General features: G+C 39.3%; 1 protein-coding gene across 1 annotated transcript; it reads right to left on the reverse strand.

The window, feature by feature from the left end:
• Positions 1–18,800: 18,800 nt before the first annotated feature.
• On the reverse strand, positions 18,801–103,184 carry RALA (RAS like proto-oncogene A). Its single transcript, XM_066342374.1, has 5 exons — positions 102,928–103,184; positions 53,004–53,154; positions 32,644–32,852; positions 25,913–26,087; positions 18,801–18,982 (listed from the first exon to the last, which is right to left on the reverse strand). The coding sequence occupies exons 2-5, from the start codon at positions 53,115–53,117 to the stop codon at positions 18,860–18,862; spliced, it is 621 nt and encodes a 206-aa protein (XP_066198471.1). The 5' UTR covers positions 53,118–53,154; positions 102,928–103,184; the 3' UTR covers positions 18,801–18,859.
• Positions 103,185–144,179: the final 40,995 nt, after the last annotated feature.

Here is a 144,179-nt window from a genome sequence, read left to right on the forward strand (position 1 = left end):
GATCAGAAAAATACAACTTTGATTTTTCTGAATTTGTTGATGTTGGTTTTGTGGCCCAACATATGGTCAATTCTTGAGAATGATCCATGTACACTGGAGAAAAATGTATACTCAGTCACTTTGGGATGAAATGTCCTGTAGATGTCTATCATATCCAGGTGCTCTAGTGTTTTGTTTAAGGCCACTATATCTTTATTGATTCTCTGTTTTGATGACCAATCTAGGGCCATCAGCAGTGTATTGAGGTCTCCAAGTATGATTGTGTTTTTGTCAGTTTTGTTTTAAGGTCAATAAGTAGGTGTCTTATATATTTTGGTGGTCCTTGATTTGGTGCATATATATTAAGAATTGTTATGTCTTCTTGATTTAGCATCCCCTTAATCATTATGAAATGACCATTTTTGTCTCTGAGTACTTGTGCTGTCTTGTTGTCAGCATTTTCAGATATGAGTATTGCTACGCCTGCTTTTTTTTGGATTTTATTTGCTTGGAGTATTGTTTTCCAGCCTTTCACTTTGAATTTGTTTTTATCTTTGTTGCTTTGATGAGTTTCCTGTAGGCAGCATACAGTTGGATTTTCTTTTTTAATCCATTCTGCTACTATGTGCCTTTTTATTGGTGAGTTTAATTCATTTACATTTAGTGTGATTATTGACACTTGTGAGTTCTCTTGTGCCATTTTATACATTACTTTCTGTTATTTTGTGTCTTGTTTGATTCTTCTCTTTCATTTTTTTATCTTTTATTTTTGTTTGGTTGTATTCTATTTCATACATCTTTCCTCTGTTGCTATCTTTTTTTTTTTTTTTTTTTGTATTTTTCTGAAGCTGGAAATGGGGAAAGACAGTCAGACAGACTCCCGCATGTGCCCGACCGGGATCCACCCGGCACGCCCACCAAGGGGCGATGCTTTGCCCACCAGGGGGCGATGCTCTGCCCCTCTGGGGTGTCGCTCTGTTGCAACCAGAGCCACTCTAGCGCCTGGAGCAGAGTCCAAGGAGCCATCCCCAGCGCCCAGGCCATCTTTGCTCCAATGGAGCCTTGCTGCTGGAGGGGAAGAGAAAGACAGAGAGGAAGGAGAGGGGAAGGGGTGGAGAGGCAAATGGGTGCCTCTCCTGTGTGCCCTGGCCAGGAATCACACCCGGGACTTCTGTACGCCAGGCCAATGCTCTACCACTGAGCCAACTGGCCAGGGTCTCTGTTGCTATCTTTTTTAAATCATGTGCTTCTGTGGTGGTTTTTTCAATGGTGGTTACCATTAAGTAATGAAAAGGGTTCCTATCCTGTTCATTGTAGTGCACTATCTTGTGAGTACATTTGAACTCCATCGTCGTTTGCTACTGTTAATCTCCGTCTTCTCCCCTTTTTTTTGTTTGTTTTTGTTGTCATGGTTTAAATTTGTTTTTATTGTTTTCTTGGTGGAGCTTTTACTTGTGGTTTTGTTTTGTTTTGTTCTTTGTATCTGGTTGGAAAAACATCTTTAGTAATTCCTGGAGTGGGGGTTTTCTGATGATAAATTCTCTCATCTTTTCTGTATCTGTGAATGTTTTTATTTTTCCGCATTTGAAGGATAGCTTTGACGGGTATAGTATTTGTGGCTGAAAGTTCCTCTCTTTCAGGACTTTAAATATTGGAGTCCACTCTCTTCTAGTTTGTATAGTTTCTGTTGAGAAATCTGATAATAATCTAATGGGCCTTCCTTTATATGTTGTATTCTTCTTTTCCCTGGCTGCCTTAAGAACTTTTTCTTTGTCATTGGTTTGTGCTAATTCTATTATGATGTGCCTTGGAGTAGGTTTGTTGGGGTTAAGAAAACTTGGAGTTCTGTTTGCTTCTTGACTTTGAGGCTTTAGTTCTTTCCACAGGCTTGGAAAGTTCTCATCTATTATTTGTTTGAATACATTCTCCATTCCATTTTCTCTCTCTTCTCCCTCTGATATACCTATTATTCTTATGTTATTTTTTTTTATGGAGTCAGACAATTCCTGTAGGGCTTTCTTATTTTTTTTTAATTTTTGAGTTTTTTTCTTCTTCTCTCTGTTGTGCCTCAAGTTGCTTGCTTTCTATTTCACTAATCCTACCTTCTATCTTGCCTGTTCTATTAGCTAAGCTTGTTACCTTGTTTTTCAACTCGTGTATTGAGCTTTTCATCTCTGTTTGATTTTTTTTATAGTTTCAATTTCCTTGGACATATATTCTTTGTGTTCATTGAGTTGTTTTCTGAGCTCCCTAAATTGCCTTTCTGTGTTTTCTTGTATATCTCTGAGTATTTTTAGGATTTCTATTTTAAATTCTTTGTCATTTAGCTCCAGGGTTTCCAATATATTAAATGTTTTCTCCATAGATTTTTCCTCATCTATCTGCACTACCTCTCTGTCTTTTGTATTCATGATATTCAATTTCCTTTTCCTTAATGGCATCTGAGGGTGGTTTTGTTGATAGTATTAATGAGAATTAATTTTAAAAAGTTAAAAAAATAAAATAAAAAAGAATAAAGAAATTATTATTCCCTCTCTCTATTTTTCCCTCTCCTCTTCTCTCCCTTCTTTCTTGAGAAAATCTTGTGGTGAACTGTGAATTATATTGTTCTAAATAGAACAGAAACTACCTATAATGGAGGGCCTGAGTTGGGGAGAAGTGATAAAGGGGCAAAAAAGGGGATATGGACACACAAAATGCAAAAAAAAATTTGGGGTCAAGAATAAAATGATTTGCTTTTAGGCGATGGTTGACTAAGAGATATGAATAGAGGAATAAGAGGGAAACGAAAAAGGGGGAAAAATTAAAAAATTACTATTGTATTTAGTGGAGCAAGAACTAGATAAAATGGAATCAGGTTTGGGAGTGAGTTAAAAGAGCAAAGTAAAAAACCCCCAAAGCACCACAAAGAAAAATTTGATTCCCAGATAAAGTAATTTGTTTGTGATTGAGGATTGAATGAGAGGAAAAGTAAAGGAGAAAAGAAGAAACTAATATAAAGGGAGAAAAAAAAGAAAGGAAAACACAAAAAGAAGAAAAAAGAACAAAAGGAGAGAGAGAGAGAGAGTTAAGAGTTTTGGAATGCAACCTTCATAGAGAGAAAGGAAGAAGAAAGAAAAGATAATGTGAGATGTAACACTTATAGGTAGTGGAGTTCAAGGAGAAGAAAGAGTAAGACCGGCAGAGAATTAAATGACCAAATTGGAAGAGCAAGAAAATAATCAAGACAAGAAGAGAAACAAACAAATATAATAAAATGGGATAGGTTATAAAGTCTGTGGATTATTCTTGATTTTGAGAGGTTATCTTTTTGCTTTTTCTTTTCTCTCCCTTTTCCTGGTTGGTGACTCTGTACCCTGGGTTCTTCCCCTGTGGCATGCTTAGGTAGAGGTTTGCAGTTGATAAGTCTCTATGGCAGGGGTCCCCAAACTACGGCCTGCCGGCCGCATGCGGCCCCCTGAGGCCATTTATTCGGTCCCCGCCGCACTTCTGGAAGAAGCACCTCTTTCATTGGTGGTCATTGAGAGGAGCACATTGACCATCTCATTAGCCAAAAGCAAACCCATAGTTCCTATTGAAATACTGGTCAGTTTGTTGATTTAAATTTACTTGTTCTTTATTTTAAATATTGTATTCCCGTTTTGTTTTTTTACTTTAAAATAAGATATGTGCAGTGTGCATAGGGATTTGTTCATAGTTTTTTCTATAGTCCGGCCCTCCAATGGTCTGAGGGACAGTGAACTGGCCCCCTGTGTAAAAAGTTTGGGGACCCCTGCTCTATGGCGATGTCATATATTGGGCTTCAGTCTCATTGGCAGTCAAGGCTCATTAGCATTTGCAGGCTCTGCCAATGAAAGAGTCCATATTCACGGAGCCTCTCTCCTAGTCTTTCCTTCCTGAATTAGTAGCCTGATGATCCAGCTATGGGGTTGCTGCTGCCTCTGCCTGGAGAGTAAAAGGCTCAAAGAGCTGGCAAATCCTCACTCTATTCACACTCAGTGCAGGGCTCTGGGTAAGGCTCAATCAGTCAGAGCTGCTAGTATAATCAGGCGGGGCTTCGGTCTACACAAAGACCTCTGACTCTGCCCTTCTGTCCGGGAACACAGGCGCCCATTCCCAGGGGAATCTCTCGTTCACTATCTGCGCTTGCCAACCAGGATATCTGGCCAGCCACCTCTCACTCCCGGTGAGGCACCCCGCCCACATGGTAAAGTTCCAGAGTAGGAAATTTTGCTCCCACTCACTCCCTGCGCGCTGCTTTTCAGAGTGCAGGGGCGACCTCAACACTCTGGTTTCGGCCCACAGAAAGGCCTCTGACTCTGCCCCTCTGTCCGGGAACACGATTGCCCACTCCCAGGGGACTCTCTTGCCCACTCTCCACGCTCGCTGACCAGGAGATCAGGCCGGCTGCCTCTCACTCCGGGTGAGGCGCCCCACCCGCACGGAAAAGTTCGAGCGTAGGGAATTTCGCTCCCGCTCCCTCCCCGTGTGCTGCTTTTTCAGGGTGCAGGGGTGACCCCAAGATTCCGCTTTCAGCCCACACAAAGGCCTTTGACTCTGCCCCTCTGTCCAGGAACACGGGCGCCCACTCCCGGGGCTCTAGGAGGAATCTGTCGCCCACTATCTGCGTGCGCCGACCAGGAGATTGGGGCAGATGGCTGTCCCAAGTGCCTTTCTTTGTCTGGGTTTGGCTCGAGCGTTAGCTTGTGTTGACTGGGTTGCCACAAGCACAGTTTTTCCTTGGATTCGATGTCCGTGCCACAACCTGGTTCGGACGTTTGTGCCACAGTCTGGTTCTATTCACACCCTATGCCCGCCTTAGTTCCTATACTCTCAGTTCCCAGTGAAAGCAGCCCTTATTTAGGTTAGTGAGGAAGGCGCAGTGTTTCTTCCTTCTTATTTCCTTTGGGGTTGATTATATATTTAGTCAATTTTTCGCTCAATCATACCTTTGCATTTAGTGTGGAACTTCTGGAGGCTCCAAGGACAGATTTTTCTGTCTCTGGTTGAAGATCTTGTTGAATTTTGGGGGAGATTTATCCGTATCACTCCTTATGGCGCCATTTCTCTGACATCATCCTCCACATTGTCTTGATTACTGTAGCCTTTATAAGTCTTGTGTTCTAGTAGTGTTAGTCCTCCAACCAAATTCTTCAATATTGTGTTGGTAATTCTGGGTCTGTTGCCTTTCTATATAAACCTTAGAATTAGTTTGTTGACATCCACAAAATAACTTGCTAAGATTTTGTTTGGGATTCCAGTGAATATAGATTAAAATGGGAAGAATTGAACTCTTGATAATATTGTCTTTTTATCCATGAGCATGGACTCTTTCTCCATTTATTTAGTTTTTCAGTATTTTTCATTAGAGTTTTCCTCAGATAGATTTAGTACCTATTTTGTTAGATTTATACTTAAGTTTCATTTTGGGGATGCTAATGTAAACAGTATTGTGTTTTTAATACCTAATTCCACTTGTTCATTGCTGGTATATAGGGAAGGGATTGACTTTTATATACTAACCTTGTTTTGTACAATCTTGCTATAATAATTTATTAGTTTCAGAAGTATTTTTATTGTTTCTTTTAGGCTTTCAATGTTGATGACCATGTTGTTAATATACAGGCAATCTCTGGGTTATGAACAAGGTAGGTACTGTAGGTTTGAAAATGGTTAAGTATTTACATGTACAGAAAGGTAAAAATAAATACAGTACTATGTTAAGACAAACATCTGTCTAAGTTGCATTTAATAGGTAAATGTACCTGTTCCAACTTACATACAAATTCAACTTAAGAGCAAACCTACAGAACTTGTCTCAGTAACACAGGGACTGCCTGTAGTTTTATTTCACCCTTTTCTATCTGGATAACTTTTATTTCATTTTCTTGGCTAATTATCCTGCTGGAGTCTAAAGTACAACCTTGAATAAAAGTGGTAAGTACATATCTTTCTTGTGAGTAGGTAGGTAACCTTTATAGAGTGTCTTGAGGTTTGTGGTAGGCAGAATAATGGTTTCCCAAAGATGTTTTTGTCCTAATCTAGAACCACTGAAATACATCAGGTTATATAGCAAAGGGAATTAAGTTATTCATTAGCTGACCTTAAAATAGTAAAATTATCCTGGTGAGTCCAGTGTGACCATAAGAGTCTTAAAAGTGGAAGGAATAATGGGAAAAGAAAACCAGAGAACACTGTGAGAAGACCGTGGCGCAGTGTCACCGGCTTTGAAGAGGTGACTGTACGTGGAAGGATGCAGGCCAGAAAGGGAAAGGATATGAGCTCTCCCCTCGGTTTCAACCTGATGAGGTCCATTTTGGGCTTCATACCTCATGCCAGATTCTTTGTACCTGAATTATAAGATGATAAAGTTATGCTGCTGTTAAATCTGGCAACTTATTATAGCGGTCATAGATAATTAATACAGGTCTATCTAGGTTGTTCTTTAAAAATTTTTTTTTAATTTATTGGTTTAACATTGATTCATGAAATTATATAAGTTTTAGATTTACAACATTTTGACATCTATATACTTATTGTGGGTTCACCATCCAAATTCTCTTCTCTGTCACCATTTTGACCCTTTTAACTCTCTTCATCCTCCTCCACACCCCACCCCTCTGTTAACTACCATTGTTATTTGTATCTATGAGGTTTTTTTGTTTTTTTTTTATGGGTTTTTTAAAATTTATTTATTAAATTTAATTCAGTGACATTGATAAATCAGGGTACATATGTTGAGAGAAAACATCTCTAGATTATTTTGACATTTGATTGTGCTGTATACCCCTCCCCCAAAGTTAAATTGTCTTCTGTCACCTTCTATCTGGTTTTCTTTGTGCCCCTCCTCTCCCCCAACCCCTCTCTCCTTCTTCACCCCATCCCGCCTCCCTCCACCCCCTACCCCTGTTGCCATCATATTCTTGTTCATGTCTCTGAGTCTCATTTTTATGTCCCTTCTATGTATGGATTCATATAGTTCTTAGTTTTTTTTATGATTTACTTATTTCACTCCGTATAATGTTATCAAGGTCCATCCATGTTATTGTAAATGATCCGATGTCATCATTTCTTATGGCTGAGTAGTATTCCATAGTATATATGTACCAAAGCTTTTTAATCCACTGGTCCTCTGAGGGACACTTGGGCTGTTTCCAGATCTTTGCTACTGTGAACAATGCTGCCACAAACATGGGGGTGCATTTCTCCTTTTGGAGCCATTCTATGGAGTCCTTGGGGTATATTCCTAAAAGTGGGATAGCTGGGTCAAAAGGCAGTTCGATTTTCAGTTTTTTGAGGAATCTCCATACTGTTTTCCACAGAGGCTGCACCAGTCTGCATTCCCACCAGCAGTGCAGGAGGGTTCCCTTTTCTCCACATCCTCGCCAGCACTTATTCTGTGTTGTTTTGTTGATAAGCGCCATTCTGACTGGTGTGAGGTGATATCTCATTGTGGTTTTAATTTGCATTTCTCTAATGATTAGTGATGTTGAGCATTTTTTCATATGCCTGTTGGCCGTCTGTATGTCCTCTTTGGAGAAGTGTCTATTCATCTCTTTTGCCCATTTTTGGATTGGATTGTTTGTCTTCCTGGTGTTGAGATTTACAAGTTCTTTATAAATTTTGGTTATTAACCCCTTATCAGATGTATTGTCAAATATGTTCTCCCATTGTGTAGTTTGTCTTTTTATTCTGTTCTTGTTGTCTTTCGCTGTGCAAAAGCTTTTTAGTTTGATATAGTCCCATTTGTTTATCCTGTCTTTTATTTCACTTCCCCATGGAGATAAATCGGCAAATATATTGCTCCAAGAGATGTCGGAGAGCTTACTGCCTATGTTTTCTTCTAAGATGCTTATGGTTTCACGGCCTACATTTAAGTCTTTTATCCATTTTGAGTTTATTTTTGTGAGTGGTGTAAGCTGGTGATCTAGTTTCATTTTTTTGCAGGTAGCTGTCCAATTTTCCCAACACCATTGTTAAAGAGGCTGTCTTTACTCCATTGTATTTCCTTGCCTCCTTTGTCAAATATCAGTTGTCCATAGAACTGTGGGTTTATTTCTGGGTTCTCTGTTCTGTTCCATTGATCTATATGCCTGTTCTTATGCTAGTACCAGGCTGTTTTGAGTACAATGGCCTTGTAGTATAACTTGATATCAGGAAGTGTGATACCTCCCACTTTATTCTTCTTTTTTAAGATTGCTGAGGCTATTCGTGTTCTCTTTTGGTTCCATATAAATTTTTGGAATATGTGTTCTATATCTTTGAAGTATGTCATTGGTATTTTAATTGGTATTGCATTGAATTTATAGATTGCTTTGGGTAATATAGACATTTTAATGATGTTTATTCTTCCTAACCATGAGCACGGTATATGCTTCCACTTGTTTGTATCTTCCTTGATTTCTTTTATCAATGCTTTGTAATTTTCCGAGTACAAGTCTTTAGTTAAGTTTATTCCTAGGTACTTTATTTTTTTGGTTGTAATTGTGAAGGGGATTGTTTCCTTAATTTCTCTTTCTGATTGTTCATTGTTGGTGTATAAAAATGCCTCTGATTTCTGAGTGTTGATTTTATATCCTGCCACTTTGCTGAATTTATTTATCAGGTCCAGTAGCTTTTTGACTGAGACTTTAGGGTTTTCTATATACAATATCATATCATCTGCAAATAATGATAGTTTTACATCTTCTTTTCCAACTTGAATTCCTTTTATTTCTTCTTCTTGTCTGATTGCTGTGGCTAGGACTTCCAGGACCATGTTAAATAAGAGTGGTGAAAGGGGGCACCCCTGCCTTGTTCCTGATCCTAAGGGTATTTCTTTTAATTTTTGCCCATTGAGTATGATGTTGGCTGTGGGTTTCTCATAGATGGCTTTTATCATGTTGAGGTATGTTCCCTATATTCCCACTTTGCTGAGAGTTTTGATCATGAATGGGTGCTGGATTTTATCAAATGCTTTTTCTGCATCTATTGAAATTATCATATGGTTTTTCTCCTTCTTTTTGTTTATGTGATGAATCACATTGATTGATTTATGAATATTGTACCAGCCTTGCCTCCCCAGAATAAATCCCACTTGATCACGGTGTATGATTTTTTCCATATATTGTTGGATCCGGTTTGCTAATATTTTGTTGAAGATTTTAGCATCTATATTCATCAGAGATATTGTCTTATAATTTTCTTTCTTTGTGTTGTCTTTGCCTGGTTTTGGAATCAGAATTATACTCGCCTCATAAAAGGAGCTTGGAAGTCTTCCTTCCTCTTGAATTTTTTGAAATATTTTGGCCCTGGCCGGTTGGCTCAGCGGTAGAGCGTCGGCCTAGCGTGCGGAGGACCCGGGTTCGATTCCCAGCCAGGGCACACAGGAGAAGCGCCCATTTGCTTCTCCACCCTCCACCGCGCTTTCCTCTCTATCTCTCTCTTCCCCTCCCGCAGCCAAGGCTCCATTGGAGCAAAGATGGCCCGGGCGCTAGGGATAGCTCTGTGGCCTCTGCCTCAGGCGCTAGAGTGGCTCTGGTCGCAACATGGCGACGCCCAGGATGGGCAGAGCATCACCCCCTGGTGGGCAGAGCATCGCCCCCTGGTGGGTGTGCCGGGTGGATCCTGGTCGGGCGCATGCGGGAGTCTCTCTGACTGTCTCTCCCTGTTTCCAGCTTCAGAAAAATAAAAAAATAAAATAAAAAAAAATAAAAAAAAATAAAAAAAGAAATATTTTGAGAAGGATAGGAGTTAGTTCTTCTTTGAATATTTGGTAGAATTCCGTTGTGAAGCCATCGGGCCCTGGACTTTTCTTTGTTGGGAGTTTTTTGATAACTGTTTCGATCTCCTTTGTTGTAATCGGTCTGTTTAGGTTTTCTGATTCTTCCAGATTGATTTTTGGAAGATTGTATGTTTCAAAGAATTTGTCCATTTCATCTAAGGTTGTCTAGTTTTTTGGCATACAGTTCTTCATAGTATTTTCTTACAATATTTTGTATCTCTGTTGTGTCAGTTGTTATTTCTCTTCTCTCATTTCTAATTTTATTTATTTGAGTCCTCTCTTTCTTCTTCTTGGTGAGTCTAGTTAAAGGTTCATCAATCTTGTTTACCTTTTCAAAGAACCAGCTCCTAGTTTCGTTGATCTTCTGTATTGTTTCTTTAGCCTCTATGTCATTTCTTTCTGCTCTGATCTTTATTATTTCCTTCCTTCTACTACATTTGGGCTTTACTTGCTGTTCTTTTTCTAATTCTTTTAGATGCAGGGTTAAGTTGTTTATTTGAGCTTTTTCTAGCTTCTGAAAGTGTGCCTGTAGTGCTATGAACTTCCCTCTCAGCACTGCTTTTGCTGTGTCCCATAAATTTTGAGTTGTTGTATGCTCATTGTCATTCGTTTCTAGGAATTTTTTTATTTCTTCTTTGATCTCATTCTTAATCCATTCATTACTTAGCACCCTGCTATTTAGTTTCCATGTGTTTGAGAATTTTTGAGCTTTTCTGTTGTGATTCATTTCTAGTTTCATGCCGTTGTGATCAGAGAAAGTGCTTGATATGATTTCAGTCTTCTTAAATTTGTTGAGAGCACTTTTGTGCCATAACATGTGGTCTATCCTAGAGAATGTACCATGAGCACTTGAAAAGAATGTATATTCTGCTGCTTTGGGGTGAAAGGTTATGAAGATATCTATTAAATCGAGTTGATCTAGTGTTTCCAATAAGTCTGCTGTTTCTTTGTTAATTTTCTTTCTTGAGGATCTATCTAGTGATGTTAGTGGGGTATTGAAATCCCCTACTATTATAGTATTGCTGTTGATCTCGCCCTTTAAATCCATCAAAGTCTGCTTTATATATTTAGGTGCTCCTATATTAGGTGCATAGATATTTATAATAGTTATATCTTCCTGTTGGATTACTCTCTTTATCATTATGTAGTGATCTTCTTTATCTCTTACTATATCCTTTGTTTTAAAGTCCAATTTGTCTAATATAAGTATCGCTACCCCAGCTTTTTTTTCATTTCCGTTTGCATGAAACGTTTTTTTCCATCCTTTTACCTTCAATCTATGTGTGTCTTTTGTTCTAAGGTGTGTCTCTTGTAGACAACATATGTATGGGTCCTGTTTTCTTATCCACGCAGCTACCCTATGTCTTTTGATTGGATCATTTAATTCATTTACATTTAAGGTTATTATTGATATGTAGTTGTTTATTGCCATTTTCTTCTTTAAAGGTGTTTTCCTTTTTTTTGCTATATTCTTTTCCCACTTTGATCTGTTTACAACAGGCCCCTTAACATTTCCTGCAGCATTGGTTTGGTTGTAATGAATTCCTTGAGTTGTTTTTTGTCTGGGAAGCTTTTTATTTCTCCTTCGATTTTAAATGATAGCCTTGCTGGATAAAGTAGTCTTGGTTGTAGGTTCTTGTTCTGCATTACTTTGAATATTTCTTTCCATTCCCTTCTGGCCTCAAGTGTTTCTGTTGAGAAGTCAGATGTCATCCTTATGGGGGCTCCTTTGTAGGTGATAACTTTTTTTTCTCTTGCAGCTTTTAATATTTTCTCTTTATTGCTTAGCTTTGGTATTTTAATTATGATGTGTCTTGGTGTAGGTTTCTTTGGGTTTCTCTTTAATGGAGTCCTCTGTGCTTCTTGGATTTGTGAGAGTTTCTCTTGCATTAATTTAGGGAAGTTTTCAGCTATGATATGATTGAACAAAGTCTCTATCCCTTGTTCTTTTTCTTCTTCTTCAGGAACCCCTATGATGCGGATGTTATTTCTCTTTATGTTGTCACAGAGCTCTCTAAGAGTTTCCTCTGACTTTTTGAGTCTCTTTTCTCTTCTCTGCTTTCATGCCTTCATTCCAGTTGTCCTCTAACTCGCTGATTCGATCCTCTGTTCTATCTATTCTGTTTTTAATTCCTTCCATTGTGGTCTTTATTTCTGATATTGTATTTGTCATCTCCAACTGATTCTTTTTTATACTTGCTATTTCTTTATTTAGGTTTTCATACTGACCATCCATTGTTGTTCTAAGATCCCTAAGCATCCTTACAATCATTATTTTGAACTCCACATCTGGAAGTTTGATTATTTCCATATCACTCAGTTCATCTCTCGAAGGTGTCTCCTGTGGTTTCATTTGGATTGCAATCTTTTGTCTTCTCATCCTCTTTTTGGGTGTTTTATTTGTAGAGTTGGTTGAGTCTAGGCTTGGTGTTGTCTGCCTCCAGTTTTCAGTTGTGTTATTTCTAGGTCTTCTTGGGTTGGTATCAACTGTTATCTGTAATCTACTTTTGGATTTGGGCAGCTTTGAAATCTTGATTTGTTTTCTTAACAGGTGATAGTCTTGTTTACTGATCTCAGCAGGGGGCTTCCTTGAAACTGTATCCAGGAATGCAATGGGTGTAACCTGAGACTCTGAAGGCCTCTTTAGCCAGCTAATCTCACTGGGGGCAGGGTGTTTTCTCAGCTTCAGTAGGGGGAGGTGTATCTCAGATCTCCATGGAGACCTGATTACTGCCCCTCCTCCCCACTTCTTGTTTTCAGCTGTGTCTTGTTGCGCTGATTGGAGCTGGAGAGATGTCCAGAGATCTCTGATCTGGAAGCACTTCAGCTCTGTTTTGTGAAAGGTTCAGTCCCTCCCCCAGCTATGGCCGCCTTCAGCACAGATGAGTCAGCTTTTTTAGTTTGTTTCCTGAGCCCCCCACAGTCTGTCCGTCTCCCTGTCCTTTCCACTTGGGAGATAAGCTGGTCTTTTCAATGCACCTCGCTCAATGGTCGCCAGGCAAGTGGCTGTGAGCAGTAGTTTCTGCTCTTTTCCCTCTGAGATCCTCTCTGGGCTCTCAGCCTCACCCCCTCCTCCGTTCCGGTAAGCAGAGGAGGTTCAGGCGCTCCTTACCAGGATTCTTGTGGTTTCTTCTTTGCTCCTTGGTTTTTGAGAGCTGTCCTTGCAGTTCAGAGTTGGTTTTTCATGCTGATTTTACCTAAAGTGATTTGTATTCCAGTTTGGTGGTGAGAGCTGGGCGTCTGTGCATCTTCCTACTCTGCTGCCATCTTTTGAATCTCCAATCTATGAGTTTTTGTCTGTTGTTTTTGGGTTTATATTCCACGAAAAAAAATCATACAGCTCTTGTGCTTTTCCATCTAACTTATTTCACATAGCATGATACTTTCAAGATCCATCCATGTTATCACAAATGGAAATATTCCAACTTTTTTTTTTTTGCTGGGTAGTCTGTTCCTTTAAACTGCTATATAGTAAGTACTGCATTATATGTCTATGATATTTGTTTTTTTAGCCATTTCTCTTCTGTTCCTAGACATTTAGGTAGTTTCTAATGTTCTAGTAAACAATGTTATGATGAACCATGCTGTACATGACTCTGGAAACCTGTGTAATTAATTGTTGCTTTAGAGATACAGAAAATATTTTGTGTAGTAAGGTATGTGCTTTTTATATTTTAATAGATCTACTAAATCAAGATGTGTGTTTTCCCACATGTTGGCCAACAACCACATATCTTTGGAATTTAAGACCCACTGTTTTGTATCCCAATTGCTACCAACTGCAAAGAGGAGGGATGCCTGAAGTAGGCCTTGACCAGGAGTGGGACTTAGACATGTTGATGGTGAGGGTAAGGTGGGCAGAACACACATCTACTGTCTTCTATGTCACAGGTCACAAGCTTCATTAAGTTCATCTTCATTAGGAATGGTCACTGACCAGAGGATCTCGGGGAGATACAAGGACAAGTGCAATGCAGATTCTGGACTGGACTGTGAAACAGAAAATGTTTTTGGAAAAACTTGGTGACATCTAATAAAGTTGGTAGTTTGACTAATTGTATAGTATCAATGTTGTGACAAGTGTACCCTGATTATGTTAACATATAGTAAGTAGTAACTGGGAGAAAAATATGCAGGAACTCTTTGTATAATCTTTGCAACTTTTGTGTAAATCTAAAATTATTCTAACACAAAAATTTATGGAAAACTTCAACATGTAAACACGTAATAAAATATAATGTGTAGGCTACATTTGGATCTTGATTCAGACCAATTATAATTTTTCTTTGAGAAAACATCAGAAATGTGAATGTAGATTGGGTAGACATTAGAAGACATTAGAATGCAGATTAGAAGACATTAAAATTATTAATTTTTTAGGTGTGATATGTTTATGAACAAAAATCATCTTGACCTATTGAAAGTGCATACTGAAGTATTTATAAGGCAAATGATACAATAGCAGGTATTGAAAATATTCAGACAGAAACAAACAAAAAACCCGGAAGTATTTATGAAAGTGGTATGATTTCTTGGGGTTACTTTAAAATGCCCTAGAAAAAAATGTAGTGGGGCAAAAGATGAAAATGATTGGCAAAATGTTGATATATATTGAAACTGGATAAAAGGTACATTGGGGGGGGGGTCTATTATACTATTCTCTCTACTCTTACAAATAATAAAATTTTTCACAGGAAAAGTAAATAGGTAACACTGCTCCATGAATGTAAAGTGACTTAGTGACTCCCCACTTTTTAATCTCACAGGACTTTTTCACACCTTGGTAGCACTGCCTCTGTTGTTTTCACACTGTTCACAGAACCCGTCTCCATCTCTGCATCAACCCTGTTCAAGCCAACAAATACTTGTTGAGCATTGTGTACCAGGCCCTGTGCTCCCCAGGGGACATGGTGAGTAAAAGCAGACACTAGCTACCACACTGAACATACCACCCAGCAGGGCCCACAAATATCAAGTCCTTGTCCAGTAAACATAGCTGCTGCTAAGAGTGTCTGGGAGCGCTCTGGCACGTGCTATAAAATCAGCACACAAACAAGTAGGCAGTGATTTAGCTCAGGGTTGCACCCTGGAATTGCTTGCTTCCACAAGGCATTCCCTGTCAGAAGGGGCCCAGGATAAGTTAGCTCTCATGCCTGTTCCTTTCCCTTCCAAATAAACAGCCTTGACTAAAATTCTTGGCCCTTTCAAACCCTCTTTCCTTTTTTTTTTTTTTAGTGTGTAAGAGAGACAGACAGGCACAGAGAGACCCAGACAGGGACAGACAGGATGGGAGAGGGATGAGAAGCATAAATTCTTTGTTGTGGTACCTTAATTGTTCATTGATTGCTTTCTCATATGTGCTTTGACTGGGGGGCTACAGCCAAGTCAGTGACCTCTTGCTCAAGCCAGAGACCTTGGGTTCAAGCTAGTGACCTTTGGGCTCAAGCCAGCGACCATGGGGTCATGCGTATGATCCTATCATCAAACCGGCAAACTCAGGGTTTCGAACCAGGGTCCTCAGCATCCCAGGTTGACAGATCATCTTCTAACTGCTAGGTGCTTGGAAGCACCTACATACTTCAGCTGTTTGTTTTCCTTGGGGCTTTTGATAAAAGCAACCATGTCCTTCTATTACATTAACCATGAAGTTACTGGTGTCATTGCCTCAGATGTTAATAAATGCTAGCCCACCTGTCTCGATCCCCAGAAATAGAGTTTCTGTAAAGATTGAGACTACAGGTGACCATAGTGAATGGAAGGCTGCTAGAGCAAAGGAATGGGATAGGAAATTATTTTGCAGTTATAAAAGCATGAGATGAATGTTTCTGTCACAGATGTCATGTAGAAAGCACTATAAGGCCCAACTCCATGTCAGTGTTCTGCACATCTCCCTCCCAGCACTGGATCTATGACCAACAGGGCTGTAAGCACAAGAGGCCTCTATTCCGTTCACAGCAACCTCTGCAGGCTTTCTGAAGACAATTACTAACTGCACACAGTCTTGGGAAACACTTGGGCATTTCTCACCTTAGCACAGGCTACTGAACATCTAATTCCAGCCTTCACTCTGCTTCCCTTCACTGTGCAGATGAAGAGCATGGACTGGGGGCCAGACAGCTTTGCTCCCAAGTCCAATTCACAATGACTAGCTTTGTGGCTCTGGGCAAGTTACTCAACTGCTCTCCGCTTGTCTCCATCTGCAAATGGGGGGTAATATTAAATAGAGATAAATACAGAATCTTGATATTGGCTGTGCTGTGCGCTTGCTGCCATTATTAGGTCTGACAATCCAAAGATTCTTGCCTAGCCTGGAGCAGGAACCCAACCTAACCTCTCATCTTCATTTCCTCTCCTGTGCAGGGCCCCTGTGTCCTTCACTTGACTGGACCTGCTGGGCTCCCAACAGTGCCCACAGGAGGCAGTCCACAGAACTGTACTGAAACAGCATGACTGAAGACCCACCTGCCGCTCCTGATTTCACAGTAATCTGCTAAAAGATTTCTAATACTGGATTAAATAAAAAGGATTATTACTTTGAAAACTTTATAGAAACTTTTGGTAAAAGTTCTGATAGTTTTACTTTTAAGGTAGTGATATATAAGGTTGTTAAATTATTTATATCCTTGTCACAAAATTTTGAGACATGACATTTTGATTTGTTTGAGAGAAGTTAAACTAACCTTTGGTAAACATTTAATATCACATCCTTTCAGGACTAACACAGTGAGGTTAAAAATGATGCCAACTCTAAGTTACATGCTCATTCTGGCACTGCCTAGGAGCTCGAGAGATACTAAAATGAACCGAATTTTGAAAGACTGTACTCAATAGTGGGCCAATCTTTTCTAACCCATAGGCTATGTGACAGGTAAGAAGTCAGTATTTCTCACTAGACCCCCAACGTGAAAACAGCCTGAACCTGGCTGAAATGGAAACAGGGTGGCTACTCCTACTGTATTGAGAAATTCAAGTCTCGGGATCCTTCTGTTCATGGAATGAATATAAAACCATCAGCCTGCTCACTGAGTTTAGCAGTGTCCTGAAAGTACTCATACCAGCACAAGAGTATCTTCTAGAATCTATGTGGTATTCTCCCATTTCCTAGCCCTGACCACACCTGTGCTGTAATAATACTATTACTTAAGAAATCTGCTGCTACACAGAAGTCCCTACACTGACAGATTTAGCTGTTTTTAATCTCTGGTAAAGCTATCCAGGTTGATAAATCTGAATTTTACATGTTATATTGTAAACATGAAGTAACACCACAAACATTTTTTAAAAAGGAAGTTTATTGGTCTTTAAATGGCTCAAATTGCAAATAAAGCAATTGGGTAGTAGCATCAGCCTAAGACATGTGATGTGTCTTTGTCAGTTGGCTTCATAGCACCTCAGTACCCAAGAGAGGAAAGGTCTCAAAGCAAAGTCACACATTAGTGGGTAGGCCCCCTGACTAACCAGGCGCAGTGAGTACACACGGTGAGGCTGGCCACAGGGCTGGTGTCACGTGGTACTGTAGTTCTGCACGTGGCACAGCTCCTGAAAAGTATGAAATAGAAGAGGTACATCTCAAACCCTTTCTGGACAGATATTTAACATGACAAGCCAGGTGGAATATCTAAACAGATAAGTTTCTAAAAAGCCCACGTTAGTTTCCTTTGCGTACACTTCTGTTACCTGGAATGCCTGAACACATCTTTGACTTACTGAAATTAGGACTGAACAAAAAGAAGGAAAAAGACTCTGTGAATCAACTGTCTTAGCTCCATTCCGAAGACAAAAAGAAAACTGGCAGTGGGAGGTTTCCCACTGAAATTATGCTCCCCAGTCACATGCTACAAGTCTTTCCGTGGGCGCACCGCACAGCAGTGACAGAGGTTCACGTTTGGTCTGTGTGCACTGACCATAGTCATGTTTTCTGCACTACACTCAGGTTTGATTGCTTGACGTCAACTGTAGGAAAATGGAGCTACAGCATTCTTCATCATGAACACAAACAGACTACAAATACTCCTAATAACTTCCATATAGCCAAACTGTAATCTTATGAGTACAAATTTAAAAATGAACAGGTGGCAAGCATGAGTATTTTCCCAGTGCTCTAGTGCAAAATGCATTAGCACTATTGATGCTTTCCTGTGCCTGCTCAAAAGATATCAAAAACTTAACACATGCTTACAACTTGCAGAAAGGGGTTTCCAGGGACCAGCATCTTAAAGAAAAAGAGGGTTCACTAAAACATAACTGATGTTGAATCCTCATAGTCTAAATTTATCCTACAAGTATATGCTGGCCCGTCATTTTAAACTGTGCAGTTAATTAAAAGCAATCAAGAGCTCTGGAACCTTACTTGGAAGAACCAGAGTATGGCACACATTTTAAATGTGGACAGCCTCCTAGCAGACAGTTATTTCTCAAGAATCTTCTATACAGAAGCTGTACTCCATGAGGCATACATTCTCTCACCAGGCACATGGGCAGTGGGCCCACGGTGCCAAGTGAAGACATACCCAGAATGATGTAACTGGGTATTTTTTAGTTTCTAAATTAAGGCATATTCAAAAATTTCCATGTGCAAGTTTACACCACTTTTCTGAGTTAATCACCAGGTAATTAATGCAGGTTCACAGATAAATTACTCTCAATTTAACTATATGCAACAATCATGCCAATAACTTTTCTTCTACATTTTGCATAATAATGGTTAAAAAAAGTGGTATAGTTTAACTATCATGTTCACAATTGTCATTTTCAAGGCAGTAGAAGACCAAGACATTTTAAACCGATATAAAATAGCCTTTCCTCCTATCCCCCCCTCAGAGTACCCCTGTAACAGTTTAAGGAAGACTGTCCTCAAAACACAAACTCATACATTACATTCAGGACCGTGATAATGTAGGCAATTATGAAATAAGCTGAACTTTGCTTCTTGGTGAAGCCACATTAATTTCTTTTTAAAGTGAATCTACTCTCAATGCAGTTCCAATTCATGCTTTTAGTGATATATAACAATTTCCCAAATGTTAAAGTAATTTCAGTCAATTGGGCCTTCAACGGCAATGCTTATAAATTATATTTATTAGTATGGTCAGGATAAGAAAGGAGTTTGGGCTTTGATTATAAAATGCAACATCTTTCTCTGATTCTCTTGGCTAAACTTTTCCTCTTCTTTTTTCCATTCTTTTCTTTGCTATCTTCCATCTTCCTGGCTCGAATTTCCCTCATTAAATCAAAAAATACCTAGAAAGAAGAAAAAGGGTAGATAAAGCAAACAGACAATATGAGTGGTACTGTTTGGAGTCAGAGCAGTGACCCTAGCCACAATGTCAGAACACACACCCAGAGCTCTGGCTGGGGGAATACAGGGGTGAAAGCACAGACGAAAGTCTACTTCTCTAAGTACACTGGGAAAATCAGAAAATTTTCTGAATTATACTTTTTGGTAAAAATGTTCATATAACTTGAACTTTTTACCTCAATTTTTAAAACAAAGATTAAAAAACTCTACAAGTGATGATAGCACCAAAGATAAACTCAATGGATGACATCTAAATTATGAAAAAGCCTTATTATGGAACACTTTGCAGATTTTAAAAAGAATGTGGTACATTTATATGCAATGACAGGGAGAGAAACACAAGACCTACTTGTACAATTTAAAAAGGAAAGCGTAGTAATTGTCTCTATATCTGCATACACAGACACACTATACAGAAAGTTAACACACTATTAATATATTATACCCTGTAAAAGTCCTATTTATACAGGGGAAAAACAAGCAAACACAAACTCTCTCTTAGATTCTGTATACCCACTTACAGTGTACATAAACACCTGGAAAAACGCACGTTAGCAGTGGTTACCTACAGGGAAGTGACTCACTTTTCCTCCTTGTACTTCTCCCTCCACATTATAAACTTTTCTTTACAAAATAAGCATGTGTTCATGTACAATAACAAAAAAATCAAAATAAAATATTAAAAAGCCAGAGCATCCAGCTAGAAGGGTACTAACAAGGACATCAGATGAACCGCACACCCAATGAGAACATAAGCAGGCTTGTCAGATGTCCTCTAACTTCTGGGTGATTCCTCTGTGACAAATATAAGACTTCTGAGACAGGCTAAGCTCTAGTTCAACAACTCTGATGGTCACGAAGCTTTTTCACAGGGTGGATTTAAAATCTGTCTCTTTGCCTACCCTGGCTCAGGTGGTTAGATTGTCCCGATGCGCCAACAATGTGGGTTCACTCTCTGGTCAGGGCACACACAAGAATCAACCAATGAATGCATAAATAAGTGGAGCAACACATTGATGTTTCTCAATAAAATAAAATATAAAAATAAAAATCTGCCTCTATGAAGTGTCTAACCAAAGGTCTAATCTGGAATCCCGATGAGGATAGGCATCTTTTTTCTTTTTTTTTTTTTTGTATTTTTCTGAAGCTGGAAACGGGGAGAGACAGTCAGACAGACTCCCCGCATGCGCCCGACCGGGATCCACCCGGCACGCCCACCAGGGGCATCGCTCTGCCCACCAGGGGGCGATGCTCTGCCGCGACCAGAGCCACTCCAGCGCCTGGGGCAGAGGCCAAGGAGCCATCCCCAGCGCCTGGGCCATCTTTGCTCCAATGGAGCCTTGGCTGCGGGAGTGGAAGAGAGAGACAGAGAGGAAGGAGGGGGGGTGGAGAAGCAAATGGGCACTTCTCCTATGTGCCCTGGCCGGGAATCGAACCCGGGTCCCCCGCACGCCAGGCCGACGCTCTACCGCTGAGCCAACCGGCCAGGGCCGAGGATAGGCATCTTGTTGGCAGCTAATATTGATCTCCCATGACAAACTATGACACTTTCCCATTTAAGAGAAGGAGACAATAGAAGATTGTCTCCCTAGAAAATTGCTACCCTAGAAAATCTGCATCAGGCTTCTAGTAGCCCACGCGGTACAATATGGGCAATCACTGTTTTGAGTCAAGTAGTGAGGAAAGAACGTGGGTACTCTCCCAGACCTGTGGGCATGAATCAGGCAGGTAATCTCTCTTTAAAGGGACTGCATTTCTTCCTTGGCTTTGCTCTAGCCCAAACGCTTGTGTCATTTGGGGAGATATCATGTTTTTGTCTGTTTTTTAATAAGCAAGTGAGCAAGAGAGACAGAGACAGAGAGAGAGAAACAGGAGGGGAGAGAGATGCGAAGCATCAACTTGCAGTTGTCACTTTAGCTGTTCATTGATTGTTTTCACAAACATGCTTTGACCAGGGTGCTCCAGCTGAGCCAGTGACCATGGGGTCATGTCTATGATCCCATGCACAAGCTGGAGACCTTGCACTCAAGCTAGTGAGCCTGTGCTCAGGCCAGCGACCTTGAGGTTTCAAACCTAGGTCCTCAGTGTGCCAGGTCGAGGCTCTGTCCACTGTGCAACCACCGGTCAGGTTGTAACCTCTCTTTAATCACAGTATTAAAGATGAGAAGGTCAGCACTCACCACAGTGCCAGGTTCTTGTAAGTGTTAATGAAAACTAGGTCTTTTAACTATTACACCATTTCCTCAGGAAAAAAAGAACAAAACACAACAACCCTAATTCTAGAAACCAAATAGGAGCTGCAAGTTACTTTTAAATTAGCCACTGAAGTACTTTATCTGGTAGACACTCTTCAGACTGTAGCAGTACATAAGATTATAATTTTCAGTATGAATTTGTACCTCAGTTTATAAGTAGCCTGATTTAATGTAATTCTCCTTTGGAGAGGTGACAATTGACTGCAGATTGTATTTCCCAAAACTGGCCACAACAATACTTCTTACAAGGTTTTCCAGAAACCCGCCACTCTGTCAAGGGATGGAGTCTATTCCCCTTCCTCCTGAACCTGGGGTTGGCCTTTGCGACTACGTCTTTCGATGGAATGAGGTAGAAATAAGGCTAGATCATAAAAGGCAACTTGTTTTCTGCTTGGCTCTTATTCACTGTGACACTGCTACCCTGCAGCTGAGAAAGCCTAACCTAGCACACAAGGAAAAGCCACATGGAGTGGCCTGAGGAATCCTAGGGCAGCAGCCAGCACCAACCAGCTACACCAGACATGAGTGAACAAAAGTTTAAATGCTTTAAAATCAAAGTTTAGATGTTTCCAGTCCCCAGACTTCAAGCTTCTCAGCCGAGGCACTAGACACTCTGCAGCAGGTACAAGCCATCTCCACATATCCTATCTTCTTTTGTGGCCCGCAGATTCTATAAGCATAATACATGGTTGTTTGACCTTTTAAAATTTTGAAGTATATTTTGTTATACAGCCTAAGTAAAAAGTCTTACACCTTTATTTTTTTGAAAAGTAATACATGCATATAGCAAAAGTAATCCAAACACAGATGTCCAACAGGGTATTTACAGTGAAGAACAGCACAGATTTGTGGTAACTCTCTGGCAACCACAGGCACTGGATTCTTATATATCCCGCTGATGTACTGATGAAATACATACATGTGTGCCCTGGCCGGTTGGCTCAGTGGTAGAGCGTCGGCCTGGCGTGCGGGAGTCCCGGGTTTGATTCCCGGCCAGGGCACACAGGAGAAGCGCCCATCTGCTTCTCCATCCCTCCCCCTCTCCTTCCTCTCTCTCTCTTCCCCTCCTGCAGCCGAGGCTCCATTGGAGCAAAGATGGCCCGGGCGCTGGGGATGGCTCCTTGGCCTCTGCCCCAGGCGCTGGAGTGGCTCTGGTCGTGACAGAGCGACGCCCCGGAGGGGCAGAGCATCCCCCTGGTGGGTGTGCCGGGTGGATCCCGGTCGGGCGCATGCGGGAGTCTTGTCTGTCTCTCCCCGTTTCCAGCTTCAGAAAAATACAAAAAAAACAAAAAAAAGAAATACATACGTGTGTGTGTGTGTGCGTGCGCGCATATGTCTGAGAGTGTGTTTAAAACCACAGATGGGAGCATACTACAGACTCTATTCTGCACTTTGCTTTTTTCATTTCTCTATGGTTGAAGATTGTTCTATATCAGCACTTGTAGGCCGACCTTCATTTCTCTTTACTGGTTGTGTAGTACCTCATTATAAGGGCACACCATAATTTAAATCAGTCCCCTATAGGATATTAGATATTTTGTCTTTTGCTTCTAAAAATAATGCTTCAATGACCACCACAGAACATACTTTTATGTGTGAATGCATGATATTTTCTGTATAATAAATTTTTAGAACTCAAATGGTTAGGGTCATAATTTTGATAGATGATAGCCAAATTGCCCTTCTACAAACTTGAGTTACTGTTTTTCTATACTCTTGTCCAACAGTATATTATCAACTTACTGTTTTGTAATGTGACAGGTAAAAAAATGTCATATTTCATTTAATTAATTATTATTTTTTAAGATTTTTATTTATTGATATTAGAGAGAAGAGAAAGAAGAGGAACGGGAAGCACCAACTCAAAGCTGCTTCTTGTACGTGCCTTGACCGAACAAGCCCAGAATTTTGAACCAGCAACCTCAGAGTTCCAGGTCGATGCCTTATCCACTGTGCCACCACAGGTCAAAAAATATTGTATTTTAAAACTGTACTTCCCTTTTCATAATAGAGACTAAGCAAACCTCTTTCCAAGTTTAAAAGTAATTTGCATTTCTTTTTTGTGAAGTGCCACTTAATGGTTTTGAACATTTTTACTTGGGTTGTTGGTTTATTTGTTACTGTCCTGTAAGAGCTCTGATAATGCACACCACCACGCTTTTCAAGAGCCTCTGATGGCAGTAAATGGCTGGGTGGCTCAGTTGATTAGAGCATCATCCTGATACATCATAGTGTAGGTTTGATTCTGGGTCAAAGGAACACTTCAAGGTTTGTTAGGAGGACAGTTTCATAGCTTGCACAGTTTGCCTCTCCATTCATTTTGTAAAAATACATTGTTCCTATAGAAATCTGATCATGTGACTAAAACTTTAATCAGCTTAAGACAGTAATAACTCTGTCTTAAGACTATAGTAAATGAACAAAAAAATCTCATATATATATATATATCTTTATTTTAAAAGGGGAGATAGTGAGACAGACTCCCCTGCATGTGCCCCGACAAAGATCCACCATGCAACCCCCATCTTGGGCCAATGCTTGATCAACTGAGCTAATTTTAGCACCTGAGGTTGACAGATTTGGACCAATTGAACTATCCTCAATACCTGGGGCCAATGCTTGAACCAATTAGCCACTGGCTATGGGAGGGGAAGAGGGAGGGGTAAAGGAGCAGATGGTCATTTCTCTTATGTGCCCTGACAAAATAAAATCTGGGATATCCACATGCTGGGGCGACACTCTATCCACTGAGCCCCACTGGCCAGGGCCAGAATCTCTAATTTTTTTTTTAAGATTTTTTATTCATTTTAGAGAGAGAGAGAAGAGAGGGGGGGGGGGGGGGAGAGAGAGAGAGAGAGAGAGAGAGAGAGAGGGAGGGAGAGAGAGAGAGAGAGAAAGAAGAAGGGGAGGAGCAGGAAGCATCAACTCCCATATGTGCTTTGACCAGGCAAGACCAGGGTTTCAAACAGGCGACTTCAGCATTCCAGGTTGATGCTTTATCCACTGCACCACCACATATCAGGCCAATTTCTAATGTTTTAAAAATTTATTCATTGATTGATTTTAGAGAGAAAGGAGGGGGAGAGAGAAACATTGATTTGTTGTACCACTTATTTATGTATTCATTGGTTGATTCTTGTACGTGCCCTGACCAGGGATCAAATCTGCAACCATGGCATATTGGGGACGAAGCTCTAACCAGCTTAGCCACCATGCCGGGTAGAATTGCTCATATATTTTTAAAATGTTTATTTTATTGATTTTAGAAAGAGGAAGGGAGAAAGCAGGAGAGAGATAAGAACATCTGTTCCTATAAGTGCCATGACTGGGGATCATCATCCCCTGCCCTTTGGGATGATGCTCTAACCAACTGAACTATCATGCCAGAGCTTGAATTGCTCATATTTTTAAACTACTGATTTCTGGACCAGGGTTATGCTCCCAGCAAGCACTAACAGGTGAGCTCACTAAAATCTGGGGCCACCTAGAGCAGTGCTGTCCCTCAGTGTGCTTCCCCACCCATCCCAGGTGAGTCTCGGGGGAGACCCAGGAGTATGTAGGCACCTGGTGGGGCCTAGATGGCTGGGGGCTGACAGAGGCCCCTCTAGAGGGCTCTCGGCACTTGCACTCTCTTATCCCCACATGCAGCTCTCCTAAACACTCAAGAGCACATCCAGCAACAGCGTGAAGCCATCTGAGCAGGCTCCTAGAAAAGGGAAGGTGTCCCTTGCCTGGTCTCTAGGAAAGGCCGGTCTGAACACAGGGGGCATAAGGAAAGAGGGTAGACGGCTTCCTTTTCCACACAGGAAAGAACAGAGGTTGAGGGTGGGGAGTGGAGCTGTACATCAGAGATGACAAACCCTCTCATCTCAGGCTCCTTCATCTTGGGAGCCACCTTCACTTTTGAGATTTTAAATGGGGCCAGGCAGGTGTCAGCTCTGAAGACTCACACAATTCCTTCTAAATCATCCAGCCAATCAAGAGGGGGAGAAAAAGCAAGAATTCAGGTAAGAAATCATAGTGCTAAAAAACAGAGTACATATGGCTGCAGTGTCTCAGGCTATAATGGACATGAGAAACCAAGGGACAAGGTGAAGTAAGAAATCCCTAATATTGCACTTAAGCATTCCGGGCTAATGAAAATCAACATATATTAAAGAATCTCAGGCCCTGGCCGGTTGGCTCTGCAGTAGAGCGTTGGCCTGGCGTGCGGGGGACCCGGGTTCGATTCCCGGCCAGGGCACATAGGAGAAGCGCCCATTTGCTTCTCCACCGCCCCCCTTCCTCTGTCTCTCTCTTCCCCTCCTGCAGCCAAGGCTCCATTGGAGCAAAGATGGCCCGGGCGCTGGGGATGGCTCCTTGGCCTCTGCCCCCAGGCGCTAGAGTGGCTCTGGTCGCGGCAGAGCGACCCCCCGGAGGGGCAGAGCATCGCCCCTGGTGGGCGTGCCGGGTGGATCCCGGTTGGGCGCATGCGGGAGTCTGTCTGACTGTCTCTCCCCGTTTCCAGCTTCAGAAAAATACAAAAAAAAAAAAAAAAAAAAATCTCAGCAAAATGGAGCCAAGTTACAGCAAATTAACCTATTTTTCACATGGAGCAGCAAGGCAAGCCGCCTTTACCTTGTCAACATTAGCGCGTGTTTTAGCAGATGTTTCCACATAGTTAACATTCCACTGATCAGCTCTGCTTTTCGCCTCTTCTACAGAAACCTGCCTTTTATCTTCTAAATCTGATTTGTTACCAACCAGCAGAAACGGAACATTCTCATCTTCTTTTACTCTTAAAATCTGCTCCCTGGATAAGAGAAAATGAGAAAGAAACATTAACATGACCTCTACATGTTAAAGTAACTCAATACATGCCACCTGACTTTGGCATTTATTTGTTTCTATAACAATCAGCTCATTTATCCCACAGCAGGAAGTGAGCAGCACTTCTTCCTTCTTCTACCCTCCATCATTTGAGTTACATATTCACTTCACTGAAGAAGAAAAAAGGCCCCAAGGAAGACAGGATGGCAGATGAAATCAAAGTATCAAATGCAACTTGCCCCTAAATGCTTTCCAGAATCCCATTGAGGGCACGTGACATTTAGTCATCCTGTCTCCTCAGATTCTAGTTGGCTATGACAGTTCTCAGACTTCTTATTTTTCATGACCCAGACAGTTTTGGGGTGTGCTGGTCAGGTAACTTGTAGGAAAATATCTCAAATGGGATCTGTTGATGTTTTTCTCATGATTAAAATGAGATCATGGGATTTTGGAGGTAGTGCTATTTGTATTACATCATATCAAAAGGCCAACTATTTTTAAAACCCCACAACATGTCGGAAATATCTGGAAGCCAATTCTTGAGTACAAAATTTGCATTTAGAGATAAGTTTCATGTTGTGAAAGTGTCACCAATTTTAAAGATATCATGGCTCTGCCCTTTCTAGTCATGTGACTCTGAGCAAAGTCCTCTTTTCTGGCCTCAGTTTCCTCATTTGTAAAATGTGACTACAATAATACCTTCTTCATACAATTGCTTTAACAATTGTAAATGTTAAACAGAAAGTGCTTAGAATTATGCCCGAACACAGTAAGTATTCAATAAATAAATGTTCGCTGTTCTTACTGATTATTATTAATCCACTGGAGAAAGATGTTTTCTAGTAAAATCAACAAACAAAAGAAATTTGTAAGAATTAGGTTTACTATCCGATGCCTCTCCTTTGAAATTAAGAGATGCTGAAACTATATAAACAAATACTTTAGAGTAAATGAGAAAATTAAGGAGATTGTTAGGATGACAGATCAGCAAGGAACACCATATTCTGCAGGAATCTTACCATGATGTTTGAGACTGAGAATGAATCTTTGTCATGGCTTATTTTCAGATTAGTCTATTTTGTGCCTCTCAGTCAGTATCTACTGAATACCACCAACATCTCCACTGCTGCTAACATTTCACTGAGTGCTCACAATGTAGCAGCTGCTGTAAATGTTTTAAGTGCTTTACACGTATTATTTCATTTAATCCTCACCTCAAACCTACAAAGTTAGTACTAGTACTATATTCCTACTACAGATAAGGAAAATGAGGCACAGAGAAATTATTTAACTTGCTCAGAGTCACAGTTGAGTAGAACTAGGATTTCAATCTAAGAAATCTAACTGCAGAACACACACACTTCTACACTAGATACTATGGGGCCTCCCCATAATGGAATACCTTAGGGAACAAACCCTGTTCAGGAAGGTTTAGTTCCCAAGTTACTCATCACAAGAGACCCCTACCTCTGATATGGAATGAACACCAAGGTGTCCAGTGGGAATTTTGGTGAGGGTCTTCATATTACAGGTCATTTCCCCTGCATAGCAAAGTTACAAACTGGCAAGGGAAAAGCTCTTTATTATATTTATAGTCATCAGAGCAAACCTGTGGGAGAAGATGAGGTGAAAGAAAAGTGGAAGAAAAGTGTTCATCACATAAAGACAATTTTACCTTTCTGGAAAATGTTTTCAATTAGCAGTTTCCACTGCAGGCTAATATTAATACTGATAAGGTAACTAGTGATATTATAATATGATGTCACGGAATACTTTAATTACATAGTTTAAAAACAATGTCCTACATAAAAATGTTTAATATACAATATATTAGAAAACTACACAATAGGAAAAAGGGCTGTATTTTAAAAAGGAACTCAGCCTAACCTGTGGTAGTTCAGTCGATAAGAAGTTCATCCCTTGCTTGACCAGGTGGTGGTGCAGTGGATTAGAGTGTTGGACTGGGATGCGGAGGACCCAGGTTTGAAACCCTGAGGTTGCTGGCTTGAGTGTGGAATCATAGACATGACCCCATGGTCACTAACTTGAGACCAAAGGTTGCTGGATTGCTGCCCAAAGTCGCTGGCTTGGCCAAGGAGTAACTCTCTCTATCCTCCCCCCCACCCCCCACCCCCCGGCAAGGCACATATGAGAAAGCAATCCATGAACAACTAAGGTGTCTCAATGAAGAACTGATGCTCAGTGGCAGAGCATTGGCCTGGTGTGTGGATGTCCTGGGTTCGATTTCTGGTCAGGGCACACAGAAGAAGTGACCATCTGCTTCTCTATCCTTCTCCCCCTCCTTTCTCTATCTCTTCCCCTCCCATAGCCAAGGCTCCACTGGAGTAAAGTTGTCCTGGGCACTGAGGATGGCTCTGTGGCCTCTGCCTCAGGAGTTAGAATGGCTACAGTTGCAACAGAGCAACGACCCAGAAGGGCACAGCATCACCCCCTAGTGAGCATGCTGGGTGGATCCTGGTCGGGTGCATGTGGGAGTCTATCTCTCTGCCTCCCACTTCTCACTTCAGAAAAATACAAAAAAATTGATGCTTCTCACCTCTGTCTCTTCCTGTCTGTCCTTATCTGTCCCTCTCTCTGACTCTGTCCAAAAAAAAAAAAAAAAGTTCAACCTGGAACACTGAAGTTGCCAGTTTGAAACCCTGGGCTTGCCTGGTCAAGGCACATATGAGACTCAACTATGGAGCTGAAGCTTCCTGCTCCTATCACCACCCACCGCCTTTCTCTATCTAAAATCAATAAATAAAATCTTAAAAAAAAAAAAACAACTCACCATGTTCCACTTTAACAACATGAAAGGGGATGGCACGTGGTATTATACAAGAGCTCCCATTTGTTTAACAAGAACCAGAATTGCAAAGTTGTTAATAGCGAGACTATAGAGATAGACCTCCCGGATTTAACTGCCTCACCTAATGGCATGACCAGGGGCAAGTCACTGAAGTTTTATTGTGCTTCAGTTTCCTCATTTATAAATTTGGATAATACTTTTAAAAAATCACATTTAATAAGTCACTAACTTTCAGCACTATTTATTTTCTACATCACTAATAAAAACTGCTGCCAGTTATAACAAGATGTTACACTATGAGACACCGCCCTGATTTTAGATGACAAAAATGCAAAATATGCGTTTCTCAGAATCTATGAAATACAGTGGGGTCAACCTCATCTCGGTTTAATAATGCTTAGACCAGCATATGGGACATGGCAAGTGCTGTGTTAGGTAGTGCCGTTATTTTTATCAGGACTGCATTCACATGATTACTGGTGAAATAGCAGACTCTCTGACTTAGTGCTGAAAGGACATTATTTGGACCTGAACTATTCATTTTTCTAATATGAATAAACAATGGACCACACATAGTTACCTCCATCATCACAGATTTGTAGTTACCTTAAACACCCTTTTAGGAAGTAAAAATGTCAAGGGAGCACCACATCTGGACAACAGGCTAAGCTGTACAATTCTATCGAGTGCTGTTTCCTGCCACTCACACAGCTTCTTGCAAAAAGTATGTCAATAATCACCATTATTGCTATTAAATATCTGATTTGTGGAGAGGATTTTGGCTAATCACAATCTTTTTCCAGTGCTGGTAATAACACATTTTATGTTACTTTCTTACTCAGTTTTCTTTGACCAAAGGCCTAACCTGAGATGTTAATAACTGACTTACCAAATATATATATATATATATCTCACTCTAGAACTTCTGGTCATATTATATATAAATCATTAATTTACTTCTTAATAAATACCTACTAAGCTACTATGAGTCAGGTGCTTCAGGAAGACCTATTATTAAAATTACAGTGTTATTAATGCTATTATAAACACGGCCATGAAAAACTTGGACCTCCTGGATTCAGAGGTGAGAAGACAACATTCTTTAAAGTTAGTAAGTTGGTTTTAGCTACTTTCCTGGATGTCAGAAAGGTAATGCTGTGTCTAGAACTTGCACACATATTTGCTTAATATGCTTCCCCCTTTAAATAGAGAGGCTATTGAAGAAGTTTAGAATAGAAAAGTACCTAAACAAACTGGTCTAGCTTCTTCATTTTAGACGTATGGAAAGTGAGAATTTCAAATGAGTCTTCTAGTATTTCTATAAAATGTTTACTAAGCATTATATGTTACATGCTAGCAACTAAGCCAAATAAGAGTACTAGAAACACTGAGATGGATTAGAAATGGGTTCAGCTCTCAAGAATTTTTAGGCCCTGGCCGGTTGGCTTAGTGGTAGAATGTCAGCCCAGCATGTGGATGTCCTGGGTTTGATTCCCGCTAAGAGCACACAGGACAAGCAACCATCTGCTTTTCCACCCCTCTCCTTTCTCTCTGTCTCTCTCCCCACTCCCACAGCTATGGCTCTACTGGTTCGAGCACATCAGCCCTGGGTGCTGAGGATGGCTCTGTGGAGCCTCCATCTGAGGCACTAAAAATATCTCAGATATGAACATGGGCCCCAGGTGGGCAGAGCATCAGCCCCAGATGGGGGTCACTGGGTGAATCACAGTTGGGGTGCATGCGGGAGTCTCCCCTCCTCTCCCTTGGAAAGAAGAAGAAAATAAAAACAAAAAAGAATTTTTACTTTGTCGGGAAAAACCCATATAAATCCAGCCCAGTATAAGAGTGTGGAAGTGTGCTACTGGAGCTGGGGAAAGTGCATCACATAGAGATGAAACAGTGGGATTGTCCTGGTGGTGGTGCGAGGACCAGAAACACTAAACAGCAGGACTGCTGACAGACTCAAAAATCCTCTTCTGATAATCACTGGTCAGTCCTTAAGACATTGTTATTCATGGGAAGGGCAACCCACTGGATTCACTGTAATAGCAATAAATAGCCCACGAGTCTTTCTCTAGCATAAAAATACCTTACTTCCTTGAAATGCCACTTCGACTTCAGTGCTATGGTGATAAAATTTATTTCATTTCCTGGAATAGGACCTGCTATTGATGTAGCACTCAAGTATTTGCTGAATGAATGAATAAGCACTGACATTTATGTAACTTTCAGCTTGTCCCCCAGCATCACAACTTACTAAAATCTTCCACCCTTTGTACTTTATCACATGCAGATCTGTGTCCTTATAGAAATCAACAAACTTAACATTACAAATAAGTCCATATTTTAAAAGGTTCTCAATGATCTTTTGTAAAGAAGGTTCTGTTAGAATTCTTGTAAGTGTTTGAGATTTTCAAGTGTACCTAACAAGAAATACTTCGTATTAGCCCAGGGTTAGTCTTTTACTCAGCCACCACAAGTTTTCTTCCCTCATCTGTGGAAATCCTTCTTATGCTTCAGGCTCCCCTACTTCACAAAGGCCTCTGGCTTCTCTCCTCTCCTGGGTCCCCTGTAATGATTACTGTTCATGTCTCCTACTTCTCACTAACTTGCACTTGGCTTCATACTGAATTCAACTAAGCTCTGTGGCTCTTGAAAACAGGATATTTACATACATGCTTTTTTTTTATGTCCCCCATTTCAAAGCAGGCACTTAACACAAAAATAAAAACATATAATTAAAGATACATTTAGTTTTGCATGTAGTTACTTAGGAGACTACTCAGGAACTCACTCATGCCATGTATCTCTTAGGTATAAAGAGACCCCCCCCCCCCCATTAAACCAAATGGATGACAGATTTTAAGTAAACAGTAAGTGAGATATAAAAGATATAGTACAACACAACCTAGTGTGCCCATCTATGGTATTATTATTTCTATTAAAAAATTCAGGTCAGCCTGACCAGGCGCTGGCGCAGTAAATGGTGTGTTGGACTGGGACGTGAAGGACCCAGGTTCCAAACCCTGAGGTCGCCAGCTTGAGAACGGGCTCATCTGGTTTGAATGCAGGCTCACCAGCTTGAGCGAGATGTCGCTGGCGTGAGCCCAATGGTCGCTGGCTTAGGCAAGGGGTCACTCGCTCTGCTGTAACCCCCCCACCCCCATCAAGGCACATATGAGAAATCAATCAATGAACAACTAAGGAGCTACAACAAAGAACTGATGCTTCTCATCTCTCTTCCTTTCTGTCTGTTCTTATCTGTCCTTCTCTTTCTTTCTCTGACTTTGTCCAAAAAAAAAAAAGAAATCCAGTTCATGCTGTCAGAACATCTACATTATGAGGAGAAAGGCAATGTGCCAGCTGAGTACTACACAGGTGCTGAAAAACCTGTGACTAACGAAAGAAGACTTAAAATCTGGGTCAGAGCACCATTATGTGATCCAAGTGTCAGCTACTGTGGCAGTAGTACCTTACACTCTACAGAGAAATAGTTTCACAATGCAAACAAAGACTTTGGGTAGTTAGGCTAACTCAAGCTCCAATCCAGTAGCACTGGGATAGCATCTGAGCAAAAGTATACAGTGGGCAGAGCCACATACCGAAAGCAAAGAGGGAATAGACAATTGGACACAGAGTGAAAGACTATCAGGTAGGTAAGGACCTCTAGTTGTCCACTTGTTTCTGGGGAAGAAGCTCTTAGGCAGAGCAACATTCCTCCCCGACATACCTGAAGTCAGCTGTAGCTGCAAAGGATTCCATTTCCGTAATAGAGAACACACACAAGAAACCTTCCCCGCTCCGGAAGTAGTTGTCTCTGATTGCAGCATAGTCCTCCTGCCCAGCTGTATCCAAGATATCGATCTGCACTTCCTCCCCATCCAGCACTACCTTTTTCCGATAGCTGTCTGCTTTGGTCGGCTCATAGTCCTCCACAAACTAGAAAAGATGAAAAGTATGTCCATTTAAAAATCTTTATTTTTTAAAACTTCTCATTTTGACATATAAATTCACATGAAGTTGCCAAAATAGTACAGAGAGGTTCTGTATCCTTTATTCAGTTTTCCCTAATGGAAAAATGATGATAATTTAAATTTACATTTTAGACAACTTGGTGGCTTCCTCATTTGCAAAAAGTGAGGGTTGAACTAGGCTGCTTACAGCTTGAAATGTATGATGTCTTTCTCTCTTAGAACATTACCTGCAAAAACCATTCCACAGATCCAGGCATGCCTTGGAGATACTGTGGGTTGTGTTCTAGAACACCACAATAAAGCAAATCACAATCTTCTTGCTGGTGCAGGGATTTTGCCTTCATTTTGTAAAAAACGTAAGCGGTGAGGCGCACTGAAGTAACACACAATCAAATGAAGCATGCCTATATTTTTACATATGTATGAACCCCTTTCTTTGTAACTCTAAATATAAATTTTCATGCCAGAATTGTGGAAATAACTTGAAAGTAAGTCCATATTTAGGTAAACACTGAAAGTACCATTAAATCTTTTCTTTCTCCAAAATGAACTAAGTCAAAGTGGCTTATATTACTCTGCAGAAGGCCAAATCTCAAATTTTGAGTTCTCCTCAAACATTTTATATTTTTAAATAGTACAATTATACAACTTTATATTCCCACTTCTATTTTAGACCTCATAAATAGCACCTTGATATTTTGATCAGCACATTATTGTTAGTGTATGTATGAACACAATTTTGTGGGGTTATTAGTTCTTATAAATATCTCAGTTTCTTATATTTCCTTACTTATTTGCTCAATGTCTATATATCCTCCTACTATCCTCCTTGGGAGCAGGGACCCTATTTAACTCATCACTGTTAAGTTCAAACCCTCCTGGTACATGGTAGATAATAATTATTTTAGCCCTGGCTGGCTGGCTCAGTGGTAGAGCATTGGCCAGGTGAGTGGAATTTCTGGGTTCAACTCCCAGCCAGGGCACACAGGAGAAGCACCCATCTGCTTCTCTACCCTTCTCCCTCTCCTTTCTCTCTTCCCCTCTTGCAGCCAAAGCTCCAATGGAGCAAAGTTGGCGCAGGCGCTGAGGATGGTTCCATAGTCTCCGCCCTAGGTATTAGAATGGGTCCAGTTGCAAGGGAGCAATGCCCTATCACCCTCTTGGTGGGCTTGCCAGGAATCTATCTCTCTGCCTCCCCGCTTCTCACTTCAGAAAAATTGAACAACAAAAAAATACAAAAAAAACCCTTATTTTAAAAACATGAACACAGTGTATTTAAAACTGTAAAAACTACAGAACAGTGGTTTTCAACCTTTTTATACTTGGCTACTAGTAAAAATAAAGAATTATCTTGGGGACAACTAAGGCAGAAATAAAAACCATTATTAGTATTTTGTGCATTTCCTTTTCATTGTAATACTATAAAAAAATTCCCTAAAATAACCAAAAAATAAAAAAAGTATTTTTAATAGAATACAACTGAAATTTCTAGAGAGTGGCATTTAATTCAAGAAAAGCTAGAGTGAAATCTGCTGTTGCTTCTTTTCAAGAAGAGCTTGAGACCCGAGGCTGCAGTTCTGTGTCCGAGATGAAGCACTGCATTGACTTCCATTCGGTTTCTCTGCTTGGTTATCATTAAGTCTTTTCTTTCTCCAAAATGAACTAAGACACCACAAAAATTTCAAAGTCAGGCAGCACTATCTATTAGACACACAAAATGGGCAGATAAAGAAATGCAACCCAAATGAAACAACAAGAGAAATCCCCAGAAAAAGAAATAAATGAAATGGAAGTAACAAAATTACCAGATGCAGAGTTTAAAATAATGATTTTAGGATGCTCAAGGATCATATAGCAGCAATGGATGGACATAATGAACACCTAAATAAAGAGAAAACATCAAAAAGGACACTGAAATCATAAAAAAGAACCAGTCAGAAATGACAAATACAGTATCAGAAATGAAGACTGCAATAGAAGGAATCAACAGCAGGCTGGATGAAGCAGAGAATCAAATCAATGATTTAGAAGAAAAGATAAACAAAAGCACAGAAGCTGAGCAGTGAGTAGAAAAGAGGCTCAAAAAGACTGAGGAAATTCTAAGAGACCTGTGTGACAACATGAAGCCGTAAACATCATCCACATCATAGAGTTTTCCTGAAGGAGAAAAGAACAAATAGGAGATAGAGAGCCTTTTTGAAGAAATAGCTGACAATTTACCTAAATTGATGAAGGCAAAAGTCACACAAATTCAAGAAGCACAGAGTCCCACTGAAGAGGAACCCAAGGAGACCTACACCAAGACAAAACATAATTAAAGTGCCAAAGTTAAGAGACAAAGAAAGAATATTAAAAGATGCAAGAGAATAGGGGTTAATTACCTATAAAGGAGCCCCCGTAAGGATAACATCCGATTTCTCAACAGAAACACCTGAGGACAGAAAGGGATTGGCAAAATAATATTCAAAGTGATACAAAACAAGAACCTACAACCCACACTTTTTTATCCAGCAAGGCTACCATTTAAAACTGAAGAAAAAAAAAAGCTTTCCAAACCACACACACACACACACACACACACACAAAGAAAACTCAAGGAATTATTACAACTAAACCAGTACTGCAAGAAATGTTAAGGGGCCTAATGTAAAAAAGAAAAAAAATCTAGAAAAAGAGGATTGTAGATTTAAAGAATAATATGGAAATAAATAATTAAATATCATAATAACCTTAAATGTAAGTGGATTAAATGCTCCAATCAAAAGACATAGGGTAGCTGCATGGATAAGAACACAGGAACTGTACATATGCTGTCTATAGGAGACCCACCTCAAAACAAAAGATACACATAGATGAAAAGTGAAGGGAAGGAAAAAGTATTTCATGCAAGTAGGAATGAAAAAAAAAGCTGGGGTAGCAATACTTATATCAGACAAAATAGACTTAAAATAAAGGCTATATAGTAAGGGATAAAGAAGGTCACTACATAATGATAAAGGGAGCTATCCAACAGGAGACTATAACCATTGTAAATATCTATACGCCAAATACAAGAGCACCTAAACGTATGAAGCGGATTTGGATAGACATAAAGGGCAAGATCAACAGCAATACTACAGTGTGTCCATAAAGGTATGGTGCACTTTTGATCGGTCACAGGAAAGCAACAAAAGACGATATAAATGTGAAATCGGCACCAAATAAAAGGAAAACTCTCCCAGTTTCATACCTATTCAGTGCAGTTTGATGTGGGCTCATGCACAGATTTTTTAGGGCTCCTTAGGTAGCTATCCCGTATAGCCTCTACAGACTCGTCCCTGATTGATGGCCTACCAGAATGGGGTTTCTCCACCAAACTGCTAGTTTTCTTCAACTGCTTATCCCACCGAGTAATGTTATTCCTATGTAGTGGCGCTTCGTTATAAACGCGCCGATATTCACGTTGCACTTTGGTCACGGATTCAAATTTAGCGAGCCACAGAACACACTGAACTTTCCTCTGTACCGTCCACATCTCGACTGGCATGGCCGTGGGCTGCTCCGCTGTATACACGGTGTTACATCATCATCTGCGCATGTGCACATGTTGCCACATCATCCTACAGAAACTGGGAGGGTTTTCCTTTTATTTGGTGCAGATTTCACATTTCTATCATCTTTTGTTGCTTTCCTGTGACCGGTCAAAAATGCACCATGACTTTACGGACACACTGTATATAATAGTAGGGGACTTTAATACCCCACTAACATCAATGGATAGATCCTCCAGACAGAAAATTAACAAAGAAATAGCAGCCTTAAATGACACACTAGAGCAGTGGTCGGCAAACTCATTAGTCAACAGAGCCAAATATCAACAGTACAATGACTTATATTTCTTTTGACAGCCAAATTTTTTAAACTTAAACCATATAGGTAGGTACATTCCTTATTGAGGTAATGTCCGCTTGTGGTATTTTGTGGAAGAGCCACACTCAAGGGGCCAAAGAACCTCATGTGCTCGCAAGCTGCAATTTGTCGACCAAGGCACTAAAGCAACTAAAGATAATAGATATCTTCAGAACTTTTCACCCCGAAGCTGCAGAATATACATTTCTTTCAAGTGCTCATGGTACATTCTCTAGGATAGACCACGTGTTAGGACAGAAAACAAGTCTCAATAAATTTAAAAAGACTAAAATCATATCAAGCATCTTTTCTGATCATAATGGCATGAAATTAGAAATCAAGTACAATAGAAAAACTGAAACACCTGAAGGCTAAATAGCATCTTATTAAATAGCAAATGGGTTAACAACGAGATCAAGGAAGAAATAAAAAATTTCCTTGAAACAAATGAAAATGAACATACAACAACTTAAAATTGATGGGACATAGCAAAAGCAGTCTTGAGAGTGAAGTTCATAGAATTATAGGTATACCTTAATATTCAAAAAAAGAACTAACTCCTACACTTCTTAAGGTATTTCAAAAAATTCATGAGGACGGAAGACTCCTAAGCTCCTTTTATGAGGCAAATATTATCCTCATTCCAAAACTAGGTAAGACACTACAAAGAAAGAACACTATAGACCAATATTCCTGATGAACATAGATGCTAAAATTTTCAACAAAATATTACCAAACCGAATCCAGCAATATATTAAAAAAGTCATACATCATGATCAAGTGGGATTTATTCCGGGGAGGCAAGGCTGGTACAATATTCACAAATCAATCAATGTGATTCATCACATAAACAAAAGGAAGGAGAAAAATCACATGATGATATCAATAAATGCAGAAAAAGAATTTAATAAAATCTAGTACCCATTCATAATCAAAACTCTCAGCAAAGTGGAAATACAGAAAACATACTTCAACATAATAAAGGCCGTCTATGACAAACCAACACCCAACATCATACTCAATGGGCAAAAATTAAAAGCAATCCTCTTAAGATTAGGAACAAGGCAGGGGTGCCCCATTTCACCACTCTTATTCAACATAGTTTCAGAAGTCCTCGCCACAGCAGTCAGACAAGAAGAAGAAATAAAAGGCATCCAAATTGGAAAAGAAGAGGTAAAACTATCGCCATTTGCTGATGACATAACACTGTACATAGAAAACTTTAAAGTCTCAGTCAAAAAACTACTAGACCTGATAAATAAATTCAGCAACGTGTCAGGATATAAAATTAATATTCAGAAATCAGAGGTTGTTTTTTTTTTTTTTGTGGCAGAGACAGAAAGAGTCAGAGAGAGGGACAGACAGACAGGAAGGGAGAGAGGTGAGAAATATCAATTCTTTGTTGCGGTTCCTTAGTTGTCCATTGATTGATTTCTTATATGTGCCTTGACCGGGGGGCTACAGCAGACCAAGTGACCCCTTGCTTGAGCCAGTGACCCTGGGCTCAAGTTGGTGGGCCTTGCTCAAACTGGATGATCCCACGCTCAAGCTGGAGACCTCGGGGTCACGAACCCGGGTTCTCTGCATCCCAGTCTGACGCTCTATCCACTGCGCCACCACCTGGTCAGGCATCAGTGGTATTTTTATACACCAACAATAAACAGTCTGGAAGAGAAATTAAGGAAACAATTCCCTTCAATATGGCAACAAAAATAAAGTACCTAGGAGTAAATTTAACCAAGGAGGTAAAAGACTTGTACTCGAAAAATTATAAGACACTGACAAAAGAAATCAAGGAAGATACAAACAAGTGGAAGCATATACTGTGTTCATGAATAGGAAGAATAAACATCATTAAAATGTCTATATTACCAAAAGCAAGCTATAAATTCAATGTAATTCCTATTAAAATACCAATGGCATACTTCAAAGATATAGAATATTCCAAAAATTTACATGGAAGTATAAAAGAACACGAATAGCCTCACCAATCTTGAAAAGAAAGAATAAAGTGGGTGGTATCACATTTCCTGATATCAAGTTATACTACAGGCCATTGTACTAAAGAACAGCTTGGTACTGATATAAGAACAGGCATACAGATCAATGGACAGAACAGAAAATCCAGAAATAAACCCATGCCTTTATGGTCAATTGATATTTGACAAAGAAGGTTAGAGCATACAGTGGAGTAAAGGCAGTCTCTTTAATAAATGGTGTTGGGAACATTGAACAGGTACATGCAAAAAAATGAAACCAGGCCAGCAACTTACACCATTCACAAAAATAAACTCAAAGTGGATAAAAGACTTAAACGTAAGTTGCGAAACCATAAACATCTTGGAAGAAAACAGAGGCAGTAAACTCTCCGATATCTCTCGTAAGAATATTTTTGCTGAATTATCTCCATGGATAAGTGAAATAAAGGAAAGGATGAACAAATGGAACTATATCAAACTAAAAAGCTTTTTGCACAGCAAAAGACACCATGAATGAAATAAAAAGACAACCCACACAATGGGAGAACATATTCACCAATATAAATGATAAGGGGTTAATAATCAAAATTTATGAAGAACTTTTAAAACTCAACACTAGGCAGGTAAACAATCTAATTTAAAAATGGGCAAAGGAACTTAATAGACACTTCTACAAAGAGGACATACAGATGGCCAATAGTCATATGAAAAAATGTTCAACATCACTAATCAGAGAAATGCCAATTAAAACCACAATGAGATACAACCTTACACCTGTCAGAATGGTGCTCATTAACAAATCAATACACAATAAATGCATTGCTGGTGGGAATGTAGACTTGTGCAAGCACTGTGGAGAATAATATGAAGTTTTTATCAAAAAATTAAAAATGGAACTGCCTTTCACCCAGGTTTCCCACTTCTAGAAGTATATCCTAAAAATTCCAAATCACTGATTCAAAAGAAGAAATGCACCCCCATGTTTATGGCAGCATTGTTTACAATAGCCAAGATCTGGAAACAGCCCAAGTGTCCATCAGTGGAAGAGTGGATTAAAAAGCAGTGGTACATATACACAATGGAATACTACATGGCCATGAAAAAATAAGGAAATATTGTCTTTTGCAATGGCATGAATGGACCTGGACATTATTATGCTAGTTGAAATAAGTCAGGAAGAGAAAGACAAATATCATATGATCTCACTTATACGTGGAATCTAATGAACACAGTGAACTGAGGAATGGAACAGAGGTAGAGGTGGGGTCACAGGGAGCAGAGACAGCTATCTGAGGGAAGGGGGATGAGAGGATGTGATCAGAGAAGGTGAAAGAATTAGTGAAATTATAACACATAGCTACAGATAACAGGACAGAAAATCCCAGAGGGAAGGGGGGAGGGTGTTAAGGGGAAGGGGACAAAAGGGGTGCAATGGGGGACAAGGGGGTGGGGGTGAGGGAGGTATATTGAGTTGGACACTTGAATCCATGTTAATACAATAAATTAAAATTAATAAAAATAAAAAAAAATAAGAAATTGGTGACCTCGGTTTTGAACCTGGGACCTCAGCCTCCCAGGTGGACAATCTATCCACTGTGCCAGCACCAGTCAGGCAAAGTTTCTAACTAATGCTGTTAAATATTGATCATATTAAGTATGAATTTCTGGTTGATGTCTGCAGCAATTAAGAAAGTCTTGGAAAAGTGGAAACATTTCTATATCTTCTTACTACTGTCTGTGACTTTCCAAAGAACAAGTTTTTTTTTAATGAATTGGTCTTTTTGTTAAGGTAAAAAATATCTGTGTTAAATCCCTAAAGAGACATATTTAGCTTGTTGAAGAGGCTAAATATCATCTATCTGTTATATATGCAAGCTTAGCCATCCATTCTTCATTCAACAAATAAAAAGCTCTACTAATGCCGTTTCACTCTTGAAGAAACTGTTTCACTTCTCTCAGCTCGAAAAGGTGTGAAATACCCTTCCTCTTGAGACCTGCCTCAGTTCTGTATAGAGAAGGAGATGTTGGTGTTGTGAACCCATGCTCTCACACAGTGTTTGTTAACAGCCTGGAGTTCAAACCTCAATTACAAATATCATTAACAATCTTCACTGCATCACTTATCTCTATGTTCAATTCAGGGGAAACTGTCTTTTGTAACTAAATGCTGCTGTGAATCATACAGTACGTAGACAACATTTCCGGAATGTACAATGTCCTTCACTTTCACATCTACCCTTCAGTGATGTCCAATCATGCTCACAGCACTGTCTATACACACTCTCACACACCTTCCCAGTTTAAGCCCTCTGCTTGAAAGTACACAATAAGAGCATTAAATATATTTTTTCTTTTTAAGAGAGGAACAGAAGGAATTGAGGGGAGGAGGAAAGAGATAAGAAGCATCAACTCACAGTTGTGTCACTTTAGTTGTTTATGGATTGCTTCTCATATGTGCCCAGATTGGGGGGGGGGGTGCTCAGGCTGAGCCAGTGACCCCTGGCTCAAACCAGCAAACTTGGGTTCAAGCCAGGGACCTTTGGGCTTCAAGCCAGCGACCTTGGGACTGTGCTGATGATCCCGTCCGTGCTCACACCAGTGACCCTGCACTCAAGCTGGCAAGCACACACTCAAGTCAATGAGCCCATGCTCTAGCAGGTGACTTCAAGGTTTTGAACTGGGGCCCTCAGTGTTCTGGGATGATGCTCAATCCACTGTGTCACCATTGGTCAGGCAAGAGAATTAAATATTTCTGGACTTGTGGTCTGGTCTGACCAGGTAGAACAGAACAGCTCTTTCCTAAAGTATTTATTGTCATTATTCCTCATGAAACAAAAGAGAATAGCATGGTTACTCACGTCAGTTGATTCAAGTTGAATGGCAAACATTTCAACTTCTTTATTCCCTCCATTTTACTCTTTGATATTGTTGGTCTTATCAATAATTCTTCTCTGAGCAGTACTGTCTGAAAGCGGTATAGTTTTTGTGCAGCTTGAGGACCCAAAATTTCCCAAGTGACAGCTAAGATGCAAGGCTTTATTAATTCTTCACTAATAGTGAATGTTTTGTTTTGTTTTCAATATTCAAAGGGCAGCTAAATAAGATGCTTGAAGCAGCAATTTTCACTAGTCTTTTTCTTCATTTAAATTTTCTGACTTTTCATTTGGTTGTGAAATCTTAAAAAAAATTAACTGGCTTCTCAATAAGATCACTAAGCTTCGAATGCAAATGACAAGTAGGTCTGGAAGGTTTCTTGCATCATCTGATAGAATTTCAGAACATACTCCATCCAAGGGCCATGACCATAATTCACTACCAGGTGCTACAAAATGAAACTAAGTTATCACACTGCCTAACAAAGTTTCTTTTTCATCTTTTGGGTCTCTGTTGCACCTTCAAAATATCAACACATTTATTTTTCACTGGTTCTTTTAAACATGAAGCACTAGATCTTGGTTTACTTTTGCTGTTATCACTACTTTTCTCTTGACTATTTTTTTTACTTTTGAACAAGTTTAAAATGTGTTTTTCTTTTCATTTTTGAGGGTTTAAAATTTATAGCACACTGACACTAAAACACTAATTTGTAAAATATATGGATACATTCTGAACAGGTGAGTACATGCACAACTATTTGTGTAAGTGTGAAAAAAATGTACTACTGAGAGAGGGATGGGGTCGGAAACAAACACACAACAGAGAAAGTTTTATACTGCGCACGATAGGGTATTACGGTGCAAGCTGGTTCTTGGTTTTCAAATCTACTGTGTAAATCTGTCCCAATGCTATTTGCATAAATGTGAAAAAAATAAAAGAACTACAGAGAGAAGAGGTCGCAATTAAAACCTGCACATAACCTAGCTGGCTGGAAATGGAAATATGCAACAAGTTTTATCTTACCGCGCATACCAGTGCAACACGGTATGAATTGGTGCTTGATTTCCACATGTACGATGCTCAAGTGTCTGAATGCTTTTTGTCTATTGAGCATGATTTGTAAATGCTCTGCATGGTGCAAAATGTTGTCTGAACAAGCCTACAAGTTCCAAAGTTATCTAAGACAACCTCAATAGTATTTTCATTGATCATACAGGATGGTTAGTGGCAATCACCCTGAGCATAAGCAAATTTGACTAAGATCATTGGGTCTATAATCTTCATTCCACATCAGGGTGTTTAACTCTTTCATAGATCGGCATCAATCTATGAACTGGAAGTTGAAAACACTACTGTAGAACAAACACTCTACCATATTTACATACAAATGTTTTATACATATTTATGAACATTAAATGAATATTAATTTTTATGAATATTAAATGAAGGCTTAACTATTCATCAAATGTCAGTAATGTGAATATTCTTACTTTTGACCTCCTATTGTCAAGGAGATGGATTTAGGATGAGTTTGAAAAGTAGCTAGGTTCAGGTCAAGATGGCAAAACAGGTAAACTCTTGCTCACCTCTTCCCATGACTACATCAAAATTATATACATAACTAAATTATACTGAGAACCACCTGAAGACTTGCTGCACATACATCATAAAACTAAGGAGATAACCCACATCCAGACTGGTGAGGGTGAACACGTGAAACAGGCCCCACACCACGTGTGGCAATTAAGTAGCAGTGGAAGTCCCCTGAAGAGCAAGTGGACTCAGTCAGCTTCACATGAGGCTCCTCAGACTGGGGTACTACCATCTGGAAGAGGAGAACGCATAACGCCTGGCTTTAAGAGCCAGCAGAAATTGTGTTTGAAAAGGATAAGGGGCTGCTGGAAACTGAGGCAAACCTCTTAAAAGTCCCGCACACTGACTCACTTGCTCTAGGCTATGGGGCAGGGGCAGCAGCTTGAAACACCCCAACATTTGGAGAAAGACTAAATTGACCATTTCAAGAAGAGGGCTGAGAGGGACAGGTCAGGGCAAGTGTCTCCAGGGAAAGATGTGCTGGCTGGGGCCATTGTTCCTTTGTCGAATTCCCCCTTCAACCAGCTAAATCTGTGCTCTTCTATCTAGCTAACACCATTCAGCCTACTCTAGTGCTTCCTTGAGGCCCAGACCCTCCCAACTCACTTTCCTCGCCCAAAACTCTTCAAGTGGCTCCTCCAGACAAGAACCCTACCTTGGTTACTGCTGCAAACTTTCCCAAATCCTCAAAGATCCACAAACCCCAAACAAGCTGTTTGGCGCCCAAACCCAGCACAACTGATGACCAGCTTCAACCTGCACTGCTAACTTCCATCAGACAGCCCCAAGCCTGGCGTAAGCAGTAGCCAGTGTTGGCGCAGAACGTAGCTTCAACTAAGCGGCCACAAACCTAGCAAAGGTGGTGGCCTCAACATGCGTTATGCGCCCACCAAAGACTGCCACTATTGAAACAAGTAGCATCCAGCATCAGCAGACAGCGTAGCCTCTCCCAAGCATCTCCACACCAAGCACCAGTGGCAGCCAACTGCAGGTCACTTTGCAGTTTCTACCTGAAGGCCCCAAATACTATATGGAAGGCAGCTGCCCTTAGCCTGCACCAGAGTCCTTTCCAGGAGGCCCCAGACCCAACATACCCAGTGACAAGTTTCAGACCACACCACACCACACCATAATATCACCCAGCAGCTCCACAAACAAAAAACGCAAAGGCCAGGCTCAGCAGGCAACAGTGCCCCACTAAAGCAACCCCTGCTCCAAAGGGTCAGTCAGAAAACAGCAGCATGACAGTTAGTCACAGCCACCCTAACAGCCAGTCAGCCTCAGGGTCAACCCCACCCAGACATGTCAGCAGCAATCGAGCCACAACTACAACAGATAGGTACATACAACCCACACAGGGGATAGTCCTGGAGCACCAGGCACATGTGATCAGGCAGACTGTGCCACTGGGCACAATAGGACACCTTCTCTATAAAAAGGTCACACTGTAAAAGACCAGATGTAGAAAAGATCGTCCTGATAAATAGACATACACATACAAAGACAGCCAAAATGAGGAGAAAAATGAACTTTTCCAAATGAAAGAACAGGACAAAAGTCCAGAAAAGAAAATAAATACAATAGAAACAACCAATCCACCAGATAGTGTTCAAAACAATGATTATAAGGATGCTCAATAAAGTTAGGGGAAGAGTGATGATCTCACTGAGAACTTACACAAAAGAGATTGAAACCATAAAAAGTAGTCAGAAATGAAGAATATAATAACTGAAATGAAGAATGTATAATAAGAAATCAATATCAGATTAAATGAATCAGAGGACAGAATCAATGATACGGAAGACAAGGTAGAAAAAACATCCAATTACAACAGCAAAAAGAAAAGAAATTTTTTAAAATGGGAATAGGGACCAATGGGACAACACCAAGTGCAACAACATTCACTTCACAGGGGTATCAGAAGGAGAAGAGAGAGCAAAATTGGAAACCTATTTGAAGAAATAACAACTGAAAAATTCCCCAACCTGGTGAAGGAAATAAATATACTAGTCCAGGAAGTACAGAGTCCAGAACAAGATGAACCAAAAGAGGCCCACACCAAGACACAACATAATTAAAATGTCAAAGGTTACACATTAAGAGTAAATCTTTTTTTTTTTTTTAATAATTTTATTTTTTTAATGGGGCGACATCAATAAATCAGGATACATATATTCAAAGATAACAAGTCCAGGTTATCTTGTCGTTCAATTATGTTGCATACCCATCACCCAAAGTCAGATTGTCCTCTGTCACCTTCTATCTAGTTTTCTTTGTGCCCCTCCCCCTCCCCCTTTCCCTCTCCCTTTCCCTCCTCCCCCCGTAACCACCATACTCTTATCAATGTCTCTTAGTTTCACTTTTATGTCCCACCTACATATGGAATAATGCAGTTCCTGTTTTTTTCTGATTTACTTATTTCGCTTCGTATCATGTTATCAAGATCCAACTATTTTGCTGTAAATGATCCGATGTCATCATTTCTTATGGCTGAGTAGTATTCCATAGTGTATATGTGCCACATCTTCTTTATCCAGTCATCTATTGACGGGCTTTTTGGTTGTTTCCATGTCCTGGCCACTGTGAACAATGCTGCAATGAACATGGGGCTGCATGTGTCTTTACGTATCAATGTTTCTGAATTTTTGGGGTATATACCCAGTAGAGGGATTGCTGGGTCATAAGGTAGTTCTATTTGCAGTTTTTTGAGGAACCACCATACTTTCTTCCATAATGGTTGTACTACTTTACATTCCCACCAACAGTGGATGAGGGTTCCTTTTTCTCCACAGCCTCTCCAACATTTGCCATTACCTGTCTTGTTAATAATAGCTAATCTAACAGGTGTGAGGTGGTATCTCATTGCAGTTTTGATTTGCATTTCACTAAGAGTAAATCTTAAAAGCAGTAAGAGAAAAACAGTTTCCTACAAGGAAGCTCCTTGTAGGAAATCAGATTGTCAGCTGATTTCTCAACGGAAACTTTGCAGGTCAGAAGGGATTGGCACAAAATATACAAAGTGATGAAAAGTAAGGACCTCCAAACAAGATTAATCAACCCAGCAAAGCTATCATTTAGAATTGAAGGACAAATAAAGAACTTCCCATACAAAAAAAAGCTAAAGGAGTTCATCACCAGACAGTATTACAAAAATGTTAAAGGGGGCCCTGGCCGGTTGGCTCAGTGGTAGAGCGTCGGCCTAGCGTGCGGAGGACCCGGGTTCGATTCCCGGCCAGGGCACACAGGAGAAACGCCCATTTGCTTCTCCACCCCTCTGCCGCGCTTTCCTCTCTGTCTCTCTCTTCCCCTCCCGCAGCCGAGGCTCCATTGGAGCAAAGATGGCCCGGGCGCTGGGGATGGCTCCTTGGCCTCTGCCTCAGGCGCTAGAGTGGCTCTGGTCGCAATATGGCGACGCCCAGGATGGGCAGAGCATCGCCCCCTGGTGGGCAGAGCATCGCCCCTGGTGGGCGTGCCGGGTGGATCCCGGTCGGGCGCATGCGGGAGTCTGTCTGACTGTCTCTCCCCGTTTCCAGCTTCAGAAATGAAAAAAAAACAAAACAAAACAAAAAAAAAATGTTAAAGGGATTTCTCTAAGAAGAGAAGATCAAAGATGTGAATAATAAAGTGGCAGTAACTACTTAACTATCAACAATTACTCTAAATGTAAATGAATTAAATGCTCTAATCAAAAAACATAGTGTGGCTGAATGTATTAAGAAAACAAGACTCAATATATGCTCCTCACAAGAGACCCACTTCAGATTGAAAGACACAAGTAGACTAAAGAAGGAATGGAAAAAGATATTTCATGCAAATGGAAGGAAAAAAAAGCTAGAGTAGCAATATTTATAATTAGATAAAACAGGCTTTAAAACAAAATACATTAACAAGAGACAAAGGGCATTTCATCATGATAAAGGGATCAATCCAAAAAGAGTAGAGAACTTTAAATTTCTAGTGGACCAACAGTTGAAAATCACTGCAGACCATATGGATTTCGTTGTTATTTTTACAGCATTTCACCCAAAAGCAGATATATATTCAAGTATATATGGAATGTTTTCCAGAATAGACCACATGTCAGACCACAAAACAAGTTTCAAGGAATTTAAGAAGACTAAAATCATATCAAGTATACTTTTTTACCACAATGGTATAAAATTAGAAACCAATTACAAGAAGAAAACTAAAATATACACAAACACGTGGAAGCTACTAACCAATGAATGGCTTACCAATGAGATCAAGAAAGATACCAAAAGGTACATTGAGACAAGTAAAAATAAACACACAACCCAAAATCTATTCTATGGGACAGCTAAAACAGTTGTAGAGGGGAAATTATGGCAATACAGGCCTACCCCATGAAGCAAGAAAAACCTCAAATAAACAATCTAACCTTATACCTAAAGGATCGAGAAAAAGAAATAAAGCCTAAACTGAGTAGAAGGAAGGAAACAGTAATATCAGAGCAGAAAAAAAAAGTCTAAAATTTTTAAAAGATCAATGAAAGCAAGAGTTGGTTCTCTGAAAACAAACAAACCTGATAAATCTTTAGCCAGACTCATCACGAAATAACTGAGAAGATTGAAATAATTAAAATCAGAAATAAAAGAGAACTGACAGCTGACACCACAGAAATACAAGGGATTGTAAGAAAATACTACAAACATTTATATGCCAACAAACTGGACAAACTAGAAGAAATATAAAATTCCTAGAAACATACAACCCTCCAAAACTGAATCAGGAAGAAATGAAAAATCTGAACAGACTAATAACTACTAATGAAAACAAATCAGTAATCAAAAACCTCCCAACAAACAAAAGCCCTGGGCCAGATGGTTTTACCAAATATTCAACAAAGAATTAACACTTATCTTTCTCAACTTATTCCTTTAGAAAAAAACTGAAGAGGAGAAAAGGCTGCCAAAATCATTTTTACAAGGCCAGCATTAACCTGATTAAAAAAAAAAAATTCACACATAGAAAACCAGACCAAAAACACTATAAAAAAGAGTTGAAATAATTATAGGTCAATATCCCTGATGAACATAGAGAAAAATCCTCAACAATATATTAGTAAATTATTGAATTCAATAAACTAGTGAATTCAGCAATACATTAAAAAGATCATACACTACGATCAAGTAAGATTTATTCCCAGTAAATAAGACTGGTTCAAAATCAACAAATCAATTAAGATGATAGGCATACCACATAAATAAAATGAATAATAAAAATCATAATCTTATCAGTGGATTCAGAAAAAAGCATGTGACAGAATCCAACACCTATTCACAGTAAAAACTCTGGATAGAGGGAACAGACCTCAACATAATAGAAGCCATATATGACAAACCCACAACTATCATCATATTCAACAGGGAAAGTTGCAAGTTTTTTCTTTAAAATCAGGAACAAGACAAGAATCTTCACCTTCACCACTTTTATTCAACATAGTATTAGAAGTCCTAGCCTCAGCAATCAGATAAGAAAAAAAGAAAATGGCACACAAATTGGAAAGAAGTAAAATCGTTATATTAGCAGATGGTATGATACTATTGATATACAGAGAGAATCCTACAAAAGCCATCAAAATCTATTAACTAATAAATAAATTCAGAAAAGTATCAGGACACAAAATTAATATTCAGAAATTGGTTGTGTTTTTATACACCAACAATGAATTGTCCAAAAGAAATTTAGAAAACAATCCCATTTACAATGATAACAACAACAACAATAAAATAAAGTACCTAGGAATAAATTTAACCAAGGAGGTAAAAGACCTATATTCAGAAAACTAGAAGACATTGAAAAAGAAATAGAAGACACAAACAAATGGAAGGAATATACCGTGCTCATGGCTAGGAAGAGTTAACAGTGTTAAAATACCCATACTATCCAAAGTGATCTATAGATTTTATGCAATCCTTATCAAAATACCGATAACATTTTTCACAGAACTGGAACAAATAATCCCAAAATTTACATGGATTCATAAAAGCCCTGTATAGCCAAAGCAATATCAAGAAAAGAGAACAAAGCTGAAAGTATCATGCTACCTGTTATAATATATAGTACAAGGCCACAGTAATCAAAACAACATGATCTTGGCATAAAAACACATAGATCAATGCAAAAGAACAGAGCCCAGAAATAAACCCATGCCTCTGTGGTCAACTAACACATGAGAAAAGAGGCAAGAATATACAACAGAGTACAGAGAGTATATTCAATAAATGGTGTTGAGAAAAGTGGACACATACAAGCAAAAAACTGAAACTAGACCACTTTCTTAAACCCATAAACAAAAATAAACTCAAAATGGATTAAAGACTTAAATATACCTGAAACCACAAATTTCTTAGATGAAAACGTAGGCAGTAAACTCTTTGACATTGGTATTAGCAATATATTTATAAAATTGAATGTCTCCCCAAGCAAGGGAAACAAAATGAAAAAGAAATGGGACTGTATTAAACTAGAGTTTTCACACAGTGCAGGAAACAACCATCAACCGAACGAAAAGACAACTTACCCAATGGGAGGTATTCACCAATGATATATCCAATAAGGGCTTTAATACAAAATCCATAAAAAGCTCACTCAACACCAAAAAACAAACTATCCGCCCTGGCCGGCTGGCTCAGTGGTAGAGCGTCAGCCTAGCGTGCGGAGGACCCGGGTTCGATTCCCGGCCAGGGCACACAGGAGAAGCGCCCATTTGCTTCTCCACCCCTCCGCCGCGCTTTCCTCTCTGTCTCTCTCTTCCCCTCCCGCAGCCAAGGCTCCATTGGAGCAAAGATGGCCCGGGCGCTGGGGATGGCTCTGTGGCCTCTGCCTCAGGCGCTAGAGTGGCTCTGGTCGCAACATGGCGACACCCAGGATGGGCAGAGCATCGCCCCATGGTGGGCGTGCCGGGTGGATCCCGGTCGGGCGCATGCGGGAGTCTGTCTGACTGTCTCTCCCTGTTTCCAGCTTCAGAAAAATGAAAAACAAAACAAAAACAAAAACAAACAAAAAAAAACAACTATCCAATTAAAAATGGGCAGAGGACCCGAACAGACATTTCTCCAAAGAGGACATACACATGGGCAACACATGTAAGAAAAAATACTTAATGACACTAATCATCAGAGAAATAAAATCAAAAGAAAACATCACCTTACACCTGTCAGAATGTCTATCATCAGTAAAAAAATCAAACAATTGTTGGTAAGGATGCATACGAAAGAGTCTCATGCCCTGTTGGTAGGACTCTATTGGTGTAGCCACTGTGGAAAACATTATGCAGGTGGTTCTCAAAAAATTGTAAATGGCCTGACCAGGCGGTGGCGTAGTGGATAGAGCGTCGGACTAGGATGCAGAGGACCCAGGTTCAAGACCCTGAGGTTGCCAGCTTGAGTGCAGGCTCATCTGGCTTGAGCAAAAGCTCACCAGCTTAGACCAAGGTCACTGGCTTGAGCAAGGGGTTACTCGGTCTCCTGAAGGCCCACGGTCAAGGCACATATGAGAAAGCAATCAATGAACAACTAAGGTGTTGCAATGTGCAACGAAAAACTAATAATTGATGCTTCTCATCTCTCCGTTCCTGTCTGTCTGTCCCTATCTATCTTTCTCTCTGTCTCTGTAAAAAAAAAAAAAAAAAAAAAATTTGTAAATGGAACCACCATATGTCCCAGCAATTCTGTTTCTGGGTATTTATCTGAAGAATTCCAAACCACTAATTTGAATAGACATATATATGTAGCCCTATGTTCATTGCAGCATTACTTACAACAGCCAAGATATGGAAGCAACCTAGGTGTCCACGGACAAATGGATAAAGAATATTGGTACATATATACAACGGAATATTTCTCAACCATAAAAGAGAATAAAATCTTGCCATGAGACAATGTGAGGGTATTATGCTAAGTGAAGTAAATAATACAGAGAAAGACAAATATCATACAATTTTATTTACATGTGAAATCTAAAAAACAAAACAGAGACGTAACTCATATATATATATACAGAGAAAAAAATTGATGGTCTCTAGCTTGGATGGAGGTTTGTGGAAAGGGTGAAAATGTAAAAGGGATTAAGAAGTACAAATTGCCAGTTATAAAAATAGTCACGGGGAGGTAAAATACAGCACAGGGAACATAGTCAATAATTTTTTAACAACTATGGATATGTCAGATGGGTACAAGACTTATCAGGGTGATCACTCTGTAAGTTATTTAAATGTCTAATCACTATGGTGTAAATGTGAAACAATTATAATATTTTATGTCAACTATAATTAAAAAATAAATTATAAATTTTTTTAAAAGATGGCAATGATTAAAAAAAATAAAAAAAAAAGTTAACTAAGATGCTAGAGCAAGTACTTTGTGGAAAAATGTCTTATAAGCCTTAAAAGGAAACTGCTATTCTTACCACTTGACAAAAATAAATTGTTTGTATACTTTGTCTTAAAAAACAAAAAAGCAAAGAGTAGCCTGGCTGATTTGCTTAATGGGTAGAGCGCTGACCCAGCATGCAGATGTGCTGGGTTCAATCCTCAGTCAGGGCACACATGAGAAGTGACCAGGTATTTCTCTTCCCTTCTCTCTCTTACTTTTTCTCTTGCAGCCAGTGGCTCAACTGGTTTGAGTGTCGACCCCAGGCGCCTAGGATTGCCTGGTTGATCCGAGCGTTGGCCTAAGGCATTGACGATAGCTCGGTTGATTCAATTCAAGCACTGGTCCCAGATGGGGACTGCTGCGTGAATCTCAGTTGGGGTGCATATGGGAGTCTGTCTCACTATCTCCACTACTCTCACTTAAAAAAAAAAGGAAGGGTAGCTATTAAAATGAATAGTATGGACAACAGAATTGAACAGATAAATCAGTAATTTCATGTAAAATACTATTTTAATTTTCCGTGTTCAAATTGTTATAGTCACTGACAAGTAGGACAAGTGATGGATTTAAGAATTTTATGTGTATGAAAAAAATGCTACAGAAAGAGACACGGGATAGTAAAAATCCGCAAGATATTTTTCAAGACACTAGGTTTAAGAAGGTTGGGTAATCTCTTGGAGAATTTGTTTTCTCATCTGTAAAATGGGGATACTACTACCTACCATGCATGACTGTTATGAGGATCAGGTAAGAAAGAGTAACCACAAAACCCTGCTTCTATTGGAAAGAAGAATTGAGGATAAATGCTTAAATTAGATTGTCAACTCTTAAATCATTTAGACTTGATAACATTCCTCTAGGGAAAGAATCTGGGTTGATAAAGTCTGATATAAATACATGCGCACAAGTCTGTTCATCTGTCTAGTCATTATATTTTCGTAAATACAGCCTTTACCTGTTTGTGTTTAATGGTAAATGTAGGACCATGCCATACACAAAATAAAGAATGTTTTCTCTGAAGTTATGAAATGACACCTTATATACGTTAACCCTCAAGTTTCGATTAGGTACTATATCCACCAGTTCTATTAATTCAAATTGAAAACTGCCATTAAAACACAAAATAAAAAAGCCAAAGTTAGATTCCTGAAAAATATGCACTGTTCCTAGTTTTGTTTTGTTTTTTTTAAAGCATAAGGTTTTTATGAACCTTGAGTTCTTGACTTGTGTCAAGTTGTATATAAATGTTGGTTCTGAATTAAAAAAAAAGATTAATAGCTTTCAAGGATTCAAGGAATTTACATAAAATAGTACCAAAACTAAGCTAGAGAAAGACTCTCTGAAAACCCAAACTTTGGTATCCATTATAAAATTAGCACTTACCTCATCATACATGAACTGCAGAGTCAGCGCGGACTTGCCGACACCACCGCTACCTACCATGATGACTTTGTGCAAGGCCAAAGAATTCTGACCCTTGGGCTTATTTGTGGTCATCTTGTAGCAGAGTTTTCACCAACGGAGTAAGAAGAATCTAAAAAGAATGACAGAGTAAGTAATGCTCAGTACATTCTTCTTCAGAATTCCAGTAAAGGAAAGAGATATGATATCCTTATGCTTCAAGATAAAAGTTTCGATTCTGCGGTGATTTTAAAGATGGCAGATGCTCACTTAAGGGAACACTTACCAGAGAACACCATGGTAATAAAACAAGTATGTAACTCAAGGGCATTTCTCTTACAATAATTTTCAGTAATGAGCTGTGACCAAAAGTGAAAATTTCCCAGGATAATAGAGTTGTATAATCATAATTTTGAAAACTGGTTAAATGATCACTTTATTTTCATAGTAACCGCTACTGGCAAGATTTAGAGATGTTTCTTCTAATTCCATTAAGAAACTGAACAACAAAAAAGACTGCCAATTGAAAGGCTTCCTCACTTCCAGTTTAGAAAAGAAGAAACCTCATCTCAGCAACTTGGTGGTAGAATTATCAATAGAATCCAACACAGTCTACCCCAACTCCCAAGTATCCTAACACTGGAACGTTTTTGTACATTAGGGTGGATGGCCAATAAACAATGGTCAAAGTGCTGGATCGTATGTGCCCTCCCCTTTCTGGGAACACGCATCACTTGTTTACTACATGTATGTGCTCACTGTGGAAAGGTCAGGTTCCTCCAGAAGCTATAGTGGAGGTACACTAATGGCATCCCGTTACTTTGGCCATAGTACGAGGCCTTAGAAAAGGAGGCCAAGAGGTCACAATGAACAGTGAGTCTGTGTGAAGGCCCAAGCAAGGAGATATTCTGTTATTAGAAGATGCAGGGGACTGTGCCCTTCCTTTTCAGCAGGTCTTTGACTGTTTTTGGCCACAGATACAACTTTCCCAAATTGCAGCTCACAGAACCGCACCCCACCCTGCCTACCTCCATATCTTGTGACAATCTCTCCCGGTTTGGCTACAGCAGACACACACTGGTTTCCTTCAGTTCTTCATATGCTCTTTTCCACCTCTTGGCCTTGCCATGCAATTTCTTACATCGGGCATATTCTTATTCTAGCTGGCTAACTCCTCTCAGTTTTGGAGTCTGAGCCTTATCTAATACTGTCAGTCTAAACTAGGCTCTCCCCTGCCCTTTGCTCTCTCCTTATAGCATCTACTACTTTTCCATCATCAAGTTGAAATTGCTTGAGTGTATTAGTTGTTTAATATGGGTCTTCTTCCCCAATATACCAGAAGTAACCAGAGTGCTGGGGCCATGTCTGTTTGGTGTAGTTTACACTTAATGTAACATGGCTTGGAAAATCAGCCACTGAGTTCATATATGCTGAATAAACAAATAAATGTCTGAAGTCTGACTTAACTTTAAGGAGTGTAAAGTAGCTATTGCTACAACAGATTCAATCACAAGTCTGGGCAAGGACAGTCCGCCTGGGGTCTGTGCTTCACACACTCTCTGCACAGGGCACTCAAGACCTGAGCACTGCTGCAGGCTGTACCCAGAAATAATGTCCATATGCTCATTTGCACAATACAGAAAAGTATTAAGAAATAGACCCCCATAGTCTTGCTATGCATTAAACAACATGAACATGTTAATATCTTTTGAGACTGCTTTTAATCCACATGAAGCATAACTGAGATCAAACTATATATGCAATTTTTTTATCCTGTTCTTATTATTACATCATTTTAGCAGAAGCCGCTTGAACTGTGAAACATATGGTAAAGAATCCACACTTGGAGGCTAGATGTTCAATTCAACTCAAAAAACGGGTTTTGGGCCCTGGCTGGTTGGTTCAGTGGTAGAGCGTCGGCCTGGTGTGCAGAAGTCCCGGGTTTGATTCCCGGCCAGGGCACACAGGAGAAGTGCCCATCTGCTTCTCTACCCCTCCCCCTCTCCTTCCTCTCTGTCTCTCTCTTCCCCTCCCGCAGCTGAGACTCCACTGGAGCAAAGATGGCCCGGGCGCTGGGGATGGCTCCTCGGCCTCTGCCCCAGGCGCTAGAGTGGCTCTGGTCGCAACAGAGCGACGCCCTGGAGTGGCAAAACATCGCCCCCTGGTGGGCGTGCCGGGTGGATCCCGGTCGGGCGCATGCGGGAGTCTGTCTGACTGTCTCTCCCCGTTTCCGGCTTCAGAAAAATACAGAAAAAACAAAAACGGGTTGTGTCTCCCTTTTTCCTGGATACCAAGGACATGATCATTAGATTCTGAAGGACTGTCACTGCTCAGAAACAGTGAAAATATATACCTCCGATAATTAAGTCTGAAAGATACCAAGCCTAAGCAAGTTTATGCAGCATGTTGCTGGTGTGCCTATCAGGAAATGGCTTCTTTCTGACTATTATAATCCTTGCTTGGCAGCTATAATCATTTCACAGCTATGTAACTACTGTTCTATTTTTAAAACAGTACTACATGAGCTCAGGGTGTTAACATATCAATTACCATATTTTTCACTCCATAAGACGCACCTGACCATAAGACACACCTAGAGTTTTAAGGAGGAAAATAAGAAAAAAAAAATATTCTGAACCAAATGGTGTGTTAAAATATTTTTTAAAATACCATATTTTTTGCTCTATAAGATGCATGGGCATTTTCCCCTCCACCTTTTTTTGGGGGAAAGTGCGTCTTATGGAGCGAAAAATACGGTAATACTCTAATGTTGTGTGTGCACATTTTTAAGGCAAAACATTCAGCAGTTAAACCAACGGGGTTAAAACACATTTCCTTCCAGGATAATTTAAGGTATGGTCTGTGACTTAGAAAAGGGAAAAGGTCTTAAAGACATTTTTCCAAAGTGCAATTTTTCCTTAATAATCATGAGCTACATATCTCATATTTTCAAGAGGCTATTCGGGAAAAGAAGCTCCCTCCAAAAATATACTCCTTTCCCCATTTCAAAGCACTGGCATTCCACAACATAGCTCCCAACCCTAGTCTAGATGCTGTTCTGATGGTAAAAAAACCAAAGCCCCTACCTACCTGGAACTTCACGCAAACACATACATAAATAAGAAAATTCAATTTTTTAAGACAAGTGCAACAAAGAAAAAAAGAAAATAAGGGGTTCTGCAATAAAGTAAGGGGAGGGGCTACTTTAACTGGAAAGATCAAGGACGATGCCTTTGAAGAGCGAGGAGGATGCTGAGGCCACCCCACTCATGTCACTGCTCTTCATCCACCAAGATCACACCAGCAGCCCAGAAAGTATCTTGTCTAATGACCTGCTGCTTTTTCTTCTGTTAAATGACTTAATAGTACACTGATGTACAGTCGATTTTCTGCTAGAAACCTGGTATACTCTGAGTTTAGCTGGAATACAGCCAACATCCTCCTGTTGGGAAGGAGGAGGCTGTCTTGGAGCGAGTACTGGAGGGCAGGACAGCCCAGGACGGGGCTTCACATCTGGGAATAGGAAGGGCTGAAGGGAACCCATGGTGGTCACTGAGCACTGCCTGTTCATAACCATTACAGTTCTCTCATTTCCAAATATTTCACCTGTTTTATAGCCATTTTGTTAGCATTTCTGTAAAACATCTGTAATTAAATGGTATCAACAATTTAAAAAAAGAGAGCACTAAGATATGAATTTTATGGACTCATATAGCTCTGAGAGAAGAGCATTCCAGGCACAGGGAGTAACAAATGCAAAGAACTAAGATGGCAGAGGGTGTGGCACTTTCTAGGGACCAGAAGACCAGAATAGATGGAGCCTGAGAGGTAGGAGAGGCTAAATCACAGAAAGCCTTGAAGGCTGTAGAAAAATGTAGTTTTACTACAGCTGCAATGAGAAGCCTCTGGAGAGTTTTTAAGCAGGACAGTGACATCATTTCATTTACATTTTAAAAAGATTACTCTGGCTGGTATGTGAATGGATGCTTGAAGTGCAAGAACTGAAAGCACAGAAGCCTATGAGTCTATGCAAGATAGGACAGAGGCGTGGGCAGCAGCCGCAGCAGAAGTGGCACTAATACGAGTTCTCCCACTGTAACTAGTACAGTACTGGTATAAGTACCAATACTATCCATATGGGCATGGAAACAACTAACCTTTGCTGAGTCTTCACTAAGCACTGTCCTGAGCACCTTATGTATATTAACTTAGTTGGGCACCACATTTCATGTATGAACAGTGAGAAATCTGGGTCAAAGATGACTTACTCAAGGCTTAGCCAGGATTCAAATACAGGAAGTCTGGCTCTCCAAATCACTACGCCGTTTGGGACACTTTTGGAGACACAGTGGGCAGAATTTGATTGACTAGAATGGGGAAAAACAAGAGTAACTTCTAAAAATATCTGAATGTGCAGTGGTACCACTTCCTAAGATGGAAAAAGATGAGGAAGGAACCAGTCTGGGAAAGACATCTTGAGTTTACTTGTGTATCAGAGTTGCTGAATAGGAAAATGGATGTTCAGGGGTGAGGATACAGAAATCTGAATGTCAGCATACAGACTATTTAAAATCACAAAACTGAATGAACTCCCTAGGATAAGATCAAGATGGATGAGAGAAGGCAGCCGAGGACAGATTCCAGAGGTTCAGGAGGAGGAGTGGCCACTTAAGAGAAACTCCCGCGATTACACAGTCATATACCTTGATTCTGTATGTAATAATGAAATATTATTCATTATTACAAATGATTCAATATGTAATAATGAAATATTTGAGGACAATTAAGGAAGTTTGGCTTAAATGATAACAAGTGGATTTGTAGGTAGTTGAACAATGGTACCAAGAAATATTAACAGTCCATGTAAAGACTGGCATGACACAGACTGGTAGAAAATTTTTAGAATTTAAAACTAAAATAACTGAAGAAAACAGAGACCAATTTTGGCTAACTGGCAGAATCTTTTTTTTTTAACAGAGACAGAGAGAGTCAGAGTGAGGGACAGACAGGGACAGACAGACAGGAACGGAGAGATGAGAAGCATCAATCATTAGTTTTTCGTTGCGCATTGCGACACCTTAGTTCAGGGGTCCCCAAACTACGGCCCGCGGGCTGCATGCGGTCCCCTAAGGCCATTTATCTGGCCCCTGCCACACTTCTGGAAGGGGCGCCTCTTTCATTGGTGGTCAGTGAGAGGAGCACACTGACCATGTCATTAGCCAAAAGCAGGCCCATAGTTCCCATTGAAATACTGGTCAGTTTGATTTAAATTTACTTGTTCTTTATTTTAAATATTGTATTTGTTCCCATTTTGTTTTTTTACTTTAAAATAAGATATGTGCCGTGTGCATAGGGATTTGTTCATAGTTTTCTTTATAGTCCGACCTTCCAACAGTCTGAGGGACAGTGAACTGGCCCCCTGTGTAAAAAGTTTGGGGACCCCTGCCTTAGTTGTTCATTGATTATTTTCTCATATGTGCCTTGACCGCGGGCCTTCAGCAGACCGAGTGACCCTTGCTTGAGCCAGTGACCTTGGGTCCAAGCTGGTGAATTTTTGCTCAAGCCAGATGAGCCCACGCTCAAGCTGGCGACCTCGGGGTCTCAAACCTAGGTCTTCCGCATCCCAGTCTGACGCTCTATCCACTGCGCCACCGCCTGGTCAGGCAGAATCTTTCTTATTACTGTACTTATCTGTGGACTGGTAGTTGAAAATGGTATAGACCAAGCTGATTAAATTTAAATTTCTTCTTACTCTATAAATACACATTATAGCTATTTCTAAAATGATAAATTCAATGCATATTTAATATAATTTTAAATCAATGATGAAAAAAGTTCTTGAGCCACACAATTTGATCAAAACATTTCCAATGAGAAGATTTTTGGTGATGTGAACATGTACATAAAAGGAAAGAAAGCTATTTAAACAGAATCTCTTCTGTGAAAAATTTCCAGCCTTCTAACTGCTTTCCAGGCCTGAGTGGCTCATTCCTAGGTGGTTCCAAAGCATTCTGGAAAAACGTCTATCAGTGTTTCTCACCACGCTAATTATTGGGAGCTTTTCAACAGCAAAGAACATTTTTCAGTTCTATAATCCCAGCATGTAGTACAGTATCTAGCAAATAAATAGTATAGACATACACATTCTAAAAAAAAAATTAAAAGTCTAGAAAACAGGTAATCAGTATGGGTAAAATTATGAGACATTCCCCCAGGAAGAACAGGAATCTCAGTTTAGAACTGTTGGTGGAGGAGATGGGCAGGGAAAGTCAGCCAGCAAAAGAGACAGACTGCGCTCACATCTGACAATGCTATGTTGTGTTACCTGGAATTACAATGTACTATGTATGCATTATGGACAAATTGAACACTGGTCTCAGAAGCTAAGTTTGCTTTTATGAGACTAATATTTAAAAAAAAAAAAAAGCCCTGAAAAAATAAAACAAAATTGTTGGAGAGAATTCTGTTAAAATTAAGCTAATACTTCATGCAACTTTCTTACTAAATTAATACAATCATGTCAGTGTTATATAAAATTTGACTAGAAATTCAATCTTCTGATAATATGGTCATTTACTAAAATCACTATAGTAAGTGGCAAATCCCTGTAAAACTTTTTTACTTCTTACCTTATAGATGCATGTTGAGGCTTAAGAGTTTTAGGGACATTGGATGTGCTATGTTCTTATATCCAACCTAGCAGGTTTATGTAAGATATGTTTATAGTGACTAAACTTTATTTGCAAATCAACTGAGAACAAGAGTATCTCAGTCCCCTTTGAGAGCCCAATAAAGTCTATGGATCCTCAACACTGAAGCACCCCTGTCTACGGCCATACCACCCTGAACGCGCCCGATCTCGTCTGAAGCACCCCTACCACAGTCCTAGTTAAAAAATGAATATAAATGTTACAAAGCTTATACTTAGTTATTAATTTTATTGAACTTGTATGAGAATTATTAGTAAGAAATGATATTTGGGGTTTTTTTTTTTAAAGATTATCATAGGCTGGCCAGATAGGCCAGTTGGTTAGAGCATCATCTGGATATGCCAAAGTTGCAGGTTTGATTCCCCATCAGGGCACATACAAGAATGGACCAATGAATGTATAAATGCGTGGAACAACAAATCCATGTTTTTTTCTCTCTTTGTCTCCTTAAAAATCAATAAATAAGTTAAAAAAGAAAAGGCAATCATAATCATGGTTCGCATAGAGAATTAATGGCAAAAATATTTCTTTTAACATTACTCATAACAAAAAAGGATTAAATTATGAATAGCCATACAATTGATTATAAAACAATTAAAATGCATCATATACTGAATGACACTGAAAAATGTTTACAAAATATTTGAAAGCAGCTTACAAACAGTAGTTATGTATGAACTTCTTAAATAGATATGCCTTAGTACAAACAAGAAAAATATTAATTAAAAAAAAAAATTTTAGTAACAGTGAGTAATCTAAAGAATAATATAAAATTGTTTAATTTCTAGGGCTTTTTACTTATATGTATTCCCAGTTTTCTACCATGAATATCAATTTTGTGACGGGGGGGGGGGAAGCTTAGTAAAATAAAAATTACTTAGAACAGTGCTTGTGGTTGGGCTTTAATAAAATCAGGCTGTCACAATTAAATGCCTGATATGGGGCAATTATGAAAACTCTGGCCACATGGCAAAGCTGAAAACACAAGGTAATGCACAGAATTTTGTAGCCAGCCTCAAAGATCGTTCCTAACAATCCTTACCCTCTGGTATTCACACCCTCGGATGGTCTCTTCCTATATTGTACCAGCCTTAATCTGTGTGATCAATGTAATACAACAGAAGTGGAGGCATGTCACTTACAGAACTAGGCTATAAAAGACCAAGGCTCTGTCCTGGGCATTCTCTCTCTCATTACTCTCTATAGGAGAAACAACATTGTGAGGAGTCAGTCCCATGAGAAGACCCTGTGGCAAGGCATTGAAGGCTCCTACCAACAAATATGTAAGATAGGAGGCCAACCCTCTGAACCGAGCCCAGTCTCAGAGGATGGCAGTCAGAAGCAATGAGATGATTGCAGCCTCATGAGAGACCGAGTCAAAACCATACAGCTAAGCTGCTTCCAATTCTTGACCCAGACCCACAAGAACAATAACAATAAATGTTTGTTGTTTTAAGCTGCTAAGACTGGGGTAATGTGTAACAGCATGAGCTGGCTACTATCACTTGGTTTTCCTTAAATTTCTATGATTGTTTCTCATTCCAAATGTTGGTGTCTCTCAGGATTCAGCTTAGACCTCTTTTTTCTATCTAGATTCACTCCCTTCATGTATTCTCAGTACACTTCTATCTTTATGGGATGACACCAAAATTTATACCTTCAGATTCCATCTTTCCCCTGAATAACAGACTCATATTAAACTGCCTAGTCAACTTCAGCGGGTTGTCTAACAGTACTCCAAACCTGTCTAACCTCGAAACTGTCCAAAACTCCACTCCTCTAATCTGACCCACTTCCACCTGCTTCTCAGATTTCCCTTTATCATAATTTGCAACCTCATTCTTCGAGTTGCTCAGGCCAAAACCCTGGATCATTCTTGACTACTTGCTCATAGGCAACATCTGATCTGCTGGCAAATTTATAAGTTCTATCTTCAAAAAATATAAACTCTTGAGAAGACTTCCATACTACTGGGAATTAAAGTCTTACAATAGGGTAGAAGGTCCTAAATGATCTTGCCATTCCTTCTACTGGAAGACTGACACAAGGCTCTCTCCCTCACATCCTGTAGTACTCCCCCACTCCCCAGTAGAATGTAAGATTCATGAGGGCAGAAATTTTTTTTTAAGTGAGAGGAGGGGAGATAGTGAGACAGACTCCCACATGCACTCCAACCAGGATCCACCTGGCAACCCGTTTTGGGCCAACGCTCAAATCAACCGAGCTAGTTTTAGCACTTGAGGCTGATGCACTGGGATCAATCGAGCTATCCTCAGCACCCAGGCCACACTCAAACCAATCAAACCAGTGGTTGTGGGCAAGGAAGAGGGAGAGAAGCAGATGGCCACTTCTCTTGTGTGCTCTGACCAGGAACTGAACCCAGGACATTCATATGCTGGGCCAACACTCTATACACTGAGCCAACTGGAAAGGGTCCAGATTTTTTTTTTTTTACAGTAAATTAAAGCTTTACTGAATAAAGAACACTCTCGAGAACAGATGATCTGATGGACAAGTTCTACGTTACATGCAGTGAAGCTAATGGGTGGGAGTTTTGACAGTGATGAGGAATTCAGTGAAGCTGAAAAAAATAATTTAACACGGAATGTCAAACAGATTAGTATTTCTCAGTGTACAAAACTATTTATGTAGATGACATGCACGAAACAAGGTATGACACTCTGCATTTTCACTTATCATCAGTGATGAGTTTTAAAATATATATATTTTAAATATACCTTACTACTATATTTCAATATACTTACTGTATATTTCAAATACACTTACTATATGTGTACTACTGAACCTCCTTTGACCTTTCTTGTGTATCAAATAAAACCTCAGTGCAAATATCAAAGTTGGTCAGTACAAAAGACCATTAAACTCTTAACAGAATACAAATTCTGAATTAATGTGAATTAAGTAGGACAAAACCAAAAATACGAGTTACTGCAAAATTAATTTAGGCATACTTCATAGTTCACTTTATACTTTTCGCCTAAGTCTCTCATATTAATTACTCAAGCCTGTTTATAGTATTAAAATTCTATCATTCAAGCACCAATGATTACATTTCAGAAAAAGAAAATCATTTCTGCAACAGCATTATTGCTGTATTCTAAATAAAGTAAGATAAAATAATAAAATAAAATAAGGTGCCTGACTGTGGGGCACAGTGAATAAAGTGTCAGCCTGGAACACTGAGGTCGCTGGTTCAAAACCCTGGGGTTGCCTGGTCAAGGTGCATGTTGGAGTTGATGCTTCCCACTCCTCCCCCCTTTCTCTCTCTCTCTTCCTCTCCCCTCTCTAAAATGAATAAAACCTTTAAAAAAAATTTAAAAAGGAAAAAATAAACAAATCTAGTATCTATGATAGGATACAGAGGAATAAAATTTTCTTTGTTTACTGTTGTTATATCTCCATTATTGCAGGTAGTACCTGCATCATGGTAAGTCCTTAAGAAATATTTGTTGCATGAATGAGTTAACTGTGAAGATACAAAAATACTAAGTCAATGGAAAACTTACTGGCAAAACAAACTATGTATATTAACTTTTTCATCAAAGCCACTAGCTTACAGCAGAAGGAAGACTAGAATGTGAGTCAATAGACCTAGCATCTGCCACATACTAGCCTCTAAAGATTAGTTTTTCTGACTTACTAATCTCAAGTGACCATGGTTTTCAGATCTGTAAATTAAGAACTGAACCAAGAAACTTGGATCCCTTTAAAAATCTACAAACTTCCAAAGTTTTGCATATGACTTCAGAGGCTTATGTAATGACAATTGCTCCCCAAACCCACAAGGATATGACCATAGTCTCTAAACAGGTATGTTGACTTCCTGGAAAAAAATGTCATGTTATATGGAAGTGTCATACCAGTTGATAAGCTGGTGACACAGAAGTGAAATAAACAATGATATGAGGGCTTAAAATGTTCAAAGTTTTATGTTAAGATATTGAAAATGTTATCTTCTAATTTTTGACAGTAAGGTTGGAAGGTAGGTAGAACTTTTCATTTTTTGTTTATATTTTGTAACAGAGCATGTAAACGAGCCCCTCAAAGTTACATAACATGTCCAAGAGCACACAGCTAATAAATGGCTGAGCTAGAATTCAAATACAGGTCTATAAAACGCCAAACCTACACCATCTCCAATGTACCAAAAGTTATGATTGCAAGAATACAACGTATCTGAGACAGCCACAGATACTGAAGTAATCTTTTGATCAGAGAGACAACTAGCTGGACTTTACCTCTAGTATATTTACAAACCTCATCTCCATGGCTAAGTCACAGGTCAGTATGAAGGATAGTTACAGAATTCACAGAAGAAGCCTCATAATGGCAGAAGCTGTGTAGATGTCCTACTAAAAAGACATAGCTCATAAGCTCAATTGTATTTCATAACATAAACTAATATATATTCTTAATTTTTTTAAAGGAAAGGAAGCCAAAATGTGTAGATGAATCTTACTGTGTTCTAGTATTTAACAGCATTTATTTATCAAAATAACACTATAAGGCAAGTGTCAGATAGATGAAAAAAAAAAGCAAGCTCTTAAGACTGTACAAGAGAGAACGTGTTTTTGATATTAACAATCAGTTGAGTGTAGCTGTGAAGAGAATCCATCTGTTTCCAACTGTTATGCTCATATCTTGAATATTCACAAGACAATTCAAACTCAAAATGATTAGAATAACATAGACAATTCAAACTCAAAATGATTAGAACAACATGTTCTTTCTCCTACAGTCCCCATTTTCAATGAATGGCATCATTCATTAAGGCTCGAGGACCCACACCAGAAAATTTCACTTATTCTTGATGCCTCCACAACTTTTCTTATACAATTAATCACTTACACCCTATTCATCTTATTTCCTTTGTATTTCAAATCCAATTAACTTTCTCAACCCCCAATTCAATTTAGGACATCATCATATCAGCCAAGGTATGAATATCAAGAGTCACATTATCCAGGCTGACAGCCTGACCACTTCCAATGCATTCTCTAGAACAGTGATCTTGAGAGCAGGCTTATGTATACCCCAGGATGAATATAAAATGCTACTGGAGTATGGGAAAATATTAGAACTTGTATTTACATGTTTCTAACCTTACAAAATAAATTAAGCATGACTAATAGTCAACATACTGACAGACACTGACAGCCTCCTTGGGTCTCTGTCAGATGTCGAGTTCGAGGTCCGAAAGGAAGAGAGCAGGCATTCTGAGACAGGCAGGAAGTAATGCTCTCAGTAACTGTTCATTTATTTTCAGGATATCAGTGTATCTTGTTTACACTATATAGGTAGAGTTGTATGAATTTTATGATGAATAAAACTTGAGTTCAATAACTTTATGTAATACATTTTTTTTTCAAATCTTGGGCCCCAAAATTAAGGTGCGTCTTATACATGGGAGCATCTTATACATGAAGTAATACGGTTTCCCACAGTTTATTTGATCTAATTCTAAGCCAAAAGGTCAGAACGCCGAAAAGCAATATCCCTTGTATTATGAACAGTACTACATTTTACTGCAAAAATAGTATTTAATTAAAGGGTACTGAACAAAATTATGTAATATTTAGTATATGCATAAAATTATCTTTCTTAAATTCTAAGAATTCTGAATATTAAGATCAGGCCTGGGCAGTTATATGTAAAAGACTATGGGACTGTAGTATGAAATAATAAGAATGATTACAGTATTTAAAAACTAAGTATCCAGTCTGACCTGTGGTGGCAAGCGGATAAAGCAATAAGCTAGAACACTGAGGTCACTGGTTTGAAACCCTGGGCTTGCCAGGTCAAGGCACATAAGAGAGTTGATGCTTCCCATTCCCCTCCACCTCTTCTGTCTTTCTCTCTTCTCTCTCTAAAATAAAAAAAATCAAATCTTTAAAATAAATAAAAATAAAAACTAAATATCCGGAACAAGAAAACTTCCACATATTTAGTCACCTTTAAAGTAATACAATACTGAATCAAAACTTCATGGTGTAATGGATACAGCATTGACCTAGGACACTAAGATCCCCAGGTTCGAAACCCTGAGATTGCCGGCTTGAATACGGGCTCACCTGGCTTGGGCATAGGCTAGCCAGCGTGAGCATGGGATCATGAACAGGATCCCAGGGTCCCAGGCTTAAGCCCCTTGGTCAAGGCACATATGAGAAGCAATCAACGAACAACTCAAGTGATGCAACTATGAGTTGATGCTTTTCATATCTCTCCCTTCCTGTTTCTCTCAAAAAACAACTTCATATAATTTCTCTGAACTTGGTAAGTGTACAAGCATTCATTAAGGCTTCTTAATCATGCAATCCACATTACAGCCCATTAATACTACTTGTCCTTCCAGCCATGGTAAAAATGGCTAAAATAAGCAGAAAATAAAAGGTATATTAAAATTAATTCTACTAGCAACAAATACTGCTGAATACCACATAGGTTTTTATTAACAAGAACAATATTCTGGTCCTGTCCAGTTGGGTCAGTGGATGGAGCGTCAGTCTAATGTGTGGAAGTCCCAGGTCCAATTCCCAGTCAGGGCACAAAGTAGAAATGTCCATCTGCTTCTCCACAACCTCCCCCTCTCGCTTCTTTCTTTCTTTCTCTCTCTCTCTCTTTCTTTCTCCTCCTCTCCTGCAGCCATGGCTCAATTAGAGAGAGTTGGCCCCAGGCACTGAGGATGAATGGCTCCATGGCCTCCGTCTTAGGTGCTAAAAAATGGGTCCGGTTAGAATGGATCAAGGGCCCCAAATGGGCAGAGCATCGCCCTCTAGTGGGCTTGCTGGTGGATGCCGGTCAAGCCGCCTGCCAAAGTCTGTCTCTGCCTCCTCTCCTCTTACTAAAAACAAAAACAATATTCTTATATAGGCAGATAAAAGTACAAATGTTTCTAACATGTGCCAGCTAAAATATTTCCCAGATTCCAGAATAACATTATACACTGCTTTTTATTTGCTAAAAAGAATAAGATACCAGAGAAGATACTCTTCAAAAGTAAATTATTTTTTATTTTTTTAATTAAATTATTTCTTTTCCCAAAAAATGCACTATATGGAAAAACTATGTAAATATATCACTGCTGGAGATACCTGAATGAAGAAAAGGATTCTGGGCTAAGACACGGAGTTAGCACCATATTTGAAATTTATTCTCTGCAAAATTCAGGGCTATCATAACAAAACAAACTGAAAATGCACAAAATGTTATAATGTCATTAATGTGGTTCAATTTATAAAGACCTTTAAAACACAGAAAAGAAAAAAAGGGATCCTATCCCCACTTATTCTGTGACACCAAGATAATCTTTGATATGAAAACCTGAAAAGGACAAAAAAGAAAATTCAGGCCACTATCTCATGAACACAGATGTAAAAACATTAAAATATAACCATACTAAACCCAATGGTACATGAAAAAGTCAATACACTATGAATCAACCAACTTTAAGAATAAATAAAAGAAAACTTCTTTAAACTGATTAATAATATTAACAAAATCATTACAGGTGAAATTGAGGTAAGGAATAAGACAAGACTGTTCACTATTATCACTTCCAGTCAATAATAAAGGCCAAGAAGCTTTACGAAACTTTTGCTGAAAGCGGTGATGTCCATGATGAGGATGAGAACAGCGGAGCAGAAGCAGGACCAGCAAGTGCTTTTCCTACCAGATCAACCCCATTCAATGCCAGCAAGGGCTGGTTTCACACGTTTCAGAAACGCTTTGGACTTAAGAGCGTTTCTCTGCATGGAGAAGCGGCCTCTGCGGATAAAGCCAGAGCCAAGGAGTACGTGAACAACACATTCAAAACCATCATCAAGGACAGGGGGTTATATGTGAACAAGTTTTTAATGGATGAAACAAGCTTATTCTGGAAGCGAATGCTGTCTTGCACTTTTATTATGAAGGATGAAGCCAAAGCCCTGGATTTAAGGCACCAAAAGATCATGTAACTTTGAATATCTGTGGGAACACTGTGGGCTTTATGATAAAGCCAGGGCTTATTTATAAGTCAAAAAACCCAAGGGCCCTAAAAAACAATAATAAGAATGTGTCGCTTGTGTAACTGAATACACAACCCCAAGGCCTGGATCACGAAACTCCTCAAGCTGGATTGATTCCACCAGTGCTTTATCCTGGAGGTCAAGCTTTATCTGGCAGAGAAATGCATCGAATTCAAAGAGCTTCTGATCATGGACCATGCTGGAGGCCACGCTGTCAATCTGTCATATGATGGTGTGCAGACAGAGTTCTTGCCGCCACACACATCACTGATTCAGCCCATGGATCAAGGCGTTATTCGTGCTTTTAAGGCTCTCTATATGCAAAATGACCTGCAAAACCTCATTGAAGCCATGGCCTCAGATGAAGACTTCTCGCTAAAGGTGTACTGGCTTGACTATGCTGTTGCATTGTGTCTCCTAAATATTCAGAAGGCCATAAAGGAGATGAAGAGTGAAACTTTAAATGCCAGTTGGGAAAACACTGTGGCCAGAACTGGTCCATGATTAGAAGGGATTCTCTCCTGATGAAGTCCATCACTCTGCGGTAGATAAAGCCGTGAAGCTGGCAAAACTACTGGGAGGAGATGGTTTCAATGATATGACTCCTGATGATATTAATGATCTGATTGATACCCACTCACAACAACTGACGAATGAAGAGCTGACGGAGATGACGAAGTCAGCAAGCAAAGAAGAGGAAGAACAACAAGAGGAACTAGGGGTTGAAGAAGAAGAGAAGGTTGGCCTAACTATCACCTCACAACCATGGTCAGAATGGCCAAAGAACTTCAGCAAGTGGCTCAAGAATGGGACCCCCAGATGCTTCATTCGTTGCAGTTCTCAAATACAATTGAGGATGGCATGTAGGTTTATAAAAACCTTCTTGCCCAGAAGAAAAAGCAGCATCAGCATCTCCCCAAAACTATGTTCCTCACTTGGGAGAAGACACCAGTTACACCTATGCCTTTAGTGAAAACAGAAGTTATGGATGAGGGCAAAGATACTGCACCACCTGATGAAGCGCCTGATGAAGTGGCGCCTTCAGAAGAGCTGTAATGCTCTTGCTGGCTGTGCAGTACATTCAACTCATCATCATCATCTTCACCGTCATCAGTACTACACAGCTAATTCATCATCAACTTCCTCATTCAAGTTGTAGTATATTCACTGGTGAGTACCCATATGGAATTTTATATGTTGTCAAAATTACGTAGGTTTAATAGTGTAGAAAGTGTTTAAGAGCATAGCAAGTGTTTGTAAGAGTGTGGGAAAGGTTAATAACAGTGTGGGAAAGGCTTATAAGAGTGTGGGTTTGGTTTATAAAGCCTTAAAATATATATAAATAATAAATATAAGGTCACTAATTCATAGATTTTCAGCTATCACGGGGGTGGGTGGGGGGTTCTAGAACCTAACCCCCGTGATAGACAAGGGACCACTGTAATTAGGGAAATGCAAATCAAAATTATGAGATACTACCTGACATCCATTAGGATGGCTACTATCAAAAATCAAAAACTAACAAAAATAGAAAAGTCTTGGTGAACATGTGGAGATTGAGAACCAGTGCGCACACTCTTGGAGGAAATATAAACGATACATGCCTGACCAGGCAGTGGCGCAGTGGATAGAGCGTCAGACTGGGAAGTGGAAGACCCAGGTTGAAACCCCAAGGTCACCAGCTTGAGCACAGGTTCACCAGCTTGACCGTGGGGTCACCAGCCTGAGTGCGGGATCACAGATATGGTCCCATGGATGCTGGCTTGAGCAAGGGGTCACTGGCTCGGCTGATGGCTTGGCTGGAGCCCTTCCCTTGGAGGCCCCCTTGCCCCGCCACCCATTAAGGCACATATGAGAAAGCAATCAGTAAACTAAGGTGCTGCAATGAAGAATACTTAACACAGGTCAGAGTAATGGCGGGGTAGGAAGCGATACCGATAAATCTCCCCCAAAACTCAATAAGATCTTCAACCAGAAACAGAAAAACCTATACTTGGAGCCTCCAGATGCTTCGCAATACACCCAAAGGTATGGTCGAGTGAAAAATTGGCTAAATATATAATCAAACCCCGAAGGAAATAGGGAGTAAGAAATGTTCCGCCTTCCTCACTAAACTAAACAGGGCGGCTTTCTCTGGTAACTGTGAATATAGAAACTGAGGCGGGCAAAGGGGGTGAATAGATCCAGGCTGCGGCACAAACGGCCAAACCAGGCTGTGGCACGGAGATCCAAGCCGAGGAAAAACTGATCCTGTGGCAACCCGGGCAATACAAGCTAACACTCGCGCCAAACCCAAACAAAGAAAGACAAGCCGGGCAGCCATTTTACCCGATCTCCTGGTTGGTGCGCAGTTAGTGGGCGAGAGATTTCTTCCTAAGCCCCGGGAGTGGGTGCCCGTGTTACCCCACAGAGAGGCAGAGTCAGAGGCCTTTCTGTGGGCCGAAAGCAGAATCTCTGGGCAGCCCCAGCACCCTGGGAAAGCCGCGCATGGGAGGGAGCGAGAACTAATTCCAACGGTGGAAATTTTCCGTGCTGGTGGGGGTTTCACTCAGAGGGAAACGCGGCCGGCCTCATATCCTGGTCTGCACGCGCAGCTAGTGAGTGAGAGATTCCTCCCAGTGCCTCGGCAGTGCGCGACCATGTTATCGCACAGAGGGGCAGAGTCAGGGGCCTTTGTGTGGGCCAAACCGGAATCTCGGACCGCCCCAGCGCCTTGCAAAAGCCACGCACGGGGACGGAGCGAGAGCCAATTCCAACGCTGCAACTTTTCCATGCAGTTGGGGGTTTCACTCAGAGCGTGAGACTGCTGGCCGGATATCCTGGTCTGCACACGCAGATAGTGAGGAGAGTTTCCTCCAAGCGCCCCGGAAGTGGGCGCCCGCCTGTGTTACTGGACAGAGTGGCAGAGCGAGTGGTCTTTGAGTGGGCGGAAAGCCCGCCTGATTATGCTAGCGGCTCTGACTGACTGAGCCTTACCCAGAGCCCTGTGCTGCGTGGAAATAGAGTGGGGAGTTGCCAGCTCTTTGAGCCTCTTACTATCCAGGCAGAGGCAGCAGCAACCCCATAGCTGGATTATCAGGCTACTAATTGAGGAAGGAAAGACTAGGAGAAAGGCTCCAGGAACACGGACTCTCTCACTGTCGGAGCCTATAAATGCTAATGAGCCTCGCCTGCCAACAAGACTAAAGCACAATACATGACATTGCCATAGAGACTTATCAACTGCAAACCTCTACCTGAGCGTGCCAAAGGGGCAGAACCCAGGTACAGAGTCACCGACCAGGAAGAGGGAGAGAAAAGAAAAAGCAAGAAGATAACCTCTCAAAATCAAGAATAATCTGCAGACTTTATAACCTATCTCATTTTATTATGTTTGTTCGTTTGTTTCTCTTATCTTCATTCTTGATACTTTTTTTCCTCCTCCAATTTGGCCGATTAACTCTCTGCCAGTCTTACTCTCTCCTCTCCTTGCACTACACTACCCATAAGTGTTACATCTCCCATTATCTTTTCTCTCCTCTACCTTTCTCTCTATGAGCGTTGCACTCCAAAACCCTTAACTCTCTCTCTCTCTCCTTTCTTTTTTCTTCTTTTAGTGGTTCCCTCTTTTTTTCTCTCTCTCTCTTTCTTTTCTCCCTCTATATTAGTTTCTTCCTTTCTCCTTTACATCTCCTCTCATTCCAACCTCAATAACAAACAAATTATCTTATCTGGGACTCAAACTTATGTTTGTGGCATTTTGGGGGGTTTTTACTTCACCTTTTTAACTCACTAGCAGTGCTCCCATCCCTGGCTCTCCATTTTATCTAGTTCTTGTTCCACTAAATACAATAGTAATTTTTTAATTTGTCCCCCCATTTTTCTGTTTTCCTCTTATTCCTCTCATCATAACTCTTAAACAACCAACACCTAAAAGCAAATCATTTTATTCTTGACCCAAATTTTTTCCTTATTTGCTTTTTGTGGGTCCATACCCTCTTTTTTTTTCTTCTTTTTTTTTTGCCCCTTTATTACTTTTCCCCAATTCAGGCCCTCCATCACAGTCATTGTTTGTTATAATTCACAGTTCATCACAAGATTTTCTCAAGAAAGAGGGGAGAGGAGAGGAGAGAAAAAAAAGGAGGGGGACAATAATTTCCTTTTTTTAAAATTTTTATTTTATTGTATTTTTCTTTATTTCATTATTAATTTTTTTAAAAAAAAACTTCGATTTTTTATTTTTTTATTTTTTTAACTTTTTATTCTTTATTAAATCTCATTAATACTATCAACAAAACCACCCTCAGATGCCATTAAGGAAGAGAAAATCGAATATCATGGATACAAAAGAAAGAAAGGTAACACAGCTAGATGAGGAAAAATCTATGGAGAAAAAATTTAATATATTGAAAACCTTGGAGCTAAATGACATAGAATTCAAGATAGAAATCCTAAAAATCCTCTGAGATACACAAGAAAACACAGAAAGGCAATTTAAGGAGCTCAGAAAACAACTCAATGAACACAAAGAATATATGTCCAAGGAAATTGAAACTAAAAAAACAAATCAAACAGAGATGAAAAACTCAATTCACGAGCTGAAAAACGAAGTAACAAGCTTAGCTAATAGAACAGGTCAGATAGAAGAGAGGATTAGTGAAATAGAAGACAAGCAACTTGAGGGACAACAGAGAGAAGAAGAAAGAGACTCAAAAATTAAAAAAAATGAGATAGCCCTACAAGAATTATCTGACTCCATCAAAAAGAATAACATAAGAATAACAGGTATATCAGAGGGAGAAGAGAGAGAAAATGGAATGGAGAACATACTCAAACAAATAATAGATGAGAACTTCCCAAGCCTGTGGAAAGAACTAAAGCCTCAAGTTCAAGAAGCAAACAGAACTCTGAGTTTTCTTAACCCCAACAAACGTACTCCAAGGCATATCATAATGAAATTGACACAAACCAACAGCAAAGAAAAAATTCTCAAGGCAGCCAGGGAAAAGAAGAATACAACATATAAAGGAAGGCCCATTAGATTATCATCAGATTTCTCAGCAGAAACTCTATAAGCTAGAAGAGAGTGCACCCCAATATTTAAAGTCCTGAAAGAGAGGAACTTTCAGCCATGAATACTATACCCATCAAAGCTATCCTTCAAATATGAAGGAGAAATAAAAGCATTCACAGATACAGAAAAGATGAGGGAATTTATCATCAGAAAACCCCCACTCCAGGAATGACTAAAGGGGGTTCTCCAATCAGATACAAAGAACAAAAAAAAACAGAGCCACAAGTAAAAGCTCCAAGAAGAACACAATAAAACCAAATTTAAACTGTGACAACAACAAAAAGAAAGAGGGGGAGAAGATGGAGATTAACAGTTGCAAAGGACGATGGAGTGCAAAAGTACTCACAAAATAGTTCGCTACAATGAACAGGGTAGGGACCCTTTTCATTACTCAAAGGTAACCACCATTGAAAAAACCACCACAGAAGCACATGAGATAAAAAAGATAGCAACAGAGGAAAGATGTATGGAATACAACCAAATAAAAACAAAAGATAGAAAAACGAAAGAGAAGGATCAAACAAGACACAAAACTAACAGAAAGCAAGATATAAAATGGCAATAGGGAACTCACAAGTATCAATAATTACACTAAATGTAAACGGATTAAACTCACCAATAAAAAGGCACAGAGTAGCAGAATGGATTAAAAAAGAAAATCCAACTGTATGCTGCCTACAGGAAACTCATCTAAGTAACAAGGATAAAAACAAATTCAAAGTGAAAGGCTGGAAAACAATACTCCAAGCGAATAACATCCAAAAAAAAGCAGGTGTAGCAATACTCATATCGGATAATGCTGACTACAAGACAGGAAAAGTACTCAGAGACAAAAATGGCCATTTCTTAATGGCTAAGGGGACACTGAATCAAGAAGACATAACAATTCTTAATATATATGCACCAAACCAAGGAGCACCAAAATATATAAGACAGCTACTTATTGATCTTAAAACAAAAACTGACAAAAATATAATCATACTTGGAGACCTCAATACACCGCTGACGGCTCTAGATTGGTCATCCAAACAGAGAATCAACAAAGACATAGTGGCCTTAAACAAAACACTAGAGCACCTGGATATGATAGACATCTACAGGACATTTCATCCCAAAGTGACTGAGTATACATTTTTCTCCAGTGTACATGGATCATTCTCAAGAATTGACCATATGCTGGGCCACAAAAACAACATCAGCAAATTCAGAAAAATTGAAGTTGTACCAAGCATATTTTCTGATCATAAAGCCTTAAAACTAGAATTCAACTGCAAAAAAGAGGAAAAAAATCCCACAAACATGTGGAAACTAAACAACATACTTTTAAAAAATGAATGGGTCAAAGAAGAAATAAGTGCAGAGATCAAAAGATATATACAGACTAATGAAAATGACAATACGACATATCAGAATCTATGGGATGTAGCAAAAGCAGTGATAAGAGAGAAGTTCATATCACTTCAGGCATATATGAACAAAGAAGAGAGAGCCCAAGTGAACCACTTAACTTCCCACCTTAAGGAACTAGAAAAAGAAGAACAAAGAAAACCCAAAACCAGCCAAAGAAAGGAGATAATAAAAATCAGAGCAGAAATAAATGAATTAGAGAACAGAAAAAGTATAGAAAAAATTAATAGAACAAGGAGCTGGTTCTTTGAAAAGATCAACAAAATTGACAAACCCTTGGCAAGACTTACCAAGGAAAAAAGAGAAAGAACTCATATAAACAAAATCCAAAATGAAAGAGGAGAAATCACCACGGACACCGTAGATATACAAAGAATTATTGTAGAATACTATGAAAAACTTTATGCCACTAAATTCAACAACCTAGAAGAAATGGATAAATTCCTAGAACAATACAACCTTCCTAGACTGAGTCAAAAAGAAGCAGAAAGCCTAAATAGACCTATCAGTAGAGAAGAAATAGAAAAAACCATTAAAAACCTCCCCAAAAATAAAAGTCCAGGCCCTGACGGCTATATAAGCGAATTTTATCAAACATTCAAAGAAGACTTGGTTCCTATTCTACTGAAAGTCTTCCAAAAAACTGAAGAAGAAGCAATACTTCCAAACACATTTTATGAGGCCAACATAACCCTCATACCAAAACCAGGCAAGGATGGCACAAAAAAAGAAAACTACAGACCAATATCTCTAATGAATACAGATGCTAAAATACTAAACAAAATACTAGCAAATCGAATACAACAACATATTAAAAAAATAATACATCATGATCAAGTGGGATTCATCCCAGAATCTCAAGGATGGTTCAACATACGTAAAACGGTTAACGTAATACACCATATCAACAAAACAAAGAACAAAAACCACATGATCTTATCAATAGACGCAGAAAAGGCTTTCGATAAAATACAACACAATTTTATGTTTAAGACTCTCAACAAAATGGGTATAGAAGGAAAATATCTCAACATGATAAAGGCCATATATGATAAACCATCAGCTAACATCATATTAAATGGCACTAAACTGAAGGCTTTCCCCCTTAAATCAGGAACAAGACAGGGTTGTCCACTCTCTCCACTCTTATTTAATGTGGTACTAGAGGTTCTAGCCAGAGCAATCAGACAAGACAAAGAAATAAAAGGCATCCATATCAAAAAAGAAGAAGTAAAGGTATCACTTTTTGCAGATGATATGATCCTATACATCGAAAACCCCAAAGAATCCACAAAAAGACTACTAGAAACAATAAGCCAATACAGTAAGGTCGCAGGATACAAAATTAACATACAGAAGTCAATAGCCTTTCTATATGCCAACAATGAAACAATTGAGAATGAACTCAAAAGAATAATCCCCTTCACGATTGCAACAAAAAAAATAAAATACTTAGGAATAAACATAACCAAGAATGTAAAGGACTTATATAATAAAAACTATAAACCATTGTTAAGGGAAATCGAAAAAGATACGAGATGGAAGAATATACCTTGTTCTTGGTTAGGAAGAATAAATATAATCAAGATGGCTATATTACCCAAAGCAATATACAAATTTAATGCAATTCCCATCAAACTTCCAATGACATTTTTTAAAGAACTAGAGCAAAAAATCATCAGATTTATATGGAACTATAAAAAACCCCGAATAGCCAAAGCAATCCTAAAGAAAAAGAATGAAGCTGGGGGCATTACAATACTTGACTTCAAACTATATTATTGGTGCCACGACATACAAAACAGCATGGTATTGGCAGAAAAATAGACACTCAGACCAATGGAACAGAATAGAAAGTCCAGAAATAAAACCACATATATATAGTCAAATAATTTTTGATAAAGGGGCCAACAACACACAGTGGAGAAAAGAAAGCCACTTCAATAAATGGTGCTGGGAAAACTGGAAAGCCACATGCAAAAGAATGAAACTGGACTACAGTCTCTCCCCCTGTACAAAAATTAACTCAAAATGGATCAAAGATCTAAACATAAGACCTGAAACAATTAAGTACATAGAAGAAGACATAGGTACTCAACTCATGGACCTGGGTTTTAAAGAGCATTTTATGAATTTGACTCCACAGGCAAGAGAAGTGAAGGCAAAAATAAATGAATGGGACTACATCAGACTAAGAAGTTTTTGCTCAGCCAGAGAAACTGATAACAAAATAAACAGAAAGCCAAGAAATGGGAAATGATATTTTCAAACAACAGCTCAGATAAGGGCCTAATATCCAAAATGTACAAAGAACTCATAAAACTCAACAACAAACAAACAAACAATCCAATAAAAAAATGGGAAGAGGATATGAACAGACACTTCTCCCAGGAAGAAATACAAATGGTCAACAGATATATGAAAAGATGCTCATCTTCTTTAGCTATTAGAGAAATGCAAATCAAAACGGCAATGAGATACCACCTCACACCTGTTCGATTAGCTATTATTAGCAAGACAGGTAATAGCAAATGTTGGAGAGGCTGTGGAGAAAAAGGAACCCTCATCCACTGTTGGTGGGAATGTAAAGTAGTACAACCATTATGGAAGAAAGTATGGTGGTTCCTCAAAAAACTGAAAATAGAACTACCTTATGACCCAGCAATCCCTCTACTGGGTATATACCCCCAAAACTCAGAAACATTGATACGTAAAGACACATGCAGCCCCATGTTTATTGCAGCATTGTTCACAGTGGCCAGGACATGGAAACAACCAAAAAGCCCGTCAAAAGATGACTGGATAAAGAAGATGTGGCACATATACACTATGGAATACTACTCAGCCATAAGAAATGATGACATTGGAACATTTACAGTAAAATGGTGGGATCTTGATAACATGATACAAAGCGAAATAAGTAAATCAGAAAAAACCAGGAACTGCATTATTCCATACGTAGGTGGGACATAAAAGTGAAACTAAGAGACATTGATAAGAGTGTGGTGGTTACGGGGGGGAAGGGGGGAATGGGAGAGGGAAAGGGGGTGGGGAGGGGCACAAAGAAAACAAGATAGAAGGTGACAGAGGACAATCTGACTTTGGGTGATGGGTATGCAACATAATTGAAAGACAAGATAACCTGGACTTGTTATCTTTGAATATATGTATCCTGATTTATTGATGTCACCCCATTAAAAAAATAAAATTATTAATTAAAAAAAAAAGAATACTTAACACATACACATTAACAAATAATTATGGAACTATCCTAAAGAGACCATTAATCAATGAAAATTAAGCAATTTAGCCATCAGAAACAGCATTTAGGTAAGATAGTATTTTAATTTTTGAGTTGTATTCCATAAAGATTTTGAGTTAATTTTATCTGTCTCACAAATTCCTCAACTCTACTAAATTTTTTAAAAACCTGAAAACCCAAAATCATAATGATCACTAATTATCCTGTTCCTGGAAACTATTATAAATTCAAGGGCAATATGCTTGGATTCAACAACCCTAGAATGAGTCCCCCCCTTATCGTAGTCTTTCTGCCTCTCCCCTTCCTCTCACAGCTGTCCCTCACTGATCACTGCTGCTTTTGTGCTGCCTTCAGCAGCATCCCTTTACCTCTAAATATTGCTCAGAAGCAAACTCACAGGCATACTATCATTCCCAGTTCTTAATCCTTAACTTTCCTATTTACCTCATCAGGTTGTGTGTGGATGATTAAATGGAAATAGTGAACTGAAATTTTTTAGCTCAGGGCCTGGACACAGAAGAAAATCTACAGATTCTAATAATTTCCTCCTCACTCTTTAAGTGTGTTTCATATTTTAAATTGTAAAATCGGACCTCCAAAGAAGTGAATGTTAGTGTATTAATTTAAAAGGCTGTGTGTGATCAGGACGGTAAGGAAATAACTAAAGAAATGAGGGATGTCCGCCCTGAACAGGAAGACGTTTGGGAAGCCAACAAAGAAGTTACATAACTGTCATCTTCGATTATTTGAAGAAGAGTATAGACAAAATGACTACTTTCAATTCTGTCAACAGATGCATCATTTGACAAGTGCTCAAAAATATGTTCATGTACTCATGTACTAAGTGCTTCTCCAGAGATTAAATCAGGAACAAGAAGTCACTAAACAGTTCAATTCAGTTTGAAACAAGGATGGATTTTTAAATTAAGATATCCAAAAATGACAGATTTACACAATATCATTAAAAGTAACTAAGCAATGGGTAGAGGTTAAGTAGTTTTGCGGAGATTTTTGTAAAGGGTGGATGAATTCAGTGGTCGGCAAACTGCGGCTCATGAGCCACATGTGGTTCTTTGGCCCCTTGAGTGTGGCTCTTCCACAAAATACCACGTGCGGGCGCTACCTCGATAAGGAATGTACCTACCTATATACTTTAAGTTTATAAGATTTGGCTATTAAAAGAAATTTCGATCGTTGTACTGTTGATATTTGGCTCTGTTGACTAATGAAGTTTGCCGACCACTGCCCTAGGTGACCTTGTAAGGCCTATTCTAACTTTATGAGAGATGATACATTTTATACAGGCAATACAAAACCAGAAGTTCCATTTTCCCATTTAATTTTCACACTAAAAATAAATCCTGAAGAGTACTGAAAGAGTATGGAAGCAAAAGATCCACACAGTATCCAAAGTTATTTGTTCAACTTCATGACAGTATTTACATATCAGTTCTATCTGTCTACTAAGAGCTTAGATAAGAAACACTTTAAGTGATAAAAATTATTTTTTTGAGCAGGAAAATCAATTACATCAACAGTATCATATACATAATATACCCAATGTCATGAAAAAGAATCGGATACTATCCTTACTTTTAAAAAAAATCACTCAAAATGAATTATATAATATATGGACACTGAGAGAGCTTGAGAGTCCCAGGAAATGAGAGAGAGGAAGGAAACTACAAAAACACTGACTTCAGCAATCTGTGGGAGTGTGGGTAAACTCCAAGTCAGCTGGTATACCCCCACTCGAGAGAGCTCAGACAACCACATGAAGGAATGCTCTAGAAGCGCAGAACATCAGCCACAATTTCAGATGGTCAGTGCTAATGCAGGCTTTCAGCCCCTTGCATAGTTCTCTGGGTGGCGGAGAAAGGCATATGGAATGTTTTAGCTTCGAAAAGTGTGCTACTAGTAAAGGCTAATTCAATCAGGTAACAAACATGATTTTTTCCAAATACTCCATACGCAGGATGGGGCAAAAGTAGGTTTATAGTTGTAAGTATGCAAAACAGTGTTTATTCTTATATTATTAATTACTGCATTATCCTCCATACAAACAACTGCAAACTTACTTTTACCCCACCCTGTATCAATCTTTTATTCATTACTTTTGGTTTTATCTTGTAAAAGTGGGCAAAAAAAAAAAAAAAAAAAAAAAAAAGACACGTTGCCCCTAGCACAATGCCCCTAAAGTAGACATATGATCTGCCTGGCTAACACCCCTTACTCTAGAGAGAGCCTCCTCTCCTTACTGCATTATAACAGGACCCTTTTTCCAAAAATGTGAGGTCTAAAAACTAGGTGCGTCTTATACAGTGGTTATAGATTTTTTTTATTTGCACTGCCTGCTTTCTCGTACTTGTATGAATTTTACAATGAATAAAAGTTGAATTCAATAACTTTATGTAATAATTTTTTTTTTTTCAAATTTCGGGCCCCAAAATTAAGGTGCATCTTATACATGGAGAAATATGGTAAATCAGGACGTTCGTTCCACCTCCCTCAAAAGCAGGGCAATAGACTCAAGCCAGCCAGAGTACTCTACTCCTTGGGCTCTTCTGGTAGGACTAGTGAGGAAGACTGGCTCTTTCTGCTGTTCTGGGAAGAACTGAAATCTGGAGATGACAGTGGCTGCCATAGGAAGAGTCTGTCCATAGGATGAAGAAAGAACAGAGCTGAGGAAGGAAGAGAAAAAGAGCAAACTTTTGTTTTGCTTAAGATAGCCTAAATTAGACTTCTGGCTCTTGTAACTGTTCAAGAGCCCTAATACCTACAGTCTATTTTTATTTGCTTCTCATGGTCAAGGAGTTTTCTTGCTGCTTAATTGCACAATGAAGAGGAAGGTTACTCTCACTGTCATTCTTATAGAAGAATTTAAAAACAAAAATTTAGCTTTTATTCCAACCGTCCAAAAAACGCTCCATGGCAAATTTAAAAAATTAAGCATAGCCCTGGCCGGTTGGCTCAGCGGTAGAGCGTCGGCCTAGCGTGCGGAGGACCCGGGTTCGATTCCCGGCCAGGGCACACAGGAGAAGCGCCCATTTGCTTCTCCACCCCTCCGCCGCACTTTCCTCTCTGTCTCTCTCTTCCCCTCCCGCAGCCAAGGCTCCATTGGAGCAAAGATGGCCCGGGCGCTGGGGATGGCTCTGTGGCCTCTGCCCCAGGCGCTAGAGTGGCTCTGGTCGCAACATGGCGACGCCCAGGATGGGCAGAGCATCGCCCCCTGGTGGGCAGAGCGTCGCCCCATGGTGGGCGTGCCGGGTGGATCCCGGTCGGGCGCATGCGGGAGTCTGTCTGACTGTCTCTCCCCGTTTCCAGCTTCAAAAAAATTAAAAAAAAAAAAAAAAAAAAAAAAAATTAAGCATAGTTCACAGTTAAAACATCATCACACACATAAAAAACATAGCACTCTCTGAAAGAAACTTTGCAAATCACATATCGACAGAAGAACTTATATCCAGAACATATGACAAACATTTTTGACTGAATGAGAAGATAACCTAATTTTTAAAAAATAGGCAAAAGATTTGAGTAGACATTTTACTAAAGATATGTGAATGGATAGTAAGCACATGAAAAGATGCTAACACGATTTATCATGGAAATGAATTAAACATCATAATGAGGTACAATTTTATACCCACTAGAATTATAATACTAGTAAAAAAAAAGTAATGATACTATAACAATTGCTGGTAGAGATGCAGAGAAACAGGACTCTCTAACATTGATGGTAGAAATTCAAAATGTGCAGCCCCTTTGGAAACAGTTTGGCTGTTTCTTAAAAGGTTAAACATAAATATACCCTTCAAAAAAAATTAAAAATAAAATTTACAAGGCCTTGGCTGGTAGCTTGATAAAACAACAGCCTGGCATATAGATGTACCAGGTTCAATTCCCCATCAGGGAACATAAGAGAAGCAATCATCTGCTTCTCATCCCTCCCTCTCCCCCTTCTATCCCTCTGCCCCTCCCGCAGCCAGTGGCTCGATTGGTTCAAGTGCGGCCCTGGGCGCTGAGGATAGCTCCATTGTAGTGCATCAGCCTCAGGTGCTAAAAATAGCTTGGTACTTGAACATCGGCCCAAAATGGGGTTGCTTGGTGGATCCTGGTTGGGGCACACAGAGGGTCTGCCTATCTCCCCTCATCTCACCTAAAAAAATAAAAATAAAAACAACAAAAAAACCTCAACAACAAAACAAAAAACCTAAATAAACAAATGTATCATCCAACATAGCAGTTATACTCCTAGGTATATATCCATAAGAAATAAAAAAACATATGTCCACATAAAAACTTGTATATGAATGTTCAGTCAGATTATTCATAATAACCAAGAAAGGAAAAACAATTCAAACATCCATCATTTGGTAAATGGATAACCAAAATGTGCTATATGCCCCTAGAATGCATCAGTAAAAAGGAACTGATATGCCATAACATGATGAACTAGAAAAATATTACACCAAGTAAAAAGAATCCAAAAAGACCATTTATTGAATAATTCCATTTATATGTAATGTCTAAAAAAAGGCACATTTATGGAGACAAGATGTAAGCTAAGGTTTCCTTGAATGGCAGCACTGAGATGAGGATTTGGGCATAAGGGGTTTTACTGAAGTGATGAAAATGATTTAAAACTGGATTATGGTGATGATTACACAACACAGTAAAGTTACTAAAAATCACTGAAGTTACCAAAAGTGGGTAAATTTGATAATATGCATAAGAGACTAAAATAAATATAATAAGCAAACAGAAATCATGAACCTTGATTGGATCTCAGATCAGGGTAAAAAATAGCTATTAAAAACATTAGGTAACAAACAGGAAAATCTGAATTTGGACTAAATATTAGACAATGTTATGAATTACTACTAATTTTCTTAAATGTTAAATAGTATTATGATTATAGAGGACCATGCCTTATTTTCTGAAGATGCAAGCAGAAATACAGAGGAGAGGTTTCATGTCTCCAGCCTTCTTATAGGTTAGAAAAATAAAAGCATCTGTATTTAGAAAGATAAAGCAAATGTGGCAAGCAGTAATTGGTAATTGGTAAATAGAGGCATTCAATATACAAGTCAATATTTTTTGTAGGTTTGAAATGTTTCAAAATTCAAAGCTGGGGGGTCATTTTAAAATGTAACCAAATGTAAAAGAAATAAACAATTGAAGTTCTTTGTGCACTTCAGAAGGATACACATAGTTGATGTATAAAGACTATCATCTCTTTGGCCTATATGTTAACACAAAGAAAATAACAGAAGGAACAAATGGAAACTATGCAGAAACTTAGCAAACTAGAGCTTTATGGAAATGCTACTGGTAACAAATGTACTGCTCACAAAAATTAGGGGATATTTCAAAAAGGAACATGAAGCTATAAAATATCCCCTAATTTTTGTGAGCAGTATTCTTTTTTTGTAATAATAATTTAAGAAAAGCAACACAGTTAATTAGTTGGTGCTAAAATCTTTAAGCTACAGGTGTATCCAAGAAGACATCCTTGATGAAGATCAATACAGTCTCCTATCTGGAAGGACAACCATCCCATCTATGTCTCTTGGCTAATGTGAAGATCAAATAAGATCATGTATACCAGTGGTCTCCAAGCCCCGGTCCGTGGGCCAGTACCGGTCCGTGGGCCATTTGGTACCGGTCTGCAGAGAAAGAATAAATAATTTACGTTGTTTTATTTATATTTAAGTCTGAACGATGTTTTATTTTTAAAAAATGATGAGATTTCCTCTGTTACATCCGTCTAAGACTCACTCTTGACGCTTGTCTCAGTCCCACCCTAAAGGCCGGTCCGTGAAGATATTTTCTGACATTAAACTGGTCCGTGGCCCAAAAAAGGTTGGGGACAACTGATGTACACCAAAGTGCTAAGTTTCAGTTTTTAAAAATTTAGTCTCTTATACTTTGCACTTTCCTGGTAAGTACAATAGAAACATAGGATTATCTTTAGCATCATCTTTGGTTAATCTTGTCCCATTTATAACTAGAGTTCCTCAATTTTGTAGTCAGCACTGCATTAACAATTCTTTAAAACATTGTCAGTGTTCATTATAAATAATTTCCCTTCAGTATCCTAACAGGCATTTGTCTTACTATTTGCTATATACCACAATATGTAAAGTGTGTTTTTAACAACTTCAAGTTTTAACAGCTCGAAACTTACCAGACACACTAAGGTAAAAACAAAAATCTTAAGAATCAAAAGAAAAGTTCACCTAGAGGTTGAACATAAAATCACATTTATAGTTTTCACAATAAAGAAAACATTCTTGGAATTGGACCTTGAGAGAAAGCCATGATATGCTAAGATGTAGCTTCTTTCATAATACACAAGACAGCTTAGACGCAGCATAACAGCTGATGAAAAAAGATAGGAATTATACCCACTGGGATGGCTGTAATCAACAAGATGGACAATTACAAATGTTTGTCTTTTCCAGCTGCACTAGTGTCAGTCCTTCAGAGGAAACTAAGACTGCACTGGGGCGAGGCCTTTACTTCCTCACTTCATCCAGCCACAGTCCACTCTCAGCAGTGCCCGCCCACGCCCAACCCACAGCCTCCGTTTCCAAGCTCGTGTTCTCTACTTGGCCCCTGTCCTGAACTACAAAGAGGTGACGGTGATGGAGAATAAGATCAACGCCCTTATTAAAGCAGCTGGTGTAAATATTGAACCTTTTTCTCCAGGCTTGTTTCCAAAGGCACTGGCCATTGTCAACAGTGGGAGGGAGCATCATCTGCAACATACGGGCTGGCAGACCTGCCCCAGCAGGGAGTGCTGAAACAGCCCCCTCCACCACTGCTGCCCTGGCTGAGGAGGACAAAGTGAAAGCAAAGAGAGAAAAATCTCAGGAGTCTAATGATGACTTGGGCTTTGGTCTTTTTAACTAAACTTCTTTTGTAACATTCAATAAAAAGCTGAACTCTGAAAAAAATAAAAAACAACACAAATGACCTGACCAAACGGTGGCGCAGTGGATAGAGCAGGGGTCCCCAAACTGCGGCCCCCTGAGGCCATTTATCCGGCCCCCCACTTCCAGAAGGGGCACCTCTTTCATTGGTGGTCAGTGAGAGGAGCATAGTTCCCCTTGAAATACTGGTCAGTTTGTTGATTTAAATTTACTTGTTCTTTATTTTAAATATTGTATTTGTTCCCATTTTGTTTTTTGTTTTTTTTACTTTAAAATAAGATATGTGCAGTGTGCATAGAGATTTGTTCATAGTTTTTTTTTTATAGTCTGGCCCTCCAATAGTCTGAGGGACAGTGAACTGGCCCCCTGTGTAAAAAGTTTGGGGACCCCTGGGATAGAGCGTCGGACTGGGATGCTGAGGACCCAGGTTCAAGATCCCGAGGTCACTAACGTGAGTGGGCTCATCTGGTTTGAGCAAGGCTCATCAGCTTGAGCCCAAGGTTGCTGGCACGAGCAAGGGGTCACTCGGTCTGCTGTAGCCCTCCAGTCAAGGCACATACGAGAAATCAATCAATGAACAACTAAGGAACTGCAACGAAGAATTGATGTTTCTCAGCTCTCTCCTTTCCTTTCTATCTGTCCCTATCTGTCCCTTTCTCTGACTCTCTCTGTCTCTGCCACAAAAAACAAAAACAAAACACAAATGTTGGTGAGAGTGTGGAGAAACTGGTACACCTCACACACTGATAGTGGGAATGTAAAATAGTGTAGGTACTCTAGAAGAAGTCTGGCAGTTCCTCAAAATATATATTAAACATGAAGTTATCATAAGACCCAGTAAGTGAAAATACACATCCAGGAAAAAACATGTACATCAATATTCACAGCAGCATTATCCAATATATGTCAAAAAGTGAAAACACCCAAATGTCTATCAACTGATGAATGGATAAACAAAATGTGGTAGATCCATTCAATGGAACATTATTCAGCCTAAAAAGGAATGAGGTACTGACAGATAATGCAACACTGACAAACGCTGAAAGTATTATGTTAAGTGAAAGAAGCTACACACAAAAGACCACAATTTACTATATTATCCAGCAATTTCACTTCTGGGTTTTTATAAAAAAAACAACAAAACAAAAGCAACTAGTCAAAAAGATAGGTACAGCCCTGGCTGGCTGGCTCAGTGGTAAAGCGTTGGCCCAGCATGTGCATGTGGAAGTCCCGGGTTCAATTCCCAGCCAGGGAACACAGGAGAAGTCTCCATCTGCTTCTCCACCCTTCCTCCCTCCCTCCTCTATGTCTCTCTCTTCCCCTCCCACAGCCAAGGCTCCATTGGAACAAAGTTGGCCCCGGGCGCTGGGGATGGCTCTCTGGCCTCCACCTCAGGTGCTAGAACTGCTCCAGTTGCAACAGTGCAACGCCCCAGATGGGCAGAGCATCACCCGCTGGTGGGCTTGCCAGGTGGATCCTAGTCGGGCGCATGTGGGAGTCTGTCTCTCTGCCTCCCTGCTTCTTGTTTCAGAAAAGATACAAAAAAAAAAAAAAAGATTGATATACCCTCCTGTTCCTTGTGGTGTTATTTACAGTAACCAACGTATGGAAACAACCTAAGGGTTCATCTATGGATGAATGGATAAAGAAAATGTAAAACACACACACACACACACACACACACACACGGAATATTATTCAGCCATAAAAAAAGAATGAAATCTTGCCATTTTTGGCAACATGAATGGCACTTGAGGGCATTATGGTAATGAAATCAGTCAGCCAGAGAAGGATAAACACAGTATGATTTCACTTACATATGGATCAAAAAAAAGAAAAAGAAAGAAAACCCAAGTTTAAATGCAGATACCAGACTGGTGGTTGCCAGAGGCAGGGCAAAATGGATGAAGGAGACTAAAGGGTACAAAATTCCAGTGAAAAAATTAGTAAGTCCTGGGGTTTTAATATACAGCATGGTGACTATATGCACACACATATGTGACATATCTGAAAGTTGCGAAAAGAGTAATCTTAAAAGTTCTCATAAGGGGAAAAAGCTTGTTACTATGTATGGTAATGGATGTTAACTAGACTCACTATGGTGATCACTTCTCATTATATAATTTATATATACATATCAAATCATTAAATTGTACACCTGAAACTACCATATTTTCCTATGTATAAGATACTCCCATGTATAAGACGCACCTTAATTTGGGGGCCCGAAATTAAAAAAAAAAAAAAGTATTACATAAACTTATTGAACTCAAGTTTTATTCATCATAAAATTCATACAACTCATCACTGTCAAAACTCCTATCCATTAGCTTGTCCTTGTCTGTGTCTGATGATGAATCACTATTTTCATATATTGCCCTGTCCTCAGATCCATCTATGGCAGTGGTAGTCAACCTGGTCCCTACCGCCCACTAGTGGGCATTCCAGCTTTCATGGTGGGCGGTAGGGGAGCAACCAAAGTATAAATATAAAGATAGATTTAACTATAGTAAGTTGTTTTATAAAGATTTATTCTGCCAAACAGCGAAAATCCGACATAAAGTACTTGATAAGTAATTATTATTATATGCTTTAACTGCAGTTACAGCAAGTTAAAGCATATAATAATAATTACTTTATAAATCACCACTAGAGTGGAATCGGTGGGCGGTTAGAAAATTTTACTACTAGCAGAGATACAAAAGTGGGCGGTAGGTATAAAAAGGTTGACTACCCGTGATCTATGACATTTAAAATGCCACACTTCTACAACCACTTATAAGATGCACTCAGTTTTTAGACCCCAAATTTTTCAGGAAAGGTGCATCTTATACATGGGGAAATATGGTAATACAATGTTAAATGTCACTTCTGACTTAAAAAAGACTACATATTATATGATTCCATTTATGGACTCCAGAAATTTCCAGAATAGGCAAATCTGTACAGATGGAAGTAGTACAATTGATCCTTGAACAACACAAGTTTGAAATGCTCAGGTCAACTTAATACAAGGATTTTTCAATAAATATGTATAGTACTGTAAACTTATTTTCCACCTATGGTTGGGTGCTGGTATTCTCTGATTATGATATTCTTAATAACATTTCCTTTTCTCTTACTTCATTGTAAGAATACAGTATATATTATTTGTATATAACATATAAAAGGTTAATTGACTGTTTATGTTATTGGTAAGGCTTCCAATCAACAGTAGGCTATTAATAATTAAGTTTGAGGTGAGTTAAAAGTTATACACACATTTTCAAATGCACAGAAGTCCATGCCCATAACCCTGGCATCATTCAAAAGTCAACTGTTACTGCTTGTGTGTGTGTGTGTGTGTGTGTGTGTGTTAGACAGAATCAGGATTGATGACTCATGAGCATGGGGTTTCTTTTAGGATAATGAATATGCTCTAGAATTAGATAATGGTGATGCTTACACAAATACAACTATTGGACGGTATGCCTTAAAAAAATTTTATGGTGTGAAATTAAATGTTAATAAACTTGTTATTTTAAAATAATCCAGCCCCCTAATGTCTGCAAAATAAGGAAATGACATAATAAGGCCATTCACAGAATAAAAAATATAAATAACCAATGAATGTACAAAAAGTTCAAACAGCTGTAATCAAATAAATATGATATAACCCTCAAAAGTAAATAAAACAGATTTGCACCCCTGTTTATTGAAGCATTGTTTACAATGCCTAACATCTGAAAACAGTCCAAGTGTCCATCAGTGGACAAGTGGATTAAAAAGCAGTGGTACATATGCACAATGGAATACTATGCAGCCGTGAAAAAGGGAAATCTTACCTTTTGGGATGGCATGGATAGACCCGGAGACTATTATGCTAAGAGAAATAAATCAGGTAGAGAAAGACAACAGAGGCAGAGATGGGGTCACAGGGAGCAGAGTCAGAGGAAGATGAGGGGATGGGATCAGAGAAGGTGAGGGATTAGTGAAATTATATATACATAACACAGAGATACAAATAACAGGACAGCAAATCCCAGAGGGAAGGGAGGAGGGAGTTAGGGGGATGGAGGCAAAAGGAGTGTGAGGGTGTTATATTGAGTGGGACACTTGAATCCATGTTAACACAATAAATTAAAATTAATTAAAAAAAAGAATAGCGGAAACAATAAAAAGGAATAAAGTATATAGTAGAAAGAGATACATGTAAGAAGAGTGATAGAATTTGGGAGACATTGAAGAAATATTTTGGCATCAGTTACTTGTAAACTGAGCTGACTCGACAAGAATAAAGACACACAAGACCAATATTAAAAAAAACCTAAATAAAACAAAGACAAATATAGATTTTTATGATCTGAATAAGTTTTATTTTATTCTTAAGGATTGAAACAACTACTAAAACCCCAAGCAGCAAATAATAAAGGATTATCAACAGACAGAGAATTATCTTAGCTGTAATGTTTAGGTACTTGAAATAGGGAGATCCTGGTGACTAATAGGGTGGTGGGAAAGTTACTGATAATCCAAAGATTAAGAGACCAGGGCTGGTGTCCCAGAAACCCAAGTCCTCAGGGGATAGGCATTTTCTGCAACAGACAAAATGTCTAAGGGCAGAAAGCTGAGTGAGGGGAAACAGACTGTCTTCAGACTAAAAAAGTAGGAGTGTGAAAGGAGGAAAAAGAGGGAACAGAAAAGATCTGTCTATAACCAAGCCCTACCATCAGGATGGCAGCATACACTAGAGGGTGAGACCTAAGGGTCTTCAAGGTAAGGGAGTCCCCCCCCCCCCAAACCAAGGCTGATCTGCTGCCAGTTAGGCAGCAAGACCCAAAGAGTAAAAGGCAACATGGGTGCCAGGAAAAGTGAGGATAGACAACTGGCCATGGAATAAGTGTATTCACCAAGTGAGTGAAGAGAGCTCCTCAACACAGGGACAACAAGAGATTACTTATCAGATGCCCTGGGACAACAAAGATAAATAATAGGTCAATTGAGATTTGTAAAATTTCTTGAGAGAATCTTCTCAGCATACAGGACAAGAAATTAATAAATATCCTACCATCTAGCACACTCCTGGGAAAGGAAATACTTAGAATGGCAGAGATAGACAATGGGATATGAACTTGGGAGTTCACATATACACCCAGATAAACTTGAATAAAAATCTACAAAAAATATGCTACTTGAACTTTCTGAATGAATTAGATAGCAGTGAAATGAAAACACTGTCCAGAAGTTGGGAGACTGAGCACTGGTGTGTGTGCCTATAATTGCATGTGGGTGGAATGTGTTAAGGATGTTGGGCCAACACCTGTTTCCACATCAACACATCACTTCCAGCCAGAGAACTAGGTCTTCATAAATGAATTCTGGAGAAAGAATTGCCTCAAAGTCAGATGATCCAGGACCTACCAACTTGTCTAGAACCTCCCCAAAGCTGTGTACCCTATCTAAGCCATTCCATTGGATAAACTCATCTACAAATTTGTCCTGCCAAATGACCTACAGATTCATGGACCCAAGCCATATCAATACTAGATGAGACTAATTCATCTGCAAAACACAGAAACCACTTAAGACTATAACAGCCCAGAATGGATCCCTTAGATTTTCAGAGACCCTTAAGACCCTAGAGATCATGCTGTGGCATCCAAGACTAAGTGAAGAGGACTACAGTGAAGTGTCAAAGAACTGTGTGGAGAAGCAGAAACGAACTCAGGACGGGTTGTATGAACTGGGAAACCAGGGAGCAGTACTGACCTTTCTCATCATGGTACTTTGCTGCTGCCCACTAAGAAAGTCAACTTTTCCTGTCTCTTATCACATTCATCTCCATTAAGTAGCTCATATAAAGATAGTGAAGAACTGCAGTCTTTGAAAGGCATAGCCATAGCTAAATTAAAATACAAATATACAACTTTGTATATCCACAGAGAAGTTAATACAACAAAGCAATCAACATATCAATTAAAGACACTATGATACAGTTACTTAACACTATTCTGGAGATATTAATCAATGCTATGAGATAAGATAAACAATAAGTGGCATAAATAGAAAAGGGATAAAATTTCTATCTAGAGGTGACAGGACAGTATCTGGGTCTAAGAGATGCAATGATTAAAGTAACTCAAACAATAAGGATTCAGCAAGGCAGCATGAAATCTCCAGGGGTCAGCAATATTCTTACACCTGAACAATAACCAGTTAGAAGACAGACTGGATAAGAAAACTCTATACTGCCTGACCAGGCAGTGGCACAGTGGATAAAGCGCTGGACCGGAACACGGAGGACCCAGGTTCAAAACCCCAGGTTACTGGCTTGAGCGCAGGCTCATCCGTCTTGAGTGCGGGATCGCTGGCTTGAGCATGGGATCATAGACATGACCCCATGGTCTCTTGCTTGAAGCCCAAGGTTGCTGGCTGGAGCTCAAGGTCACTGGCTTGAGCAAGGGGTCACTTGCTCTGCTTTAGTCCCCTGGTCAAGGCACATAGGAGAAAGCAATCAATGAACTAAGGTTACGCAAGAAAGAACTGATGCTTCTCATCTCGCTCCCTTCCTGGTTATCTGTCCCTCTCCGTCTCTCTTACATATACACACAAAAAGAAAATTCCACAGTAACAAAAAAATAAAACCTATAAATAAACTTACATGTTCAAAACTTATATGAAGAAAACTATAAACCATTCCTCAAGATTTAAGAAAATGAGCCTAACTGGTGGTGGCGCAGTGGATAGAGTGTGGACCCAGGATGCTGAGGTCCCAGGTTTGAAACCTGAGGTTGTGGGTTTGAGCGCAGGCACATCAGCTTTTGTATGGGTTGTCAGCTTGAGTGTGGGATCATTGACATGATCCCATGGTTGCTGGCTTGAGCAAGGGGTCACTGGCTTGGCTGGAGTACCCCTGCTTTGCCAAGGAATGCATAAGCAATCAATGAACAACTAAAGTGATGCAACTACAAGTTGATGCGTCTCATATTCCTCTCTCTCACTAAAAACAAAACAAACAAAAAAAGATTTAAGAAAATGAAGACATCATTTTTTCTAGGTTAAGATGTCTCAACACCACCAATAAGTTAAATCATAAGTTTGATGTGAGCCCAGTAAAAATGAGTTTTTTAATGGCCTTAGACAAACAGATGCTAAAGTTCACATGAAAAAATAAAACATGCAAGGTTATAATGAGTTATAACAGCAGACTATGTAGTTCTACAAGATATTAACTCATACCACAAAACCTCTACAATTAAAACAGTATGGTACTGGTACATAAACAGTGAAACAATCCAATAGAATAAATTATACCCAATTACATAAAGAAATCTTTTCTAAGACAAAGGGGGCAAAAAATTTTTGTTTATGTTTGTTCACTTATTAATAAATGGCACTGGACAACTGGATGATCACGTGGAAAAAAAAATGCATTCCTCAAACCACATATAAAAATATACTCCAAATAGATCAGAGAATTGTGAAAAAATGAAACTCTATTAGTACTGGAAGCATAAGTGAATTCCTCTATAACCTGGTAGGAAAAGGCTTTCTAACTATGGCTAAAAATCCAGATATGATAAATTTAACATTAATATACTCAACTATTCAAAAACAAACTTTTGCATGTAAAAAACAAAAACAAAAAAACCCACCATAAGCAATGCCAAAAGATGAGTGGGTAAAATATTTGCAACATATGTCCAAGTTAAATGGTTTTTTTATTATTATTATTATTATTATTAGCATCAGAGAGAGCCAGACAGACACAGAAAGGGAGAAAAATTAGAAGCATAACCCATAGTTGCAGCTCCTTAGTTATGCATTGATTGGTTTCTCATCTGTGCCTTGACTGCAGGGCTGTAGCAGAGCAAGTGACCCCTTGCTCAAGCCAGTGACCTTTGGGCTGAAACCAGCAACGAGGGGGTCATGTCTACGATCTCATGCTAAAGCCAGCGACCCTGCACTCAAGCCAGTGACCTTGGGGTTTCAAACCTAGGTCCTCACCATCCCAGGCTGATGCTCTATCTACTGCGCCTAGTCAGGCCTAATATTCTTAAATATAAAGAACTTTTGCCCTGGCTGGAGAGCTCAGTTGGTTAGAACATTGTCCCAAAGTGCAGAGGTTGCTGGTTTGATACCTAGTCAGGGCACATACAGGAACAGATTGATGATGGTCCTGTCTCTCTCTTTCTTTCTCCCACCTCTCCCAATAAAAATAAACATTAAAAAAAAAGAACTTTTAAAATCTGAGGAAATAAAGACCAAAAATTAATAGAAAGTAGGCAACATGACCAGATCATATTTTTTTTCTTTTTGCAACATAGACACAGAGAGAGACAGAGAGAGACAGAGAGAGGAACAGACAAGGACAGACAGACAGGGAGAGAAATGAGAAGCATCATCTTTGTTGCGGCACCTTAGTTGTTCATTGATTGCTTTCTTATATGTGCCTTGGGGGGGGGGGGGCTACAGCAGAGTGAGTGACCCCTTGCTCAAGCCAGCGACCTTGGGTTTCAAGCTAGTGACCATGAGGTCATGTCTATGATCCCATGCTCAAGCCAGCGATCCTGCGCTCAAGCCCTCGACCTCGTACTCAAGCCGGATCATGACCTTGGGATTTTGAGCCTGGGTCCTCCGTGTCCCAGTCCAACACTCTGCTCTATCCACTGCACCACCGCCTGCTCAGTCGACCAGATTGTATTTTTTTTAAACATTTACCAGCCAATATTTAATGCAAATAGTATATAGTCAGAGTTTTTAGTTTGTCTGTTTGAATCAGTAGGGAAATATTTTCCTTTTTATTGGGAAGCTATTCTTTTAACTTTCTTTAAATATTTTAAAATTATTTGTTATTAATGTTTCCTGCTTTGTCTTTTTATTCGTATTATATTTTCATCTTCAGATTCCAGGGTTTTCTCTCTCTCTTTTCTCTCTTTCCTCTCTCTCCTTCCCTTCCTCCTTCCTTCCTTTCTTCTTTCCTTCCTCTCTCCCCTTTATCTTTTTATTGACTTTAATTTACTGTTTACATCAAGTGTCCCACCGAATACATCCCCCCCACCCTCGTGTTCCCCTCAACATCCCCCCTCCCCTCTTCCCTCCAGGATTTGCTTTCCTGCTCTCTATAATGCTGTATTATGTATATATAATTTCACCAATCTCTTTCCCTTCTCTGACCTCATCCTCTCATCCCCTTTCCCTCTGGTCTTTTTGATCCCGCCTCTCCCCATACGTATTCTGTTCCTCAGTTCACATTGTTCATTGGATTCCTCAAATGAGTGAAGTCATATGATATTTGTCTTTCTCTGCCTGGCTTATTTCACTTAACATAATAATCTCCAGGTCTATCCATGTTGTTGCAAAAGGTAAGAGTTCCTTCTTTTTAATGGCCACATAATATTCCATTGTATATATGTACCACCGCTTTTTAATCCACTCGTCCACTGACGGACACTTGGGCTGTTTCCAGATCTTGGCTATTTGGAACAATGCTGCCATAAACATGGGGGTGCATTTCTTCTTTTGAATCAGTGATTTGGCAGTCTTAAGATATATTGCTAAAAGTGGGATAGCTGGGTAAAAAGGCAGTTCCATTTTTAATTTTTTGAGGAATCTCCATACTGTTTTCCATAGTGGCTGCACCAGTCTGCATTCCTACCAGCAGTGCAGGAGGGTTCCCTTTTCTCCACACCCTCATCAGCACTTATTATGTGTTGTTTTGTTGATGAGTGCCACTCTGACTGGTGTGAGGTGATATCACATTGTGGTTTTATTGGGTTGGGGAATAAGTTTGTAGCGTTTTTATATTTTCTTTTATTTTACAACGATTTGTTTGCTGTTTGGCAAAGGGTAAGTATTCAATCGATAAAACTCTTTCTGCTCTACAAAACTATGTTAATTGTATTTTGAGTTTTTTAATTTTTTATTAGTTTTGAGGCTTAGAAATGGAATACCCAGGAGGCAAAAATCAACATTTTCGACACCTGCTCTTCTTTGCTTTTCATCGAGGTCAAGAAGCTGCCGAAGCAGCCCAGGACATTTGCGACGTGTATGGAGAAGGTGTCATAGGCGAGTCTACAGCACGGAAATGGTTTGCAAAGTTCAAAAATGGCGACTTTGATGTCGATGACACATCCCGCAGCGGAAGGCCTTCTGAATTCGATGAAGAACATCTCAAATCACTTTTGAAGGAGAACGGTCGCCAAACCAGTCGTGAATTGGCGGAAAAAATGAACTGCGATCATAAAACGATTCTCAATCACCTTCATTCAATGGGATTTACCGAAAAATTGGGAGCCTGGGTGCCTCACGAGCTCAACGAAAAAAACAAAGAAAGTCGCCTTCAAATTGCTTCTCAGCATCTCGCCCACCATCGAGCAACACGCAGTCATAAACAGCGCTTTTTGTACCGAATCGTCACGGGAGATGAGAAATGGTGCCTATACATCAATATGAAGCAAAGAAAGGAGTGGGTGGCTCCAGGAGATATGCCAAAGCCGAGAGTCAAGCCGGACCTTCATCCAAAGAAGATCATGATATGTGTTTGGTGGGACTGGGAGGGCATGGTGCACTGGGAAATGCTCGAAAAGAATGCCACGGTCAACAAGGAGCTCTACATTGCCCAGCTACACCGCGTGAATGAGGCTATTCGACTGAAAAGACCTGATCGACATGGTCAAACCATACTCCTTCACGACAACGCCAGGCCCCATGTTGCACAAGTCGTCAAAGCCGCACTCCAAGAGCTCGAATGGGAGGTCCTTCAGCATCCGCCGTATTCTCCGGACCTTGCACCGGACCTTGCACCGACAGATTACCATCTTTTCCGCTCCCTGTCAAACCATATGAAGGGCGTTACCTTCGATAACAAAGAGGTCCTTAAAAACTGGCTCAACAACTTCTTTGACACCAGACCAGGCGATTTTTGGCGGAACGGCATCAACAAATTGGTCGAGAGGTGGGAAGAGGTTGTAAACAGCAACGCGAATATATGATTAACTTATTGATATAATTAGTTTTTTGTTTAAATAAGTCTTCGGTAAAAATGCTACGAACTTATTCCCCAACCCAATAATTTGCATTTCTCTAATGATTAGTGATGTTGAACATTTTTTCATCTGTCTATTGGCTATCTGTATGTCCTATTTGAAGAAGTGTCTATTCATTTCTTTTGCCCATTTTTTGAATGGATTATCTTCCTGGTGTTGAGTTTTACAAGTTCTTTATAAATTTTGGTATTAGAAATTTAAATACCCCTTTTAAGACGTACTGTCAAATATGTTCTCCCATTGTGTGGTTTGTCTTTTTATTTTGTTCATATCTTTAGCAGTGCAAAAGCTTTTTAGTTTATAATTTAAAAATGTAAAAAATGGTCTTTAAACAAAAAAAAATTGTTCAATTCACTTGTAGTAAGAAGATACAAAATAAAACTACATACACAAGGACACCATGTCTCACCTTTCAGATTGGCAGAAATTCAAATGCATGGCAACATATTCTGTTGGTCAGACTGGAACTCAATTTTTAAGTGAGAGAAGAGGAGATTGAGAAACAGACTCCTACATGCTCCCTGACCAGGATCCATCCAGCAACCCATGTGGAGCGGATGCTAGGACCAACCAAGCCACTGGCTGAGAGGGGAAAAGAAAGAGAAGTGGAGAGGGAGAGGAAGAGAAGCAGACGGTTGCTTCTCATGTAAGCCCTGACCAGTAACTGAACCTGGGATGTCCGCATGCCATGCCTCAGCCAACTGGCCAGGCTTTGGCACTCTTTTTTCCCCCCTGTAATACAAAAGGTATAGTGTATAGAAAGGAGACCTAACTGGGGTGATGAACACATAATACAATATACAGATGATGTGTTACGGACCTTGATTCTTGAGTTCAGCAAAGAAAGAATTCATAGCCAGGCACTCAAATTATTAAAGTTTATTTAGAAAGTTACAGAGGTAGTAAAAGTAAACTATAGAAGAAATAGGCTAAGGAAACAAGGTGCAGAGGCAAAAGAAGGGCCTTTGGAACTTAGGAGGAGGGGCAAAGGTTACACACCTGGAGGGAAGAAGAGGGAGAAGGGGAAGGTGCAGGTATGCTCAGAGAGGAAGAATACAAAGACTGTCGCTCTCTTGTACACTACTGGTGGAAATTCAAAATGGTACTACTACATAGGGAGAGAAATTTGGCAATAGCTAATAAATCTTATACATGCATTTATCTTGACAATGTAGCTCCAACTATATAAAAATACATATATGCAACATTTTTCGTTATAACATCATTATAATGTACCTGTAATAAAAAAATACTGCACTGGACCATCAGACTGGGACGCGGAGGACCCAGGTTCAAAACCCCAAGGTTGCCAGCTTGAGCTCAGGCTCATCTGGTTGGGCAAGGCTCACTAAGCTTGAGCCCAAGGTCACTGGCTTGAGCACGGGGTCACTTGGTCTACTGTAGCCCCCAGTCAGGGCACATATGGGAAACCAATCAATGAACAAGTAAGGTGCCGTAACAAAGAATTGATGCTTCTCATGTCTCTCCCTTCTTGTCTGTCTGACCCTATCTGTCCCTCTCTCTGTATCTGTCTCAAAACAAAACAAAAAACTGGAAATTACTTGAATGTACAGAATGGTTGAATAAACCATGGTACATACAATGGAGTATTATGCAATTAAGAATAAAAGTTACTTAATTTATGTGTATCAGTTTTTCAAATACCTTCTAAATTATTAGGACATAAATACATATTAAGTTGTTTGGACTTAACTAATAAAATATTAAACCATTATGTGTTTCTTTTTGACCTAGGGATGCTCTGAAAAAATTACTGAAATAAGGCTGCCATAAACTGAGAAAGTTTGGGAACTTCTGATAAAGGCCTGTGGAGGCTTTTAAGAATGTATGTCTCTGTAGTTATAAGGTTACTGTGGATCATGGTTAACAAAATTTACAACAGGCTAATGAAGGCACCATCCACAGTATAGTAAGAAATGTAATAGACTTTATGGTGGCATATAAAAGGAGCAACGAGCCTAGTCTTGAAAGTTGTTGCTTGCGTTTGTTTTTTCCCAAGGAATGATGTCAAGAGAAAGAATTTAATCAAGACACAATTTTTGGAGACATATATAACCTAAGCTGACTTCTGAAGGACCAGTAGTAGTATACTAGACCAGGGGAAGGAGTGGCTAGAATTACAGGAAGAGGAAATGGGAGACTGAGAAAATGCTCAATTCCAGAAGGCTGGTATTGCTGGAACTGAATATCCTGGAAGAGAAAAGATGAGGCTATGGGGTTAAGGAAGAAGTACCAGGTAGATCTTAAAGGTTTTGTATATGAGATTAAGATAAAAGGCGTTTGGATTTCATTTGTGGGCAAGAAGGAGCTGCAGAAGAGTTTCAAGCAGAAGAGTATCATGACTGATCTAATGAAGTATAGAGAAAAGAGTGGGTTGGGGGAAGCAATGGGAGGCTAAAAGGCTGCCACACTAATCCAGAGTAGATCTAGAAGAGCAGCTGAACTAAAGCATTTGCAATCAGTGGTGTGGCAACCTCCATTTTCAATGCATTACTAGCTACTAAACTGCTTAACAACATAGAAGCAGAGATCCTGATGACCACAATCATAATCTTTGTGAAGACCTAGGATCTTTGCTTTACCTTCACAATGCATTTGGGAGTAGAGGTCATTTCACAATCTTGCTGTTTTATTCTTCAAGGTGACACTGTCAAACCCTGATATTTAGCTTCAATAAATGAATTCATCAATGAAACTAAATCCCACACTTTAAAGAGATTATGTGCGTCAGGGTTATAGCTATTGCATTTCACAGAGAACTCTAGCTGTGAAAGCCTTTCAGAATTGTATTATAATATTTTATGGAAACATGTCATATTTGGCTTGTCGAGACAGCCCTCTGACCACTGAGGAATTAAGTCTTCACCTTCAGGTATAATTAAATCAAAGATACAAATTCTCTTCCAAAATTTATTCACGTCTTTTAAAAACCCAGAGCTTTAATTTTACTTTTTCTACATTATAATCAAATCCTAATGAGTACAATAAAGTGTCTTAGAGCTAAAGAGAAAACAAAGAATAACTGCTACTAATGAGGGCTAGATAATCAGCTGTTTTTTACATAGAGCTATGTAGTTTTTTAAAAACCAAGAGATAAACACATACTAAAATGTTTTAATTAAGCCTATATAAAAGTGCTTCAAGCCCTGGCAGGCTTGCTTAGTAGGTTAGAGCATTGTCCCAATATGCCTAGGTTCTGGGCTAATCCCCAGTCAGGGCACACACAAGAATCAATCAATGAATGAAAAATAAGTGGAACAACAATCGATATTCCCTCTCTCTCACCTCCTCTCTCTCTAAAATCAATTTTAAAAAATTTAAAAGTGGAGGGACAAATATTGGGTTGGGGAATAAGTTCGTAGCGTTTTTTACCGAAGTTTATTTAAGCAAAAAACAATAATTATATCAATAAGTTAATCAATTATATATTCGCCGTTGCTGTTTACAACCTCTTCCCACCTCTCGACCAATTTGTTGATGCCGTTCCGCCAAAAATCGCCTGGTCTGGTGTCAAAGAAGTTGTTGAGCCAGTTTTTAAGGACCTCTTTGTTATCGAAGGTAACGCCCTTCATATGGTTTGACAGGGAGCGGAAAAGATGGTAATCTGTCGGTGCAAGGTCCGGAGAATACGGCGGATGCTGAAGGACCTCCCATTCGAGCTCTTGGAGTGCGGCTTTGACGACTTGTGCAACATGGGGCCTGGCGTTGTCGTGAAGGAGTATGGTTTGACCATGTCGATCAGGTCTTTTCAGTCGAATAGCCTCATTCACGCGGTGTAGCTGGGCAATGTAGAGCTCCTTGTTGACAGTGGCATTCTTTTCGAGCATTTCCCAGTTCTTCATCGAATTCAGAAGGCCTTCCGCTGCGGGACGTGTCATTGACGTCAAAGTCGCCATTTTTGAACTTTGCAAACCATTTCCGTGCTGTAGACTCGCCTATGACACCTTCTCCATACACGTCGCAAATGTCCTGGGCTGCTTCGGCAGCTTCTTGACCTCGATGAAAAGCAAAGAAGAGCAGGTGTCGAAAATGTTGATTTTTGCCTCCTGGGTATTCCATTTCTAAGCCTCAAAACTAATAAAAAATTAAATAACTCAAAAATACAATTAACATAGTTTTGTAGAGCAGAAAGAGTTTTATCGATTGAATACTTACCCTTTGCCAAACAGCAAACAAATCGTTGTAAAATAAAAGAAAATATAAAAACGCTACGAACTTATTCCCCAACCCAATATAAGGTGATAGAAAATGAGCTGACTTTGGGTAATGGGTATATAACATTACCAACAGTTCAAATGCTATGGAAATGTTCACCTGAAATCTATGTACTCTTATTATCAATGTCACCCTGTTACAGTTAATTTAATAAATAAAATTGTAAAATTAAAAAAAAACCCACTGGCTTGGGAAGAGTGAAGAGAATTCTTCTGGCACTGAATAGCAATTAGACCCTTACAAGACTTCTGCGCTCTTTAAGTCTCCATATTAAACCCAGAGAGAAAATATTTGGACTAAAATGGTAAGAGACCCAGTCCACCTTTGCCTTTTTTTTTTTTTAACCATTCTTCCCATTCCCCCACAATCTCTCCTCTACCTCCTCAGTGAAAAGAAGAAAAAGCAACATTCATTCAGGAAATTTTACAACAAATAGGTTTCCAAAAGTACTCTCAAATATCAAATATTTCAGAGGTAGAAAGCAGTCATCACACACCAGAGATGAATTCCTAATACTCTCTTTCTCTAGGACACTTACATGAACAATGCCCAACATTTTTTCTTCACAGCACACACAGGTGATAATGCTGTACTAGTTGGCACACTAGAGACACAAGAGTGGCTACTGTCTGAGGCCACCTGGCTGGGTTACTAATAACCCCAGGTCTCACTTGATGACCGTGTGATAAGATCAGTACCTTCGCCTTCCGGAATCTCATTTTATTCAACCTTTTAGGATTAACTGCAATACACAGCTCTATCTGAAATAGTTATTTTCAAATTCAGATTCAACTACACACTACCTGCCTAGCTACCTGCAAATAACTTCATTTAGTCAAGTGTAGGAAAACTACCTATCTTACAGCAGTATTGTGGAGATTAGAAATAATATAAGTAAAGCTCTTATCACAGTGCTTGGCAGGCAATCAATGCATGAGGACTGTTATTATAAGGAGGGCTGATGAATTCAAAAAGGGAAATCTGACCTTTGTACAGTGGTAATGTCAATGAGGTAAGAAATTGCAGGCTTCCCTCTCCTTAGTGTCTAAGAATTAAACATATTTTATAAAACAATGGAAACCATGTACTATTACCCTATATATTTCTTCAAAATTATACTCTTTTCCCTCATTAACAGCCTCTTATTCTAGTACTTTAAAAGTGACTGTCCTTGCCACCCAATTAGTAAAGGTTACTAGTACATTATTACAGATGCAAGACATTATACTGGTACATTTATTTACATTCTGTAGAAGATGAGGTTGGAAAACCAGTGCAGGATCACCACCAGATATTTGTAAAGGAGAGAAGGTATCAGCACTTATTTGGGCCTCCATAAAGTGAAAATAACCGAACTATCTATAGACAAAATTTACCTCCCCCCCACACACACATACACAAATGGTAGAGAAATTCTTTCCTGTAATTAGTCCTTTTCCCTCGGAAAGCCTTGGAAAGGAAGTATTGTTTGAAGAACTGCTTCAAAATAGATGAGAAAATTACTACACACTTAGCAGACACACTAGAGAACAGCATCTGGATCTCTGAAAAGAAATGTGAATATGGCTATAGGTAAATTACACCAAGGTCGAATCAGTATGCCAGAAGATTTCATGTATCCAGGAAAAATGAGCCACTATAAGCAATTCTGTGATGTATCACACTTTCCAAACAGTGGTAACTCCCAATTTCCTCTTTTTAAGATAGGGTATGGTTATCAACTCCAAACTTAAACCTACTATCACCAGAAAATGTTTGATAACCTTGGCAAATATGCTCAAGTAGTAAACCTTTAACAATGAAATACAAATTATTATAATGCCCAGTCACAGTAACTGAAATATAATTTTAACCTTTCAGAGGTTATAGTTTTTGTAAGTTCAGCAAAGGATTCTTTTTGAATTGTTCTTTGACCATGCTAAAGAACAGACAAAGCAAAGTCTGCATGTATCAAGAAACAACAAAAACAAAAACAAAAATCTGAGCCCAATAATAAACAGGTAAATGATTCCTGGAAGGCAGCTGTGAGCTCACCTACACATTCATTCATTCAATGAAGAAATGAATGAGCGACTTCTACATTCAAGGCCACATTCAATGGAAAGAGATGAGTAACACATGGCTTCTGCCCTGAAGAAATTCAAAGTCTAAAAATAATGTTTTAGAGTCTCAGAGTCATTTTATGGTAACATTGTACTAGTAAAGTCAGAAAAACATAAACTAGTAAGATATATTTAAATAGATTAATAACCATTAGCTAAAAGGAATACCTTTTACTGTGAGTTCACTAATAAAATGTTACTCAATTTTTGGAACATGATTAAAGTTGTAATTTACTTTCAGGACACGAATTAACTTATAACACATGTTTTTATAAAGGTTTCCCCCGCTATCACCACCAAACACAATTTATAAATTAGGTGTTTTGCAGCATGACCTGTATGTAGGGCGTGGCACTGGCGTTCTCACACACCCTCCAATGGCACTTGGATGAGCTCTCACAAATCTGGACATTCTGGTTTCCGTGCAAAGGCCAGTTAACTCTTTAATTCTCCATAAACCTTAAAACAACACCGCGTGGTCACCCCGGCCCGCTTACACACATATACCAGGCTAACGCATACCAACCACATCTTTGACTTCTGGAAAAATCTTTCGGAACGGACTACAGAGGAAACACCGCTCCCTCAAAATATCTTATATTCTTCCTTGTTTTAGAGGCTGATTACCCGAGTACGGGCGAAACCTGTGCAAGAGCCCAGAACCAGCTATTCAGTGCGGAAAATCTAATGACTCGAGTATGAAAAAGTCTTTCTTTTAACTGGCACAACACCCCGGCGGAGACGCTTAAATAGCAACAACTCGGGTATAGGCACGGAGTTGAAAGAACGCGAGGGAGGGAAAAGGGGCGGGGTGAGGCGCGGGACTTCGGCGGCGGTGGGTCTTCTGGTCGCGGGCACCGCCCAGACGGGGTCTTCCACGCGTAGGAGCGGAGATGCGGGATGACCTTCCGACGCGGCCAACTTGAAAGGGGTGCTCAGTGCGGGGACGTCGCCGCAGCCGCTCGCCCTCTGGGGTACATTCGCCCGCAAAGCGGCGAACACGGCGCCCAGATTGCACCCGGGCTCATCCCCCGGCAGAACGGGGATATGCAGTCTCCGCGGCGGGCCCAGCGCCCCGGCCTCGGCCCGCCACCCCTCCGGCGGCCCACACTCCTCCCGGGTGGCCAGGGCGGGCATCGCTCACCTGCACCGCAAACCAGTCCGCCGCCCCGCGGGCACCGGAAGCCGCAGGCTCCGGCGAAGAGTACTCAGCCCTCTCTGAGAGGCTCCGCGCCGGGAGCAGCAGCAGCAGCAGCAGGAAGAGTCCGCCGGGCGCGACGGAGTCTCGGAGGCAGGAGGAGGAAAAGAAGGATGGGAAGGAGGAGGAGGACTCCGGGCGCCCGCTCACAGGAGTCCCACCCTCCTCCTGGCCGCTCTGCAGCAGCGGCTGCAAGCACTTCCGGGGCACTAGATAGTGGGGCGGGGCCGGAGAAGGCGGGACTTCCTGTTCTTCGGCTGAGCGGAGGGCGGGGGCGCCCCAGCTGGAGAACAATGGCTGGGAGGGCGCGGGTGTGCCCGCTTCCGCAGGCGGCTGGGCTGCGCTGCTTGTGGGGCGGCCCCACCCCCAGTTCCGTGCGCCCAACCAGATGAAGTCACCACCCCGGGGCCGGGAGTGGCCGCGTCCTGTGGAGTTTCCAGGGCGGCGTCGGCGCTGCGACGTCCCTGTCTTCTGGGGGCCAGGAGGGATTCTTGGGGAAAGGAGGAAGCCAAGGACGCCATCTTGCTGCTAGGGCGCAGCCCCTTCTCCCGGGGCGTCCCGGGGCGGAGGTTTTAGGGTCGGCGACATGGCTGTTCGCGGTCGAATTCTGGGAGAGAGGTCATTGGCCGCTCCTGGCTTCCTATCTAACGTCCGGTCCGTGGAGAAGTCACCCACCCCTTGGATGGTTTGGAGCCTTTTCTGGGGGCTCGAGCCCCTACAGCGCTGCAGGTCTGGCGTGGTGCTGAGATCATCCTGCGGCCCCCCTTTGACTTGGTTGCTTGAGTTGGAAGTGCTTCCACAAAATCGGTTCCTTTGTATAAATCCTCCCACGGGTTGGACATACATCATTTGCCTAACGTTTGTTAGCAACTACAGAGACTTAGCTCTTGAGCTCTTTTCTCTTTCTACTCTGCCTGCAAATTGAGTATCAATTCCGTGTGTGGCACGACCCATTCAGTGGGTAGACACACAGGAAGCATAGTTATGATCGGAAGTGTGATGTACCAAGGTGTACAGAGGAAAAATAGATGACTAATACTTCGTTAAAGATAAATAGGGGTTTACCAGCACAGAAGTAGGGGATGAGATAGCAAATCCAGATCCTACCAAAAAAGTCATGCATCACTGGGACGAATAATGTGTTGAGCAATCTGCTTGGTGATTACAGGACCTAAAAGTTCTAGTCTGAGCTTCTGAAAAAGATGAGGCTGGAGAAGCAGATAGGAGCCAAATCATGAGAACTATCTTTTCCTGCCATAGTGAGGCAAAGGCCATTACAGAAATCAAGAAGGGAAAGGATGAAAGGACCATTATGTGAGTGTCAGTGACCATACAAAGATATATTCCTAAAGTATTTGGGCCCAATCAACTGATTTTGATCATTTATTGCTGGGGTCAGGTTGGGTAAGAGAAGGGGAGTAGCGATGATCCTGTTTTGCCCTTTAGGGAGGATAAAGGTAGATTTTACCAAATAAGGAGGGCGGGGTTTGGGGAGGTAAAAGGGTGCAGAAATGAGTGCCATTTTGGACATGGTCTGTTTGAAATATCAGTGGTGCGTCAAATGTCAGTTCCTATGTGAGTCTAGTGCTCTGGGGAGGATCTAGGCTAAATTTAGAAAAACCTTAGGTTTCTATTACCACATCCAGGCAGACGGCAGTCGCACTTCATTGAGCAGTTTCAAAACCACTTCTCCTTTCTCCCTAAGTTTCTTGGGAAAATTGTGGAAATGTCGCATTGAAAAAGTCCCCCGCTGGTGATTTATACCCATGTTTAGATTAATACTCAAATGCTTAATGATCCAAGGATAAGTTAGGCTTACTGGGAACTGAATAGGACAATGGTAACAAATATTGTTGTAATGTTAGTGGTTGAGGCCAGGCAGGTTTTCACTGAATTTAGGCAGAAGATAGAGGAACTGGGGAGCCAGAAGGCGCAGAGCCATACCCATTTATTGGAAGTTCACAAATACAGAAGAGCGAATAAACAAGAGGGAAAGTGCTAATAAAGGAAAATCTGCTATTCGCAGTAAGGGCAAGGGAGCAAGTAAAACCACACCTCATGGTGTGGGGGAATCGCTGCTCAGGGAAAGAACCCGCAGCCTTATGTAGATGACACGCTAATCAGGCAAAGTGCTTACAGCCAATAAGCCCATGAGTAAGCCTAACACAGCTGTTTTCCCCACAATCATAAACTCGTAAAATGAAATGTTATTTTAATAAAAAGTTTTAATTTGATTATTGACATTAGCTTAGTTAAGTTGGCCATAGATGAAGGATGGAGAATGGCAGGTTGTGTGAATAACTGCTAAATGGAGAACTAGAAGGAGGATGACTTCAAGAATGAGCAATGGAAACACAATGAAAGATACCTTTAAATTCATTAGCCTGGCCCACCTGTGTCTTGGTTGTTCACAGTAATGCCATCCTGGCTTAAAGGAGTCAGAAATAGAATGGGTCGTTTTGAGCGGAGGCTTCAGAAAACCACAAATATCAAAAGCCCTGTAAATAATAGTTACATTGTTACAGATTATTAGTTCTTATGTATTCCTATAGCGCAGCATTTACACACAAAAAATGAGGAACTATCACCTTTAATTCTTAAGTTATTCAAGTACATTATTCTCAATTTTCCTAGAGTAGGGATGCCTTCAGATATATTACTATAATGGATAATATATTGAACCAGAAGTGATCTTGAGTCCCTTTTTTGTTCTTTGTTCATTATATCCCCCTAGAAAAGTCGCTTAACTCTATGACCTAATTTCTTTGTAAAATGGAGAGAATAACTTCCTACCAACCTGCCTCTCAGGGATATAAGAAAATAATCCTCTAAAAGCTCTTTGAGACACTTGGAAGAAAGGGCATAATTGTAAGTACATATTAATAATTAGCAATAATTTTCAGGATAATTCATGAGCATTTCTTTTTAATATTTTTAAATTGATTGTAGAGGGGAGGAAGGAAGAGAGAGAGACAGAAACAACACTCTTTGAATGTGCCATAACTGAGGATCAAATCACAACCTCTGCATATCTGAATGGTGCTCTATGCTGCTCTAACCAACTGAGCTATCTGGCCAGGGCAAAACTCTGGAAAGTTTTGTGTTGTTGTTTTATTTATTGATTTTATGTGGCGGGGGAGGGAGGAAGTGAGAAGTATAGTTGTTTCAGTTTAGTTGTTCATTGCTTGTTTGTTGCTTTGTCTATGTGCCTTGACCAGGCAAGCCCAGGGTTTTGAACTGGCAACCTCATCATTCCAGGTTGATGCTCTATTCACTGTGCCACCACAGGTCAGGCCATGAGCATTTCTAAATTTACTGCCTGGGCAACTGAAAGAAAATGAAACAGAAACATAAGGAGTCTGTTTTAAAATATGTTTAGAAGTCTTTTATTATTATTATTTTAGGGAAAGAGAAAGGGAGAGAGAGAGAAACCGATTTGTTATTTTATTTAATTATGCATTCATTGGTTGATTCTTGTATGTGCCCTGACTGGGGATCAAACCTGCAACCTTGTTCTATCAGAATAGATCAGGGGTCAGGTACCAATGGCTCATGAGCCAGATGTGGTTTTTTTGATGGCTGCATCTGGCTCACAGACAAATCTTTAATAAAAAAAAAATAACGTTAAAAATATAAAACATTCTAGCCTGACCTGTGGTGGCACAGTGGATAAAGCGTCGACCTGGCAATGCTGAGGTCGCCAGATCAAAACCCTGGGCTTGCCTGGTCAAGGCACATATGGGAATTAATGCTTCCAGCTCCTCCCCCCTTCTCTCTCTCTGTCTCTCTCCCCTCTCTCTCCCTCTCTGTCTCTCCCTCTCTCTCTCCTCTAAAAATGAATAAATAAAATAAAATAAATTAAAAAAAATAAAAATATAAAACATTCTCATGTATTACAATCCAATTATTTCCTGCCGCTCATGTTCATGGTTGTAAGTGGCTGGAGCCAATCACAGCTGTCCTGCAGGACAACACCAAATTGTTATTGGATAATGCATAACATACACAGGTCATTGTGAGGTCAGGAAGTAAACTTCCCTCCATTTAATCAAGTAGTCAGCCAGCTAATTGCAGAAACCCTTTTGATGAAGAAGATGGCTAAAAGAAAAAAAGAGGAGTATCATACTTTTCAGCAGGAATGGACAGAGGAGTTCGCCTTTGTGGAGAGAGCAGGTTCTGCAGTGTGTCTAATATATAATGATAAAATTGCATCAATGAAACGGTCAAATATAAAGCGGCACTTCGACACATGCCATACTATATTTGCATCAAAATATCCAGTGGGGGACAGCAGGAAGAAAGCATGTCAAGAGCTACTGTGCAGAGTGCAAGCTAGACAGCAGCAACTCCGTGTTTGGACCCAACAAGGTGACAGGAATTTGGCTAGCTTTGCTGGTGCTTTAGCAATTGTGAGAAACGGAAAGCCATTCACAGATGGGGGTATGCCAAAACATTCATGCTTGATGTTGCCAATGAACTTTTTGACGACTTTTTGGATAAAGACAAGATAATCAAACGAATAAAAGACATGCCTCTGTCGGCAAGAACTGTTCACAATCATACATCATGATGGCAAGTCAAATTGAGGCAACACAAGTGAAGGACATAAATGCAGCACCATTCTTTTCTCTCGCTTTGGATGAGTCAAGAGACAAGCCATTTATCCCAGTTCAGCATGAATGCAAGGTATGCTGTTGGTGACACAATACGTGGGGAAAGTCTTGCTGTTTTGCCTATGAAAGAGACAACAAGAGGGGAGGATTTATTCAAGTCTTTCACTGAGTTTGCTAAAGAAAAATTCTACCGATGGATAAACTTATTTCGGTGTGTACTGATGGTGCTCCGTGCATGGTGGGGAAAAACAGAGGATTTGTAGCACTTCCTCGTGAACATGAAAAGAGACCCATCCTAAGTTTTCACTGCATCCCACATCAGGGGCACTTTGTGCTCAGATGTGTAGCGAGCAGCTTGGTGAGGTGATGTCGCTGGTCATTTAGGTGGTCAACTTTGTTTTTGCCCGATCTTTAAATGATGCCAGTTTAAAACACTGCTGGATGAAGTTGAGAATAATTATCCTGGTCTGCTTCTGCACAGCAATATGCGTTGGTTGTCAAGAGGGAAGGTGCTCAGCCATTTCGTGGCTTGTCTGAGCAAAATCTGGACTTTTCTTGAAATGAAAAACATTGAGCATCCTGAGTTAGCTAGCACTGAGTGGCTTCCGAAGTTCTGCTATCTCATGGACATGACTGAACATCTGAACCAGCTCAATGTGAAAATTCAAGGCGTTGGAAATACAGTCTTATCCCTTTAACAAGCAGTGTTTGCGTTTGTAAACAAGCTGGAACTCTTCATCACCAACATTGAAACAAGTAGTTTATTACACTTTGAAAAACTGGGAAAGTTTAAAGATGCATGCATAGCAAGTGGCCGTGTTCAACATCTTGATCTCTAGCAGCTAGTGGGCTTCACATCTAATCTCCTGCAGTCATTCAAAGCACGCTTTGGAGAATTTCGTGAGCGCACTCGTCTTTTCATCACCCATCCACATGAGTAGTGTGCAGTGGACAGCGCCGACCTGAGTTACATCCCCGGTGTCTCCATCAGAGATTTTGAGCTACAAGCTGCTGAGCTGAAGGTCTCAGACATGTGGGTGAATAAGTTCCAGTCACTGAATGAAGATTTGGAAAGACTTGCATGACAGCTAGCAGAGTTGGTGAGCAAACACATGGGGAGAAATGAAAAAACTTCAACTTGCGGACCAGCTGATTGTCAAAACTTGGAATGCGCTTCCCATCACATACCACACACTGCAGTGTGTGAGTATTGTTTGGCTCTACGTATACATGTGAGCAGTCTTTCTCACATCTAAAGAACGTTAAGATCAACCTACGATTACATTTAACAGATGGAAGTCTCAATGCCTGCATGAAGCTTAACCTTATCACATATCAACCAGACTACAAAGCCATCAGCAAAACCATGCAGCACCAGAAGTTGCATTACTGGTAAGAAGTACTTTATTCATCATTGGTTAGCAACAGCATAACAACGTTATTAAAAAGAATTCAGAGACTTATTGTACTTTAAAAGTGTTGGTCTTACATAAAATGCACACATTAAACATATTGTATGGCTCTCACAGAATTACATTTTAAAATATGTGGTGTTCATGGCTCTCTACCCCGGGATAGATGCTCTAACCAACTAAGCTACCTGGGTAAGGCTTAAAATACGCTTAGATTTCCTTTTAACTTGTGAGTTTAATTTTTATTTATGATCAAACCTTATACATTAAGGATAGGGGAAAAAAGAATAGACTGAGTATAAAGTTTTAGTAACTACAATTCTTACATTAGCTGCTACTTATATGCTTTTGGGAGAAGTATAATGTAGCTATGCTTTCATTAGATTCATGTTTTAGAACTCACAATTAGTTTACTGCAGTTATTGAACTGAAATTTTCTGTTAAAGCATTACTGATGTCCCTATAGAATAAATTATATGAAACATGAAGGTGACCATTCCTATAAAACTTGTCTTTCCTATTCTTGTATAATTAGAATAAAAAATAAAACATATAGTCCTATAAGGTTTTGTCCAATGTCTTGTCCTGTAGAAAATCTTTGTAGGATTCTATTTGAAATAAAGCAACAACAAATGATGACATCAAGATCTCAAATGCTCTAGAGAAGGACAGCTATGCAGTTTCTTTTATGCATTGGAAATTGAGAAAATGTAAGGAAGATTACATGAAGGTGGAGGGAAGCAACATGGGGATTGGATTACAAAATTCAGTAATTAAGATTATGGGCTCTTTTGAGGGTGGTTATTCTTTTTTTTATTTATTCATTTTAGAGAGGAGAGGGAGAGAGAGGGGAGAGACAGAGAGAGAGAGAAGGGGGGGAGGAGCTGGAAATATCAACTCCCATATGTGCTTTGACCAGGCAAGCCCAGGGTTTCGAACCGGCGACCTCAGCATTTCTAGGTCGATGCTTTATCCACTGCGCCACCACAGGTCAGGCCGAGGGTGGTTATTCTTATTCAAAGGCGTGATAATCTAGATGGACAGGTGTTGCTTAAGACAAAGATAAGCCTTATAGAAGTTATATGTCTGGATTATGACTATCCACCATCACCTGCCTAGTTAGGAATCTATGATCAGATCACCCTGTAAGATTACTTCTCATAGAATCCATTTTTTGTCAACAGTCTATCCCTGCCATAGATTAAATGTTGCCCATTAAATTGGAGGCTTCTGAATCTCGGAAAGTAAATGCATAAATGAACACATTTAAATATATTTGTGGCTATATAAATATGCTTATGTTTATACATATGCTTATTCTATACCAACTTACAAAAATACTACAAATGTAAATATATTAGAAACCATAAAAGCCTTCCTGGTGTATGGGGGGCCAGATAAGAAAGTAATTGGTTAATAGCAATTTGTTATTATTGGTGGAAAAACAACTGAAAACACATGGTTTATTATTAAAATTATGAGCATTGTCTATAACATTGACACCTTAATAGTTGTATTACTTCATTTTGTTTTCACAATAATTTTACAAGATAGTCATTGTTCAAAAAATATTAGACTCACAGGGTTTAAAGACTTTCCTAAGGGCTTAAAGATTTGCCACAAATTAACAACAGTCAAATTTAAATTCTTGAGACTCAAATGCACTGTCCCTCTAGTACAGCTGTTCTCAACCTGTGGGTCGCGACCCCGGCGGGGGTTGAACGACCAAAACACAGGGGTCTCCGAAACCACTGCTCTAGTACTTTATACCAGAGTTAACAGCATGATATGGCAGTTGTGCCAGAACACCTATAAAATGGTTCATAATATAGCTTGTAATTGATTGCCTGCAGAATCTCTAAAATTCAGCCAAAGAAATTAAAATTTTTTTTAATTTATTTTATTTTTTAAGATTTTATTTATTTATTTTAGAGAAAAGAGAGAGAGAGAGAGAGAGAGAGAGAAGGGGAGGAGGAGCAGGGAGCATCAACTCCCATATGTGCCTTGGCCAGGCAAGCCCAGAGTTTCGAACTGGCAACCTCAGTGTTCCAGGTTGAGGCTTTATCCACTGTACCCCCACCAGTCAGGCAAATGTAAAAAATTTTTTATCTGTCTTTACGGCCTTGAAAACAGGTATTTTGTTTTATTCACCTTTGTATCCTTCATGGTATAAGGCATAAGTACCTAAAATATTTTAGGGATGAAGACAAAATACTTTGTAATGATTAGTTGAATAATGTAAAGAACATACTTCATATAATCACTGGAAACTTAGGTGCATGATTGTTTTTTACACATTTAGGTAAAGATACTTTTTTTTTAAGTGAGCGTCAGGGAGACAGAGAGACAGACTCCCGCATGTGCCCCAAGTGGGGTCCACCCAGCAAGCCCCCTACAGGGTGATGCTCTGCCCATCTAGAACTGTTGCTCTGTTGATAGGCAACCAAGCTATTTTTAGCACCTGAGGTGAGCCCATGGTGCCATCCTCAGTGCCTGGGGCCAACTTGCTTGATTGAGCTAGGGCAGCAGGAGGGTGGGGAGGGAGAGAGAGGGGGAAGGGGTAGAGAAGCAGATGGTTGCTTTTGTGTGCCCTGACTGGGAATTGAACCTGGGACTTCCACATGCCAGGCTGATGCTTTACCACTGGGGCAACTGGCCAGGGCCTATTGGTTTGTTTTATAAGTCATATTAGTGAGACCATTGTATCAGTTTCCTGCTTTACTTTCATTGACATCAGGCCTTAAGTAAGTAGGCTTAAGTAGGTGCTTGCTATAGATGACAATCACCTGTATACTATTCCTGTTTATGTTTGGATATGGATATTCTACATCAGTGGTCCATAATCTTTTTTGGGCCACAGACCAGTTTAATGTTAGAAAATATTTTCATTGATCGGCCTTTAGGGTGGGATGGATAAATGTATCACGTGACCGAGACAAGCATCAAGAGTGAATCTTAGATGGATGTAACAGAGGGAATCTGGTCATTTTTTTAAAATAAAACATCATTCAGACTTAAATATAAATAAAACGAAAATAGTGTAAGTTATTTATTCTTTCTCTGTGGACCAGTACCAAATGGCCCACGGACCGGTACTGGACCGTGGCCCGGGGGTTGGGGACCACTGTTCTACATGACCCTTTAGCTGTGGCCAATCTAATGAGAATACAGAAAGAGTGGAGGTCTGACAATTTAGGTCTCTTTTTTTTTTTCTGTGGCAGCGACAGAGAGAGTCAGAGAGAGGGACAGATAGGGACAGACAGACAGAAAGGGAGGGAGATGAGAAACATCAATTCTTCATTGCGATTCCTTAGTTGTCCATTGATTGATTTCTCATATGTGCCTTGGCTGGGGGACTACAGCAGACCGAATGACCCCTTGCTGGAGCCAGTGACCTTGGGCTCAAGCTGGTGAGCCTTGCTAAAACCCGATGAGCCCGCGCTCAAACTGGCAACCTCAGGGTCTCGAACCCAGGTCCTCCATGTCCCAGTTTGACGCTCTATCTACTATGCTACCACCTGGTCAGGTGACAATTTAGGTCTTTATAAAGCTCTCCTTCATGTCCATCCTTGTGGACAGCATATTTCCATAACTTTATTCTGTCAGGTGATTAGAAGATAAGACTACTAGAATAATGGTTCCCAATTGCTGCTTATTAGAATCACCTGTATAGCTTTAAAGGCAATTCAGGTTCTCAAGTCCTACTCTAAACATAATCATTAGAAAGTTGGGTGAAGCCTAACAAATCTGTATTTATCACACTCTCCTTTGCATTCTAATCATCAGTCAGGTTTGGAAAGTTTTAGTTTCAGTAAGTTATCTAAGCTTATGTAGAACCCTAAATAGAGCCAGAAGGTAACTCAAATCTTAAGAGTCAACGTCAAAGATCTTTTCATTGGACTTTTGCTGTTCTTTCACTGACTACATATGATGGGTAGGTAGAAAGGTGGAGAGGAAAATAGCAATTATTTAAAAAAATTTAAACTATATTCTATTACATGATTTTAAGATTAAATGAGTTAATATCTGAAGAGTGCTTAGAACAATATCTGGCACACGACAAATGCATTAAGTCAGAGATCTCCAAACTACAGCCCGTGGGCCACATGTGGCCCCCTGAGGCCATTTATCCGGCCCCCCGCTGCACTTCCGGAAGGGGCACCTCTTTCATTGGTGGTCAGTGAGAGGAGCATAGTTCCCATTGAAATACTGGTCAGTTTGTTTATTTAAATTTACTTGTTCTTTATTTTAAATATTGTATTTGTTCCCATTTTGTTTTTCTACTTTAAAATAAGATATGTGCAGTGTGCATAGGGATTTGTTCATAGTTTTTTTATAGTCCGGCCCTCCAACAGTCTGAGGGACAGTGAACTGGCCCCCTGTGTAAAAAGTTTGGGGACCCCTGGTAAAGTAATAATAAGTAAGTCTTCATTGTCTAACTATGGCCTTCACTTTGACCAGGGTTAAACTGGGTGAACTTGTATTAGATATAAACATTCTCTCTAATGTTTAGATATAAACATTTTCCTAATGTAGAAAAAAATGTATGTAAATAATGTTAGAATCTTCACCCTCTTTTAGTCATGGAAGCCCTAAATTTGTACAGCTGGAAATATTTCTTAATTGCTTCTTTTAATTTCTTTTTTTGCTATATTAAGAGAAATGTTAGTAATATACTTATTAAATAAACATTTTTAAATAAAATTTGAATTTGCTGTTGTGCAGTATTTTTATATCTTTTTATTTAAGATATAGCTAAGAGCCTGGCCTGTGGTGGTGCAGTGGATGAAGCGTCAACCTGAAATGCTGAGGTTGCCGGTTCGAGACCCTGGTCTTGCCTGATCAAGGCACATATGGGAGTTGATGCTTCCTGCTCCTTCTTCCTTCTGTCTCTCTCCTCTCAAAAATGAATAAATAAAATCTTAAAAAAAAGATATAGTTAAGGTCCATGGGATAATGTATTTTACATTGTTTTATCACTGAATTAGCTCCAAAAGTGATTCTTACTGTTATGTATTCTAACCAAGTATTTTTAGAAGCCATTTAGATTTATCTTCTGAATGAAATATTTCTCTTGAGTGAGGTAATAGATATGTTTGATTCTACTTAAATAAAACTTAAACAATTTTTATACTTGTTAACTATAAATAAAAGTATGCATTTCATCACTAGTTAACAAAGAGCCCAATTCAATATTTTTAAGATCTCTTTGATACATTTTAAGGTCTCTGTGAAAATTTGCCTTTGGTTGGCATTTGTCACTGTGAAAATTGATACCCATTTTAGTTTTTGTTCAACTATATATAGGTTGCATTATTCTCCCACATACTCAGCATCAATTTCTAGTGGCTTCTGTATTCTTGTGTGCATGTATGTGCACAGAATACCTTCATATCTTCATACTGAATACAAATTTAGTCTTTAATATGCTTTATTAAACTGAATTATTCACCTGACCAGTGGTGATGAAGTGGATAGAGCGTCAACCTGGTTTGCTGAGGTTCCAGGTTCAAAACCCCAAGGTAACCGGCTTGAGCATGGGTGCTTTATGCTGAATGCAGGCTCGCCAGCCTGAGCTTGGGGTTGGTGGCTTGAGTGTGGTATCATCAACATGATCCCATGGTTGCTGGCTTGAGCCCAAAGGTTGCTGATCTAAAGCCCAAGGTTGCTGGCTGGCTTGAGCAAGGGATTACTGCCTGGCTGCAGCCCCCAGCATCAAGGCATATGAGAAACAATCAATGAACAACTAAAATGCTGCAACTACAAGTTGATGCTTCTCATCTCCCCCCCCCCAGTAAAATCAAATAAAGTAAATTATTCTATCATAATGAATTGATTTTCCCTGGGAAAGGGTATCAGTAGGGATTGACCAGACAGAAAATATTTATAAAGTCAGGAGAGATTTGGTAAGCAGAATAGAATAGATTAAACCAGAAGGTACAGATCTGAGAAGCCAAAAGGAAAAATAAGATGCCATCACTGAAGTAACTAAGTATGAGTCCAGAGTAAACTAAGGAAAGGGAATTCAATTAATATTTATTCAATATTTACTATATTTCAGACACCTTATAGAATAAGGAATGTCTGGCTAGATTCCATAAGTCTAGGTGGTTTATTATTTTTATTTTTTTATTTTGAGAGTATTTTTGTTAAAGCTGGGGAGAGTGAAACAAGGAAAAGTTTAGTTAGGATAGAAGAAGCAACAGTGAAGTGTGTGTGTGTGTGTGGGGAGGGGTTAGGTGGGTTGCTTCAGTTCTCTGGAAATGTATAGGAAAGAAATGAGCCCAGGCTGGGCTGCTTTGGCTCACTGGGAAGTCAGAGAAAAGGTGGCTTTGGAGACAGGTTCAGGGGGGTAGCCTAAGATGAGCTGCCGCTGCCCATTGCTCCCCTGGTTGCAAGTCTGTAGGGAGCTTTAAAGTATCCGAGATGCATGCCTGTGGGGAAAGAAGAGGGGAAAGGGACAAAGGCATGCTCCTGGGAGGGAGAGCACCAAATCTAGGTGGTTTAAGTCTTGTGAGTAAGAGAAAATAGTATTAATAAGCTGGACACTGAAACAAATTATATTTCTCTGCCTTCTAAAATACCTATGCTGTACAGTTTATTATAAGAAATAAAAATAACACGAGGTAGTACATGTTAATTATACTCAAACCTGCAATGTTTGAACCATATTCATTTCACAAGAGAAGGCCGTCATCTAGCAGGAATTTTGGATTTCAACTCTTCCCGACTACTTGAGAACCTTGCTCCAGCAATTATTCTCTTTCTGTCATGTCTTCAACCTCTCATAGTACTGATTTCTTGCTATTAGCATGCTCATCTGTTTAAAATGTCTCTCTCATACACAGTCTCCATCCCTCTAACTTATACTCAAATTTTTCTTCCTTTCATTAAAAAAATTTTTGAAAGAATTTTCTGTGTTTTGCCATTTCCGAGTTACTCCTCAGTCATTTGTAATCACGCTTACATTCCCAACATTGCTGTTAAACTAGTCTCAATAAAGTCACCAATATCATTCCTATTACATGACATTTTATAGTGTTTAATGTTTTAATAGCATTTTAATTGTTGACCATTTCTTCCTTCTAGAAACAATCATTTAGTTTCTGTAATACCACAATTCACTGTTTGTTTCCTTTCTGGCCATTCATTATTGTCCTTTGGATACTTGTGTTTTTGCTTAAATATTTTCATTTCAAGGAATTCTAATGATCTTGTCACTCTAGTCTAGTCTCCACATCCTTCTTTGATGATCTCATCTATGCTCATGATTTTACATTCTGTACATTGATGAGCTTACTCCTAAGCTAGAAAATAATATATTTAATTCTTCTCTTGATGTATCTTGGGTGTTTTACAGGCACCCAACTCAAACATGGCATGTCCAAACTGAACTAATGCCATCACACACCAAATGTCCAAAGCCAGAACTCTAAATACGTATATACTTTAAATTTCTGTTTTTCCCTCGCCTGACCAGGTGGTGGTGTAGTGGATAGAGCACCGGACTGGGACCTGGAGGAACCAGGTTTGAGACCCCAAGGTCGCCAGCTTGAGCATGGGCTCATCGGGTTTGAGCAAGGCTCACCAGCTGGAGCCCAAGGTTGCTGGCACAAGCAAGGGGTCACTCGGTCTGTTGTAGCTCCCTGATCAAGGCACATATGAGAAATCAATCAATGAACAACTAAGGAACTGCAACGAAGAATTGATGTTTCTTATCTCTCTCCCTTCCTGTTTGTCTCTCCTTATCTGTCCTCTCTCTGACTCTCTCTGTCTCTGCCACAAAAAAAATAAAATAAAAAAATCTGTTTTATCCTCAATATCCACTCAATCACTAGGCTATTAAACCTTTCTTTTTAGTACATCTCAGAATCATCCTTTCCACATTTCTACTACTGATTCCTAATTGAAGCTCTTATTACCTGTTTACTGTTACTGCAGTATAGAGCCAATGGGTTCAGCCTTTTCTTCTTCTAAATCCACTGTTCACACTGCAACCATCAGGATCTCTCTGGAAGACATGCAGGTTCATATAACTTCTCTGCCTAAACTCTTTTAATACTTTCATTGATCTCAGGGTAGTCTGAATTCCTTCATATGTCTTTTACAGCCTTACATAATTTAATTCCTGTTTATTTATCTCTGGTCACTTACCATTTCCCTCACTACACACATGCATTACACACACACACCTAGCTTCAAGAATATAGGTGCCTGCTTTTGTACATACTGCAGTCCAAAACACATTTATGAAACTTAAATGACAAAAGTTAAGTAACACACCCTATACCAGGTTTTAAAAATTGTAATATAAATATAATAAAATTCTTAATTGTTGTGTCCTGGCCAGGTAGCTTAGGTGGTTAGTGTTCTCCCAATATGCTAAGGTTGTGGGTTCCATTCCCAGTCAGGACATATACAAGAATCAACCAATGATTGCATACATAGATGGAGCAACAAATCAATGTTTCTCTCTCTCTCTCCCTCTCTTTCTCTCTCTCTAAAATTAATACATAAAAAAATTTAATTCCAAATTGTATAAGAGTTCTAAGTTTATTTTATTTCTTCATCTTTTTTTGTTTTTAAGGTTTAGTTTTTAACTCCTGCCAAATGTATACATATATATTTAAAACAGATATGTATAAATATATATATACATGTATAAATATATAAATATGTATAAATATATATACATATATATAAATACATATATATTTAATTTAATGTTAATTAAATATCATAAAATTAATTTAATTAATAACATTTTAATCCTTTCATTTGTGGTGACATTTAGTAGACCATATTTATTTTCAGGTTGGAAAGAAATTGATAATGTAGATTTTGCAAAGTATTGATACTATTTTTGTTACTGTCTTTAAAACTTTGAAAACTTGAATTCTGGCTATCTCTTGATAACAGATTCCATAGTAAATTGCATCCCTATATTTATTTATATATCATACTTCTCATAAAAAATTAGGAGATATTTTATCACTTGAAGTGAGTAACATTATTCATGTTATTTCTGTCTTTGAATCATTAGAATATTTATGGATAGTAATCATCAATTCATAATTTTTCATTTATTTATTTATTTTTTTGTATTTTTCTGAAGTTGGAAACGGGGAGGCAGTCAAACAGACTCCTGCATACGCCCGACCGGGATCCACCCGGCATGCCCACCAGGGGGCGATGCTCTGCCCATCTGGGGCGTTGCTCTGTTGCAACCAGAGCCATTCTAGCGCCTGAGGCGGAGGCCATAGAGCCATCCTCAGTGCCCGGTCAAACTTTGCTCCAAAGTTGGAGCCTTGGCTGTGGGAGGGGAAGAGAGAGACAGAGAGGAAGGAGAGGGGGAGGGGTGGAGAAGCAGATGGGCGCTTCTCCTGTGTGCCCTGGCCGGGAATCAAACCCGGGACTCCTGCACGCCAGGCCGACGCTTGACCACTGAGCCAACCAGTCAGGGCTGAGTTCCATAATTTTAATAACCTTCCTATCACTTTTGTCTTTGTATTTTATGTTTTAGACACCATTTTCAAGGATAAATTTCCAGTATTTCCCAAATGTTCATTAATATAATGTATTCTATTAATGAATACATATGAATTCACAGTCAATCAACTTCAAGCCCAATAAACATCTGATTTAAGCTAAAGATTCACAACTTTAGGTAAATCTAATGAACTGTTGTTAGCAGCACTTTAATTTTTTCATTACATTTTAGAAAATAGTTCAAATGCAGTAAATGATGTAATTGTACAAGCACTGCTGTACAAAGTTGGCTTTACTCTGAAGTTAGACTGTCAATTGATAATGAATACCTCTATGTAATAACAACTTCACATTTTAATTATTATTTATTGATTTGAGAAAGAGAGACATTGATTTGTTGTTCCACTTTATACATTCATTGGTTGTTTCTATATGTTCCCTGACCACAGATCAAAACCCTCAGCGTTAGTGTATCAGGACCATGCTCCAACCAACTGAGCTACTGGGCCAGGACTCAGCTTCCGGTTTTTATCAGTGGATATGCTATGATCCCAATTCAGCCTAGAAAAAGTAGAGGCTGGGGCAGGAGGGGATTAATGTGTAAAGTCCAAGGCTACCTCTTTCTGTGTTCTTATCCTTGCCGCTTCTTCTGCCTGGAGAAAATATCTCTACTTTTTCTCCATCAAACATCTACTTCTCCTTCACTCATCTTTTGTTTCACTTTTTCCAGGAAGCCTTGCCATATCTTCCTAAACGTGGTAAGTGACATAAGCCTGTGCTCCCTCTCTGTCCTGTATTTTTCTTGACACATATCACTCCTTGTTTGTTTGTCATTCTTACTTAGGAGGGCAGGAATTATATCTATTTTATAGACTGTTATGTCCCAATATTAGCTCAGTATTATTTTTTCTTTTTTAAAATTTTTATTAATTTTAATTTATTATGTTAACATGGATTCAAGTGTCCCATACAATAAAACACCTCACTCGCTACCCCATGACCCCCGTTAAACCCCCTTTGCACCTCTCTCCCTAACTCTGTCCCCCTTGCCTCTGGGATTTGCTGTCCTGTTACCAGTATTTATGTGTTATGTATATATAATTTCACTAATCCCTTTACCTTCTCTGATCTTATCCCCTCATCCCCCTTCCCTCTGACAGCTGTCCCTCTATTCCTTGTGACCCTGCCTCTGCCTCTGTTCCATTCCTCAGTTCACTTTGTTCATTAGATTTCATATATAAGTAAGATCATACAATATTTGTCTTTCTCTGCCTGGCTTATTTCACTTAGCATAATAATCTCCAGGTCCATCCATGCCATGGAAAAACATAAGATTTCCTACTTTTTCATGGCCACATAGTATTCCATTGTATATATGTACCACTGCTTTTTAATCCACTCATCCACTGATGGACACCTGGGCTGTTTCCAGATCTTCGCTATTGTAAACAATGCTGCAGTAAACATGGGGGTGCATATCATTTTTTGAATCAGTGATTTGGTATTCTTTGGATATATTCCTAAAAGTGGGATGGCTGGATCAAAAGGCAGTTCTATTTCTAATTTTTTGAGGAATCTCTATACTGTTTTCCACAGTGGCTGCACCAGTCTGCATTCCCACCTGCAATGCAGGAGGATTCCCTTTTCTCCACATCCTCACCAGCACTTACTGTATCTTGATTTGTTAGTTAATGAACGCCGTTCTGACAGGTGTGAGGTGGTATCTCATTGTGGTTTTAATTTGAATTTCGCTGATGATTAGTGACATTGAACATTTTTTCATATGTCTATTGGCCAACTGTATGTCCTCTTTGGAGAAGTGTCTATTCAGTTCCTTTGCCCATTTTTTAATTGGATTGTTTACCTTACTGGTGTTGAGTTTTAGAAGTTCTTTATAAATTTTGGTCATTAACCAATTATCAGACATATTGGCGAATACATTCTCCCATTGTGTGTGTTGTCTTTTTATTTTGATAATGGTGTCTTATGCTGTGCAAAAGCTTTTCAATTTGATATAGTCTCATTTATTTATTTTGTCCTTTACTTCACTTGCCTGTGGAAATAAATTGTCAAAAATATTGCTACGAGAGATATTGAAGATTTTACTGCCTATGTTTTCTTCAAAGATGTTTATAGTTGGCCCTGGCCGGTTGGCTCAGCGGTAGAGCATCGGCCTAGCGTGCGGAGGACCCGGGTTCGATTCTCGGCCAGGGCACACAGGAGAAGCGCCCATTTGCTTCTCCACCCCTCCGCCGCGCTTTCCTCTCTGTCTCTCTCTTCCCCTCCCGCAGCCAAGGCTCCATTGGAGCAAAGATGGCCGGGGCGCTGGGGATGGCTCTGTGGCCTCTGCCTCAGGCGCTAGAGTGGCTCTGGTCGCAACATGGCGACCCCCAGGATGGGCAGAGCATCGCCCCTGATGGGCGTGCCGGGTGGATCCCGGTCGGGCGCATGCGGGAGTCTGTCTGACTGTCTCTCCCTGTTTCCAGCTTCAGAAAAATGAAAAAAAAAAAAAAAAAAAAAAAGATGTTTATGGTTTCATGATTTACATTTAAGTCTTTTATCCACTTTGAGTTTATTTTTGTGAATGGTGTAAGTAGGTGGTCAGGTTTCATTTTTTTGCATGTGCCTGTCCAATTTTCCCAACACCATTTATTAAAGAGACTGTCTTTACTCCACTGTATACTCTTACCTCCTTTGTCAAATATCAATTGACCATAATGGCGTGGGTTTATTTCTGGGTTTTCTGTTCTGTTCCATTGATCTGTATTCCTGTTCTTATGCCAGTACCAAGCTGTTTTGAGTACAATGGCCTTGTAGTATAACTTGATATCACAAAGTGTGGTGACACCTCCAACTTTGTTCTTCCTTTTCAAGATTGCTGAGGCTATTTGTGTTCTTTTATGGTTCCATATAAATTTTTGGAATATTTGTTCTATATCTTTAAAATATGCCATTGGTATTTTAACAGAAATTGCATTGAATTTATAGCTTGCTTTGAGTAATATAGACATTTTATTACTGAGACAAGTAGACATATGTATCTACTTGTTTGTGTCCTCCTTGATTTCTTTTTTCAATTCTTATAAATTTTTGAGTACAAGTCTTTTACTTCCTTGGTTAAATTTACTCCTAGGTTCTTTTCATTGTTGTTGCAATAGTGAAGGGAATTGTTTCCTTAATATCTCTATTAGAGAGTTTATTGTTGGTGTATAAAAATACTACTGACTTCTGAATATTAATTGTATATCCTGCCACCTTGCCGAATTAATTTATCAGGTCTAGTAGATTTTTGGCTGAGACTTTAGGGTTTTCTATGTATAATGTCATGTCATCAGCAAATAATGATAGTGTTACTTCTTCTTTTTCAATTTGGATGCCTTTTATTTCTTCTTCTTATTTGATTGCTGTGGCTAGGACTTCCAGGAACTATGCTAAATAAGAGTGGAGAAAGCAGGCACCCCTGCCTTGTCCTGATCTTAAGGGGATTGCTTTTAATTTTTGTCCATTGAGAATAATGTTGCTGGATTTTATCAAATGCTTTTTCTGCATCTATTGATATCATCATGTGATTTTTATCCTTCCTTTTATTTATGTGATGAATCACATCAATTGATTTGTAAATATTGTACCAGCCTGGCTTCCCTGGAATAAATCCCACTTGATCATGATGTATGACTTTTATAATGTATTGCTGGATCTGGTTTGCTAATATTTGTAGAGAATTTTAGCATCTATATTTATCAGGGATATTGGTCTATAGCTTTATTTTTGTGGTGTCTTCACCTGGTTTTGGAATTGGGATAATGCTTCATAAAAGGAGCTTAGGAATCTTCACTTCTCTTGAGTTTTTTGAAATAGCTTGAGAAGAATAGGTTTTAGTTCTTCTTTGAATGTTTGGTAAAAAAATTCACCTGTGAAGCCATCCGGTCCAGGACTTCTGTTTTTTGGGAGTTTTTTGATAACTGCTTCCATTTCATTTGCTGTAATCGGTCTATTTAGGTTTTCTGATTCTTGCAGATTGAGTTTTGGAAGATTTTATGTTTTTAGGAATTTATCCATTTCACCTAGATTGTCCAATTTTTTTGCCATATAGATCTTCATATGTTCTTACAATCCTTTGTGTTTCTGTGGTGTCAGTTGTTACTTCTCCATTTTTATTTCTCATTTTATTTATTTGAGTCCTCTCTCTTTTTTTCTTAATGAGTCTTGGTAAAGGTTCGTCAGCCTTGTTTACCTTTTCAGAGAACCAGCTCTTGGTTTCATTGCGCTTTTGTATTGTTTTTTTTTTTTTTTTTTTTTTTTTTTAGCCTCTATGTCATTTATTTCCATTCCGATCTTTATTATTTCCTTCCTTCTACTTCTTTGGGCTTTATTTTTTATTCTTTTTCTAGTTCTTTTAGGTACAAGGTTAAGTTGTATATTTGACCTTTTTCTTGCTTCTTAAGGTATGCCTGTGATGCTATGAACTTTCCTCTCAAGACTGCTTTTGCTGTGTTCCATAAATTTTGAGTTGTTTTATGTTCATTTTCATTTGTTTCAAGGAAATTCTTGATTTTTTTCTTGATCTCATTGTTAACCCATTCGTTATTTAATAACATGCTATTTAACCTCCAAGTGTTTTAATGTTTTTCATTTTTCCTATTGTAGTTGATTTCTAGTTTCATGCCATTGTGATCTGAGAAGATGGTTGATATGATTTCAATCTTCTTAAATTTATTGAGACTTGTTTTGTGTCCTACCATGTGGTCTATCCTAGTGAATGTACCATGAGCACTTGAAAAGAATGTATATTCTGCTGCTTTGGAGTGAAAAGTTCTGAAGATATCAATTACATCCAGTTGATCTAGTGTGTCATTTAAGGCTGCTGTTTCTTTGTTAATTTTCTGTCTGGAGGATCTATCCATTGATGTTAGTGGGTTATTATAACTCCTCCTATTATAGTATTGCTATCAGTCTCACCCTTTCTGTCCATCGAAATCTGTTTTATATATTTAGATTGCTCCTATATTAGGCACATAAATATTTATAATGGTTATATCCTCCTGTTGTATTGCTCCCTTTATCATTATGTAGAGGGCTTCTTTATCCCTTAGTATATAGTATATAGCCTTTGTTTAAAAGGCTATTTTGTCAGATATAAGTATTGCTACCTCAGCTTTTTTTTCATTTCCATTTGCATGAAATACTTTTGTTCATCCCTTCACTTTCAGTCTATGTGTATCTTTTGTTCTGAGGTGGGTTTTTTGTAGACAGCATATGTACAGTCCTCTTTTCTTATCCATGCAGCTACCCTATGTCTTTTGATTGGAGCATTTAATCAATTTACATTTAAGGTTATTATTGATATGTATATATTTATTGCCATTTTATTCTTTAAATCTACAATCCTCTTTTTCCCTATTTCTTTTTTTCCCTTTGTTTATTTTACAGCAGATGCCTTAGCATTTCTTGCTGTACTGGTTTGGTTGTAATGAATTCCTTGAGGGTTTTTTTTTTTTTTTTTTGTCTTGGAAGCTTTTTATTTCTCCTTCAATTTTAAATTATAGCCTTGCTGGATAGGGTAGTCTTGGTTGTAGGTTCCTGTTTTGCATCACTTTGAATATTTCTTGCCATTCCCTTCTGGCCTCAAGTGTTTCTGTTGAAAAGTAGAATGTCATCCTTATGGGGGTGCCTCTGTAGGTAATTAACTGCTTTTCTCTTGTAGCTTTTAGTATTCTTTCTTTGTCTTTTAACTTTGCACTTTAATTATGATGTCTTGCCATAGGTTTCCTTGGGTTCCTCTTTAATGGGACTCTGTGTTTTTTGAACTTGTGTGACTTTTTCCTTCATTAATTTAGGTAAATTGTCAGCTATGATTTTTTAAAATAGGTTCTCTATCCTTTGCTAATTCTCTTCTCCTTTGGAAACTCCTATGATGCAGATGTTGTTTCTCTTAGTTTAGTCACAGAAATTTTTTAGAGTTTCCTCAGTCCTTTCACACCTCTTTTTGTTTTCCTGCTCTGCTTCTGTGCTTAATGTTATTTTGTTCTCTAAATCACTGATTCAATCCTGTGCTTTATCCAGCCTGCTTTTGATTCCTTCTAGTACAGCATTTATTTCTGATATTGTATTTGTCATTTCTGACTGTTTCATTTTTATGATTTCAATGTCCTTTTTGATGCTTACAATCTCTTTATTTAGGTGCTCATTATGTTCATTCATTGTTGCTCTAAAATCCTTGAGCATCTTAACAATCATTATTTTAAACTCTTCTTCTAGTAGTTTTGTTACTTCCATTTCATTTATTTCTTTTTCTGGGGATTTCTCTTGTTGATTCATTTAGGTTGCATTTCTTTGTCTGCCCATTTTGCCTGTATATTAGATAGCGCTGTCTGTCTTTAAAATTTTTTGTGGTATCTTTATGAGGAAGATGGGCTTGGTGTACTGACCTTTAGGCCACCTGTTTTCCTTGTTCTGGGAATGCTTCTTGAGAGTACTATTTTTTCTCTTGTTGTCTGTTGAGGATTGAATGCAGTTGGTCATGTTGTGGGTATGATTATCCTTTCAGGCTGGCTGGCTTTAAGGGTTAACTTTGATCATGTGTAGTATACACTATGCAATGTCTGTCCTGTTGGGCATATTTATTTTTCACAATGTCTGGTGCATGCTAGACTCCTCCTTTGGGCATGCTGCTTGTGTAGCTAGCTGAGTCTAGGGTTGATGCTGTTTGCCACCCACTACCAGTTGTGTTTATTCAAGAATCTTCTTGGGTTGGCATCAGCTTGTAACCTGTTGTGGGCTACCTGTCTGCAGCTAATGCTCTTTTTGCTGTTTGAACTTGCACTTTCTGTGCCTCTGTAGTGTGGGAGAGGCTAACCTGTGTATAAGGATCAGCTTTCTCCTGCTTAGAGATGACAGCAGCTCTGTGAAAGCCCCAAGCTTCATAAGAGTTGCCTCCACTTTTCAGCTGTTTCACCTCCTCTTGCAGCTACCTGGTCTTCCCACAGAGTCTTCTGTAGAAAGACTGTAGTGTGGGCTCAGACTGGCCTTACCCAATCAATCCCTCTGTAGGTTGCAAGCTTGGTTGGGGAGGGCAGCTGAGATTGTGAATACAATGTTAGAGGGACCCCCTACTTTGTCAGAAGCTCAGTATGGGGAATGTGGCTCCTACTCAAGAGCCTAATCCTTCAGCCACTGCTGGATACTCAAATTTTATTTTCCCTCAACAAGGTGAGCAGCAGGTTCAGATCGAGTGGGACTTACAGTCCCCTCTGCAGAACTTCTTACAGCTGGTGAGACCCTGGTCTCAGGGAGGAAGACTGACAAGAGTCTTCTCCTGGGGCTGACTGCGCCCCCCCCCCCCAAGAAAGTAGCTAAGCTCCTCAACTAGATCCAACAATAGGCTCACAGGGACTCACACTTTAAATGTCCATGCTCCAAGCCTCTCTCCCTTTTCTTTGTGGAATCTAGCTCAGCAGGGCGGGATATTCAGCAGCCAGGTTGGCTGACTGTGAAGCTCTACCCTATCCAATGAACATGAGCCATTGTGCTGGTTCTGATCACAGAGAGTGGAATTTGCCTCAGCTGGGCCAGGTGTGAGGATCCCCTTCTTAGGATACCACTGTAGCAAGTTCTGTTATGTTCTGGACTGATGCTCTCCACAGCTGGCCCCTGGATGTGGCCCCTGACTGGAACCCAGTGCAGAGTAGTGGGAGACACTGCCTATGACTGGCCCTCAGCAACCTTCTTTGAGTTACAAGCAATCCAGAGTTTGTGGCTGCCTGTGTGGGCCCAGGTGCTCATGGATATATGAGTTGCACACCTAGGCTTTTACCCACTCTGGGCCTGGAAAAAGGTCTGTTGAAAAGGCCAAGGTTCCATGAGTCCCACCTCCTGCAAGCTCTGTCTTCTGGCTGCTTGTTGGTCTTTACCACTGAAAAACTTCTGGTAGAGTCTAGAGCCTGCAGTAACTCAGGGATTAGGAAGGGTGGTGGTTGTAGCTTTGCCCTTCAGCCCCAGGTATCAGTCTGTCCAGACTCTTTTCCACAGACCTCAATAGGGTGTGGCCTCTCAGGCCCAGAGTTATGGTGTGCCTGCAGTGTGAACAGTTTCTACTGAGTCTCCCATGAGGAGGAATCACCAGTCTTTGAGTCAGGAGCATGTGGGAGAAAGCTCCGGCCTCAACACCAGAAAACTGAGACACTGATGTGCCCCCTGATTCCTGGTTTCTCAGAACAACCCAGTCTCCATGACTTGGGCAGGAGCGACCCCCAAGGGTGAAGCAGTTGCTTTTCCCCATGCTGCTGCCACTCAGAGGGGACTGCTTCACCCTAGAAAGTTGGATACTGAAGTATTGGAGAATGACTCAGTATAGGTGTTTCAGTGTACATTTTCTACAGTTTTTCTCCCTGGGCCTCCAACTTTACACTCTCCCAATGCAACTCTATTCCTCTCAGCTCTACCCTGCCAGAGCACCAGGTAAGTGGCTATGAATAAGGTTTTCTGTAGGCCCTTTAAGACTGAGCCTGTGTCTCTAAGAGCTCTGTCTCTTTCTTGCAGACAGAAACCCGGCTCTTTTCACCTCCAAATGCTGTGTGGGTGCCTCTTCTAGGCTTTGGGGCTCTACACTTGGACTCCGGGCCTAAGGCTGAGGACCCACACCTCTCAATGTGACCCTCCCTGCAGTAAGAGTCCCTCCAGACCCTCAGCCGCTGCTCTTTCTGTATCTTCACCTTTCTCACCAGTCTCGGTGTGGCTTCTTCTGTGATCTTTGGTTATAGATGCCTCTTAATTTAATTTAACATTGATTTTTCAAGATGATTGTTCTTAAATTAAGTTGTAATCCAGTTTGGTCCTGGGAGATGGCAATTTGAATGTCTGCCCACTCCGTTGCCATCTTGGAATCCTCAGTATTATTTTTTCAATGAATGAATCTTGGGAAATAATTATGAAGATAAGTGCCCTCTCTGTTAATCAAAATAAGCTAGAATATAGTTCAGTAACAAAAAAACCCAGGAACTCTCAGTGGTTATCATCACAAAAGTTTATTACTTGATCATGATACATATACAGTGCCAGTTTGCCGTGGCTTTCTGTTCTTCACTGTCACTTAGGAACTCAGCAGTTGGAGGCAACAAGTGATATGTGTTTCCACAACCACTGCAGGCAGTGAGAACCCAGTAAATTTTTCACTTGCTCTTAAAGTTACATATTTCTGCTTATAATTCATTGACAAATCAAGTCAAGTGTTATGCTTATTCAAAGCATGTAATCCCCCACATTCCTTCTGGAAGGAGAGAAAAACATGAATATTTGTGTCATACCCTCTGTCTTAGTCAAGACTCTTAGTTGCATGTGATTTAAGTCTAGTTTAATCTAGTTTAGGAAGAAAGAGAATAAGATCATAGAGCTAAAAGAAATAAAACCACTCAAAATGCAGGAGTGCCTCTGGACCTTGAATTTTGTAACCAGAAGTCTTCCAAATCTTATATCTTTTTCTTTCTGTAGGTTGGCTTTAGTCTCTTCCAGTACAGAATGACTGACTAGTGATATGCCAACTAATATATTCCAATCTTTACATCTCTTGGCTGCCACCACACCAGAGAGGAACAACTCTTGTTTTCTCTAGTTTCCTTAGTAAGTTCTTAGTCAGGCCTTTGTATAGTCTTGTGGGAGTGATGTGTCCAATCTTGAACCAATCATCAGAAAGCATGAGTCATAGAGCACAAACATGGTGCCTACTACCCACTCCTCAAGAATTGGGAGCTGTGATGGTTAATTTTATCTGTTAACTTGGCTACACTATAATACTCGGTTATTTAATTAAACTCCTGTGAAATCATTCTACAATCAGTTGATTTTAAGTAAAACAGATTACTCTTGATAATGTGGGTTGAATTTGAAGGACTTAAGAACAAAAACAAAGATTTCCTGGAAAAGTGAAAATTCTGTTTCAAGTTGGCAATGGTATCTCCTTCTGAGTTTCCAGCCTGCCCAGTGGATATATGGATTTTGGACTTGCCAGCTCCCATAACCATGCGAGCCAATTCATTAAAATATATCTCTCTGTATATAATTGGTTTTGTTTCTCTGGAGATCTCTGACTGATATAGGGACCATTCCAGGATATGATAGAATCACTGGACTGGGAGCCAGATATTTATTGCAGCAGTATATCAGTGACAGGAAGACAGAAGATACACAGAAGAGTGGGGAAGAGAAAAAGGGAGGAGGGATAATAAAAAATACATAAGGTAAAGAATATCAGAATGTGACTAAGCATTGGGTCACATATAACTAGTTTTTAGTTACCTAACCTTGTCCTAATACATAATAAGTAATAATATAATCATATAAGTATATTCAAATTATCTCTTACTAATTCAGATTAATTTATTTCTTTATTTTGAACTGCTTTTGTTAGTAGATGGTATTTTCTATAATTCGTGTCTTAGCATGTTTTTTTCTTATTATTTATTTTCTAAGTGAATATATTAGTTTCTCTTGGTGCTGTAAGAATTACCACAAATTTAATGGTTTAAGCAGACAAATTTATTATTTTACAGTTCTGGAGCTTAGAAGTCTAACATGAGTTGGCAGGTGTATGTTCCTACTAAAACTTTACGGGAGAACCCTATTCTTCACTTTTTCCAGCATATAGAGGCCACTTACATTCCTTGTCTCATGATCCTCTTCGATCTTCAAGGTCAGCAATCGCATCACTCCAACCTCTGATTTATCATCACAATCTCCTCTTTGACTCTGCTCCTCTTGTTTCCCTTTTATAAGAACTTTTATGATTACATTGGGTTTACCAGAAAATCCAGGATAATTTCCTGATCTCAAGTTCCTTACTTAATCACACTTACCAAATTTCTTTTGCCATGTGAAGTAACATATTCATAGGTTCTGAAAATTTAGGACATGTATATCTTTAAGTGGGGGCACTATTCAGCCTACCACAATAATTACCAAATTGATACAGATACTTCAAATTAAAAAAAAAATTAAAAGCCCTTCTTTATATTCCACATATAAGTGAAATCATAAGCATTTGTCTTTTCCTTTTATTTTTTTTATTTTGAGAACGTGTTTATTAGAACTAGGAACCGTTAAACAAGGAAGGGCGTAGGATAGAAGAAGCAATAAGAGAGAATCTAGGTGGGGCTGCTTTGGCTCACTGGAAAATAAGAGAAAAAGGGCCTTGAAGACAGGTACAGGGTGTTAGTCACAGGATAAGTAGCCACTGCCCACTGTTCCCTGTTTGCAAGTCTCAGGGGGAGATGAATGCCTAAAAGGGAAGAAAGGTGTGAGCATGTTCCTGGGAGGTGGAGTATACTATTTGTCTTTTCCTGAAAAACTAATTATACTTAGCATAATATCCTCTAGGTCCGTCCATGCTGTTGCATGGCCAAGTTATATTTCACTACATGTCTGTTCCACAACTTTTTATCCACTCATCTGCTGATGTGCACTTGGGTTGCTTCCATCACAGAGGTGGAATCACTAAGTTTCATTTTTATTTTTTGAGTAATCTCCATAATGTTTTCCACAGTGGCTATACCAATTTGCATTCCTACCAACAGTGCATTAGGGTTCCCTTTTCTCCACAACCTCACTAACGGTTGTTTGTTGATTTATGGATGACAAGTTTGAGGTGGTATCTATCTCACTGTGGTTTTAATTCACATTTCTCTGATGATTAGTGATGTTGAGCATCTTTTCATATGTCTACTGATCATCTGCATATCCTCTTTGGAAAAATGTCTATTTAGGTCCTTTGCTTATTTTTTAAATTGGATTGTTTGTCTTTTTGGTGTTGAGTTGTACTGGTTTTTTGTTTGTTTGTTTTGTTTTGTTTTAGAGAGTGAGACAGGGAGGGAGAGAGGTTGAGAGAGGAGAGAGATGAGGAGTATCAACTCATAGTTACTTCACTTAAATTATTTATTGATTACTTTTCAAAGGTGCCTTGAGGAGGGCGATGCTCAAGCCAAGCTAGTGACCCCTTGCTCAAGACTGTGACCTTGAGTTTAAACTAGCAAACCTTGGGCTTCAAGCCAGCAACCTTTGCGCTCAAGCCAGCAACCATTGGCATCATGCCAATGAGTCCACACTCTAGTCCATGACCTCAGTGTTTCACCCAGGGACCTCCACATCCTGGGTCGATGCTCTATCTACTGCTCCACCACCAGTCAGGCAAGTTGTATTAGTTCTTTATAAATTTTAGATATTAACTCCTTATCAGATATATCATTGGGAAATGTTTTCTCATACAGTATGTTGTCTTTTCATTTTGTTAATTGTTTACCTTACTGTGCAAAAACATTTCAGTTTGATATACTCCCATTTGTTTATATTTTCTTTCATTTCCTTTGCCCAAAGAGACATAGCAGAAAAAATATTACTAAGAGAAGTGTCCAAGATTTTACTGCCTATGTTTTCTTCTAGAATTTTTATGGTTTTGGGATCCACATTTAAGTCTTTAAACCATTTAAGTTTATTCTTATATAAGGTGTGAAAAGGTAGTCTATTTTTTTTGCATGTATCTAATTTTTCTAGTTCCAGTTTTTGAATAGATTGTCTTTACTCCACGGTATGTTCTTGCCTCCCTTGTCAAATATTAATTGACCATAATAGTGTGGGTTTATTTTTGGATACTCTATATTTTGTTCCATTGAGCTATATTCCTGTTTTTATGCCAGCATCAGGCTGTTTTGATTACAATGGCCTTGTAGTATAACTTGATATCAGGAAGTGTGATAACCTCCTACTTTGTTCTTTATTTTCAAGATTGCTGAGGTCATTCAGGTTCTTTTTTGGTTTCATATAAATTTTTGAAATATTTATTCTAGATTTGTTAAATATGTCATTGGTATTTTAATAGAAATTGCATTGAGTCTATAGATTCCTTTGGGTAATATGGACATCTTAATGATTCTTCCAATCCAGGAACATGGTATATGCTTCCACTTACTTGTATCTTCTGCAATTTCTTTCTTCAATGTCTTAAAATTTTCTGTGTACAGGTGTTTTACTTCCTTTGTTAAAAATTCCTAGGTACCTTATCTTTTGTTGTTGTTGTTATTGCAATAGTAAATGGGATTGTTTTCTCAATTTCTCTTTCTGATAGTTCATTATTGGTATATAAAAATGCCATCAACTTCTAAATATTAATTTGATATCCTGCTACTTTTCCAAGTTTATTTATTAGATCTAATAGTTTTTTGGTGGAGTCTTTAGGTTTTTCTATGTACAATGACATCCAATATTGACAATTTTACTTCCTCCTTTCCTATTTGTATCTATTTTACTTCTTCTTGTCTGATTTTTGTGTCTAGAACTTCCAATACTATGTTGAATAAGTGTGGTGAAAACGGGCACCCCTGTCTTGTTCTTGATCTTAAGGGGATCACTTTTAGTTTTTGCCCATTGAATATGATGTTGGCTCTAGGATTGTCATAGATGGCCTTTATTGTGTTGAGTTAAAATTCTTCTATTCCCACTTTGCTAAGAGTTTTTTTTTTATCATAAATTGGTGCTGGATTTTATCAAATGCTTTTCTGATCTATTGATATGATCATGTGATTTTCATCCTTTATTTTGTTTATGTGATATATTATGTTTATTGATTTATGCATATTGTACCAATCTTGTATTCAAGAAATAAATCTCACTTGATCATGGTGTATGACCTTTTTAATGTATTGCTGAATCTGGTTTGCTGATATTTTGTTGAGGATTTTGACATCTATGTTCATCAAGGATATTGGCCTATAGTTTTCTTTCACTATAGTTTCTTAATCTGGTTTTGGAATTAGGATAGTGCTAGCCTCATAAAATGAGGTTTGAAGTCTTCTTTTTAAATTTTTTTGGAACAGGTTGAGAAGGATAGATGTTAGTTATTCTTTGAATGTGTTTTAAAATTTGCTTGTGAAGTCATCCAGTCCAGGATTTTTGATTGCTGGGAGACTTTTTTTCTTCTGCTTCAATTTTATTAGTTGTAATAGGTCTATTGAGATTTTCTGATTATCCCTAATTTAGTTTTGGGAGATTGTGTATTTCTAGGAATTTATCAGTTTTATTCAAGTTGTCCAATTTGTTGGCATATAGTTGTTCATTGTATATCTTTACAATCTTATATATTTCTTTGATGTCAGTTGTTACTTTTCCTTTATTTCTGACATTATTTATTGGGGTCCTCTGTCTTTTTTTCTTTCTTTAAAATTTTTTGTTTTTTAAGTGAGAGGAGAGAAGATAATGAAATAGACTTCTGCAGGTGCCCCAGCTGGGATCCACCCAGCAATCCCCAACTGGGGCCTCTGTTGATAGAATCAACAGAGCTATCCTCAGCACCTGAGGCCCATGCTGGGACCAAGTGAGCTATCCTCAGTGCCTGGGGCCAACACTCGAATAAATTGAGACACTGGCTGAGAGAGAGAGAGAGAAGGGAAAGAGGTGGTCACTTCTCTTGTGTGCCCTGAGTGGGGATTGAATTTAGGATGTCCACATGCTGGGTTGATGCTCTACCACTGAGCTAACTGGCCAGGTCCCCAAATGTTTTATTTTCAAGTTAAACATCCCCAGCTTATTTTTATAATCCTTAATAGTATATAATTTTTGATATACTCTAGTTTTGTCATTTTTCATAAAGTGTGATGTCTCAAACTAAACACATTATTCTAAATGTTTTCTTTTTAAATTGTATTTACTGAAGTTGACATTGGTTAATAAAATTATATAGGTTTCAGGTATACAGTTCTAGAATACATCATCTGCATATTGTATTGTGTGCTCACCACCCCAAGTCCGGTCTCATTTCTCAGAAGTAGATTCCTTTATGTGCTCTAACTGATATAAAACAAACAAACTTTAAGTATCTTTTTATGTTCTTCTCTTATAAATAAAAGGAATTTTTTGTTGAGAGAGCCACTGAAATAATTATTTATGACTATATGCTAATAATCAAGCTAGCCTTAATATCCTGCAAGTTGTCCAAGTACTTTACATAAATGATACCCTAAAACCACATGTTTACAATATTTTCCTTGAGACTCATATGTCAGTGAAGGTCACACTCTATACCTAGCAACTCTGATTTTCTTCCACTGATCCCCCTTATGACTCAGGTCAAGGTGATTCGTCCTTAGCCCTTGAGTAATTCCTGATTGGTCTAAGCCAATTAAGGTGTTTATGAATGGAAGCTATTCCCCTTGGCAGGAGATTGATTTAATAGAAGGCATTTAGAAAAGGAAATTTCTAGTAGGGAAGTCTACTAGAATTGTTCTTGGAAACTTTCCTTATTCAAATAAAGGATATTCCAAAAAATGGTCTTTTTTTCTCACCTCCAGATGTTATTTTTGGAAGTACTGCTAGGAAATGCCCTAGTAGTCATTTTTTCTATCAGCTAGTAATGTCAGGGTAAAGATAATGAAAGAACACAAGTCCTTCCTGTCAACCAACCCCTCCTCCATGTTTCTGGCCCTACCTGTATATATCCTATTATATGAGATAATGAACTCCCTTATTATTTAAGTCAAGTTTAACTGTCCATCTGTAATATAGTAGTAGTTGCTGAGAAAGTTGTTTAGGAACTCTTTAATCATTTCATTCAGATATTATTCTTTCTTTAAAGATTTTATAGTATGGTATATAAATTAGATGTTAATAAAATTATTTTTAAAAAGACAGTGTCTTTTCCCCTCAGACACCAGCATGGTTTGGCACATAAAGTTCTTGAATTGAGTTGACTGTGTGGCCTGGTTGTGTCACTTTGCAGTGTTCTCTGTCTCCTTTGGCACAAATCCCAGGGTGATATTTTCTTCTTTCATAGTTATGCCATTGGATGTAAAGCCAAATCATTTTTACCCAGAAATTTACTGTGCAACTTTCCAAAAAACTCTATATAAATATCCTAGTTAATAAAGAAAGAATAATTGAATAGTATGCTTGGAAATGTTCCCAGCACTTTCTTTTTTTTTTTCTTTTCTTTTTTTTATAAATCTTTTTTTTATTTTTTTTTATTCATTTTAGAGAGGAGAGAGAAATGGAGAGAGAGAGACAGAGAGGGGGAGAGAGAGACAGAGAGAGAGGTGGGGAGGAGGAGCTGGAAGCATCAACTCCCATATGTGCCTTGACCAGGCAAGCCCAGGGTTTCGAACCGGCAACCTCAGAGCACTTTCTTGAAAAAGAGTCCCAATTTATAATTTTTCTACTCACTAATCTATGGTAATAGAATTTGAAGGGTAAGTCAGACAAACAAGTCCTATGACTAGGGGTTTCTGGAGAAGGATTAGTCTAACAGCTCAGCTTCTTCAGGAAGATGAGGGGATGCAGTCCTCTTTCAAAAAGATTTGGTGCAACCCGGTTGGCATAAATAAATACAATACAGATGTCTAGCTAAGGAGCAGATTTTTGTTGGTTAAAGGAAAAGTGAGGTTTTATTTCCATTAATAGTTGATTGGTTTGTATCAGACCAGCCATTCCACAATTAACACTTATAAAGTCTGGACAAAATATAAGAAAACAATGATATAAAGGCATTAACAAGTGACCAAAACAGGAAGAAAATGGAGGAAAGTCAACATTTGGAAGGAAAAAAAGAAATTGAGCGTGTTTTCCATTTTGTATGACTCTTTACTTAAGGGCAGGGTCCAGTCAGCATTATACAAGAGTAACTAAGGCTCAGAAATTGTTCGTACATGCAGCCCCTTTGAAAAGCTCCAAGGCCAAAGATCTACTTCTGCAAGCAGATGGCAAGGAAAGACTGAAGAAATAGACTGGACATTCCATTCTGGTGATTAATAGAACTTATTCAGGGAAACTTAGATTCAATACATGTCTGCAAGTGACTGCAAGACAAAATGGATCCCCATGCTATTTTGTAGGCACCAGAAAATTATGAAAAATTATAAAAGTTACTTTACATGTTTTACCAGGTCAAGACAACAACCTGTTCCAGAAATCAGCAATCAGCAGGAGACAAAAGGAGGAGTGCTGATTTATGTCAGAATGAGCATTAATTAAGATCAGACAGTCTCTAAATGGGTTTTGCAGAAAGCAACCTTTGTTCTGGCCCAGGCCCAACTTGCTGGACAGACTGTGGTTATATTATGAAATAATTTCTCTTCTACCAAAACTTTGAATTTTACAGGTTAAGTATTCAAAGTCAATGTTTAGTAAAACCACAGATGAACTCTGTGAAGGAGAATACTCTAGAAAAGAGAGAGCCATAGAGGAGTCCCCAGTTCATGAGCATAAACTCTGCTTGAACATCTGGCTGACCCCTGCTCTATGTGTTGTAGAGCAGATTCCAAATATCTATAAGGCTAACAGAACAGAACAGAAATTTCGATTGCTGCTGAACATAGAGGAAATAGTTTGGAGTTTAAGTTCTGCAAAGTTAACTGTCTACTTAAACAAAAACAATATTCTTGAGAAGAAAATAACAGTTCAAAGCCTCTACAATATATCATTCACCACATCCAGGATACAATCCAAAATTACAGGGCAAAAAAAGAGACAGGAAAATGTGACTTATACTCAAAGGAAAAAACAATGGAGATCAAGCTGAGGATGTCTTATAATTAGCAGACAAGGATTTTAAGGTAGATATTAAAACTATATTCAAAGATGTAAAAGAAAATATAATTTTAATGAATTAACATATAGAAAATTTTCTCAGCAAAGAAACCAAAGCTAAATGAAATAACCAAACTGAAATCCTAGAACTAGATATTAAAATATCTGATATGACCCTGGTTGTATAGCTTGGTTGGTTTAGAGCACATCCCAGAGTACAGAGGTTGTTGGTTAAATCCGCAGTCAGGATGCATGCAGGAACAGCTTGATGCTCCTGTCTCTCTCTCCATTTCTCTAGCTCTAAAAATCAATAAAAATAAACATTTAAAATATCCAAGATAAAAAATTGACTGGATAGACTTACCTGCAGATTGAAGATAATAGAATAAAGAATTAGTATCCTTTAAGCCAGGTCAATAGAAATTATTCAAACTTAAAAAACAAAAACAACAACAACAACAACAACAACAGCAACAATAACAAAAAACAGACAGAAAAAAACCTGGGAAAAAATGAGCAGAGCCTCAGGGACTTCTTGAACAATATCAAGAAGTCTAACATTATGTGTAATTGAAGAATTGAAGTCCTATATGGAGAGAGAGAGAGAGAGAGAGAGAGGCTCTAAAATTTGAAGAATTAATGATGAAAGTGATTTTCCAATTTGGCAAAATATCCAAAATGCTTGGCAAACCCTAAGCAGGATATGTACAAACATACCACATATAGGCACACCATAATCAAACTACTGAAATCCAAAATTAAAGAGAAACACTTTATAGCAGCCAGAGAAAAACAGCACATTTTGAACAAGGCAACAATGATATGTAATCACAGTAGACTTTTTACCAGAAGCCACGAGGAAATTGAATGGCCTAAAGTGCTGAAAGAAAAAAAAACCCTAGAATTTTAATTTAATATATATATATATCTAGTAAAAGTATCTAATTTTACATCTCTACTGAAAAATGCCCTTCAATAAGAAGTACCAATTGGCAGTTACAAAATAGTCACAGAAATATAGTCAATAATATGTATGGTGTCAGGTGGGTACTAGACTTATTGAGGTGATAACTCCATAAGTTATATAAATGTTTAATCACTATGTTGTAAACTTGAAACAAATATAATATTGTATGGCAACTGTAATAAAAAAATTTTTGAAGAAAAAACTCCCCTCAAGAACAAAAGTGAAATAAAGACATTTTAATATAAATGAAAACTAAGAGGCCTGACCTGTGGCGCAGTGAATAAAGCATCGACCTGGAATGCTGAAGTCATTGGTTCGAAACCCTGGGCTCTCTTAGTCAAGGCACATACGGGAGTTGATGCTTCCTGCTCCTCCCCCTTCTCTCTTTTTCGCTCTCTCTCTCTCCCCTCTCTAAAATGAATAAATAAAATCTAAAAAAAAGAAAATAAAATTCTAAAAGAAAATGTAAAATAAAAATAAATAAATGAAAACTAAGAGAATTTGTTGTCAGTAGATAAGCACTACAAAAATATACTGAAGAAATATTTAGTACTATGTTCCAAACAGCATCCTCCATGTTTTGTGTATTATTTTGTGTTTCCCAAGAAGCCAAACCTGGAACAAAGTTTCAAGTGAAGTAGTTTATATAATAGATATTATGGGTTGAGTTGTGTTGCCCCTCTCCTTCCAAGATTTCTATGTTGAGATCCTAACACCCTCAGTATGTAACTGTTTATGGAGCTAAGGTCTTTAAAGAGGTGATTACATTAAATGAGTGCTGTAGGGTGGGTCCTAATCTAATATGACTGATGTCCTTATTAGAAGCAGAAATTCTGCCACACACAGAGACAGCAGGGATGTGAGTGCATAGAGATGACCATGTGAGGGCACAGCAAGAAAGCAGCCATCTGCATGCCAAGAAGAAAGGTCTCAAGAAATTAAACTTGTTGACATCTTGATCTCAGATTTCCAGTCTAGAACTGTGAGAAAATAAATTTTGTTGTTTAAGCCAGCCAGATTGTTGTACTCTGTTAAGGCAGTGCTAGCAAACTAGAACAGTGGGTGAGCCCAGGAAACATGATGATGACAAGGAGAAAATTCTGAGATGTTCCAAATTAAAATGACAGAGTCAGAAGGTGAGAGAGATGTAACAGCCTGTTAATAGCTGCTGGCCAGGTTTGACAACAGACTGCTCACATTCCTATGTATTTGTTGGACTTTAAGAGTAATTTCCATGAGGCTGTGTCTTGATTATACAAAAGAGAGAGTAGCCAGGTACCTTAGAACCCCAGGAGCCACATGCTTCTTCTTCACGGAGGAGCTTTGCCCACGGTGTGGTGGACTCCCTGCAGACTCTGCTGCCTCTGTCCCAGAACTAGCCCTGCTTCCCTTTGTCTACAGCTAATGTAAATTCCTTCAGAACGCCTTACATCTTTCTCCCACTACTTGTATAAAAACGCTTGCAAAACCCCTACAGGTTGGACATCTCTTTTGTACCTAGCCACGCTGCTGGGTGTTTAGACTCCATGCCCAGGATCGGTATTCTTATTTTGCTAGCAATCGCCTAACATTTTCTTTTAAAAAGACTTTCAACCCTGGGAGTTAAATTTTTTTGTTTAACAGTAGAGAAGTGGGGAGGAAAAAAAGGGAAAGAAAGGCAGCCAACTAAAGTATTTTATTAAGCTCTGTAAGCAATAGCCAAAGTGGTCACTCCATAATATAAATGATAAACTATATAATATAAATATAAAATAAAGGCTTAAGAGGATATTGCTATTGATCATAGTAATCAAGAGAACAGCCTTTGGAGTCCGCAGATGTGAGTTCAATCTTACTGGCTATTTATCTGTAAAAATAAAGGATAATATTACCGCTTAATGAGAATAAAATTACATGGTCCATGTAAAACCCTTAGCTAGGACATGACATATTTTAAGTGCTCAGTAAGTACCATTATTTTATTACTTAATTTCATAACAACTCTGTAAAATTCATGGAAATGATTATCTTTTAAAATATCTAAAGTAATTAAAATGATTAAAATTTAAGTTATGTTTGATTGATTATGATTTTAACTGTTATCAGTTAACTTAATTATTATACAGTTAAATTATTCATACACTGTAACTGTTTAGTACAGTTATTAATAAATACTTAATATATTAAACACTTATAGTATATGTTTAATAATAATTCATTTATACACAGATTTTCACATTGATGGAATGGGTTGAACAGAAGTGATATTTGTTTGTGTCTGAATCTCCTGTTTCTATAATCACATACTGTAATGTATAACACATATATATTTTACTAGTGACACATGTCAGCTGTTGTCTTTCTGTAAATCCCAAGATTTGGAAAGGGGCTTTTGGTGAATCATCATCTTGGTGTCTTGTGGTGACATGTGACCTTTTCATCAGTCTACTGCCTCCAAGCATGGCTTCCTGAAATAAAGCTGCAGTTCCCTAATTGCTGACTGGTTGCAGTAGCTTCATTACTGTTGTAGATGCTGCCACTCAAATTCCTGGAATTACTCTTGGTAGGCCTCAGGAGGCCTCCTGGAAAACAGGAGAGTATTTTGTTACATAGGATGTCAGGTACTTAAGTAAATAACCTTTAATTATGGAAAACAAAAAGACTCATAACTGAATTAGTGATTAAAATTGATTATTCTTTTATTTTCAGTAAAGAGGAATACAAATTTATATATAGATGTTCTATCTTCATATTTAAAAAAGCAGTTTTTGAGATGATGTCAGAGTAATGGCGGAGTAGGAAGCGATACCGATAAATCTCCCCCAAAACTCAACAAGATCTTCAACCAGAAACAGAAAAACCTATCCTTGGAGCCTCCAGATGTTTCGCAATACACCCGAAGGTATGATCGAGTGAAAAATTGGCTAAATATATAACCAAGCCCCGAAGGAAATAGGGAGTAAGAAATGCTCCGCCTTCCTCACTAACCTAAATAGGGCGGCTTTCACTAGAAACTGAGAATATAGAAACTAAGGCGGGCAAAGGGGGTGAATAGATCCAGGCCGCGGCACAAACGGCCGAACCAGGCTGTGGCACGGAGATCCAAGCCGAGGGAAAACTGTTCCTGTGGCAATCCGGGCAATACAGCTCACACTCACGCCAAACCCAGACAAAGAAAGACAAGCAAGGCAGCCATTTTACCCGATCTCCTGGTTGGCGCACGCAGATAGTGGGCGAGAGATTCCTTCCAAAGCCCCGGGAGTGTGCGCCCCGTGTTGTCCCACAGAAAGGCAGAGTCAGAGGCATTTGTGTGGGCTGAAAGTGGAATCTCCGGGCCGCCCCAGTGCCCTGGGGGAGCCACGCACGGGGAGGGAGCGAGAACTAATTCCAACACTGGAACTTTTCTGTGTGGGACGGGGTTTCACTCAGAGGGTGAGGCCGCTTGTCTGATATCCTGGTCTGTGCGTGCAGATAGAGAGCGAGAGATTCCTCTGAGTGCCTCGGCAGTGCCTGCCCGTGTTATCCCACAGAGGGGCAGAGTCAGGGGCCTTTGTGTGGGCCAAAAAGCAGAATCTCGGGCTGTCCCAGTGCCCTGAGGGAGCCGCGTACAGGAAGGGAGTGAGAACTAATTCCAACACTGGAACTTGTCCGTGTGGGAGGGGTTTCACTCAGAGGGTGAGACTTCTGGCCTGACATCCTGGTCTGTGCACACGGAAAGTGGGCAAGAGACTCCTCCCAGCATCTCAGGAGTGGGAGCCTGTGTTATCCCACAGAGGGGCAGAGTCAGGGGCCTTTGTGTGGGCCAAAAGCGGAATCTCAGGTTGCCCCAGTGCCTTGAAAAAGCCGCACATGGGGACGGAGCGAGAGCCAATTCCAATGCTGGAACTTTTCAGTGTGGGCGGGGGTTTCACTCAGAGGGCAAGACTTCTGGCCTGACATCCTGGTCTGTGCGCACAGATAGTGAGCGAGAGTTTCCTCCAAGTGCCCCGGGAGTGGGTGCCCGCCCATGTTACTGGACAGAGTGGCAGAGCCAGAGGTCTTTGAGTGGGCAGAAGCCCCAGCTGATTATGCTAGCAGCTCTGACTGACTGAGCCTTACCCAGAGCCCTGTGCTGAGTGGGAATAGAGTGGGGTGTGGCCAGATCTTTGAGCCTCTTACTATCCAGGCAGAGGCAGCAGCAACCCCATAACTGGATTATCAGGCTACTAATTGAGGAAGGAAAGACTAAGAGAGAGGCTCCAGGAACACGGAGTCTCTCACTGTTGGAGCCTATAAATGCTAATGAGCCTCGACTGCCAACGTGACTAAAGCACAATACATGACATCGCCATAGAGACTTATCAACTGCAAACCTCTACCTGAGCATGCCAAAGGGGCAGAACCTGGGGTACAGAGTCACCGACCAGGAAGAGGGAGAGAAAAAAAAAAGCAAGAAGATAACCTCTCAAAATCAAGAATAATACGCAGACTTTATAACCTATCCCATTTTATTATATTTGTTCATTTGTTTCTCTTATCTTCATCCTTGATTTTTTTTTTCCTCCTCCAATTTGGTCGTTTACCTCTCTACCGGTCTTACTCTCTCCTCTCCTTGAACTACACTACCCATAAGTGTTACATCTCCCATTATCTTTTCTTTCCTCTTCCTTTCTCTCTATGAGGGTTGCACTCCAAAACACTTAACTCTCTCTCTCTCTCTCCTCTTTTTTCTTCTTTTAATGGTTCCCTCTTTTTTTTCTCTCTCTCTCTTTCTTTTCTCCCTCTATATTAGTTTCTTCCTTTCTCCTTTACATCTCCTCTCATTCAAACCTCAATAATGAACAAATGATCTTATCTGGGACTCAAACTTATGTTTGTGGCATTTTGGGGGGTTTTTACTTCACCTTTTTAACTCACTAGCAGTGCTCCCATCCCTGGCTCTCCATTTTATCAAGCTCTTGTTCCACTAAATAAAATAGTAATTTTTTAATTTGTCCCCCCATTTTCCTGTTTCCCTCTTATTCCTCTCGTCATAACTCTTAGTCAACCAACACCTAAATGCAAATCATTTTATTCTTGATCCAAATTTTTTCATTATTTGCTTTTTGTGGGTCCATACCCCCCCTTTTTATTTATTTATTTATTTACTTATTTATTTATTTTGCCCCTTTATTACTTTTCCCCAATTCAGGCCCTCCATTACAGGCATTGTTTGTTCTATTAAATAAAATATAATTCACAGTTCACCACAAGATTTTCTCAAGAAAGAGGGGAGAGGAGAGGAGAGGAAAAAAGAAGGGGGGGAATAATTTCTTTTTTTTAATTTTTATTTTATTTTATTTTTCTTTATTTCATTATTAATTTAAAAAAAACTTTTTTTGATTTTTTATTTTTTAACTTTTTATTCTTTATTAAATCTCATTAATACTATCAACAAAACCACCCTCAGATGCCATTAAGAAAGAGAAAATTGAATATCAAGGATACAAAAGAAAGAGAGGCAACACAGATAGATGAGGAAAAATCTATGGAGAAAAAATTTAATATATTGGAAACCTTGGAGCTAAATGACAGAGAATTCAAGATAGAAATCCTAAAAATACTCAGACATATACTAGAAAACACAGAAAGGCAATTTAGGGAGCTCAGAAAACAACTCAATGAACACAAGGAATATATGTCCAAGGAAATTGAAACTATAAAAACAAATCAGAGATGAAAAACTCAATTCACGAGCTGAAAAACGAGGTAACAAGCTTAGCTAATAGAACAGGCCAGATAGAAGAGAGGATTAGTGAAATAGAAGACAAGCAACTTGAGGCACAACAGAGAGAAGAAGAAAGATACTCAAAAATTAAAAAAAATGAGATAGCCCTACAAGAATTATCTGACTCCATCAGAAAGAATAACATAAGAATAATAGGTATATCAGAGGGAGAAGAGAGAGAAAATGGAATGGAGAACATACTCAAACAAATAATAGATGAGAACTTCCCAAGCCTGTGGAAAGAACTAAAACCTCAAATTCATGAAGCAAACAGAATTCCGAGTTTTCTTAACCCCAACAAACCTACTCCAAGGCACATCATAATAAAATTGGCACAAACCAATGGCAAAGAAAAAATTCTCAAGGCAGCCAGGGAAAAGAAGAATACAACATATAAAGGAAGGCCCATTAGATTATCATCAGATTTCTCAGCAGAAACTCTACAAGCTAGAAGAGAGTGGACCCCAATATTTAAAGTCCTGAAAGAGAGGAACTTTCAGCCATGAATACTATACCCATCAAAGCTATCCTTCAAATATGAAGGAGAAATAAAAACATTCACAGATACAGAAAAGATGAGGGAATTCATCATCAGAAAACCCACACTCCAGGAATTACTAAGGGGGTTCTCCAATCAGATACAAAGAACAAAAACAAAAAAAACAAAAAAACAAAGCCACAAGTAAAAGCTCCAAGAAGAACACAATAAAACCAAATTTAAACTGTGACAACAACAAAAAGAAAGGGGGGAGATGATGGAGATTAACAGTAGCAAAGGATGATGGAGTGCAAAAGTACTCACAAAATAGTGCACTACAATGAACAGGGTAGGAACCCTTTTTATTACCTAAAGGTAACCACCATTGAAAAAACCACCACAGAAGCACATGAGATAAAAAAGATAGCAACAGAGGAAAGATGTATGGAAATCAACCAAATAAAAACAAAAGATAGAAAAACGAAAGAGAAGGATCAAACAAGACACAAAACTAACAGAAAGCAAGATATAAAATGGCAATAGGGAACTCACAAGTGTCAATAATTACACTTAATGTAAACAAATTAAACTCACCAATAAAAAGACACAGAGTAGCAGACTGGATTAAAAAAGAAAATCCAACTGTATGCTGCCTATAGGAAACTCATCTAAGTAACAAGGATAAAAACAAATTCAAAGTGAAAGGCTGGAAAACAATACTCCAAGCAAATAACATCCAAAAAAAAAAGCAGGCGTAGCAATACTCATATCTGATAATGTTGACTACAAGACAACAAATGTACTCAGAGACAAAAATGGCCATTTCATAATGGCTAAGGGGACACTGAATCAAGAAGACATAACAATTCTTAATATATATGCACCAAACCAAGGAGCACCAAAATATATAAGACAGCTACTTATTGACCTTAAAACAAAAACTGACAAAAATACAATC

The sequence above is a fragment of the Saccopteryx leptura genome, chromosome 6, assembly GCF_036850995.1.
Source record: "Saccopteryx leptura isolate mSacLep1 chromosome 6, mSacLep1_pri_phased_curated, whole genome shotgun sequence".
In the NCBI taxonomy this organism is placed as follows: domain Eukaryota; kingdom Metazoa; phylum Chordata; class Mammalia; order Chiroptera; family Emballonuridae; genus Saccopteryx; species Saccopteryx leptura.

Bases quoted from the DNA above. Each gene is read 5' to 3' on its own strand.
- RALA (XM_066342374.1), bottom strand. From the start codon at position 53,117: ATGACCACAAATAAGCCCAAGGGTCAGAATTCTTTGGCCTTGCACAAA. The intron at 32,853-53,003 runs GTAAGTGCTAAT...CATCTTTTCTAG, and splicing joins TGCAGTTCATGTATGATGAG to TTTGTGGAGGACTATGAGCC. The intron at 26,088-32,643 runs GTATGTCGGGGA...TCTCTTATCCAG, and splicing joins GCAGCTACAGCTGACTTCAG to GGAGCAGATTTTAAGAGTAA.